We start from the raw sequence: 144179 nt of genomic DNA, 5'->3' as shown, positions 1-144179 counted from the left end.
GCCATCACTCAGGGGTTTAAAACATCAATTTTTTTAAACTTCTTGTAACAGCTAACAGTGCTGTTGTGCTAGTGTAAGCTTGTATATAAAACATGCAAAAACAACATGCAGAGATTAGTTGTGGTATTTTATATTTTTTTTATTTCTGTGTTTATAACAAAAGCTCGTAACATTTTCTCAGCATTTTAACCAAGGGTTCATAGTTTAAACTGCAGCTGTATTTGCTGTAGCAGCTAGCTGTACCACAGTGCTAACACTAACTTGTACACAACCAGGAACAAGTGAGTTTTGCCAAACTGTAAACCCTCCCGCTTCATTTAAGCTTGGGACTGACCAAAATGACCGCAAAATAAACATTCTAGCAGAGTTACCTTGTTTTTCTCCTTTTAATGTATTTATTTTAGTTTTATTGTTTAGTATTTTTAGGTTTAGTTTGATTTTTAACCTTATGGCCAACTAAGGGGCCTACAACAAGTCAGAATAAGACATGAACATTTTTAGCTGTAAAATTTTTACAGCCTTTTTGTGCGCATTTATTATCAGAATAAACCAGTAAGAGATGATAGAACAATGTTATGTGCAACATTTGCACATATTGCAAATGCAGATTTTATCTGCAACTGGTGTACTTCCTCATCGTCTTCATCAGGTTCCAAGTGAAAACTGACCACTCAAAAGTCTATAAATAATTGGTCTCAAAGATATTTCTGGAAATGATTGAAGTGGATGTTGTTTGCATAATGTCTGCTTTTAAGACTGAATTTTTGTTGTTGAGAAATCCAGAATTTTACTGCCTATTTAGGACAGGCTCACAAACAGGCAGCAAATGTTAACATTTCTCTTTAGTCACATGTATTTTCTCTTTGAGAGAGAAAAACTAACAATGCAAGATCAAGTCACACTCGTGTGCTTCTCAGAAGCCTGCAGAGTGTAACATCAAAAGAATGCATAAAGTCAAAGGGAAAGGCAGAGCAAAAGCTAGCAGCATATAATCGCTTGTAATTATATGTGTGATGGGTAATAACTGTCTTACAGTAAACATCTTAATAGCCACAAAATTGCCTATGTTGACTCAGGAAATCAGATTTTAACCTATCCACACAGTTTAGGTTCAGAGCGCAGGTTATAAGTTATCATTCAGTGTGATATAACTACATCTTACCCTGAAGAGGCTGACCGTAATTGTTTAATGGATCAAAAAGGTAACTTTGTGCGGCAAACCGGACAGGACTTCTAAAGCCATAAAGAAAACAAGATCAATAAAATTGCTCAGAAGTTCCAAGGAAAAACTTTGTGTCACCCAGCAACACTTTGCAACAGTGGTGGGCAGAGTCATGTTATATTATATTTTAACCTGAATTTGAATTTATTTATACATTTTCAGTTAAAAATACATCAAAATACTCGGAAACTTTACATACTAAATTTTACTTTCTGAGGATTTTCATCATTCAAACATTCAAGCAAATTCAATAAGTTTTAATGTACAGACTTGTACTACTTGGTCAATGTCGATTTGTTACAAAACATATTAACGAATAATGTTGATTAGTCAAGGATACACTTAATAAAAAGCAGAAATAGGATGCGACCTTATCCCTAATTTAGGTTGTTATTTTTCTAATTCTGTCAAGAATTTGTGAGGTGAAAAGAACAGGTTTGATTTTAACAGACATCTCCCTCATCTCTCTGGCTCCCACTACCATTAGGTTTTAACAAAAATACTACAAAAAATTAGAGCAGGCTTATAGAAATTTGGCTTGATATACAGCTGTTTCTATTTTTATCTGACATCTAAACTCCCTGTCTGGGGAGAAATAACCTATTACCTCTAATAACTGTATAGAAACTGCATCTTAGGATACATTTTATAGTCTCAGTGTAAAGATACTTGCTTGCACAAATATACAAAACACATTTTGGACAGTTTTTCCATTATATTATTACATTCTGCAGAATCTGCATATGCTTAGTTTCTGTATAACATCTCTTATATTTAGGGCTGCACGGTGGTGCAGTTGGTAGCACTGTTGCAGCAAGAAGGTCCTGGGGCCCACTCCCAGCCTGGGGTCTTTCTGCATGGAGTTTGCATGTTCTCCCCGTGCATGCGTGGGTTCGCACCGGGTACTCCGGCTTCCTCCCACAGTCCAAAAACATGACTGTTAGGTTAATTGGTTTCTCTAAATTGCCCTTAGGTGTGAATGAATGTGTGCATAGTTGTTTGTCCTGTATGTCTCTGTGTTGCCCTGCGATGGACTGTTGACCTTTCCAGGGTGTGCCCTGCCTCCCACCTGTAGACTGTTGAGATTATTGATTTCGTATAAATTAAACAGCTGTTAAAATATTGAAAGATCAGAACTATTTTATTACTCTCATTAATAAATAATAATAATAAAGAACACAGTAAATCTTCTTTTTGTTATTTGAACAGCCCACTTAAAAATAAACTTTGATATTGCCACAGTTGTTTGTATATATTCTCATTAAGAAAATTATCATTGCGCTTTATGAGAAATCTACAAAAAACGAAAAGTTAAAATAAACTTTTTGTGCCCATCACTTTTACAGGATTACTTTTTACTATTTGGCACTTTTTATAGTCAAATTTATTCCAGATTAATTTGAAGTATTTGACAAATAGTTAAATGTTCATCTGTGGTTAGTGGTGGCTGCACCAAAATTTGCATAAAGTAAAACTGTTGACTCTGAAAGAGAAACAAGCTGAAAGTCATGCTCATTCATGTAATTCTTAAAACCTCCCTTCCTCTGAACACCACAGTTTTTAGTACATTTTATAGTAGAAAAATCTTCAATTCTGCCGGTTATTGGTGTGTATGTCTATTCAGCTCCCCACCACATCCCAGTTACGCAGAGGAAGATGTCTTGTTTAGATAGGAAAATGGTCTACCAAAATTATTTTCTTTGCTTTGCATTCAATCACTGTAGCAAAGCAAATGCAGCATGGCAACGGTTTCCCTCCATGTGCATTTGAATTTTAAAACAAGTTAACTGAGTAGCTCACAAAAGAAAAGCCTAAAAAGTAAGCTTGTTGCTCCTTTGTATAGAAACAATTTTATTACACTTTTGTCCAAATATTGACAACTATCTGTAACATGACAACAGGAATGAAGCTGTTGCTCATGTGGCAGCTGCAGCCGCATGAGCAACAGGAACTCCTTTGCATGCCATACAGGAAGGATTGCCCTACCCTGCACCATACCAAACGTCCTATTAAGCAGGTAGAGCCGGTTGGAAACAATCAAAGAAAGAGGTATAAATATAACTGAATGGGAGTGGTGAGCATGAATCAAACAATACATTTATGCAGACATCTCAGACCATCCCAGAAGCAGAAGCAGGACAGGTGGGCTGTAACATAGCACTGATATAAAAACTGGTGAGCCACACCTCCACAGACAAAACAAAAAAGAAAAACGGTGACATATCCTGGGTGCCTTAAAAACAGCCGTTTGAAAAGCTGACAAAAGGGCAGCAATTCATTCCACCAAATGTTGAAAACGCCCAGAGGAGAAGAAAAAAAGTGTGCTCCTACTGTTGCAATCTCTCTCACCATTACTCCATCCACAAGTACATTAATCACTCCGGCCACAACGATAATAGGACGGATATTTTTTGTGGGTAATGTCTACCAGCAGAAAGATTAACCTTTTGTTAAGCTTTATTTAACTGCCTCAATATTTATCCACTTGAATAAAGAAGCCCTTTGTATTTTGTTGTTCCCTCTGATATGTCTATCCATCATCAACAACACATCTATAAAACTTCAATGGCGCACCGCTGACCACTAAATACCTGACAGTTTAGGATTTGTTCAGCGCCACTTCCGCAGCATCACTTATAGTCATTGAGCTGCCACTGTCATACAAAGCTACTTTAAGGTGAGACATTCAAGTTTTAATACACTTATTAAAAAAACCTCAGCATAAACATTAAGTATTAGATTTAGGAAGAGATTTTATATTACTTCGCTCAAATTTAGAAGTTTACATACCCTAATAAATTAAACCCTTTAAATTATTTTTGAAAACTGAAATAACAATTTATCAGTTAAGCTTTTTAAGAAGCTTAAATTAACATCTGCAAAAGTATTTTAGGTCAATGCTGGAAACATGCATTGGAGGAATAACTGAGACACTTTCAATCCTGAGAACTACATCTCAGCCTTGAAGTACAAGGCTGACAGAATATTGTTATAGGGGTGATTTGGAGGACATAATGACCACTTTCACCCTCTTCACTACATTCTCACACTACTCTCCAATTTTGCATTATTAGGCCCGAGCAGGAAAACTGCAAGGGCCTATTGTAATCGCTCGAATTCTTATTCTTTGTTTTTTCCGCTGCCTCTTTGCGGGGCAATATGGGGACTTTGCCATACCCCAAAACTCACCAAACTTCACCCAAAATTGTCCCCCACGTGAAATTCTTGATCCTTAATGTCGTCGTCAGTGGGCGTGGCCAAACCACTTAGCCACGTCCCCAAACGTGAGATAGGCCGAACCGTAAGTCGTACAGATCTGAAATTCGGCACAATGCTAGAACTCCTAAAACCAAGAAAAAAAAGTATTTTGGGGGTATGTCCTAAAATGCACAGGAAGTCGGCCATTTTGGATTAAAGGCCGATTTTTGCCCGTTTTTCACTTTTACTCACCTCGAACTTTAACGAACTCCTCCTAGGGATTTTGAGCTATCGGCTTCATATCTGGTCTACATGCAGCTAAGGGATGGGGGATTAAAAGTTATCAAAATCGTGAGTTTTTGGCCATGTTTAGGGGGCGTGGCCGGGGCACGAACTTGGCGTTCGCGCCGAAAGTGAAAAATTGCAATAACTTTCCCAAAAAAATTCCAAATCACACCAAAGTTGCCAGCAAGGAGGACCTTCGGGTTCCCGACAATCCTATGGGGTCATATGCTGACATCATCAAAGCCACGCCCCCTCAGAACAGGAAGTCACTTTTTTCACTTGGAAAGTTGCCTCTCTGACCCTCTTGACCCAATCAACTTGAAAGTGTGTCAGAAGACAGATAACTAGTGGGTCTAACTTCTTTTGAGGCAGAGTGTCTTTTCATAAAAGGGCGTGGCCGTGGCGGCGCCGCGAATTCAGACGTCACGCCATGGCCATACGTTTGCCTCTAATTTCCACATGGATCATCTGATCTGCATCACATTCAATGTGATTGATCCTTGTCCAGTCCCCCACAAAGATCTGATGACATATTCGGTGGGCGTGGCCTAATTCGTCCACAGCGCCCCCTAGAATATTTCAAAAAATCAGCCCCAAGACATGCTTTGACCGAGGATTGTGAAATTCGGTACACATATGTCACTTCTTAGGACCTACAAAAAAGTCTCTTGGAGCATTGGTCCAAACCCCACAGGAAGTCGGCCATTTTGGATTGAAGTTGCCATTTTGACCCTGTTTTGGCCGTTTCTAACCCGCATATCTGAGCGAACTCCTCCTACAGCTTTTGACTTAGAGACTTGAAAATCACTCAGTTTACTCTTAAGGCACCGGGGATCAAAAGATATCAAAAGCTTTTTGATACATGAAAGCATGTGGGCGTGGCCACGCCTCAAAATATGACTTCTCGCCATTAAAACACTAAATTGATATAGCTCCTACAAGGAAAGTCACAGAAAAATGAAACCTTCTGGGATTGATCTGCCTCTAGGCCTCAACAATATTCACTGATCAGATGCTGACATCATCGAAGCCCCGCCCCCTGAGAACAGGAAGTAGCAAGTTTTCCTTTACAGAGTCAATGTTTGATGTTCTTCACCTAATCAATGTGAAAATGTCCCAAGTAACAGATAACATGATGCTCTTAGACAGTCGCCAGTACTTACTGCTTTAGCTGGAGGGTGTGAATATGATGGCGTGGCGAATTCTGATGTCACGCCACGGCCATACGTTTGACTCTAAATTACACATGCATGGTCCGATTCACTCCAAACTGAATATGCTTGATCTTTGTCATCCCCCAAACAGCTCTATTGGATTACATTTAAATTTGGATCAATAGCGCCCCCTAGGACACATCAAGGGCTATATCTCCCTCATACATCATCGGATCCACTTGAAATGTAGTATACATGATCATGAGTTAATGATGGACATTTTGACACAGTCAACTGATGATGTCGTTTTAGCCCCGTCCACAAACAAACAAGTGAGTGCAGCTTCCATCTGGAAGGTCAGATTTACTCCAAATTTTGAATGCTTTTTGCCAGACCGAAACTCTGCATGACCAAAGATCATATGACATGTTGTTCAAAGTTCCACCTACTGGCTGGTTGAAGTGACGCGGTGTCATCGCATGTGGTGTGTAGGAGGCGATGCCAGGCTCCTGCGGTCGCTCGACAGCCCAAGTTGCGCTGAGGGGTGCGAGGGCCTTCAAAGCTGCTTGCAGGTTTCTAGTTTGCTGTTATTTCAGCTTTTAACTTTGTTCTCTCTTTTCTCTTCCTAGAAGCTACACCTGGCCTGGCTCTGTGTCTACCTGTGACACCTTTCTGGAGAGGGGAATTGTCCGAGCTTCTGCAGGCAACAACTTAATGCTCACCCTCTACAGATGATCCACATGGCCCTGTCTTTTAGTGTTTAACCCTTTCTCTCCCCTAGACATGGCTACTGACTGAGCTTCTACTGTAACTAACTCTATGTGCTCTCTTTCAGACTCTAACCTTGAAAACTGGCTCAGAGTTTATCTGTTCTTTCTTTCTAGATGAAACGACTAAAGGAGCTACATCCACTAACATTTACTTTTCCTTCCCATAGAAAGTACTCCTGGATCAGTGCTTCTTTGTTCTCTTTGTGTCTCTGCTCTGTTCTCTCAAACCCCCAGTCGGTCGTGGTAGATGGCCGCTCACACTGAGCCTGGTTCTGGTTCTGCTGGAGGTTTCTTCCTGTTAAAAGGGAGTTTTTCCTCTCCACTGTCGCTACATGCATGCTCAGTATGAGGGATTGCTGCAAAGTCAACGCCAGTGACTGTCCACTGTCTCTACATGCTCATCCAGGAGGAGTGAATGCTGCAAGTCACTGACTGGATGCAATCTGCTGTGTTTCCTTAGATAGAAAAACATTTTATCCAATTTGAATAAAAAACTAACTCCGACTGCACTGTTCAATTGTTAGGATTAATTGTATGAACCTGACTGTTGTGAAGTGCCTTGAGACAACACGTGTTGTGAATTGGCGCTATATAAATAAAACTGAATTGAATTGAATTGAATTGATTTGCTGCAAGAACTGGTGCACTTTATAAGGTGGATTAAAGTTTGGAGTAAGAACATTATGGCAAAATATGGAAGCTACATCTGAAGACATGATGCAGGAAGGTTAATCTAGGCACAATGGGTGAGATGCTTGCAAGTAAAGTGTACGTGGAACACCATAACCAGGTGGTGGGAATAGTGCATAGGAACATCTATGCTGAGTATAGGTTACAGGCCCCGTTTCAAAGAGAGACACACTTCAGAAAGTGATGGAGCATGATAGGGCTCAGATCCCGGACATTATGGTGGTAGACAAAGCAGAAAAGAGTGTAGTAGTGGTTTGTGTAGCAATCCAGAGAGACAGCAACATCAGTAAGAAGGAAAACATGGAGCTTGACAAATACCAAGAGCCTAAAGAGAACATAGAGAAGTTGTGGCGAGTCAAGGCCTCATTGGTGCAATTGGTGGTTATTCCCTAATCCATAGAGTGGTTCTCTGTCCTGAAGAGCCTTTCTCACTTAATGGGTCTCTTCTTTTTCATGACTATTTAAATTGTAGATTCTCACCAGAGACAACAAACTTGTGAATGAACACACATGGAATTATGTGGTAAACATTCATTCATTCATCTTCTATACCGCTTATTCCATAGTGGGTCATGGAGAAGCTGGTGCCTATCTCCAGCTTCTACAGGTGGGAGACAGGGTTCACCCTGTATGGGTCGCCAGTCCATCACAGGGCAACACAGAGACATACAGGATAAACTACCACGCACACACTCATTCACACCTAAGGACAGTTTAGAGAGACCAATTAACCTAAAAGCCATGTTTTTGGACTGTGGGAGGAAGCTGGAGCACCCGGTGTGAACCCACATATGCATGGGGAGAACATGCAAACTCCATGCAGAAAGACCCAGGTCAAACCCAGGACCTTCTTGCTAGAAGGCAACAGTGCTACCAACTGCGCCACCGTGCAGCATCTGGTAAACAAAAAGTGAAAAATAACTCTAAACATTTTTATATTTTAGATTTTTACAAACTAGCCACCCTTTGCTCTGATTCCTGCTTTGCTCTCTTGACGTTCTCTCCATGAGCTTCATGAGGTGGTCACCTGAAATGGTTTTCCAAAGAGTCTTCCCAGATGTTATTGAGAGATGGCTAAAGGTTAATATTTCAGTCATTACAGCAAAGGGCGACTACTTTAAGGATTTTAAAATATAATATATTTGAAGTTATTTTACAATTTTTGGTTTGCTATATATTTGTGTATGTGTTCATTCACTGTTTTGATACCTTCATTGAGAATCTACGTACAATGTAATTTCAATCTGAAAAGACTCACAAAGAGAGGGATGGCAATTAGAAAAGTTTTAATGATGAGAAATTACCTGGTTATTTCTTTGGTGCTCGGACCTGGGAGGAAGACATGAATGCTGAGAATGACATGAGCTAAGATGATCATTTGTAAGGCTTAGATTTAAATATGTCTTCCCCCTGATCCAACACTGGTGGTGGATTGGCGGCCAGGGAGCGAGGAAGCCAGGAGGAGATGTGAAGGAAGATGGTGGAGGAGGAGTGGAGGAGGGATGAGCTCAGCTGACAAGCGAAGATGAACACGGTAGAAGCTCCTTTAAAAGCAAGGCGTCGGAAGGTGATTGGATGGAGAATCAGACGGACAAGATGCTGATTGGAAGGCTGGGAGACGCACCGAAGAGTCACTGGAAGGTGGAGGCGGTGAAGGTGAGTCTTTCATTCTGAATTTTTGTCAAAACTCCATTAGTCATAAACATAAAGAAAACCATTAAATTAGAAAGGCGTTCTAAAACTTTTGACAGGTAGTGTATGTAGACCTTTGTTAGCAAAAATGTCTAGAAATATTAAGCTATGTTTTTTGCTTCCAAATGAAATAGCGGAAGAATTAAAGGATTCAGGAGTTTGAATGCCAATTAAACAACTTAAATTTGTTTAATCTCCAACCATTTCTGAAGGATAAAACATCTTGCTGAGAGGTCTCTCTACTATTAAAGAAGGGCTGCTGACATGACCATCACAGTCTGGGGTCAAAGTTATGCAGTAATGGTAGAAAGAAAGTAAAGTGCAGTGAAAAGTATTTCCATTGTATTTTATTCAAAATGTTAAATAATCAATCAAAACAAATCCTGAAAAACAATAAATGGTCAACTTTAGGAGCTCAAGAACCAGAAACAAAATGAAAACTATCAAAGGACGTTCATGATCCTTCTCAAGAGAAACTCATTTAACTTCTTCAATGCCGCCAGAATGACACAGTCCTGTCACTGACAGGTTTACACACGCCTGAGAATTTTTCACTTTTCTTTGTAAAATTGTTTTATTCAGCCACATTTGAGGGGTTTTAAGTGTGAACAATCTGCTTAAAGTCATGTCACTACATCTAAATCATATATAAGTCCTGACTTTGACTAGGCCACCCCAAAAGCTCCATTCTGTATTTTTTGAAGGAATCAGAGGTACACTTTCAGGTGAATTGGCTTCGTATGCATTTTCCAGTCTGATAAGGTTAGACAAGAAACTAAGTCAATTACTTAGTTTATCTGTTCTTGAATATCTTTACATCACAGCAAGATGTGTTGCTTTCTGAGATCTTTTGGCCTGCTTCATGCTGTTAGACAGGTTCTATTTGGGTGATTTGTTCGATCAGGCAGTAATCCAGCCTGTGTCTGGTTGGTGAAACTCAACTCATCTTTATAAAAAATGTGGTGAATTACAGTTAATTAAAGATTTAACAAAATAGACAATTACTTTTTCACACAGTTCCCAGGTTAATCTGGATAGCTGTTTTCTTTAATAACTGAAATCATATAAAAACAGCTTTTTGTAATTACTTTTTGTTTGATATTTAAACTGCTTGATGATATGAAACAAAGTCTGACAAAACAAAGCAAAAACTGAATAAATATGTAAGGTTTGTTTTCAGTTTTCATGGCACTGTATATGACTCCTTTAAATAATATCTATTCTGAGGTGGTTCAGAGTTATTTTTGCTTTGATTAGGGGTTACAACCTCTCACATTTCATGAGAAACAGAAATCCAAACAGAGATCAGAACCTCAGACAGTAGATCTGAGATGTAACAGAAAATGTTACAATTTCATCAACCTTTCTGTTAGATTTCTGCAACTTTATGTTTTTTTCATCTCTGTAATTGACCAAAACATGCTAAATAAACTGATGTGTAATGGTTAAGGGCATGAAATGATTTTTCTATTGGTACCAGATGGAATATAGTATCGTGTGTACAAAATGGGTCAGGTGAGTTGAACAAAAACAGCCTGTTTTTGTTTTGGTGTCACTTCATTTTCAGGGTTCCACAAGGAAGCACAGAGTTCTGCATATTCTTTTCACACGCAGACATGTCTCTATTTAAAATCAATCCTTCATTCTTTCAATAAAGATTTGCAGTTTAGATGTATTTCTGTTTATCTGTACTGAGGTTTTTTAAGAGAGTACAGGTAAGATGCTTATTGTTCAGAATCTCTCCACATAGCCCAACTTAAAAAACAACGTGAACTGTCTTTTAAAAGAATGCCATGTTGCACTGTTTTATGTCAAATAAAGGATTGTTGCAGACAGGGAAGAGTGGAATATGTTGAAAGATTGCTGGTTTGATTCCTGCTTTGCCCAGAATCAATGGGTGAATTTGGCCAGGAGTGGGGATTTAATTGGTCAACAAGACTCAGAAGGGGCTTATATATTTTCATTATGTAAGCATGTTGTCTTTTTCCAGAAATGTTGCAAAAACCGCCTATTGTGTCATAATATTTGACCATAACCCCATCCCAACTATTTAGGATGAAACAGGACTTTAACCAGGCAAGAAAATCTTGTCGATATTGCATCTACTTTTATTGAGCTTTAAGGAGATGTTCAGCTGTCAGACATGGTGCCATGAAGTGGAGATAGAGCTCTGACAAAGTAGTAGATGAAAGGGGAGGCCAGTAACACAGAAGAGACAGAAGGAAGTAAAGACAGATTTATTGACAACAACGTGAAGATGTGAAGGATCTGGAAATCAAGGGAACATTCCACCCTGAACAGACATGATGAAGAGACATAGAAAGACACCTTAATGGAACAGCTGGGGGAGAGAGGAGCTGCCAGAAGATAGCAGGGAGACAAGGAAAATCGTGCAAATCATAAGCAAATGTATAAAGGTGAATGGAGAATGGAAGGAAGAGAGGCAAGTTTGGGGAAAAAGCATTAAAGATTAAAGAAAAACAACTGAGAAGAGCTGGATGAATGCAGACAAAAGAAGGAGACATAAAGAAAGGGGAGAAAACTGCATTTCTAAGCCAACCAGGAGAGTGCCAGCTGTGTTTACATGACCTCTGACCTCAAAGCTACTCCAATCTCTTTAAGACCTCAGTTGGACTCAAAGACCTTCAGTGTCACAAGCGTTTCACCTCAGCGCTGCTGCAAACAGCGTATTACAGCAATAAATATTTGATCATGTGACGTATTTTTAGGAAGTATAGCAAGCTTTGGATAACGCAGATATTCTACAGTAATTTTGCTCTGATATTACTGTTGTGATTTTAAAAAGATGTGGAAAATAATTCCTTCAAAAATGAGTTTCTGAATTAATCTGAAATTAAATGAGGCCATCTATATCTATTTATTCAAACAATATGAGCATGTGCACTTAACAACAATTAGTACAATGACATTAACATGACTTTAAGGGTAAAATGCTGTTTGAATACCACAAAATAACCACTATTGTATTGTATTTTGTTGATGTCAGACTTTCTTAACAAACCTTTCTGACCTTTATTGTGACATGTATATCTCATACAATTCATTTAAAAAAATTTACAAATGCGAAGAATTTTTCACTTGTCCCAACCTCCAATGTTTCCTTGTAATCGGTCCCAGAACATGGGACATGGTGCATAGCACTTCATTACTTAATTACTTACCTGAAATGAAGTCAAGCCGAATGTGAACATCACTGGAAGGTTAAAGTCTGTTTAACAGCAGATATGAACGAGGGGAATTCCTTGGAAAAGGGGGGGTTTCCCAGTAGGTGTGCTTCTATGGTGCATTTATGTACAACTCCTCCACAGGGTTTTTGTTTCAATACAGCTCCAAGGTATTTCACACATTTTTTATTAGCCATCGTCGAAACATTCCTAATCAAAAATTTCTAAACGACAACAATTACAGGTGGTTTTATTATTGTATCATCTGTGCATCCATTATCAATACCTGCTTATCCTTTATTATCTGACAAAATCAAACCACATCTTCGGTCAGTTCCATACTACCCACTTTCAGGGTCTTTCAGCATGGAGTTTGCATGTTCTCCTCCATGCCTGCATGGTTTCTCTCTTGGTACTCCGGCTTCCTTCCACAGTTCCTAAACATGACTGTTAAGTTAACTGGTCTCTCTAAATTGCCCTTAGGTATGAAGAGGTGTATGCATGGTTGTTTGTCCTGTGTGTCTCTGTGTTGCCCTGTGATGGACTGGCGACCTACCCAGGGTTAACCCGCCTCTTGCCCGTAGACCGCTGAAGATATACACTAGCTGGATGGATTTATTTTAGTGAATGCAGCAGAAGTGTGTTGAGTTGTCAGTAAAACTTGAAATAAAACTTAAGGTCAGGCGATCCTTTTACCTTGTCGTTGCACTTTTTGATTGAGTTTTTTTGGTTTAAATCTATCAGTATCTGACATGCTGACTTGGCAATATTCACTCTAAGTTGCAAAGGTTCTTGTCCATAGACCACTTCATGTGACCCCACAGATTTTGTCCGATTCAGTTTTGGACTCTGTGGATGGATGTTTGGACTCACAGAAACACTTAAAACTAAAATCCTTGTTCATCTTTATCTTCCTAGCAGACACTGACGTTTTGGGTTTAAACCAATTGGTGTTTGTAGCTGTGCACAATTTCATGCACCTTGAAACAAACCCCGGTTCCATCTGAAGGGGTGAGCAAAGAGCATGATGCTGCCACCAGTGAATATTCTTCTTCTTTTTGAAACCACCTAATTCACCTAAATCTGACATTAGGGTTTTTCAGCTTCTGCTCCATTTTAGGGAAGCAGCGCTCTAACCCTGTAACCCTTGCCTAGATCGTCTCATGAGCTAGCCAAACCCAAAGACAAAGTAATACACAATGTGTTGATCAGATCAAAGCCTGACAGCCTCAACAGATCCCCTCTATAGCCTAAAATTTGTCTTCAGTCTTTTCTTCTCGTTTTTCACCATTTGTCCTCTCGCCATGTGGCTTTTCTGTCCCAAAAAGCCTCTAATGTGTTCCCTCACCCTTCTCTCCCCCCATCTTTCTCCCTGTCTCAAAGAAATATGTCCAGCAGGATTTATATTCTTCCTCTGCAGCACTCAGCTCACCAGCCCAGGAGAGAGAAAGAGAAGCAGCTGTTTTTTATACAACATGGGGAAAAGGATGGATGGATTTAGGGGGTGGGGTGATGTTCTAGGGATGAAGATGGGGAAAGAGATATAGGTAGTGGGAAAAATATGGAGTAACATTATAGAGAAAGAGTGGGAAATAGAGAAGGAGAAGAAAGACAATGGTTAGAGAAAAAAACTACATAGACATGAGATCTTCTGAAGTGGGACGATGCTCAACGTCTTAAGAATTATGTCCATGTTGGACCACACCCTAATATTTAAATCTAAAGCGGACCAAAGCAGAAGTAAATGCACTCTTTGAGGAACAAGCCATATTTTATTCCCTGAAGTCACCAAGATGTAGCTGCACCATGTTCCAGCCATTCATATTGGTGTTTTATTTCATGCACATGGCTGCAGTTTGGATGATCCAGCAATGAGGTCAAACATGACAACAGCTAACCCAACCTCACAAAAATGTGTAGAAGCTACAGAGGTCAAAAGAATTTTATTATTACATATTTTATGTAAGGTTAAACAAACTGTGCAATCCCAATAATTTCCTAGCAGGGACTAGCCTTGCTGTCTTGCTACATTATAAAGTAAACTATATCTCTCACCATATCCATTATGATGTTTGAAGTTTCCCTGTGTGATTAAGCAAGAATTTAACACTCAGTTTAAATCGTTTTCATTATAGCACCACAAAAGACAAAAGGATCACCAGATCTATACATAAATATTCACTCTAATCAGTTCAGCCATTTAGGCAGATTTAAATACAAACACATTGACTAAATTTTGATCCTCTTTATTATATAGTGCAGTCAAATTCAATATAATGCCAAATGGTAAAAGTTTAAGAACAAAGGAAGCCCAGCCAAATGCAATCATTTACTTTACAGCAATCCCGCCTCCTAAGCAAGAATGGGGCATTTATTGTTTGAAACTGATTTATCCAGAAAATATAATAAAACGGTAACATAAAACAAGTTTTGTTTTCACAATTATTTTACTGATTTCTTTGCTAATAGTAGGAGGTCTTAGCTGGGACTGAAATAATTGTTTGCCTGTGAGAAACATCCATTGCAGTGAAGACTAAAACCTAAACTAAAACCATAGCTTTGATGTAAGAAGATAAACAGCGATGGGATTCTAATACTGGATGTTCAGCAGCTGAAAAACACATGCTGATATGACGACAGGAAGGTTTGTGGGTGGTAAGTCACTCTCAATGTTACAGTTAATCAATTTCACAACAGTTTATTGATTTGAACTCACACAATTTCACAGACAGCATGTTTTTGTCCTAATTTGAAGCTGCTGTGAGGATGGAGCCAGTTTACATAAAGCGCTGTGAAAAAGTGTTTTCTCCATTTTGGCTTTTTTCTGTCACAATTGAATGTTTCACGTCATCAAACACATTTTAGGATCAAACAAAGATAATCTAACCAAAAGGGCTATTCAAACCATAATTAGATCTGATAGATCTGAGTTATCGTGTTTATTTGTAGACGCCATTATGATGTGTTGATTTGGTTTATCAACAATGGCCGAATCTCAGAATGTGAGAATGGAGACGAAGACATCAGGGTCACAATTCTGGGCCATGAACTGTTTCAACTATCGGAGCAAATTTCCAAAATAGCACGGAATTACCTTTTATAGATTGTTATTAGATATTATCTTTCAAAACACCATAATGATCATTTTAAATATTTCATATTCATATGCTTCAGCAAGCATTTTGTAACAAGGTCTGTAACAATGGATGTACTGTTTTTTACTCTACTGCAGAAGGTAACTAGGTTAGGTGAGTATAAAACATTCGACCAGTAGTGTATAATATGTAATATGTAATTATATACAAACTGAGACCAAATACACTGAAAAGATATGTAAGGCCTGGACATAATCTGTTTACTTTTCAAAAATTTCCAAAGACATTAAAGTCAAAATGTTTGTTTTGTAATAAATCTTTTGCCATCAATATCTTTTTCCTATTTGCATGTCTGCAAAAGGCAGATTATAACGAATTAGACGGGTTCTCAGAAGATCTTTTTATCCAAGCTATCTATAAATCTAGTTATATGGTGTTTTAAATGTATTATTGAAATGTTATCATAATAATTAATGAAAACAATCACATTTATAATAATCATAAATCAGATTTGAAAGGAACAAAGTTTGTATTACATTTACATCTATTTAGATGTTCAGATTTACAGCCCTGCAGAATAAAAACTGAGAGGTACTTTTTTTTTGCATAAAGTACCAGCTACTTATATTTGCTGCTGGTACCTGCAAAACTTCTGCTCCTCAGGGAAAAGGTCCATCTGACTGGATGAAAAGGATCCAGAATCCATTAACCTGTCCAAAGTCACTTGTCAACAGTGTTTACTAAAACAAACAAATTAACTCGAATCTTGGTTTCTCTATGTCAGCCCTCTGTCATCGTGAACAATGGACTCTGGAGCAGGCAACAACTATGGACACAGATAACGTTTTAAACAGATTTATTTGAAACAGACTAGAGAATAGGAGAAAACTCTGGAGCTCCGGCAGGACCGGTCTGGACACTGAGGGTGAGAGGAAGGGGGTTATGGGTCTGGTTGAAAGAATGGGGCAATCCAGCAAGATGAATTTGTAATCTTACTTCCGCAGGGGATGAAGGTTGTCCAGGAAAAGGTCACCACCCCCGTGGAGGTTGAGCCTGACTGGTGGTGTTGTTTAAGAGGAGCGATCTCGCCATTGGAGGGTGGACGGGCAGCTGAGCGTAGCGGAATGGCAACGAGGATGGCTTCTTTTTCCTGGAGCCTTGATAGGAGCAACAGAGAGACTGCAGGGGTCCACACAAAGGGTTCCTCCTAGGATCCACGGAGCTCGGAACCAATCTTCAGGGCTAGGGAACTGGAACAGGGTCGCACTAGCAGAGTTAACAATCTGGCAGCTCTCTGTTGGTTCTCTGCTCCTTTTAAGCATCTCCCGATTAAGGCCTCATGAGAAGCAGCTGCATAGTATCACCTGCCAATCACACCCTGCACAGAGGAGAGGAGACAGCACAAAAAAGCACACCAACCTGCACACAGTTCTGTGGGTTTGACACCCTGATTGACAATTATTCTAGCTGTCTACTAGCATCTCCCTCTGCATCAGGCAACCCAGATGTTCACGATGCAGAAACAACTGATTTTTTTCTTTGTTTTTTTCTCTTTTTTTCAAAAACTTTATTTTTTTGGTTAAAAATTGCTGAGAAAAATCATATTTTTTGTAGCCTGCTTGTTGTTTTTATATAAACAAATACTTAATTTACTGAAATAGCAGTACATATTTTGGCTCTTTAATTTTACCTACAGCATTCTTTGTCATGTCGGTTTGGTTTGAGACCCTCGCCCAAGGAACAATTACAGTCACCAAAGAGAAGTTTGAACAGTTTATTGATACAAATGAGTGAATGAATGGTTCTTCTGGGGTCACAGGAGAAATCCAGGGTGGTAATAGGAGAGGTAAGTTGTTAACATACGAGTAGGATACTGTTGACATGTGATACAAATGATGGGTGAGACAGTTGGCTTACTGTTGGAGAGGTGGTGGAGTTCCAAGGGAAAAAGGTGAGTATACCGACAGAGTTGTTCCTGTTGGTCGTGATTTCCTTGATCTTTCCTCCAGGAGAAGACGTGAGAGGCAGTGGAGCGCTGGAGGGTAGACAGGCAGGTGAGTAATCGTAGAATTTTATTAAATGGTTCTGACAGCAAAAACCAGGGGAGCAGCTAGAGGAGCAGTGAGGAGATTCAGGTGAGTTCTCCAATGAACTCTGAGAGCGAGGAGGCAGAGCATTGAAATCCAGGACAAGTAAAACCCCCACTTGTTTTTAGTTTGAGTCAAGAAATAAAAAGAAGAGCTTGATCAAATATCTATAGAGGTCTCACCATGTCATGAGGTTAGTGGGACCAAAGTTAGTTATTGCGTTACAGATTATAAGGTCACTGATAACTCTTCGTCTTTGATTAAAACTTACTTAGAAAAGTAAAGTTAAGGGAAAGTTACTGACCACTATCAACTACTTTGCAGAACCCCGTCCATACTATTCCTTTATTGTTCCTGGCTGTAAGCTTTCTATTTACAAATTGTTCCTCAGATGGTGAATATATGGATCCAAAGCAGTGTTTCAAACAGAAAAAAAAAAGAATCATAATTTCTGATCACAAAGTTAAAGACAGATCATTCTCGATAACATGGAGGGTAGGTTATGTAAGCTGAATCTGAGGTGAAATGTGAGAAAAGAGCCCCACCTCTTCTCAACGTGAACAGCATTTAAAAAAACTTGACTGCAGTATCACCCACGCACATTTAACTCATCATCACTGGCCACAAAGATGGGAACTTTGACTAAATACTGGCAGCTAACAGGCATCTTTTGCATCATTTAATCACACGTGTACTTAACATATTAATATGGCCTTTGAGGATTAGCTTGGTAAATGGCGGTGGCAACTGTTGATTTCTGTGACAGATAGAGTGCTTTGGGTTTTAGCTCGCCCTCTTTCCCAGTGAGTCACAGCATTATGGTTCTCAGACTGAGGCAAACAGAGATTTAGCGGGCTTACCCACCGCCACACAGGTAGACACTGTTAAACCAGGACACACACACAGACAGGAGCTAAAGCTTTAGGATACACACAATTAAACACAAGCACCGACTGCACGGAAACAGATCCAGCAATGTTGAAATCGCTTTGAATTATTCCAGACTTTCCTCATATAAACAGGAATCAAAGGACAGAGAAAAATGCAAAGCAAGTAGCTGCAGCTCTGTTTGCTTAGACTTTAAGGTGTCACATGTGTAAGGGACAAGTGAGCCTCTTTAATCAAACATCTGCTGCACTTTCAGATATGCATGAGGGAGAAACTTACTATACCCCTTCATTCTTGCAGAGTAAATACATAGTTTTAGTTAATGTGTCTTACAAAATGTGCAGCTCATCAAATTGCTTGTCTTTGAACGAGATTCTGCAGAAAAGAGTTTAGTTACTTTCTCACTTTAAGGAGTACAGCATTAAAACGCCCCATAGGTCGCCTCAAAGAGTTTACACAGTAAGATCAAGTTATCCCTGCATGTCTTACTTCTACAGTCAGCTTTAAGAAAACATTATTATAAACACTCAAATTTTGCCCGGCATGACTAAAATATTGTATTTTATCTTATTTTATGATTAATCAGCTACTGTGTTTTTTAGACAGCATCTTTGCTGAATTACACTTAACAACTTTTTCATTATCACTTTAAAGCATGTATTTATATTTATAAATATATTTTTAAAAAGTCAACATTTCTTTTATTTTTAATTGGGATGAATATAAGGGTACATGAAATAAAAGAAATCTTCGATTTTTGGGAATGCAACCAGGCACAAGAGGGATTATTAGTTTATCATTGATAGCTGCCTTATTATATTATTTTCATTTCTTTTTATTTGTATATTTGAAATTGTGGTCTTAGTGTTTTTATGCAAGCGACTGTCCTCTGTCGCTACATGCTCATCCAGGAGGAGTGATTGCTGCAAGTCACTGACTGGATGCAATCTGTTGGGTTTCCTTAGACAGAAAACTATTTACTGTTTTTGAAAAATTTATTGAATTTGACAGAATTTTTTGATAACTAGGATCAATTGGAATGTGTGTACTTTGAAACTGTATGATTTGATTGAATTGACTTTGTAAAGCGCCTTGAAACAATATGTTGTGAAGTGGCACTATATAAATAAACGGGGGCTGCACGGTGGCACAGTTGGTAGCAGTGTTGCCTTGCAGCAAGAAGGTCCTGGGTTTGATTCCCGACCAGGTGTCTTTCTGCATGGAGTTTGCATGTTCTCCCCGTGCATGTGTGGGTTCTCACCGGGTACTCCGGCTTCCTCCCACAGTCCAAAGACATGCCTGTTAGGTTAATTGGTCTCTCTAAATGGCCCTTAGGTGTGTGAATGAGTGTGTGCATGGTTGTTAGCGTGTTGCCCTGTGATGGACTGGCGACCTGTCCAGGGTGAACCCCGCCTTTCGCCCATAGACTGCTGGAGATAGGCACCAGCTTCCCCGTGACCCACTATGGAATAAGTGGTAGAAAATGACTGACTGACTAAATAAACGGAATTTAATTGAATTTATTTGTTTACTTGTTTTCTTTTGTTTTGTTTTTTCAAAATAACTTTTCTCATGCAGTTACTTAGAAATATTTTCTATTAATATACATTTCTTTTTATTTTCATTGATATTATTATGGTTGTTACTCCTCAGTGCTGCTCTGCTCCACCAATCAGCGTCAAGTCTGCATTCTCCCCGGCCAATCATCCTTCAAGGCTCCACATTAAAAGATCTTCATCCACAGAACCCTCCGTTCTGCAGCTGAACTTTGACCTTCCTCCACCCCATCTCCACCATTTCGTTTCCAAACTCTTTCCAAATCTCCTCAGGCCTCCACTCCACCACCAGGATCAGATCCCACGGGGGAAGACATCTCTAAATCTAACCTTAAGATGTTAATTCAAGCGCATGTCATTCTCAGCATTCACGTCTTCCACTGGGGTCCAAAGAAATAAACATTCACTAATAAACTTTTCTAATTGCATCTCTGTCTTCTCTTTGTGAGTTTGTCCAGGTTGAATTAAATATACCCATTGAGGGACAAATAGAGATTTTATTCTATTCTGTTCTATTATATTCTGAATTCTTCCATTATTTCTGGTATAAAGCCATTATGACTTTAAAAACGTTCACATTGAACTGTAACATTTAAAATACACTAACTTTACAAAAATATGTATCAAAAAATAACTTAATTATTCTCAAGGAGTTTATCAAGTAACATTCTTGTCCTCGCTGTAGATCTTTATAAAATAATTATATGGATATATTATTTAACACCTAATTTAATTGCAGCATTTTAATTAAAGAAACATAATGGAGAAAAATAATAGGGACACAGCTAAAGCTTAGGTTTCGTAGAGTGCTGATATTGATTACAGTAAAATTACAGTAAAATATATATGTCATCAAATGACGTCTCCAAAACTGTTTGTGAAAAAAGATCTGTGACATAAATAATAGAAATAAAAAATAGAAATGATAATTAATATAAGTAAGAAAGAAAAATGAAATTAAATGTAAAATAAAATAAAAATCTACATATTAGTAAAACAAAAATCTGATAGAATGACATAATAATTAAAGTTCCCCTAACCCTAACCCTTTTAGTTGTATTGTACTGGAGCCTAAAGGTCATCGTTAAGACTGATTTGTTCATTATCTTATGACTAAAGGATGAAACTTGACTCACAGCAGAAATGTTACACCTTTATTATTAAAGATGATCTGTTCAGCATTTTTGGCCATCAGCCTGGTATCTGGTGCTCCCCCTTCAACCTTATTTGATTCCTTGAAATGACAATTAGGCTCGTCCCCAATGAAGATTTAGTTTAAATGTGGTTAACCTTAAATTTGAATGTGCCTAATTTCTGTGCTCCAAAATGTAAGCTATTATGTGTTTACAACATTACTTCAACATATAGTGAGTATTTTTGTTAGACAGCAGTCAAGTTACAACACAGACACCAACATAGTGACAGAAATCCTCAAACCTCTGACCCTGTCCAGTCCCACAATCCTTCACTGCACCGACTGCTCCTGAAAACCAATTAGTCACACACATTTGCATTCGTACACAAACACACCTGTAAACAAACACAACAAGAACAGCATATAATTGTGTGTCTGCAAATGCATAAATGCAGAAAAATACTTATATAACATAAATGTGCAGAGCTGTGGAGCTACAGGAAAACTTTGAAAACATTTAAAAAGAGCACACCCAAAGGCAAACAGTCCAGCATGCATAGTTGGTAGCACACGCACACACACACACTTCACTGGTGGTCCTGGTCGGTAAGAAGCTAAAGCTCCTTCTCCTTTGTCTCCCGTGGGAGGCCCAGACAAAAGCAACAATCTGACAGGTAAACAAGCCGTCATGTTTGGGCAGAGCAACCTGAAGAAAAGGCTCTCACCGTTTTCAGCCTCACCCGACACACCCTCCTCCCACCTTCTCAAGCTCCAGTCTGCAGATTTCCCTTCACTGAACCATTCCTGGCAAAGATTTCAACACCATCCATCGACTATTTAAAAGTTGTTTGGTGAATCTTAATGAGAATAATAATAATGTCTATAATAAAAAAAAAACAAGTCAAGTCATATAACAGCTGACTTCATCAGCTTAAACGATTAGCTTTGCAAATAACACTGAGATAGTTGTTAGGCCCCCATGACATGTTACTAGAAGTGCCACCTCTGCAGGAGCCATTGCCTTTGCATGCTTTAAATAAACCAGCTGCTACATGCAGTGAAACAGACCCTCAGTATAATGCTTCCACCACCATGCTTGACAGTTGTGTTCCTTTGGTTAAAAGGCTCACCTTGACTCCAGCAAACACTCTTCTGATAAGTAGCTCAGTACTTGTTGTGCCTTGATGGACTATGCTTAAAAGCCAGGAAGCCAGTCGATTTAAATGATTTCTGCCACTTCTCATGAGAAAAGTGGTCAAATATCCCTGCAGAATCACACCAAACCTGGATGTGGTATACAGTCGAGAACAAAATTATTAGCCAGCTTATGGAAATTTTATTGATTTAAAAGTATTTAACGAGTGCAGTTTTTCCAAACATCTTTTAGCATTTATTACAAATATGTAATTCCCCAAAATTACCAGCACACCTGATGCTATTAGTGATTTGTGTGTACTTTTAAACAACCCGCAGCTGTTTGTTCAGACATGTCTCCTGAGGAATCCCAGTCTCTTCTTCTTTAGCAAATCTCTCTGGCTCTTTCAAATTTGATGGCCTACTGGCATGGACCTTTATCTTCAGTTCACTCCGTCGATTTTCAACAGGTCAGAGCTTCTGTGCAGGTCACTCAATAATGTTCACTTTGTTTTGGGTCAGGTTGGAAGACAAAGCAACCACCCAGACTCAGTTTTACTTCAGAATCTTCACATATCCTTCACTCTTCAAAATTCAGCCTTAATAAGATTCCCAGTACCAGATGCACTGAAGCCACCTGCATGTTTCCCTGGGGAGGCCAACGTTCCTTGGGTTTTATCCTTCTTTCTTTCTCCAAACATAAGTAACGTCTCTGCGGCCAAAGGACATGCCTACAGTATGCATGATCTTTCACCAGGCTCTCCATAATGTACTTCAATCCATCTTGGAGGTGTCTTTTCTACAGAAGTTGAGTTTTACTTTGCCTGAAACCTTGACCTTCAGCCCAAAGCACCGCTCTGACGTGGCTAAGTCATTCATTAATGCCAGCAGTTCTGGAGACATCTCTCACCAGCTTTCTTTCTAGGGTCTCTGAAATATTTTCCTTCTTGTCTCTATCATGCATGCATTTCTTGATGTAGAACTCTGATTATTCTTCTACTGCTTTGTGAGCATCCGCAATTCTTTTTCTCAACTTTAAACTGATTTCTTTAGTTTTTGGCATGATGCCCTGTCATCCGACAGCTCAAACCCAAACTGAAGTTCTGATACTCTGTGTAAACTGGGAAAAAACTCTCAGTTTTAACCTCATTTTACAAACTTTGAGCACCACAGACATCAAGCACATCATTACACAGCTGTGGCTTGTGTTACTTCTCAATAAAAAGGTCAGTTTTAAGACGTCTGGTAGATTTTATGCAATGATGGGACATTTGAAAAAGCCATATTGTTGTTTGTTCTGTTTATCAGCTCCTGGGAAATTCTTTAAAAACATTTTATTGATAGGTGATCATTTTGTCCTCAGCTGTATATGTAAGCCGAGGTTTAACCCTTTCAGGATTTTAGAAAATCCACAATATATTTAAACTTGTGAACCCAGTTTGTGTTTTTTTAAACTCATTGAAGTTGTCTTGTATTATCATTCTACCCTGGATAAATAACGCTTTAAAAAATAACTAAAAGCCCAAAACGACGATGAGGTAAGCTGCTGACTACAACTGTAAACTGTGATATTTTTGCACTGATATCCTATGATCCAAGCCACATACTCAGCTTTGCATGGGCTTGATTTTCATCTTTCATTAACTTCCTATGATTCAGTAACGTTAAGCAACAGAGCAAAGCTGAAGATAAGAGCCGCAAACAGCTGAAGACATGAAAGCACAACATAAACATAAAGTTTAATAATTTCTCAGCCTGTAGGTCATCAATGCGAGTCATAGGTTAGCATTTTTATTGAATCCTTGATCAGATAAAACTGTCAGACGGAGAGCAAGACAGACAAAAGATATGAACGGTGCATTACTCCAGAGGCCGCAAAGAGTCTGCTGGTGTGGGAAAGCACTCCTCACAGACTGAAGATAACCAGAGTCCCAGCTCATCTTCCTCCTCCTCCTCCTCCTCCTCCCTAACTCCTCTTTAACCTGGCCTGGGTCAGGCTACTGTGTGTATGTGTATGCATACAAAGACGGGAAAGAATGACGACTAGAAAGAATGTTGCTTTGGTGTAAAAATGATGTTCGCTCTGAAAAAGCAGCTCTCGAAGGCTTACCTGAGGTTTTTCCTCTTCCCTAAATGATGCAGCACTCTTGTTTAAAACACTTTACACAGAGAGGAGCTGAGCTAATGTGCCTTTTACATCGTAGAGGCTCAGCGCTTGAGCTTTTGATTGATGAGCTCAAAAGAAGGGTTTTTATTTCCCCGCAAGCGCGCCGCTGCTTTAAAAAGAAGTCTTCAAAAGACTCCGCTGCCTCTCTGCACTTTGTTGGCCTCGTTAATGACAGCGTCCTTGTGATTTTTTTATCAAAAAGCAGAACGTGAGAAGGAGCTAAAGTACCTCCTGCTAAAGACTCTCATGCACAGCCTTTAGAGCTGCAGATAGTGTTTTATCTGACAATCAAGATAAAACTGCCGGGGCGAGTTCACTGCCTCAGCTTTTCCCACTCTCCATTCCCATACCTGGATCATGTGGAATTCCCAGGGAAGGGCAGTAAATTGTCCAAACGGGGCGACGTTGTCCTCTCCCTGCTGAATACCTTTCTCTCTGAGAAGCAGATAGAGGAGTTTCACCTACATGTCCTTTGTGAAAAACACATTCATCATGTTGTTTTTTTTTTCTAAGGGATGATGTGAGCTTGAGTTGGACCATGTGTTGATGTAAATACGGCCCTGAATGCATGTTTCTCAGGTCCATCTACTTCCAAGATTTGCTTTGTGAGAAATGAAATACGCGGTTGATTCCTCAGCAAGTATGCAGCAGCCCCATTCAACCTGAGCATTTTTCTCCTAATCAATATGTGATGCTCCCTCGCAAAGAAGTTTACACCTTGCCAGGAAAATGACAGGATCGCTGGTTAAAATGCAGGATGCTGTGCTGATATATGAAGATCCCAGACAGAAATGGAATTTGCAGGTGGTTTTAAAGATCAATATCTCTTTAGGGTTTGCTGTCAGATCTCTGAAAGCTGAGGTGTAAGTCAACCAGTCAAAAGTTTTTAGCATTCAATCTGAGGCTCAAATTTGTATTAATTTTCAGATGGAATTCATTTTGGCAAGAATAGATCTTTTCCAAACAAAATAGCCAATAAATACTTTCTTAATCAGTAAACATTCTTTAGAGTAATTATCGGTATGTTCATTTATATGTGAAAGACAACTATGCAGGAGCATCGCCAGACAAAATAACAATGACAGAAATTAAGGCAATCCTTCTTCAACGTTACTGAAAGTACAGATGTGAGTGGTCCTATTGTTACAGCAAGAATATCTCAGTGTCTTTTCCCATTATTTAACACAGTCATCCTTTGATGTGAATGTGCGGGCTTTTCAATAATTTTTTTCTTCCAAACGTTTTAGTGGTTTTTCGTGATCAAACCCAGACCAACAGTGTGAGATTAATGACCTGGATTTCTGCCAGAATACTTTAAATCCTGTATTTATTTGTTTATGACGCTCGCAAATCAGCAGGAAACTGTCATACTCTACTGTGTGAGATGATACCTATAATAATTGTCATGACAAAAAGTGTCAATCCCTTTATATTAACTGTAAAATGGAGGCTTGGAAAGGATCACAGTGACAGAAGAAGGAATGCCCACTACATTTAAACTAATTAAACAATATCATCTGCATAAAAAGATGTCATACAATATAAAGAATTATTATTGTCTTCAACAAGTGAATAGTTCTGAGGTTTCATCAGGAAATTCTCTGTGTCCTTTTTCTATTTTTTATTACTGTAATGCTTTATTGTAAATATGCAGGCTGAAATATTTTTACAATTGTTTAGTAGTTTTGGTGCCTATCAAAAGGCCTGAGACCAAAATCCTGCAAAAAGCCTCTAAATCCTGTATTTGTTCATTTACAAAACTCATATTAAATCCAGTCTTTGTTTTGGCAGTTCAGCCTTAACAAGAACTTCTAAATTCAGTTCATCCAGGTAAAAATAAAAAATATTTCCTGTTCATTGTTCAGAGTCTTAACATCCTGAACTGAACTCATATCCAATAAATTAGAATATGTGTTACGATGAGGCTCCTTTGTCAGATTAAAACCAACTTTCGACAAAAACAACCTTTAAGCAGATATTAAACATACTTGTCATTAAGTTTGCATTTCTGTATGGAAGTGTTTTCTATTGGTCTGATGTAATATTCTAATAAAAAATGTCATGTTGTCATTAGCTGTAAGCAGTAAATCATCATAATTAACACAAATAAAGGCTTGAAAACATCAGTTTTGTGTAATCTATATAATGTGCTTCACTTAGTGAATTGAGTTACTGAAATAAATGGACGATTCAATAATATTCTAATGTATTGAATGGGTCTGTAAGTCCACAGCTCCAGCATAGTTCTGATTCTTTAATCATATTTTGTCTGTAATAATATATAATAATATATATATATAGATCATGACATCACTCACAAGTTAGCATATTGATTATCCTCTCCCTGCTTATTTACATGTTTAATTATCTTCTGTTCTCTTTGCTCACATAAACTGTATTACAATGATATAGCTAAATTCCAGCTGCTTTTATTCACATATTTCCCTGCTTTCTGAAAGTTTAACTGAAATGTGGTTTACTAGCACTGCCTCTAGTTCTGCTGCCACTTTCAAAACACTACAAGGTTGGTGCTCGTCTTTAATTAAAATCTCTCTTTTATTGGCCTGTAATTAAATCAGAGAGTAAAATCGTCTTTCACATAAATTACAGAACATGTTTGTGGTTATTTCAGCCATACTTACCTGTATTAAAAGTTAGAATTATAATGTATTAAATTAAATTGGAAACCATTGATTTTCAAGTCAGGGCTGGACCTAAACACGTAACGTTTAACCAAGTTCAGAAAAACAAACCAAAAGATGACTGAAACACCAATTAAAACCCAAAGCTAATGCACTAAAATTCATTTTCAAATAGCTATTAGATGTACACTCAGACTTGGATGTAAGTCCACCCATCTCTATCTGAGCCACATTATAAGGAAGTAGTTGCTAATAAATAACCAACATAAGTTATTACAATATCCATTGCGTCGAAGCGCCTAACTTAACAGACATCTTTTGCATCTCACTGCAATGGAACAATAGTTACATATTGGAGGTTGAAACTCTCCTAACCATAGATCTCATGAAAACATTGACCATGTCAACATTCCTGTTCCATGAACCAGTACAGTCATTTTTTCTTGCAAAGTCAGACAGAAACACACGGAGGGCGTGGTGTCACTGGGCAGCCTGGAATATCTAAAACTACTCTCGAAGCTTTCCGTTCACATATTTCTCCCAGAAAAAAACAAAACCAGTAACGCAAAAGGACGGTGTACAGGTATGCAGTGAGTCACGGTACATTTTTTTAGAATCTCGTGAGAACCGTGTATACTTATATGCTTTCTTTTTGTCACTGTGTCGGCTAGCTTGTCTTTTTCTAGTCAGCATAGCTTGGCAAATCCAGTCTTTGAAATGAAGCATCACAGTTACTCGCCCTACAAATACAACAGCCAGTCACACCTGAGGAACAGGTAACAGAATCATTTGGACGTATAGCTCGGCGTGTAACCCCGTAAGTGCATGACCTCATAACCTTTAGTGATGAAGTATCAGTCCATGTAAGCACAAATGAGCTCATATCTCTTTGGCTGCTTGCAAGCTGGTACACTGGTGTGCAGGGAGTCTGTGGCAGCTTTTTAATCATTTCCCTCTTCTTTTTGTTTCTCTTTTGACAGACCTTCTCCTTGTGACGGCCCATCTAGCCGCCTCAGCCTGCTTTACCTTTTCAGCGCTCCTGAAGCGAGACTACTAATGCACTTGCTGCTCTCTTCGCCGCCTCATTGGCCCACCTTGAGCTTCAAACTCCTGTGACAGCAAAGGACGCTCACTCAGTCTCCCGTGTTTGTCCAAAAATTGTTTCAATATGTATTTTTGGGAACGGTGCTGTTTGCATAATAAATCTCTGTGTCAGGGGAATACAAAGGGACCTGTAGGTCAGAGGCTGGGTGGGTAACATACTCTCTCTCTCTTTTTTGTCAACTCTCCACTCTACTTTCCATTCTCTGTCTGAGTGAGGCTGTTTTTCCAGTCGGCTGTTACTTGATTTATATAGACATGTATCAAACCTGGTCGAAAATAGTCCTGGTGCCAAAAGGTATGGAGCTCGTTAAGGGTCATAAAGAGGGTTTATTTGAAATAAAATGCAGACATTTAAAAGGACTAAATAAGAAAAGTTAAAACTGAAAGTCAAGTTTTGACCTTGATTACCAAAAAATAAAAACAAAACAAATTATAAATTAATGTGATGGCAAATTTTATTTCATTTTGAATAAAGACTGAATTTAATATTGTTTTATTTTAACTTTATACTTGTTTTTTTTTTAAGATTGTTTTATATTCAAGTCATGTTATATATTTAGATTTTTATTTTTATGTTGAAATTGTTTACCATGAGCCTTTGAGTAAACTTATTATGCCTTATGTTTTGCCTAAATTACCCATAATGTTAAGTTAAATTATTTCTAAATCATGTCTTGTTTTAGTTCTCCTGTTTCAGACGTGAGAGGTGATGCAGAACACACTAATGAAGATCAGACGTAATAATGTCTCAAAAAGCTATGATGGGGCTTATCTTGCCACACAGCATTGAAGTAGAATTCGAACCCAGTAGCATTAAGGTTTCTGCATTTAAAAGCATTTATTTATTATTTAAATTGTGCATTTCTTATTTATTTCAGTGTTACACATAAACATCACCTAATTTACCAAACACTGAATCTGAATAAGCTGAAGAATTCCTTTAAAAACGTGTTGTTTAGACCTGCAAATTAGTGTAGAACTGAACAGCAATCAGTTATCTTGTTCTCACATTTGTTTCATTCGTTCTTAAGGGCTTATTTGTCCATTTTTCCTTCTTTCAAAGATTTCTTTCAAAGATTTCTTTCAAAGATTTTGTTAAGGGGGTATCGACCTAAGGACATGATTTATATGCATGCCACCGTCTTGGGTCTCTGCTGTGAATGTCTCTATTTCTTACATGTTATTCCTGATTCATCGTACTGAAATACAACTGTTCACTTTATGGTCAGATTTCTTGACCCTCGTAAGGCTTCAGTAGACAGCAGAATTAATTATTTATTTTTATGTACAACGGTATACTCAGCAAACTACCATCTTATTTAGGTATGATCTTAATATGTTTGTTTACAATACTTAAGACACTTAAGATATTACAATACTTAGCTTCATTTTAGAGTACTCAAACAATTTGAGTTTTCTAATAGAATGATCTTCAGATGACACCAAAGCTTAATGCTTTTGTCTCTCTTGGAGAGTTTAAAGCTTATTTAAAGACATTTGTAACTGAAGATAGCTAACTCTTTAGCTGGACCCTGAACGTGTTTAATTTTGACTCAAACTGTTTTACTTTGTTTATGTATTTTGATGTTAATTTTAGTGTTTATTTTGTAACTGTGTGCCCTCTTGGGCAGATGTCCATTGAAAAACGTGCGCAAATCTGAAGGGACTTTCTGGCTCATTTTATTTAATTTTTTATATAAAATATTACAATTAAATAAAAACTACTTTTACTTAATAAATGAATACTTTCTGTTTATTAAAAAAAACAGACAAAAAGACATGTTGCTGGGCATGTTTTTATGAAACTGTAAAATAACTTCAGATAGAAAGTCGTGGTTGCCTGTTGTTTAATTTTCCAGAAATGTTATGCTGGCCATCATGTCTTTTTCTGATGGCTGAACTGTACCCCAGCGACCAGACTGGAAATCCTCACCACCTCCACAGAGATTACTCTCACAACAGTGAATTTACACAGAGAAATCTGAGATGTGCAACCTTTCCACTCCAATCTTTACCTGAACCCTCTGACTAGATAGAACGAAAAGGTATTTAATTTATAGGTCATACACCCGTTACGGTTTAACTGTCCAAACATGCTTTGCCAGACCCTGAAAAGAAAACATGGCCGACAGTAACGTTAAGGAACATCCACCTTTTTTTTCTTCTGTTTTAGAAAAATTCTTTGTTAATTCTAACCAAGTCCTCTGGTTGCCTAGACTCAACCAAACAAGACAAAATAACAATATGATCTCACAAAGCCCTCAGTAGACACACCAAGGTATCTGTGGTGAAACAAGGTTAAGAAACAATGGAGTAAGTCTTGACTCCACAGAGGACACATCCCGCAACTCAGTCTATCACCACCCTCCTTCCTCGTAATCTGGCTTGTTTGTTCATCATCAGGTCAACACTGTTTCTGAAAGTTGGCAGACAGAATTTTCAAATTTATGGACTCCTTGAGATCCAATATAATTACTAGCAATTCATTTTTAAATGTTGCATAGTTTTGTTCATTGTTCTTTCTGCAACAACCAAACTGCCCAGTTTAGTCACCCCAGAGCAGCCATGGGACTTCTCTGATTTTACTGGCCCAAAAGCAGACTGAGGTGAAGGTAAGGGAAGGGGGTTGAACAGTTTTCCACGATAAGAGCAGAAAGGTCTTTGAGTGCTGTAAGCCTCCGGGTCTTGTCTGTTTCCAAGTTTGTTCAGTTGTGTGTGTTTTTAGAATCCAGATGTCAGAGATGGACAGGAAATATTTTTTATGCTTACAAAACGTAAACATGTATAAAGCGTTTCTTTAGATTGACTGATTTAAAAAACTAATTTCACATAATGATGCACCAAACACACTTGCGCTTACAGCGGAACTCTCAGTGGGCCGAGATATTCGAGCACCATTTACTTATCCCACCTGAAGGTGATTCTGAATACAAAGCAGACCTTTTCCTCTTGGATTAGTTTTTATCATCTATAGATACAGGTGGATTGAAGGGATAAACAGATATGGAAACCTCATTCTGGAGTAAATATTTAGGGCTTAAACTCTTATAGAGGAGAAAGCAAAGACGGTTAATTGTTAAAGGCCTCCATACCCATGGACATAAACAGCTAAAGGACCAAATCCTGGAGTACCCATTGGTTTCTAGGTTTCCCACCTCCTGCTGCACATTTTCAATTCTCTGTTGCCTCGGTAAATTATGCACAAAAGGAACAAAAACTAGCAATAATGTCTAGGGGTCTAAAAGTTTGTGTTGTTTAATAATAGACTTAAATTTGACTTTTCTCCTCCTCCAAAATAGATTTACCAGATTCACCTAAAGGTACAAATGAAACTTTACTGAAGGATTTACATCTGAGTCAGTCTCTGCCAGAAACTTGTTTACGATCTGCCCAATATGTTGTATGTGTAAATACTCATATTATATTTTATTACAGCAGGTGAAAATCTCAGACTGACTGAAGTTATACCCGAGTGATTAGGATCCTGAAAAGGAACCCTGCTACATCACATAACTGCTATCTTTCAGAAAGTTAAATTTGATGAAAGTTTTCAAATCTTAAATGTACATGTAGATAATTACATGGCACAGCTCCAAGGGTGCTCAGTGACCTTTTAGTTCCTCTTCAGAATTCAGGTTCAGTCACCTGTAGAGCATCCAGTGGGAATTGTAAAGTTCCTTCTCTGGGACAAACTGTGGAGCTACCATCCTGCAGAACTGAAACTGTACTCCAACTGGTATCAGTTTAGGTTAAAGCTCAACCAGCTTCCTAAGAGGGGACAACTATGTAGTCATTACTGTTCTGATTGGCTTTAATGAGTTTTGTGTTTTCATTTGTTTTGTATTTAATTCTTTTTGTTCCATGTATTTATTGTTTTATGTAACTAAAAACTGGGGACAGACATTTCAAATTAGCTTAGGCTATATGTGTATGGTATTTGTTAACTTACCATTTGTCCCTACACAAATAAATAAATTCAATTCAATTCAGTGCCTTCCAACAGTATTTATACCTTTTAAACTTCTCCACATTTTGTCATGTTATGACCACAAACTTTATTGTATTTTTGAGATTTTATGTGATAGACCAATACGAAGTAGTACAGAATTGTGAAGTTGTTGGGAAATATATGGTTTTAATATCTTTTGTAAACAATCCATCTTCAGCCCCTCAGAGACAATACCATGTAGTCACCTTTAGTTGCTATTAAAGCTACAGGTTTTTTATGGTCTGTCTCGACTAGCTTTGCGGATCTGAAGATTAATTTATTTTCTATTCTTCTTTGTAAAATATCTCAACATCGGTCAGATTGCATGGAAAGCATCTGCGAGGACTGATTTGCGAGGACTAAACCATTCCATTGTAGCTTTGGCTTTATGTTTAGGGTCGTTGTCCTGCTGGTAGGTGAACATTCGCATCAGTCTCAACTTATTGCAATCTGTATTTAGTTCCATCTATCTTCCAATCAACTCTCACCAGTTTCCCTGTCCCCGCTGAAAAAAAGCATCCCCACAGCATGATGCTGCCTCTACAATGAGTCACTGTGGGGATGATGTCTTTAGGGTTATCCACAGTGTTAATTTTCCAACACACACCATTAGGCACCAGAGCACCTTCTTCCACTTGCTGTCTCTATTCTTTCCCACTTGAGGTGTAGATCTGTACTACTCCAAAAAGCCTAATATTTGTTTTTCCACTTATACACTACTTTTTGTTGAGCTAACACATAGAATACCAACAAAGTACATTCAAGTTTGTGGTTTTAACTAAATGTAATAAAGTATAGGAAGTATGAGTAATTTTGCAGGACATTGTAGACATTGAATAAAATTGGGCTGAGAATGGAGCCTTGAGGAACTCCACATGGCATTTTATAGCTATGTATCTGACTTTCCACCTCAACATTGACTGTCTGCTCGCTTACTTTTTGTGTATGTATCAATGTTTATGAAAGTCATACATAGAGATTCTTTGAGGAAACTGTAGGGCCATCTTAAGTGAAACATTTGGCTGTTTTGGGGAACAAAGAGTCCTGTTTTCTTACTTTTTTATACATAGAGTGAATTGACAGGATTTCCATGTTGCTGAGGGGTTAAAGATTAATTTTAGATAGATTCTTTACTTTGAAGAGTTTTGTCATTATTTGCAAAGGGGTTCATCCTATAACATCTGTGTTTTGGTTATTCAGAAATAATCAAAATCACCAAATCAGACCATATTCTTGGAGGTCTAAAATGGCTGTTGTGTGGTGCTACCTGGAAGTCTGGAATGTAGCCAGCCTTGGAGAAAGGAAATTTGTCTTTAGCCATTGTGTTTATGCCCAGATTCAAAACTGGAAGCTGAACGTCCGATTCTCATCAGCACTAAGCCAAAAAGAGCTGCTGAGTTTGGACAAAGTAGAAAACAAGGGATGATGCCTTCTCCTGAAATGATGATCTATGCTCCAGACCTGTTTATGTTGGTAATCTCCGAGACCTGCGTAATCAAAACATCTTTATTTTACTGCCGATTGGAAACTGTGACATCTGTGTTAAACACACTTAAAGGGGGGCTGCTTCAAAGGGGGAAATAAGCATCCATTCCTCATAATAGCTCTAGTGATGAGAGGATGACCTCATCCTCATCTGCTGCCATGTTTTGAAGGGGATACATATCCATAGTGGTGGAAACTTTATGCAGTAAATATACTTGCATTGTTTGCTGGCTTTTTTTACCATCTTGGAAGGATGGCTGCTTGAGTGTTTGCTTTGTCGACATGAATTCAGACTCTGGTGCTCTGTACTGAGTTAGAAAAAAACTGCTTTGACTTAACAAAGGGCTTTCTATCCTGTTGAGCTGCCCAACGTCAAGCTCAGAAAAGCCTCCTGATTGATTCTGCAGAGTCTGGACGGCACACTGCTCAAAGAGCACTTCTCTGCACTTCAACAGGCGGAAAAAGGCCTTAGCTGCTAATACCACCAGCTCTGCTTCTCTGTGATGAACCTGGATAGATTGTGGAAACACTGAAGTGAAGATATATCACGATATATCATGAGTTTAATTCTGGATTCAATTTTTCCTATTTATTTTGTAAGCCAAATCAAACAGCAAAAAAAAAACAACTTTAAGGTGTCACCGTAAACTGGCACTTGGTGAGGTGTGAGCCATTCTGTTATTTAGGAATAACTATTTACACTGCAGAGGTGACCACCAGACAGGTCCTGGCCACAGACACACACCTCCACCCCCAGAGCTGCCCAAATAATCCTTCCACCTATTTACACAGGAGAGAAGAGGCCACGGCCTCACCTCCAGGGTGCTACTTAACTGCTCGAGTCACTTATTGAGTAATCACAGCATTTTCCTCACTGCCAACTGCCTAATTACAGTCTGTGCATGTGTGTGCGTGAGAGTCACCGACTCATTATTTAGCAATGCAGGCCTCACAGGTAGACAGTTACACACTTTGATGGTGACTATTATGGGTATATTTGCTGGTACACACTGATAAAACCAACTGTTAGAATTAAATAAATAAAATTAATGTAATAATCTGTTCATATTTTATTTGGATATATTTTAATCAATATTTCTAACAGCTAAAAGATGTTAAAGTAAACTTGTAAAAATGTCTACCCCTTTAAAATATGACTGCTTAAAGTATATACTGCATACTGAAACAGCACGAGGTTTCCCTGATAACCATAACTAAGATGTGCTTTTCATCAGCAACGACTGCCTAAAGGTTGCCAGCAGGTTTGACTTTAGCATTAGCTCTGATGCTAATGTAATTAAAACTGGATACAAACTTCAGTCAGCCTATTTTAACAAGGTGGGATGTAAAGGTTTTCCCACACAAACACAACTTAGATCATTCACAAAGATTGCCAAAGAGTTAAAAATCTCAACTTGCTAGTAAGTCACTTTTGCATTAGTGCTGATGCTAAGCTGGTTGAAAGCCGGAAATAAATCCTGATGCTAAACTAGCTGGATACAAACTGTATATATTCAAACAAGGTGCATGTAAATGTTTTCCTTCACCACCACACCTAAGATGTGTCGTTCATTGGCAGCAACTGCCTGAAGGCAGATAAGAAACTCAGCTTGTTAGCATGTATGAATTTTTTTAAATCCACTGATGCTAAACTAGTTAAAGCTGGATACCAACAGAGCCATACTGACTTTCACATTAGTGCTGCAGCTAACATAACTAAGGCTTGATGCAAACATTTCAAATCTATTTTAACAATTCAGCACCAAAACCTTTTTTATTTTGACAACCACAGCTAAGACAGTCAATGATTAACAGCAACTGTCTCGGGGTTAAGGTTAACCAGCTAGCAAGTTTGAAGTTAGCAATAGCGCAATTGCTAGGTTAGCTAAAGTTGGGTACAAACTTTTTAAATCAATTTTAACAAGGTGGCATGAAAGCCTTTTTGGTACCAATAGTTAAGATTTGCCATTCGTTCAATGGCTGCCTCAGTGTTAAAAAGCTCAACTTGCGAGCAAGTTTGACTTTAGCATTAACCCTGTTGCTGGATAAAAGCTTAATGTCTTGCTCCAACATTAAAGCTTTCTCTACCACATATCTTAATACAGATCTGAACTTTATTTCTTTGTAATGGTACACCAGTGGCCTTTATTGAATATAATTATACAAAAAACAGGCAGACAGAGAGTGATTTAAACCCAGATGACTGCATTAAATACCAACAGCCTCAGTACATGGTGCACCAACACTACTAAAATGTAATGCAGTGGCACCAGTACAGTTCTTAACTGATCCTAATTCATTATTAACACAACCCATGTAAACATAACAGCCTTACATTTCTATACAGGATACCAAGCACAACGAAAAGAATAATAGTAAACGGATCAAACATTTTCATTTAAACTCTAATCTACATCTTTATGAAGGATTTATTTCCAAAAACGTAGGCAGGTCTAATTTTAAGATTTAACCATTACATTTACAAACTATTAGGCCAGAGGGAGGCCCTATGCTTGATTTTTAAAAACCTTAAAAATAGTTTTTAAAGTGAAATTGTGTTCAGAACTGTCCTGTGGACAGTATATTGAACAGCAACAGTCAAGGAGAAAAGGTGCAGACCTTGATGAATTTATAAGCTAATTGGTCTTTTTTGGTAGTTTATGCAAAATTAGTTTCATTTTAACAAATCTGAAGCAATTTATGTGGTTAGAATCCCCCCCCAAAAAACAGTCTAAATTCTCTCACCTCTATATAGAATAATGGACTTGTAAAGTGTGGATGACCTGGTGTTAGATAATCAACTGACGTGAGAAGAAGTGAGAGCCCTGGGTTCATGAACACGGAGTTCAGAGGGAGGCCCAGCAGCTCTCCTTTAATCCTCCTCTTTCTCGGAGCCCCGCTCTGCTTTGTGCGCTGTTCTTGGCTCGGTTCTAAAGGAAAGCAGAAGGGACAATTTTCACACTTTCTCTGATGTCTTAAGGCCAAAGGGAGCTGGGTGCACACACGAAATCTGGAAAGGTCCCTTTGCGGCACAAGCAGACTCCCTTACAGCGCAGTTTGTGAGCCAAAAACAACTGGCACCAAACTTCTATCTAAAATATAACTTCAGCTTTTCAGTTTTACAATAAAGATAAATAATTCTATAGATGTAAAATTTTATTTGGATTAAAGGTCTTAATGAATGGACTAATCACAGTAAATGGCAAAATCTCGGCTTTCTGTGGCCGACTTCCTTTACCTTTTAGGCTTTAATCTGTCCATCACCTGATCTAAATCATCCCTTCATTTTCCTTTTCTAAAAACGGCTTCTATCGCCTCAGATTACCCGGGTTTCTTTCTGTTTCTGCGGCAGCTCGCTCACAGAAAGCCCCCCTTTTGTCCTAAACCATTTCTAAAAACACATTAACCTAATTATTTCCCCATTATTCATCAGATTATTTTTAAAAGATTGCTAAACAGGTCAGATATAAATTTACAGGATTTGAGCACAAAACTGGTTTTTATTTCTAAAACCAAACTGTGTTTTTGTTTAATCTGCACGTTAAACTCCTAATTGTAAAGCGGAGAAAAACTACTTTCAATGACTTTACCAACAATAATCAGAGTTATGTTTATATTTCGATTAAATAGCAAAAACACACAAAACATTGTAGCTTAATTTAGATTCTAATTTCCTTAAATACGCCGGATTGTTGACGTGAAACATTGTTTGACCAAAGCATTTTAATCGTGCTTTTTGCTATATTAAAATATAACATTTGTCAAAGTTTGTTTACTTAGATTTCTTTTATAATATTTGAGAAATAAATAAAAAACGTCAAACATGAATCGGAGCACCACTAAGGCGCTATATGAGGAACAAAATAAACGGGCAAATAAATGTATAATAAATTCATTAATCAATTTAAAAACGAGGACAAAAAATGCAAAATGTAACACAAGTCTATCAGAGGATGTAAACAAAATAAAGTGGGAAATAAATATGCTTTAAATATAATAAAAACATTAATATTGGCCTAAAGTATCAGAAACATGGGCCATTAAAGTAAAAAAATAACAAATTAGTATGACGAATACAATTAGAAAAATAACGATAAATAATATAAATAAATAAAATACAAGATATTTTCAGGACCCCGATTGTTTATTCAGAATAAAATTAAATGAAATATTTATACAGTAAATGAGTTGTGTGCGAAAAAAAACATGTAAACTCACTTTTTTATTATTATTGCTATCAATTTATTCGCATTTTTTGTAGTATCAAAAGCCTGATGTTGTGTTGTTACATCTAGGAAATAAAAGAAACGTCAAATTTATGCGAGACTGAGTTAGAACAAACAGCTCAGGAAGAAAACGTTGGATAAGTAAAACTGAAATCCAATGTCCTTTTAAAAAAAAAGGTTGTTTAAGAGAGTGAAGAAGATGCGGGAGGATGAAGACGGTGACCGGGTGGGAGGCAGCGGGGTAAGGGTGGGGGCGTCGTGACGTCATGGCGAGGCGTGCAGCAGAGCGCCGGAGGAGAAAACCAAGGCAGCGCTCCGCGGAGAATACCACAGCGGCGGTTACCGTGGACGCAGCGTCTTACGCACAGACCACGCTATATTGGATTTATTCAACACCTGCATGGGACACCGTGAGGCTTTTTCTCCTCTTTGTTTCTGTCTTCTACTGGGAACCAACTGGTGAGTACAGCAGCCGTCTTATCTTGCAAGATCAGCATATTTAAACTCACAATAGCTGACAGTTGGTTTTAGGGGTTTTATAAGCGTCCGATGATGGGAATATGAGCGGAAAATGATTTCAAACAAATAATGTCCTAATGAAACTGTGTTTGTTGGTGTTTAATTGGACATAAAATCAAAAATATATGATTTTATAGTTAAACTTGAGAGATTCAAGGGAAAATCTGGGTTAAAAAAAAAAAACGTTGTGTAGTCAAGTCTGCTCGGTCTGAACGGACAGAGGTCCGGTGAGTAAAGATTTACTGAGAACATAAAAGCAGCGAGCAGATTCCTGCAGATAAGAGGAGCTCTGTGTGTGAGAGAGAGAGAAAGTGTGTATTTAGCGTCTGGGCAAAAAGTAAACATGTTAGTGTGGGCCCAAGACATCAGGGCTGGATAAATTATGGAAAGACATTCATTGTGTGGCCGTTTGATACAGAGCTGCTGCTCAGTAAATGTCATTTATTTACCCTGCAGTTTGTTTGCACCCTATTCAGTCCAAATTGCTGTTTAAAATTTACTTTAAAACAGATTCACTTCAAACAGGTTTCGAGTTTAGGGCGAATACATGTAATAAACTGGATTTATTCTTTGGACCTGAAAATTAAAAACAAGTGTACGAACAAAATGAAAATATAATTCTTGTGTTTGGTTGTTTTTTAGCTCTGCTCATTTCGTTCTGTCTTTCAGGCATCTGGAATGGAGCTGAATCTGTCGAAGAATGTAATATCCTGTGGGGACCCAGGTATGGATTATCCTCTGCAGTTAAACATTTACATTTGGAGACATTTTTTTTAATGCAATCTTCATATTTAACCCTCCAGCGCTGAAGAGATATTGATGTTGGAGCAGAGTTACAAACAAATCCTATTTTCTTCCTTAAAACAAATTTATGTTGTGATATTTTGCTGCCGCAGTGAATGTTTCGAGTCGGTGCTGTGGTCAGAAATACACGCAGATATGCAGCATTATCAGATGGTCCTGTGCAAATAAACTAGCGCGGAAATCAAATGAAGAAGGGCATCATTTCATCCTGCAATGTGATGAATGCAAGCTGAGTTTATTTACTTTAAATTTCTTTAACAATCTGTATCATATTTAACTTAAAGAAAACACACCTTCTAAAGAGAGAGGGTTTAATTTCTGCTTTAGATTTAGCTTTATTTGTCTCTTTGATTTTGATTCTTTTTATCATAATTGCAACATCTTTTTGCTCAAATAAGCAGCACACCTTCTGGTTTTAAATAAAAAATATGCAGGATTTTGATTGAGTTTGCAATTCTTCTGCTCGGTATGCCGGATTTAGGCATTTATTTGCGCCTATAAGGACGGTTCCGAGTCGCCACGCAGTAGTACCCGCATTTGGTACCCACGCATTGCCGTTTCCTTCCTTCCTGCTTCCATTTTATATCCATAAGTCAAAACAATTGCATATCAGTTTATATCGGTTGCAGCTAAACATTTTTAATGAATTGTGGAGATAAGTAATTAGTAAAAATAACAAATCCTACCTGAAATTTTACGTAATTTAATTGTATATTAAGCTCTGAAAAATGTCTATAATAACCGGTTTCAATTTATTTTGGTCCTGTGCACCATTTGGAGCTGCTGACTCTTGTGAAACATGTTATGGAAGCTTGATAAAACCAAAAATAACTATAACGACCTCCTGCCATTTCTTTACAGTAGACTACAAGCAAAATATAGAAAATTACTAATAATGATACGAAACGTCCTATGGCACATGGTTTTATTTCTAGCCGAAAAAGCAGGGTACGAAACAGCCACATACAAAGGCACAAAATGGCGAAATATGCGAAAGGAGCAGAACCCACATAGATAATATCGATTTTAATTTTGTTTTAAATTTAAATACTTGCAAATAACACAATTGTATATTTCTGAAATGTTTCCATCTTTATATTCATAGCAAAAGCAAAAAACATGGATTTTAAATATAAGTTTGTTTCAAGGTGGTTTGCTGCCAGTGACGCCACAAGGTTGTATGGAGTCCTTTTACCACCACAGCTTCACAAGCATCTCTCGTTAATTGTGCAAACGAGATCATTCGGGTTTTAATCAGTGAATACTATGATGTGATCAGTCTCTTCACATGAATACAGCAGCTGGGAGAAAAGGGGGTAAGAAGGGGACATCTGTAAAGAAACTGTGCAGATAGAGTTGTCTCTCTCTTTTGGGGAGGCCAAGACTAAAAGGTAAAGATTATAATAACCAGGAGAGATTTTTGTGCAAACTGTTGCAGTTCTAGCAAGCTGCAATAATTATTAAACAAAAAAAATAGAATTAACTTAGGACTTTTAAAATAACTGTCAAGCTATAATAACTTTTCCTCTGATGAGAACAGTTATCATTGGAGGTGTGCTTTTTCATTTACATCCTAAAAGAAAATTACATTTATATTAAAAGGATCCTAAATTACCTTATTTTCTTATTTAAAAGATTGGGGGCAGAATCATAAATAAGGTCCTTCTTGATAAACTTAAAGATAAAGCATAGAAATGTCTCTATGATAAAACGTAGGCTGTCTTGGGGGCCCCTGCTGGCCTGGGGCAACCAAAGCACAGCCTTAGGTGGCTTACACCTCTGGTTCTGCCTGCAGTTGAACAGATACATCAAACAAGTGAAGAAATTAAAATCATGTAATATCTTTTCTGACGTTGCTGCATGTTTTACTTTAGTCCTGCACAGAAAATTGGGGTAACGTTATGTCGTTCTGCACACAAATCATGGCCATGCATAATGCAAACATGTCCAGAATCCCTGAGAAAACATGCATCTGTTGTTTCCAGTGTTGATGTAAGAGTTAAATGTAATAAAAGTTAAACACTGGTTCCTATCTTCTGGCACATCCATAAAACTATTAATATAAACATTTAAAGTTTAAAATATGTTTACATTTTCATTCAGAAAATTAATTAGCAAATTTTATAGTAAGTTAATTCTTGATTAACTTTAACTTTCAAATATCAAGTTCTGATATCTTTCTCTAAGCAGCTTCTTACTTCCTTTATGCCTCCAACCGGCTCTGCCTAAATTCAAACAGGACAGGTGCAGTAAACAAAAGTAAATTGTGTTATTTCTGCAAAAACATGGCAGTTCTGCAGAGAAAAGTGCACTGAGGCACTGACATACACATGTGAATCTCTCACCATAAAATGTATTGTTTAAAACTACTACTGCTCTTCAGAAAATGAATAGCTGAATGTTAAAGTAGGCTTGATTAGGTTGATTTTAAAGATGAAGATCTGAGAGAATTTGGGCTTTCTTGGGGACCCCCAGTTGGCTTGGGAAACCTAGGCAGCTGCTTACTTTGCTCGGGCCATCCTTGGTTGGAGTGGATATTTTTATGTTTTACTGAGATGATTATCAGAGTTAAATCAGTTCAACAAGAAATCGGTGTCTTTAGGGTTTTGATGCCCATTGGAGGCTGTTCTTAAGCACTGTTTGGATTTTTCTGTAGGATGTCAAAGTCCAGGTCAAACAGGCCTTGGCCTACGCAGGGAAACCATCACCAAGGCAATAATCGGCTCTGTCCTTCTCCAGTTACTCGCCGTGTCCAGTTACATCCCCGCTGCTGTTCTCCTTTTGAATTTCCTCCGCTTGCTTTGTTTGTTTCGGCCCACTGGTCAGCTCTGCTGCAGGCGCAGACAGAAAAACACAGCAAAGACTGTACTTTTAATTCTCCCCGTGTGTTTGCTTTGTGATTAATGGCACTCGCCCAGTTTATTTGTACATTACAGAGAGGAGAGAGAAAAAAGTATGAGTGTTTGCGCTGCCACTGGACCTTTAACCTGTCCTGCCGGATGGAAAGGCTTTTGAACTCATCCATCACATGCAAAAGTGGAGGAGAAGGACACGGGCCGGGATGGAGACTGAGTCGAGGAGGCTCCGTGTATTTAGATTACCCCCATCTATCAGCCCGCAGAGGAAAGGTGGAAATCACAAGAGCTCCAGGGTGGCTGTAAATCCCATAATACTCCAGTGGATATCTAGAAAGTCACTGGGTTTATTGGGATTTTTTTGTTCACTGAGCAGTGAGCTACTTTATAAAATGAGTAGATTTGCTATCTGGGGGATTCTATGGAGGGCCAATCCTGCCATAAATAAAGAAATGCAGAAATAAATAAATGACTCAATAAAATAATTACTGGGCCAAAAAGTAGCTAGAAATATAAATTAATTTGCCATTAAATGCAACAAAATAATAAAAAGAAGAGATTTAATCAATAATTTATCAGTTTATCAGATATAAATATATATATATTTCTATTTTAATCAACTATTTTTATTTAAACTACTAATTTCCAATCATATATTTTTTCTTGAAATCTATATTTTCCCTTGTTTATGTAATACAAGTGAATTTATCGCTCTTTTTTTCGTACCCCTTTTATTTATTTCAAATTTATTACCACTCAAATATATTTAAAACGTGTTTTTTCCTCAACAAATATTATTTTTCAAATTATTTTACTGTCTTTTTATTTCTTAGGCACTGATATATTTCCCCCTCTAATATACCCCTGTAGATAGCGCTGTTAGAGTCAACAGTATCCTGCTGGCTCTAACTAGCTATGTTTACATGCACAAAATTTCACAATCGGACTGAAATGTATTCGAACTAAAAACAAAAAAATAATAGGATTGCACAAATTTATATGGTCACGCAATCAATCAGTCCGTTCATGATGTGCGTTTATATGCACATGGCTTTATTCAGAATCGAACCACTGAAATGTGCAGAGTTATCAAATTTCCCTAAAAAAACAGAAGACGAAGTATTACCGTCTTTGCTGAACAACAAAAAATAGCAAACAGAGCAGTAGTGCAGCACTTCGCTTGTCTTCTGAGTGCTCAGGAGGGAATCACACCAGGTTCTAATCACGGTTGAGACGTTACTGAACTCACTTACTAAACTACGGGCTCAGCAACACATGCTACTGGTCTATCTGCATTACAAGATGAGAGAGTGAAATAAAATAGGCATCCTTCAAAGTTCATGTGATGCCTTAAAATTTAGCGCTGGTGGCCCTTCCTCCACCAAAGACCAGAAAACAGTGAGGGGAACGTGGGGCACACATGTGCACTCGGGTCAGCTTGCCTCATTCAGAATAAAGCGATCCTGTCAGGCCTTCACATGCATATCGATCAGATTGTCAATCGGCATGAACCACCCCTCTCAGTCGGTTTACAATATCATTCGGATCCTGCCTAATTCGATCAGAATATTCTGACTGAAATGTTTACATGACACGTTTTTAGTCTGATCGGCCGTTTATTCCGATTACTTATGTCCATGTAAACGTAGCTACTGAGAGAATACTTCAGTTTGCCGAAGTACTAAGAGGAAGTCACGGTTACTGACATGTTTTCTAAATAAAAGCATCTCTTCATTTTATTATTTTGTTGCATTTCATGGCATTTATATTTCTAGCTACCTTTTGGCCTAGTAATTATTTTATTGAGTGATTTATTTATTTCTGCATTTATTTTTTATTTTCTTTAAGGCAGGATTGGTCCTCCATAGCGTGCAGCATCTTCTCTTATTTTAACAATAAGTAATTTATATTAATGCGTGTATTCATTTATTTGAACTTTTTGGTTTCTTGCTCCAGTGTTTTGGTTTTTTAATTGTTTTCTGAACCAAATCTTGCCAGAAATCCATTTTTTGCACCGGGTTAAAAGCTCTCGTTGTGCGTGGAGGATTACGGTTTGTGGTTAAAGGGACAGTAGCGCCATTATAACATGCTGACAACAAAATCTCTCCTTTAACCATCGCAAACTAGTGATTCTGGTTTATGTAACAAATTGTATTTCGTTTTATGAAATCGATTCCTTTGGCAGGCCTGCGCAGGTCGCACATATGAGCTCCCTGTCAATGAAACACGCTCCGCGCAGGGAGGAGGTGAAAGCCTGGGGTAAAAAGGCAAGCGGTTGTTGAAATCTTGTGTAATTGTGTTCGGCCCCTTCGGGTGTGTTTTCCGGTTGGACGGGGATCCTATGTCAGAAGTCTCTGTCATACAAAGGCCAGGGAAGCTGCAGACTGGCGCCGGTGACTCCCCAGCTTTCAGACGCATGTGGATCACACGCAGGCCGACATGCAAGAGAGTCAGAGGACTAATTAATCTCATACATGTAGGACCAATACGTTATATAATCAACCTGCAAGAAGTTTTTTTAGGAGTAGCTCTGCCGTTTGTCGCATGCATGGCGTGTGTATAACTGGAACAGATATACACACGCATTTAAGCTACACAGGCGCGCACAAAAGTCAGCAGGATCATAACCAAACAGAACAAAACATGCCTAGATATAAAAACATAAAGTGATCCTCATGGTGGTTTATATTAGATAAAACTCATTTAAGTTTTCACAAAGTTGGATTGATAATAAATAAGCGTTTCATATCAGAGCCTGACAGACGGCCTGAGCAGAATTTAATTTGGGAGTGCCTCTAAGTCATCTATCTATCTATCTATCTATCTATCTATCTATCTATCTATCTATCTATCTATCTATCTATCTATCTATCTATCTATCTATCTATCTATCTATCTATCTATCTATCTATCTATCTATCTATCTATCTATCTATCTATCTATCTATCTATCTATCTATCTGTCTCTGTCTGTCTATCTGTCTGTCTGTCTGTCTGTCTGTCTATCTATCTATCTATCTATCTATCTATCTATCTATCTATCTATCTATCTATCTATCTATCTATCTATCTATCTATCTATCTATCTATCTATCTATCTTCTATCTATCTATCTATCTATCTATCTATCTATCTATCTATCTATCTATCTATCTATCTATCTATCTATCTATCTATCTATCTATCTATCTATCTATCTATCTATCTATCTATCTATCTTACTCTTTACGTACAGTAACAGTGTGCTGTAACTGTACCACAGCTCAGATACGAGCAACAGAAATTAATAAACTAAAGCAGCAACATTAAATTATAACTCTAGTAACATAACTGTCAGAATTGATTTGGTTTGTTTAAACATTGTGAAAGCTTTTAGATTTTATCTTATGGTATTTGATGTTAATTATTAAGGATTTTTTTTTTTTCAAATCAGCATTTTCAAAAATAGTTCAAGGTCAGATTTGACTACAAACAACAACAACAACAACAACAAAAATCCTGAGATACTGTTTGAAAATTCAAGGGCTCCTGGGGGGCCCCTGTTGGCCTGGAGACTCTGGGCAGAGGCTTACATCACCTATGGCTCAGGCTGGCTCTACCTAAAGTCAAACTGGTGCACTAAACAAACTGACAGAAATTATGGAAACCTGAATATTTCTTCTGCAGCTGCAGCATGATTGAGTCCATTCCAGCACCATTTGAGAGCCCAAACCATCTGGCCAAAAGCTCTGCAGTTCTGCACACAAAACATGGTTGTTCTGCAGAGAAAAGTTCGCTGTGTGGCACTGCAGTCATACGATTTTCAGTGTTGATCTAAATGGCAAATGCAAATAAAAGTCACACCATAAAGCCACATTTTCTGAAACCACTATCTGAAAATGAGCCAAACAATAAAGTGGCATCAATCTGAAACTATGTGCAGTCTGAAACTGCACATAAAGATGAGTTGCTCTTTGCAACACAAATTAAGCACCAAAAAACTCACTTTATACATGAAAAGGGAGAATTTTCACTAAATGTGTCAGCCAATACAACTCTGTAAACCTCCTGGTGTTGCATTTTAAACACATACAGACTCTAGAGGGCCCTTCAAACACTACACATCTGTGTTTTTGTTTTGGTTTTATTTTCCTTATTTAGATCAGAAAAAGAAATTTGAAAATCAGACTTTTTCAGCCATTGCTCCCATCTAAATTCAGCCAAAGATGAAAGTCATGCTTGATTTTGATCACATTTGGACATCAGTAAATGTCTTTTCACCTTTAACATTTCACCTACAATTTCATGTGTTTTAGATATCTAGAGGTCCATTCAGTGAAACTGTTCCCAGACCAGCAAGACAATAACTAAACAAAAAAAACAATGAAAGGAAAAAGTTTAAAAAGTTGTTTATATATATACATATGTATAAAAAAAATGTATTTTGCTTGAAGTGGACAAGGAAATAAATATGGGGTCTTTTCTTATCAGCCAACCCCATGAATAGGTGAACTAAGCAGCTGCTTCAGGCCTACACACCAACAGGGGGCCCCCAAGAGCACTAGAACTGTCACCAAGTTGGGTTTCACAGATGTACATTATAGCTACAGCTTTTATCTTTGATGCATTAGTGGAGATTGCACAAAACAAAACTCACCATTTATGATTTTTAACATGTTAAATGTAAATCAACGTTGTCGTGAAGAACTGTTTCAGAGTAAAATATTTTGTTGCAGAACAGCTACGTATTAGAAATAGCTAGCTTCTTTTTTTACTCCACCTTTTTATATGACACAATCAGCTGAACTGCAGAAGTAAAGAAAAACTACACCAACCTATTGCATTCTTCTGAAAGAGGATATTTTTTGAGATTTTATGATTCGTTAAAGTAGGTAGACCAAAGGCATACAAGAGCTGCTGCTTAGGACCTCCATGCCACCAGGGGGCCCCCAAGAGCACTTGACTTATCACACAGAAAGTAGCTCTAAAGACTTTGTATCAGTTTATCAAGAATGAGCAGAATTGTAAAGTCATCTCAAAGGTTTATGGATGTAAAACGGCTCATTTTATTTATACACAGTTTGAAGCTCACGATTTAATGTCACTCTACTGTCATCATTTCTGTTTCTCCCGTCTGGTCTAGAGTCAGATCTCATCCACAATGTGATTGCAGACTAATCAATTACTAAATTACAATTGTCCACATGTGCTTGTAAAATCGACTAGTTTTGTTGTCCCCTTACTTCCTGACTCTACTCAGTCTGCTTTTAAACGACGCACCGCAGACATGACCGCCAAATGAAATGAGTCGAAGAAAAAGCCTTGTCTTCACGAGTTTTTTATTTAATAAATAATATCTCAACCAGTAGACAATAGACAATTTCATGCAAACCAGTTTGGACAATTTAAAAGGTTTGTTACTGCAGGTATGATGGCTGTTGGGTGATGGATTTAACTGGAAATGGGGCCCAAGATCAAATTCTGCTGCAGCCCTCAAACAATCCAGAGCTTGAATATGACAAAGAACTGTTAAGGAAAAGCTTCAGGGTATATACATTATATATTAGGATAGAATATATATATTAAAATCCACTCTTCGAAATGGGCATGGTCTATAGGCTCCACACGGAAAATAAATGTTACATGCTTTCCAAATGCATTAGCTGCCTTAATAAATGGCTCTAAGTCTTTTCCAGTACAACATGATGATTTTTGTAAAATCCGATCTCCATTCAGAGATGAAATTCTAATTTTCGCTACTTCATGACTTCTAAGTATGGGCGTGTAAAATGTTTAAATGTGGATCTTTACGCGCTTTGCTGTTTAGCTGCTGCTCCTTAATTTTACTGGGTCAGAGAAGATATATCCAAGGGGAGAGCACCAGTAAAATGGATCTGGCCTGCACCACATCACTCCAGGCTGTTTTGTGTGCATCAGCGCCAACAAGACGGACTGAGGTCAAATGTGCCACCCTCAGTAGCTTCATCCAAGCGCAACCTTTTAGCGGTTCATTAGTCATACTGCGAGTGGAAGGGAGTATTTCACATTATAGCGCGTAAAGTTGGAGTTCATGTGGATGAGTTTTTGCTAAATCCGATCGTAAATTAGTTGTTTAGACAATCAACAGCTGTCAAAAACAATATGGTGTCCTCTCATCTGTGACACTGTTCACAGCCCTTCAGCAGTAGAGTGAGATCTAATGTTCCATTCATCATCTCTGACAGTGAATCAGTGCGCTGAGGGCAGCTCCTGTCAAAGCGCAGCGCTCATCATTCATAGGACACAATAAACTCCACATCATCGTGCGCTTTTCTCACAGAGGGAACAGTAACAGGGCAGGCCTGTGGTGGTGGAGGACAAATGTTTATTCAGCTCAGCACATATCCGAGATATTATACAAATGTGCGTGTAAAATTTGTAAAGGAACGCACCCAAATATGAATTTAACGCGCACAAAAACGGTTTGAAACGCGCGCTTCCGATTACTTACCAGGGAAGTTTTATGGATCAGTGGCGAGACCGAGAGGGAAACTGAAAAAATATTTATGAATTTAAGAAATGAGAAGCAACAAGTTGCAACATGAATTCATTTATTATATGCGTATATTTGGTGTCATTTATAAAATACCCATTCATATAAATCCGATTATTTCATTTTGTTTTATTGCACAAGGATTATCAGTGCCCACCTAACCACGTGGCCACGCCTGTAAAAGAGATCCATAAAGCGCACCTTAGAACATTGCAAATAATAGAAATAATAGTCATAAAATACAAACAAAGGAAATCTGCTACCAATATTTACGTTCATTTCCGGGCGAGCAAAAATGACTCTCAAATTAGCAGGGCATTCATTTAATTTAATTTGACGTCAAACTGTCTTGTCTGGGTAGATGTTATCTGGCTGCGCGCAGGTTGTGGGTTGGACTATTCATCGTGGGGAGGTTTTGTGCAGGAGATGGGTGGATCTGTTGTGTGAGTGTCGGAGCTTCCTCTCGGTCAGAGCGCGCAGAAGTTTTTCCGTGGAGCGGAGGGCGCACCTAGCAGTCATTGCTCCAAAAAAAGGGACGAGTGACTTTTTTTTTTAATTATATAAACTTTGTTCTTTTCTGAGGAAAAAACTGAACCTCTCGTGGAATTCCTCACTGTGTGTTTCGGCCGCTCATGTCGCGCTGTGTTCCTCCCAGCGGGTGGATCTTCGGTCACGTAGCTGCTGCAGAGCAGGACTTACCCAGTTTCTCATTTTCACGCATCCTTCTCTTTAAGGTGGCATGAATTTGGACAGAATCTCGGAGGCAGTGAGAGCCGCGCCGCCCCGTGACGTGGCCGCCGCGTTTCATTTACAGAGACCTTCTGAGGGCAGCCGGGAAACTTTAGAGAACTCAAGCAGCGAGTCCTCAGACGCAGAGCTGGCAGGTAGATACAACCAAATGGCTTTCAGCTACTCTAATTTGTCTTATGAATCCTTATAAAGTATATATTTGCAGACTGGCATTCTTTGCATATGAATGCTGCAGAAAATGCAGTAGTAATTTGTGTGTGCATGCGTAAAATGCACCTAAACCTTCAGCGGAACACTAATTTGGTGTCCTCTGAGCACAAGCAGAGAGGGTTCCGTTTTGGTGCAGTTACACCCATTTATTTTTTTTGTTCCTGCCGCTGACTGAACCAATCACTTGGCAGGATCCCGGACTGTGTCACGGAAAAATTTGCGGAACAGTCTGGCCTCCAGTCAGTGAGCGTATTAAACAAACTCTAAATTCCGGGGGCCCCTCCATCAATCTAAACCAGAAGCCAAAAGGTCTCTAATAAACACAACACAAAAGGCTTGTTTTTCTTCCACGTCTCCGACGAAGAAAACGTTCATTTGTCTGTTTTATTAGATGAGTCATAGAGTTAAAGTAAAAATTATGTTTTTTTCTTAAACTTTTGGATCCACTTTTGAGGCGATTCCCTGTTTGTGACTGGCTGACCTTTGCATGTGAAGCCCCTCTCTGTTTCAAACATGTTATCAGCTGGAAGATTTGAGTGGCCTGATCTCGTGGTAAAGATTTCATAAGAACCGAGTCAGTTGTAAATGGCAGACATGTGCAAATCTTTAGTTGTAAACCTTCGATCCTCTGATGAAGATATTTATAAAAGGTTCACTCTCCCCGCTCCTCAAAACCCTTTGCTGTTTTGCAACTCACGAAACGTCCCTGCGAAAAATCTTTCACTCTGACAGAACCAGCTCAGATCGCATCAGTTGCATGAACGGGATCCAATCTGCGCCGCAGTTCACGGTTTCTGTTTTTGTTTTGTTTCCCGCAGAAAAGGAGCGGAGCGCTGAGCACAGGAGCGATGACGGGTGCGCGGAGGACCCCAAGAAGAAGAAGCAGCGGCGGCAGCGGACTCACTTCACCAGCCAGCAGCTGCAGGAGCTGGAGGCCACCTTCCAGAGGAACCGCTACCCGGACATGAGCACCAGGGAGGAGATCGCCGTGTGGACCAACCTGACCGAGGCCAGAGTGCGGGTAAGAGGCCTGAGGGGGCTGTGCGTAAAAGCGGAGCCATTTTGAAAACATCTTTACGCATCAATGTATTATGAAATTAAACGTTCTTAAAACAGTATATTGTGTATTTTATTTTATCACAGAAGCAAAACTAGTGGCTGTGTGTTTCTGCCATTGGATGTGCGTTAGCGCCATATAACCTGCTTATTTTGAGTTTTTAAGGCAAATTTAGGCGTCTGAATTTTTATTTCGGATCGTGGCAGCGTTAGTGACATTTATATCCCATTATATATATTTCGGTTCAAGTTTTTTTTACCCTTTATGACGTTAAAGGGCTTTGTTGTTCCGCTTTTTCCTGAAAGTTTTATGTTCTCATTGACGTTAAAACCCAGCTTCTCACTCTAAGTCAATTTCGTGTGCAAAGTTTACGCGTTAAATATGCGATTTAAAGAAGAAGCTGGAAGTGTAATGATGGCAGATTTTAAATTAGAGACACTCCAGACTGTCAAAACCCAGAGCTAAATATTGCGTCATGAGGACGCGTGTTTAATGCACCAACTGTGGACACAATAAAACCAAATGTTTACGTTCACACATACTGAGGAGAATTAAAAACGAAGCTTTGTTGAAGATAATGTGCTCTTTGTGATGGTGCATCAGAGCTGCTTATGGAGACAGGATTATTTAGCCTTTGATTATTTTTACAGTGTGGATCCTTGTATCCGGACAGCGTATATGTCAGCAAATCTACAGCTTTGGAATATTTGAATTATAAGATTTTCTGTTTGACGTTCAGATGCCCCTTGATTTCATATGTTAGCTCGTTTTTACGCACGGCTATTTGCGTGTTCTGGCTTGTTTTAACAAAATAAAACCTGCCTTCAAAAGCAAACAATCCCAGTTGGTTTTCATTTACAGCAACCGGCGCCTAACCCTATGCCAAAGTTGCATAAAAATGCATACAAATGTTTCAATGGCGTAAAAGGGGAAAACCCCTAACGACTTTTTAGGCTGGATTTTAATGCTAGGGGCCAACTAGAGTCATTCCTCTCTGTCAGAGCTGCAGTTTTTTTCTGAGGAATAAAAAGAAAAAGCTAGATATTTCTGTGGATGCGTAAAAACATGACATTTTGAATTATTTACATTATTTTAGGTGGTTAGAGGCTGAATATAGTTAAAGAAAATGTTATTTATTTTTATTTTAATCGCATAGCCAATGAGGTTTGCTTAGTTTGGTTTTCTAACAGGATTTGGTTTTTTTTTATCTGTGAATGCAGCCTTCTTGTCCTTCGCGGCTCTGCGGACCTGGTTTCGGATCTAAATCCACTCCATCTGACGGCTCCACTCCTAAACCGTTTTAGCTATGAATTAAAAATGATTTCGCAAAGTGCCGTCAGACACTGGCGCATATTTTGTCGCGCTTCTGATTCATCCGCAGTCCCTCCTGTTCTGCTGTAAACATGTTGGTTTTATTCAAGTCAGCAGAGTCACCCAGTGCTCATTTTACCTCAAGAAGCGCAAACTCTGCTTTTATTTCGCAGGAAGATTATTGATGCCTTCAGAATAAATTACTTTTAATCAAAATGTGGTATTAAATCATTTTTGTTAAAACTTAAAAAGCGTATTCTTTAAACAGTGTCAACTTTAGATGAAATGTAAGAGCCTGCTAAAAACGCATGCAAACAAACATAAAGCAGCAGTTTGGAGCAAAGCAACGCGCTTCTTGTTTATTATCCGATTCTTTGCGCATTTTTCTTTGCAAATACACCGTTTTAGATGCAGACTAAAGGTTCGCTGAGCCGATTTATTGTGATTGTATATATTATAATTTTAACTGAACTAAATTTAATTCAGGACAACTATTTTTCCTGAAAGTCGAATTCGATGTGATCATTAAAAAATCATTTTGTGTAATTTAATACAAAAAATAGATTTTATTGGATATTTGTTGCGTTTCAGACACGATCCGCAGCACAAATAAATCATTCAAATTGTCTAGACTGGCTTTGTTATTTTTTATAAAAAAATTAAACAGATGTTGATGCTTTAATTAAATCTGGGATTGCGAGATGAAATGTGGATTTTTGGATGTTGGTGTTTTATTCAGCCCTAGAAATATTAACCAACTGGAGTTCTAATTAGATTCTGGTCTCTGGTATATTGCCTATATGTTTTTTTTTCTTTTTATTTTCTTTCTGTTTGACCAACTTTATAGTTTGCGTTAATTTATTAATTAATTGATTATTAATTGTTGAACTAGTTTTGAAAAACTGGGCATCTTTCACGGGTGACAAAAGTTAAACAGTGCTTTATAATTCGAAAAAACATAAGAAAAATATAATAAATAAAACAGAGATTTAAAAAGTACCATATTCTTATAGAATAACAAAACGAAAACGTGGTCTAAAAACAAATCTCTTTCGCTGTTTTAAATGAGTCAGCAAATTTCCAAATATAAGCTAGTCACAGTCAAGGTGCGAGTGCGTGGAATGAGCAACCCCACGGGGTTTAAAACAGCTCTAAGGGACGTAACGGACACACAATCTGCGCCTGATCTAAAAAAGATACCCACTCAGGAGCTTCATCCATGCAAACGTTAGCAGCTGGATTATTATTATTATTATTAAATGGTTAGTGAAAAGAAATTCGCCATAGCTTAGTTTTTATCTAAAGTGCACACTTGCAATTAAAGAAAATGATAACCCGTTGATCGTTTTTCATATTTTCTTTATTTTTATTTAAAAGATGCTTGGTAGTCATTCAAATGAGAAAAGCTAAATGAATTAGGAATAATCTTCCTTTCACTGCCTGAACCGAAGTTGCTTGTCTCTGCATTAGAACAGCGTGTTTAAGCGCATCTTCTGAGAGGAAAAACATGGATTTCAGTCATCCAGCAGTAATGCACATTTTTTTTACCAATTAGCAATGTATGATCATCTGACTTTGTTTAAGGTCGGGTTGTAATGCATGTTATTGGACCTGAATGGGACTGTATAATTGGATTGATATGAACTGATCTGGACTGAATGTGGATTATATGTAAGCGCATCTGAACTGGGCATGTTTGTAAAGTGCGCTCAGATAGCATCTGTTCTGATTTGGCGCTATATAAATAAGCTGAGTCGGACTGAATAGTGTAGCTGTTAGAAGGAGGGATACACTTGTAATGCTTCATCCACTCCCACACCCGTGTTGCTTTTTATTCCCACTGTAACGCGTGTGTACCTTGCAGGTGTGGTTCAAAAACCGCCGGGCCAAGTGGAGGAAGCGGGAGCGGAACCAGCAGATGGACCTGTGTAAGAACAGCTACCTGCCGCAGTTCAGCGGCCTCATGCAGCCCTACGACGACATGTACCCGGCCTACACCTACAACAACTGGACCAACAAGGGCCTGACCCCCGCGCCCCTCTCCACCAAGAACTTCACCTTCTTCAACTCCATGAGCCCGCTCACCTCGCAGTCCATGTTCTCGGCGCCCAACTCCATCTCCTCCATGACCATGGCCTCCGGCATGGGACACTCCGCGGTACCGGGGATGCCGGCCCCGGGCCTCAACAACATCAGCAACCTGAACGGCATCGGTACCTCCGGCATCAACTCGGCCATGTCCTCCTCGGCGTGTCCGTACGCCCCTCCCGGCTCGCCGTACAGCGTTTACCGGGACACATGTAACTCCAGTCTGGCCACCCTAAGACTCAAGTCCAAACAGCACCCCACGTTTGGATACAGCGGCTTGCAGAGCCCCGGGTCCAGCCTCAATGCTTGTCAGTACAACAGCTGACGGGCCCGACGGGGGCCCTTGAATGTTATGCGTCCAGATATTATTATATATGAACGGGCTACGGACAACTCAACTGGATCACTTGCGATCGTTTTTTCCATAGAAGAGAAAAAATGAATTATGCGGGTTTTATGTTTACCAATGAACTAGCAGAGCAATTTAAACATCCAGGTTTTTGGATCTTTTTTAAATAATGAAGAGGTGTTACATTGCAGCATTGTAAATATTTAAATGTAAATATATATACAGGTCTAACATAAGAAACAAACTGGGATTCTTTTTCATGTACTGCTTTCTGTGCTGGTCTTTGGCTCCATTTCGTACCAATGCACTTAAACCATTTAATTATGAAGATAAACAATCTTAAAAGATATCTTCAAATTCCATTCATTATTTAATATAGTTAGGTTTTTTTTTTGTTTTGTTTTTTTGAAAACGTTGTGCGACCTGTTTTCATTTATTTTGTTTCTGAACGTATCACCAGGCGGTTCCATTTCGTACCTGATAAAGTCAAGGAAATTATCAATAATATAGAGGTGGGAAATGGCAAAGAAATCAATAGCAAAAAACTGTCAAAAAGCCAAAAAGTAGTTACGAAACGGCGCAGCATCCCTTGCGGCTCCATTACGTACCCAAAAATGCGGCACGAAATAATGAAACTGTGAAGGAACGAAATACCCAGCACCTCTTGTGGCTATAATTTGTATCCTTCAAAATGACAGGTACGAAATGGTGCCCTAAGAGGCGCTGGTAGTTTTGCTCTCTGTGCAGTTTTGGTCGTTTTCAGGTAAGAACGAAGTGAACTAAAAAGAAAAAAAAAATGGCAGAGAGGTGTTATGACCAGCAATTCAATTCAAACCAGTTAATTTATACAGCACCAGTTCACAATTTCCCACCAAACATTGGGTACAAAACGACCAAAGCTACAAAAGTACGACATTGTAAAAAAAACGGGCGAAATGACCAGCAGCCCTTGCTTGCTTTTAAAGTGGAGTTGGGAAGATTTAAAAGAAAAAAACACATAAATAAATAAAGTTAAGCTTAATGAAACCAAAGCATAAAGGAGAAAAAAGAAGAAATCTTGACGTTATTGTACATATTTTATAAATGGTTGTGTGCTTTCAGCGGGGTGCCTCCGACCTCGTTGACTCCATCATTGCTTCTCATTTTTTGCTGAAAGAAAAAAAAAAACCATATGTTTAACTTGACGTGCTTTGTACCATAATGTAAGACTGTGCAGAAGTTATTTAGCCTGACCTGTATATAAAAAAGTGATTCAAAGTTCTCATGTGCTTAATGTAACATGTCTGTTTGAATAAATCCAAAGAAAAGAGGTTTATTTCAACTATATGTTTTAATTGAGTTTTTGTCTAACGAGACTCGTTAGAATAAACAGCAGGTTAATCAATCAGGGTTGAAATGATAATTTGTTGCTACAGATGTTAATCTGTGCTTTCCGTTTGTTTATAGAGATGCAACAGACTCCATGATCGTTTTAGACTAAATATAAAGCTTATTGTATTACTTTTTTCTAATGATCCTCTTAATATAGAGCGCATTCTAGATAAATAGCCCTTAGACATTATGTATTTTTAATTATTATGTTACTGTAACCAAACTTTATTCCCATCGCACCCTACAGTGATAATTTTGTTTTTCCTAGACTGAGGTCTGATATATTTCAATGAACCAATGACCCCTTAATACGTCCAAAGTGTCATTTGATTAATATTATTTCGGGGCCTAATATGGTTTTGATTGATTTTTATGCAGACTTATTACATAAAGGAACCGACAATGAATAAAAGTAACAAATAACAAAAAAATATTTTTTGAAATCTATAAAATAGGTACAAATTAAAGGTAGCTACTTAAAAGAAATCAATGTATACACAGACACTTCAACCAGTGCTTTCTCAGACTGCATGGGCTAACGAGAACAACTCACTGTCGGGTCTGAGAGCTAAAATTATACCTATACGATTTTAATTATAATAAGATAAGGCAAAAACTTTTAGTTAAAAACTAAGATGAAAAGTGCACCTTATGCATGCGTGGCTATTAGTCCAAAATGCAGTTTGCAGCCTTCTGTTGTTGAAACATGCCGCTGTATTTGGATAAAAAACAACGCGGATTAGCGGTCATTTATGCAGTTTATTTATGCAGGATGATACAAACTGTGTATTTTTAACAAATCAGTAAATAAAACATAATTATGACCTCTCATAAATAAATAAAAAGGACTTTTAATTTATCTCCTGCCATCAGCAAGCAGTGCTTCCTTCCACCCTGAAGCGCAGAGTGTATTCAGTCAACGTCATATCTTGTTTTCTGACACCTGCATGATTCCTCATATCTATATTACTTCCCATTAGACTGATATTAGTCCGCTGCACAGGCGCTGCAGCGATTATTGTGTGCTTAGACTGATAGGGCTCTCTTCAGGAAGGGGATTAGGATCAGAGGCAGCACTTAAGGGCCCTTAATAAAACATTAAAATATGTTTCTTATTAATGATTAAACACAATAACAAAATAACTGCAAAAATAACAAGAATCTTGACTGACCTGCACAGAGTCCTGACCTCAACCTTCTTGACCACCTTTGGGATGAATTAGAGCAGAGGCTGCAATTCTGGTTTTCTAACTATAGACACACTCCTAAACACTGTGGAAGATGTTTACAGAATAGTTAAAGTTGCTGTGTATATATATATATATATATATATATATATACACATACACATATACATACATACATGTTGCTGGCAACAGTGGGTTCATCAACAAATTGGACCTTATAGATTAGGAATCGGACGCCAGCAAATTTCATGTTCATGTAAAAGTAGACAAGTAGTATTGTGCATGTAAGTTTATAAAGGTTTATCTAATAATTCTAGGAAAAAAATCTTTCTCATTATTGTTGCCCAAATTACGATAGATTGGGAGTAGGGATTATATATTTGTTCAAGCCGTGTTACTTAAGGAAAAATAGAAAACGATTATTTTTCCTAAGGGCTATTTAAAATTAATTCTAATCTCGTACAAGTTTTAAATATTCACAAAATAAGTTGACTTCCTGCTTCTTACTTTTTTGTTCTCCCACAGTATAGATTTTCACATACAGTCAGCAAAAGGGTGTGCTATATTGAAGGATCTTTCATTTAATTTCTTTTTCCTGGTAATGGGATGTTTTAAACCCCTTTCTTTGAGTCAATACTGCCCTTATCTTTATACTATATTTCATTGTATTGTTCCTTGTCATACCTAGAAAATCAAAGGTGAACTATTATGTTTATTCAGCTTAACAAAATCTTACTTAATATACATTTTTTTTGCTCTTCACATCAAAGCAACGGCGGCACGCAACGTCAAAAATAATTTTTCAGGGCGTGCCCCCGTGCACGTCCGGCGTTTATTTAAGACAGGCATGCGCATGCCTATAATTGTAGCTATTGGCTTTGATTTGAAAATCTTTGACAGGAGGACGCGTCGCAGTCAACTCTGCCATAGTGATTCGCAACAAAAACAAAGCGCGCAAACTGTTGTAAACGTTTCCTATGGTATCCCTGATTGCTGTTGTAAACGACGTGTGAACGCGCACGGACCCGCAGGGCAAAGTTCAGTGCGCTGCTTTATACCTGGTAAATATTTGAACAGTTATTCCCTGGTTTGGAAATCCCCACAATCCCATGACCCAGAACAGAATAGAATAGAAATACCAGCACAACTTTAAGTTAAACCGGGTATTCTAAAAAATGTAATTAAATAAAACATGCTTTATAGCAATATTTTTAATTGATGAATTCTGCAGAAATGATAATAAGATTGAAAGTGATTCATTTTTTTTGAATTGGTTGAGGTGGAGCATAGAAACATCTAAAGCCTGCAAGGCATTGTGACTGGAGGAGCAGCATTTGGTCACAGAACCTGGTAACTTTGGTCTTTAGATGCTAAATTCAACTCTAAAACCTGCAGGGTTGAAAACAAACCAGTTTGTGTTATTTTGCTAACCCAGTACTGGGTCAGATATGGACCGATTCTGCCTTGAGTAGATTCAACACAACATGGTTAACAGCATTACTACAAGTAACGTCTAGGTTAAAATGAGTAATTTGAGTTTTTTGTTTAATTGTGCATTAAATAGTATTAGACTGAAATAAATTAAGGGAACCACCTCGTTATCCTTAAAAGGCCTTCCAGAGAAACAACTGAATTTAGATAATTACATTCATACTTCAGTGTCAGGGACCAAGCAGTAAGACAAAGAACAAAAGTATACAACAAAAAGTGACCCAAAATCTATCAAAGCACACAAAAATCTAAGAAGATGGGCCCAAAAGGAAAGAAATCAATTGAGACAACCAAACTAAGAATGACAAACCAGAACTGACCACTTACAATAGACACAGGTGAATTTAAACATAAAGGCTAGCCTACATGAAACAAGGAGGGGAGAAACAAGAAGACTAGGACAAACAATAAAGAAACCTACACAACTAATTCACACTTACAAATTATAACTACAACACTTCTATAAAACTAAGACATCCTAACACCAAACAGTTTTTAAACAGTCGAGCTTCCAGAGTTTGACAGCTTCTCCAAAGTCAAGTCCCCCATTTCCACCAGCCTGATGGCTTCCTCCACTTCCTGGTGTCGTGTCATATTTGCTCCCCCAAGCTAGTTCCTTCTACCTCAGCAAGAGAAACAAACAATTAATAACCTACACAAACATAAGCTGTGCACCCAGCTTAGCAAACATCCAAAATAATACAAAAAAATACCATCAAAACAGATATGCTGTGTAGAGGAAACCTTAGAATACTAACACTGTGATATCGCTGGAGGAACCTACACATTTACATATAAAACTATATTAAACATTGCCTCTATATTGACTTTATGACCAATTCTTTGGTTAAGGTGTGATTGTCAAACATAGCTTGTGCTAGCTACTTAGCAAAGTTGTGACAGTAACCAGTAAATCCACAGCAGCAGCCACCTACTCCTGGGCAGGACCAGACTCTCTATCCCCCATGCTTGTTTTCTTGCTCCCTTCTCAAGCACACAGGTGGTTCTGCTTTTTCATCAGTACTGCAGAATTTAAAACTCATACGCACTGACTGAACCCCAATCCAATACCAATAGTTACACGACTCGGTACTGGTCAAGACACAGATGGTTGGGGATCTCTGACACCCCTACTGGTCCATCCTTGTTTGCCCTAACCTACTAGGTACCAGCGCGACGATGGATGGATTGGGCGTTACCATAGGAGCTGGTTTGCATAATCTGGGATCCCTAAATTAAGATAAACCTCTGTTTAGCATTTCTAAATTATTAACACATATGCAGAGTAGGTAGAGTAGACAATGTTAGAGACAAAGGTAATTAACACCAGAATGAAAACAGAGCAGTAGGAAAGAATCATACCTTTTCAAAACATGATCACAAAGTAGAGCTCTCCTCTCTAAATTACCTCATTCACAGATCATCTACTAGCAATGGCTCCACATTATAACTGAAACTAACAGGTGAAAGCAGGACAGTTAGATACAAAGAAAAGCTGCTCAAGCTGTCCCACTTTACACTTACTTGCCAACTCAGCTCACTACCTTGGATCTGTAGAGGTTGAAAGAATGCACCTCAAGCCCAGATGGAAAGTGTTTTGTTAAACTAAAAGCTGTGATGTTCGCTGAAAGGAATGCAACAGTTTCATCACTTATGAACACGGCCTGGATAAGGCTTTTAGTCTGTCTGTTGGGCTTAACAAAATTACATTATTGACCTAGAATGGATTGTTGTACCAATACAGTTAAGGTGGCCTCCATAGCTTGAAATATGTAATAAACATTAAGTAATTAAGTGATAAAATCATAGTATATTGCAGCATGTCTGCGATTAATTACTGTATGTTGCTCAGGATGTTCAGAACATGATTTACTGAAAATGATTCTGAGAAGTGAATAAACTAATAAACTGAAGTTGGAGATAATTCCTATTTTACGAGAATTGATGACTTAATTCAATTCAATTCAGTTTATTTATATAGTGCCAATCCACAACACATGTCTCAAGGCACTTCACTTACTTATATTTTAACGTTTAACTTTTCAGGTCAGTTGTTTTCAGTTTGAATCCCATAAAGTGTCAAATGTAAACTGTTGTCAGTCCGTATTCGGTGAAACATTATCACCTCTCTCTCTCATATCTGTTGTAAGTTAATTACATCTTTGATTAATGTGTTTCGAAAAGCAGAATTTTGCCAAGGGGGAACTGGAAGATGCTAATTTGTTCATGGTTACAGCTCTTCTATTGTGGGGTAAAGATGTTAACTCAACCAAGAAATCAAGAGTCATATTTTGTACATAGACTAAATGGTTGCGAAAAGAAAGCAACTTTTCCAAACAATACAACAGTTTGCCAAATTTATGTCTGTTAAGGTTTTGACAAACATAATTTACAGCATTGTGACTTAATAGGAAGCCTGTGTTTTTACTTTAGGCTGTTATAAAAATACCTAATCTCTCTGGCTGACATTAGTAGCTCTGCACAGCAAGCACGCCTGTATTAACAAAACAACATCTGCAGAAACAAAAGGCCTCCCACAACGTCTGCAAAGCTGATCAGAATCTGTTTGCATTTTGCCGCTGCTCCTGCCAGATTCCTGTTGTATGGAAGTAAAATAGTCTCATTAGAATCAGATATTTTTTAGACATTGAATTTATAACACTGAATTGTTATCCTGTGCAATTATGTATGTGAATTTTTTTTTGTACTTGCCAGCAAAAATTCACCTGCAAGAATTTGCCTGAAAAAATTCACCTGCAAGAATTCGCCTAAAAAAAATCAATTATTTGATCACGTGACACACCATTGCCTTGGGCAGAGGTGAGTCTCTTAACTGTTTGCTGGATAGTGGCTTAATGAAGATCAGTGATGAGATTTTTCTGCCAAAAATATATTATTACAAAACGCCAAGTAATTAACCCCCATTTGAGATTCGGTATTTTTTTTCATCTAATGGAACTGAATGAAATGTTTGACTGACCTGATGACAGCTAGTGCCCCAACCCTGTCCGCAGATGCTCTTGTTTTGAAGTGACCGGAAGAAGCGGCAACATGGCGGCGGCAAACCCGGGAAGTTCTTCCGTATGTTTAGCATATATTTTCTTTCAAGTTTTGCTTTTTTTTTTTGCAGGTGAATTTTTTCAGGCAAATTCTTGCAGGTGAATTTTTCCTGGCAAATTTTAAGTACAAAAAACAAATTCACATACACAGGATAAAAATTCAGTGTTATAAATTCAATGTCTAAAAAATTCTGATTCTAATGAGACCATTTTACATTCCATACATCTGCAGCCTGCAGCTTGTGTGATCCTGAAGATCCTGAAAGCTGGAATACAGCTGCTGCATCTCTGCACACCTTGACTTAAAGCTTGTAGTTAATCCAGAAGCCAGATCTTGACTCCATAACAGAATATTGGCTGTAAACCCCAACAGATTGGTCTGTTATAATGAATTTCTTCTTTGTTTCCGTCATCAGCTACTTTCCAGTTACTTTGAACAGACCTTGAACTCACACACACTAGTATAAGCCATAGCCATGGGATTTGAGCCCTTTAGCATTTCTTATCTGATGAAGCCATCTGCTGCTGGACATTTAGGGCCAACCATGTGTCCCACAGGGGGAGCCATAACTGGGCTATCTGTAAGGTTCTAATATTTAAACTAAAAACTTTAACTAAGCTGTCTGGCATGTTTAACACTTCGCTGTCCTAGAAATAGAAGCATTATGGACAGAGGCCACAGGGCACAATAAGGGCTTGTTCCCAATCCAACCAGGACTATATCTACTGGTTGGATTGGAAGATCTCATTCGCCTACATGATCTGCTGGAGGACATGAACATTGAGCTCTCAGGTTCTCCTGGGTTTGCTGGACAAAGTGAATGAATGAATACATCACCCATACTCAACGATTAACTCCATTAAAAAGTGATATGAGCCAACAATTACCCTGTGCAGCAAAACACCCTCTGATTTATGAATGTGATGGTTAAATTTAAAAATTTTAGGTGGCACAGTCCAAAAGACAGATTGTCCAATAGAAGTATACCGTTCAAAACCCAAATGCAACAGCGTGAATTACTGTAATTGCACGTGTCACAAGAAAATGTTGTGATTACATCCAAGTCTCTGTATCTGTGCTGCAGTAAATCTGACAAAGCTGACACATGACAGTCATTTTGGGATTAGTGACTGCTGAGTCGAGCTGCTGAGACTTGAGTGAAGAGAAAGCTGTGGGAGGTGGAGCGAAGAAGGCAGTCGGGAATGTAAAGCATCAGACTGTTTTTATTGTTAAGTTGTTAAATAGAAGAACAGCAAAGTGTTTTCTATTAATTCTGAGATGAAAAAGATCCAAACCCTGACCCATGGCTTTATAGGGTATGGAGTAAAACTGTAGGCAAGTGTAGAAATTTGACAAAAGCTAAATTTCAAGAAGGTAAAATAACATTAGTATCATGATATTTGGGATTTTGTGAGAAGGTGTTGATACTGGCAAAGTGCATTGCTCCTACTGGATACAGAGCAGCATGACACTGTTAGCATAACAACCCAATGCTTGATGGGTCGGACGACTTTCCGAATCTAAAAACACCATTCCAATATAAACTGTTATAACATGGTAAGTTTATTGAACAAGCACCCATTATCTTTTGTATTTGGCTTTAAATGTTTGTGTTCGCTTGTGGAAACGGCCAATCATAGTCCCACCCCCCCGAAAGGTAGAATCTTGGTCACATTTTTGTATTTTCCAACAGCAGAAAAACTTTCCACAGGTGAGTAAAACAGGTTTGTTGGATCGTGGTAACATAACTGCTTCAGCATATTTGTGGAACAATTGACAGTCAGTGGCCCGACCCATGTTTTGTCAGCTGCAGCTCTGTTTCTTTGCCGCTTCAATGAGCTCTGGCATTGTGCAGACAAGAAAAAACATTTTATTCTGTCAATTTATGGCCCTAAGCCAGCTATTTTGAAGGGACTGCTCTCCAGAAGACAAAAGGAATTATTATTATTCTGCTACTAATCTGCACCACTCTGCATACCATCCTCATTTAAAACATGAGAGTGGTATGATACACAAAGTCTTTTTTTTTTGCCCATCCTAGGTTAAGGTATTGATCAGAACAGATCATATGACAGAATATTTATTGGATAAAAAACAAGACACTTCACTCCAGAATCAATTTATGTTTTATGCTTCTCTAAATAATGCTCTTCTTACCCAGCCTCTCATTTTAGTTGGATGGCCAGGTTTTGGTCGGTTTGCAGTCGTGTCAGATGATAAACATAGCTCTATGAGATGTTCAACGCTTGGGATATTGTTTCAAAACATAACCCTGCTACTTCAAAAAACATGTATCCTTTTCCTTTCACATTTAAGCACTACCATCTCCCGACATAATACATTGAAGTTTGTGGTTATAACGTGACAAAATGTTAAATAACAGTCCAAGGGGTGTGAAAACCTTTGCAATGTCTAAACAAAAGCTTTAAATGCAGTGTCTAGTTGAACAACAAACCACAGCTTCTGCACACGTTAAGCTGCGATTACCATCAGCAGTGCGTCTGCTGCAAATCCCACAACAGACAGACCCCTGTGCTAAACACTGGTCTCTGCTTTCCCCCTAAAGGCTCCACAAGCTGACTCAGGTCCAGATTGACTTCAGAAGACTTGTTATCTTTATTTGCCAGTATCACATTGCCACTACCAGTCTTGCTTTCCTCCATCCCCATAGGGCCAGCGAGTGTGACTGCAGTTTGGACACTAGAGGAGGAGAAATATGGGCTGCCATCGGGCTCTGCAGCTACTTGAAAAAAAGCCCAGAAAGCCTCTCATGTGCTTGTGGTTTCTTTTCTCACTTATGTAAATAACTCTCCGCGCCTCTGCCGTTGTCATCTTGTTATTATGAGGACTTGACATTTATGCCGAGAAGACTTATTTTTCCATCTCAAAGACAGCAAAAAGTATTTAAAAAAGGTGCTGCCTCATCACACTGTTTGTCATTTAGTCCCCTCTGCTTCTGCAGTCGTCTTCCACTCACTCTTCCTCCTATTCGCCTGTCTTCCTCTGCTGTGCATGCGTGTATTTGTGCGGGCCGGACTGCTGGCGATGCAGAATTAGTAGTTGAAGCCCAAACTGGATTAAGGAGCCAGAAACCAAGGAGCTCACTAATGGGAGGTCTGACTTGGCTGGTTGCAGCTTCTGGCCATCAGCTGAGGCCAATTATCTGAAGGGGCCACATCTGGCCTGGCCTGGCTTAGCTTGGCCTTGTAAGAAAGCCTGTCTGCTCATTTGGAAAGCCTCCCTCCTCTGTTCTCCTCAGAGACCAGAGGTTGACATAACAGTCAGAGCGCCTCGCAGTTCTGGCAAGTCTTTTCTTTTCAGTAACATGAAATTAACTACTCGTCATGTTTAATGGAAAATCTAGGAAAACCAGCAGTGCACTGATTCCAGCTTTTCAGACAAGAACAGTATGAAAAAACATATTTGACCATAAAGCGGTCATGTTTGGTCTGACAAAAGCTACATGTTAAAGTTTTACAGTAATCATTGCAGTGATTGTGGATAATAAATGACATCAATTTTAACCTAATATTACAGATATCTAGATCATCTTAATTTTGGTGCATAAACTAAGTTAAGCTGTTGAAAATTTAAAAGGTAAAGGTGAATAAAACAGCTTCACTTCCAGAGAAGTTGGGAAGCTGTCTAAAATCTACAAAAACTGTCCAACTGTAATAATTTGGAAACTACGTGCACTCAAAAACCTTCTACTTAATGAAAACTGTGAATGACGTCCTACTGTTGCTAAACAATGATTATGCCCAGTAAGATTTAACTATTAATCAGTTTCAAAAATAAATATGACTCTCTTATTCCAAAATATTTACTCGTACTCGTCGTCGTCTTCCGCTTTATCCGGGACCGGGTCGCGGGGGCAGCAGACTCAGCAGAGACGCCCAGACATCCCTCTCCCCAGACACCTCATCCAACTCCTCCAGGGTGAGCCCAAGGCGTTCCCAGGCCAGCCGAGAGACATAGTCCCTCCAGCGTGTCCTGGGCCGTCCCCTGGGCCTCCTCCCGGTGGGACGTACCTGGAACAGCTCCCGAGGAAGGCGTCCAGGACGCATCCGGTATAGACTGGTTCCTGTTGATGTGGAGGAGCAGCGGCTCTACTCCGAGCTCCTCCCGGATGGCCGAGCTCCTCACCCTATCTCTAAGGGAGAGCCCGGCCACCCTACGGAGGAAGCTCATTTCAGCCGCTTGTATCCGGGATCTCGTTCTTTCAGTCATGACCCAAAGTTCATGGCCATAGGTGAGGGTAGGAACGTAGACCGACCGGTAAATCGAGAGCTTTGCTTTTCAGCATAGCTCTCTCTTCACCACAACGGACCGGCATAGCACCCCCATTACTGCGGCAGCCACACCGATCCGTCTGTTGATCTCTCGCTCCATTCTTCCCTCAATTGTGAACAAGACCCCGAGATACTTAAACTCATCCACTTGAGGCAGGAACTCCCTCCAACCTGAAGAGGACAAGCCACCCTTTTCCGGTCGAGTACCGTGGCCTCGGACTTGGAGGAGCTGATCTTCAACCCAGCCACTTCACACTCGGCTGCGAACCGCCCCAGCGCATGCTGTAGGTCTTGGCTAGAGGGGGCCAGCAGGACCACGTCATCTGCAAAAAGAAGAGACGAAATCCACTGGTCCCCAAACCAGACCCCCTCCGGCCCTTGGCTGCGCCTAGAAATCCTGACCATAAAAGTTATGAACAGGACCGGTGACAAAGGGCAGCCTTGCCGGAGTCCAACATGCACTGGGAACAGGTGCATGTTGGACAAAAACACATGTGAACCGGTTGGGCAAACTCCCATGAACCCTCGGGTACCCTGTAGAGGGTATAGAGCTGGTCCAGTGTTCTACGGCCGGGACGAAAACCACACTGCTCCTCCTGAAGCCGAGGTTCGACTATCGGTCGGACTCTCCTCTCCAATACCCTGGCGTAGGCCTTACCAGGGAGGCTGAGGAGTGTGATCCCCCTGTAGTTGGAACACACCCTCCGGTCCGACCACCACCCCAGTCTGCCAGTCCAGAGGCACTGTCCCCGACCGGCACGCAATGTTGAAGAGGCGTGTCAACCATGACAGCCCTACAACATCCAGAGACTTGAGGTACTCAGGGCGGATCTCATCCAACCCCGAAGCCCTGCCACCGCGGAGCTTTTTAACCACCTCGGTGACTTCAGCCTGGGTGATGAAAGAGTCCAACCCTGAGTCCCCAGCCTCTGTTTCCACCAGGTAATGTGTGATGGCAGGATTGAGGAGATCCTCGAAGTACTCCTTTCATGACCCAATAATGTCCCCAGTCGAGTTCAGCATCCCCCATTATAAACAGTGTTGGCAAAGCACTGCATCCCCCTCCTGAAGCGGCGGACGGTTTGCCAGAATCGCTTCGAGGCCAACCGGTAGTCCTTCTCCATGGCCTCACCAAACTCTTCCCAGGCCCAGGTTTGTGCCTCTGCCACAGCCCGGGCCGCGGCACGCTTGGCCCCACGGTACCCGTCAGCCGCCTCAGGAGTCCCACAAGCCAACCACAGCCGATAGGACTCCTTCTTCAGCTTGACAGCGTCCCCTTAATGCCGGTGTCCAACACCGGGTTCGGGGATTGCCGCCGCGACAGGCACCGCAAACCTTACGGCCACAGCTACGGGCAGCAGCATCGACAATAGATGCGGAGAACATGGTCCACCTGGACTCTATGTCTCCAACATCCCCCGGAATTTGGCCAAAGCTCTCCTGGAGGTGAGAGTTGAATACATGTCTGGCCGAGGACTCCGCCAGACGTTCCTAGCAGACTCTCACTATGCGCTTGGGCCTGCCAAATGATGCCAAATGTTATGTTAAAACAACACTCGCCTTAACATGCTGCTGTCAGTCTTACCTCCCTTACTTCCCAATGTTTCAGATAATCACACAAATTTAAGTTATTAAAAGGTAATAAGCAATCTATGTATAAAACTTAACCCACCTTATTAAAACATGAATTAAGTGCGATTAACCACATTCCTTGAGATAGTTGAATTCAGCTTCTCTCCCATCACCCAAAACTGACAGACCCGTAAAATCACCTAAATAGAACCTGTCTGACAACATGAAGTAGGCTAAAAGATTTCAAAAAGTAACACATGATGCCCTGATCTAAAGAAATTCAAAAACAGATGAGAAACAAAGTCATTGACATTATCTGTCTGGAAAGGGTTGCAAAGTCATTTCTCAGGCTTTTGGACTCCATCTAAACTCAGAGAACCCTATGATTGTTTATCAGTCACCAGTTTAAAATAAAAACAAGGCATGCTACTGTGCATGCAGTTCCTGTCAGATTAATACTGCCTTCGGACATGTCAGGTAGAATTATTAAGAATTCATGAATGCTACAAGTTTCCTCTGAATATAAAGTGATTTTCACTGAGCTTCAGAGTGTAACCGCTGTGAAATACTCACAAATAAGGTCTTTTTTTACAGCTTTTCTCGCTGTCACACACATAACAATGACACTGTTGCAAGATAAGCGGACGCGATGTGCATAAACAGCACCACAATCAAAGCAGACCATGGCTCAGAGGAGGCTGAAGGTTCAGGGTAATAAAGTTCTAAGTGATAAAGGTTCACGGTAGGAAATTGGAAACAGAACTTTTGTTTTTATTCATTTTCATCAAAATATACAAAAACAATGTCAAGAATGAAGACTGACCTGACGCAATATGTTTAATAAATACAGAAATTCACAAATTCCTAGATTTGAAAGAGAAAGATGTTGCTGATAATCCGATAGAACTGTTATTTCTTCTTTCCTACCCAGGTAATATCATGACTACCAGCATTTAGGTTGGCAACCAGTGGACATTTTACTCTTCTTAATGAATTAAGTACAAGAAGTACACATTGAAACAATACAGATGAGAGACATCAGCGTAGTGCAAACAGAGGCAATGTGGTTCATGTTGAAAACCATTAAAAACACCTGAATTCAATAGTATCGTTTCCAGACCCACATGAAATGAAGGGCTGCCTGCTTTGGGAAGAACAAAAGCAACATTTGTCTGATTTATGTCACAAAAATGAACGAAAACGTTCACAGATTGCCTTTGCTCTGCAGTGACCATTATGTTTACCAAGTGATGCAACGAGGGAAAAAAACAGACTCGAATTTGGTGGAACATTGTGTGACGTGATAAAATAAATTACATAAATCCATAATGTATGGATTGTAGAGCACAGTTTGTCTGTTCTCTATTTGCATCCTGCATATATTTTTATTAAGGTTCAGTTTTATGTGTACAACTGTTTAATCTGATTAAAGTCATGGAAATTACAAAATAACAGAGGCAGCACTTATTCAAAGCAGCATCGTGCTATTTGAGCAGTAGCCCCCAGAGTGGTAATCTCACCAAATAACGTAATTTGTTGACTGGTGAGAGTAGGAGTTACTGCCGGTGGATTTTCTAACATCTGGAGCTGTAGGAACTGTATGTTTTCCACCTGCTTCTAATATGTTTAAATCTAATAGACTGTTGGCCATACATTCACATCTAATATGCAAAAATGAAGGGGTATCAATTTTCTCGAGAATGTTTAACGAAGCATTAAAAAAAAAGAGTTGGAATATCGGCTGCTTCACTAAATATGAAGGCTGCATCTTTGAAGACATAGTTCTGTTGAACGATAAAAAGGAAAATGTACTCCAAGCATGAAAGCAGCTGTGATAGGTGGACGGAGCATCATGGTTTGGGACTGTTTTGCTTTCTGAGAGAACTTAGATCAAAACTCATTTTGGTCATGATTGTTTCAGTGGATTTATAATCTAGAGCTTTGGAGAGCTGGTATGATCCAAGTTATACACATAGAAAAGGTTATGTATAAATAAGGCCCTGCATGACGTTTCCTGACTGCCATGGTAAAGGTTCAGCATTTCCCTGGTCTGGATAAGTTTAGAAAAAGCAGAGTATGTTAAAATATCCATGATTTCATACCTCGACCTCTAAATCCAATTTTCTAAAATATTAAAATCTGAATTTCTAAAAGAAAAAGAAATTCACAACCAACCAGAGTTGCCTTCTTTACCGATTATCCATAAAAGTAATGATTGCTGAACTGATTTAGCTACATTTATTTGCGCCACTGGCGCTAAAACTAGACTGGTGCTGCCGTTGAACCAGATTTTTAGCTGAAAGAGTAGTAGCACGATTCAGGAAAACCACCATCAAGTAAATGTTGTGCCATACCTAAACCTAGTTAATCTATCCTTTTTGTCTCAAAGACAAAAAAATCAAAACATTGAGATTTATAATAAATAAACTCAGACATGCAGATCTGCTTCATGTTCAACTTCATCAAGGTTCAACTTTATGATTTTTGGACCAAATCTTTGAGAAAACAGGTGACAAAATAAAAAGTTATCCTCTTTTGTCTTTTTACCTCGAGGTTTTTCACTGTCTTTTAAGCATACATACAAAAAAGCTTGATGAATGCAAAACGTCTGCTGTTAATTTGTAGGAAACACAATTAAAGAAGCACCAAGAAATCTGGAAAACTTGAGTCTGGAAAAGGATTTTTAATCTGAAAACATTCAGTTTACTCTGTTAAAAGATATACACTCTGATACAGTTTGGAAAGTGGTCCAACATTCCTCTCATTGTTGTGCCAGAAACATCTGCAGTTACATGAAACATCTGAAGCTGTTGCTGCAAAACCAGGTTTGAGAGTTTAAAGAGCTAGAGAGGAGATTTTATGCAGTGATTTAATCTCAAAAGACTGAGAAAGATTGTTTTGCTTGTCGAGTCAGATTCTTCCTAGGTAACAGGAAGTAGTAGAATAACAGGTTCAGATGATATTTTAGGTAAAAATGCACATTTTAAGGAAGAAAAGCACATTCAGCTTGCCTCTGTAAGCTAACCAACAAGCACAGAAATTACTTTTATATTAGGTATGGTCTGTATGACACCTTGCAAAACCTGGATGTGAACATCAATTTTTATGTCTTGCTAATCAGATTTAGGTCTGGACTTTAACTGGGCCATTCTAACACAAATACACATCACTCAGTGCTCTGGTTATATGTTTTGAGTTGTTCCCAGCAGAAAGGTGAACCTACATCTCTTTTTTAGCCTGCAGTAAAGGTGGTTTAATGCACATGATGACCACGCTTTCCAGATTATTATTTGTATATAATTTTGAAAGCATTTCATAATTTTCCTTCCACTTCACAGTTATGCTCTACTTTGTGTTGATCTATCACGTAAAAGCCCAATAAATGCATTGAAGTTTGTGGGCATAAGGTGAAAAGATGTGGAAAAAATTCAAGGCGTCCTTCGTTTTGCTCCAATCTGCAGAGCCAAAAAATAAAAAATAAAAAACACGACTCTGGAGGAGGACTGAGTCGGGAACAAGCAGTTTCCTGCCAAATCCCTCACAGAATACTGAAAAGCATTTGCACTTTCCTTTATTACCATCTGCAATGAAAGATATTACCCAAATCAAGAACTAAGAGATAAAATAGAGTGACATCTACTATCTTCGCATCAGACTGTAAGAAATCAGACACAGAAAAAGGTATTCTACTAATTTGAAAGAAAATGTCCCGCCATCATCTATTTGCACAGGTTTTATTGATAGAAAGTCACACAAAGAATGAGGAAATCTTAAAAAATGTTTTAACAAAGCTGGAAGACCGAGTCAACATTACACTTCACCATAAAGTCTGAAAACATTACATTGAAATTTTGTCAATAAATTTTGCCATTTTGATGTCCCGTTTAGAAAGCCCTCCACAGTCATGTGTGGTCAGTGTTATTTGCACCTGTGGAAACACAAGCACACAGTTTCTAGTTATAAACATGTAGAAAAACTCATGTTTTATTGATTTCACAGTTTTTGGTTCTTTAGCATAAACCTAATCCAGTTTTGCATATTTATGTCAAAAATGCGTTTACTGGATCAAAGAATATATCTGTTATTGTTATTTATTACATAAACACTATGTGAACTAATACAGAATAAATACTTTTTTATTAAGAGTGTTTTTTTCTGTAATATGTTGTTTTTATGTCAACTCAACCAGGTAACTTCATAAGATTTCTAATTTTATTCTTCATTTCCTCACATAATTGTTTATTAACGTCTGTAAATAAAATGGATGTAGCAGCTAGAATTTATCCAACCTTTTTACCACCACCCCAGATTTGATCCTTTTCTTCCAGATGAATCAGTTTTGTTTCTAATCATGGACTTTGGCTGCTTTATTTGTCTTATCCTTAATGCCGTATGATTTGTTTAAAGTTAAGCAGCTACTAAGACACATTCCTCTGACAATAGAGATAGCATAAAAAAAAAAAAAGAGTAATTCAATTTTCAATTCAATTCAGTTTATTTATTTAGCGCCAATTCACAACACATGTCGTCTCAAGGTTCTTCACAAAAGTCAGGTTCATACATTCCTATTAATTGTAACCATTGAACAGTTCAGTCAGATTCAGTTATTTATTCAAATTGGATAAAAAGTTTTTCTATCTAAGGAAACCCAGCAGATTGCATCCAGTCAGTGACTTGCAGCATTCACTCCTCCTGGATGAGCATGTAGAGACAGTGGACAGTCACTGGTGTTGACTTTGCAGCAATCCCTCATACTGGATGAAAAACATCCAAAATCCAAAGAGGGTTTCAAAGACCTTCAGAAAGTCCAGAACTACTGATGAAGACCATTTTAAGGCCCCTGTTCACACTGCAGGCAAATGTGGCCCCGAATCGGATTTTTCTGGGCTCAAGTGACCAGATCAGACTTTTCAGAACAAGTGTGAAAGTAGCCTGAGAAACTGCATGAAGGTCTGGCTCTTTGAAGGTAAAACATAAGAATGGGATGACTAAGGACTTTTCCAAAATACTGTGCAGCCATAGTAAAGTAAGTACATCCCCTTCCAGTTTTGGGGTTCTACGTATTAGGACATACAAATAATTTGGTTTTTACCAATATTTACATTTGCCACACAACAGATTCCACATCGTCATTTTCAAGCAAAAATGATGTGTCTCGAATAAGTAAGTACACCACTGCTACTTCAATTTACTTTATTTATAAAGCGTTGATTAACTACTTTCTAATTACGAGAATAAAGTCATAATATTGCAAGAATGAAGCTGTAACATTAGGATAATATGTTAGCTTACATGTTGACGGTACGGTACGACATCGGCTGCTGGGCTCAAACTGAGGCTGCTGTTTGGTTGAGCTGGTCATGTCAGATCTTTATAAGTATTGCAGCTTTTTTCTCTGTGAAATTACTCTTTTCTCTTAACATTATGACTATTCTTATAATTTTCAAAAAAATAATGATCTTAGGTGGGCCTTATACTACATCGTACACAACAAATGCCATCTCAAGGCACTCTACAAAATTAAACCAGTTTATAGACAGAAGTATATATGAAAATCAACTCAGTTAATTAAAAAGGGAAAGTAGGCAAGTAATCCTAATCAAAAGAATTGGATAAACTGATTGTGAGCAGGTTTAGTTGCTCTTCAGCTGACAGATGTGTGTGTTAACACAATGCTAGGATGGAAAGACATCAGCAATGGCCTTAGTGATGCAAATTCTACTACAAATCTATCTGGAAAGGGCTACAAGGCAAATTCCAAACAATCAGAAGTTCAGGTTATTCACAAGTGGAAGACATTTATGACTGGAAAGGATTATGTTATTATTAAATTAAAAGGCCTTTTTAAATCTAAAAAGATTATAGCAACTTGTCTTAGATTTCCAAAGTTGCATCTGAGAGATCGGCAAAACATCGGGAACGATGTAGTTCGGACAGAAAAGACCAAAGAACGGCCATTTGGCCATAATGCACAGCACCATGTTTGGTGACCACCAAACAGCATACCAGCACAAACATCTCATAACAACTGAGGTGGAGAGGCGATGATTTGGTATTGTTTTGTAAACCTTACAATCATTAAGTTGACCATGAACTCCACTGATTACCACAATATTTTGGAGCCAATTATGAGGCCATCTGTCCAACAGATGAAACCTGATCCAAACTGGGTCAACATACCTGGAAAAGGTTCAAGTCACCTTAAATCCAGATCTCAGCCTAACTCAAATGCTGCGTTGGGACCTTTAGAGATGTCTGCAAACCTCAATGAACTGAAGCAATGTTGTAAAGAAGAGGGGGCAAAGTGGGAAACTGATATAAGCCAACAAAAAAACAACTATACAAGAGTGGCATTGTTGCTAAAGGTGGAAGGTTGAACTTCTTGAGTTGCCTCAGGAAGTACAGTCTCTGCTGGACCTTCTTTCGAACAGTGTCTATGTGAAGACCATCTCAGGTCCTCAGAGATGGTGGTTCCTAGGAACCTGAAGTGGTCCACAGCTGCTACGGTGTTGTTGAGGTTGCCAGATGGATTGAAGGCAGTGGTGTGCGAAGTCCTCTTTCGCGGTGTTTTACCAGGGCGCCAGCACATTTCCCCCTCCGGCGCTTTCGGCGCAGTATCCCATAGAGTGCCGCAGCTCCGCTTGCCAGAAGCTCAGTGAACCTCGGATCGCTGAAAGATGGTGAAAAAAATCCCAAGAGAGGACTCTCTGATGTTGAGAAGTTCCTCTCTACTGAATGAGACCACAGTACTGTGGCTCGAAAAACATATAAACACACAAAATACACAAAGAGAGATCGAAGTTCCGAGGCGGCCATCGTCGGCGCCATCTTGCTATAACTGTGGCTGTAAATGGCTGTAAATATAACCAGTAGGTACAGGTTTTGGTCGCTGAGCAGCATGTCTGATGCTCACACCTCACTGGCTGCTGCTGCAAACTAGAACTGAGAAGAACATGGCTTCAGCTTTAGAAGACAACATCTGAGTTATTTAGATCTATTTGTTGGTTTAAGCTGGACAAAACAATAATGTCAAACCCTCCACAGTTTTCTTCACACATAAACGAATCATGAAAACTGAGAAGAACGTTATTTATGCTCAAGAATATTAGTATGAATTCAAAATGGATCAACTATTTTGTTCAGGCTGAAAGTAAATCTGTGTGAGGTTTGTCTGGAAGTGTCTGGTGGAGAGCCCGGTTGTTGCTCAGAGACCAGCAGCACCATTCCTTCAGCCACTTTAATAAAGAGTGGATTAGGAGCAGCATTCCTCCTAAAGAGCCCCGGTTCACCACACGATAATTCAGTGGCTTCAGTTTAATGCAGGGAGATTTTCACAGCCGGGCTGTGTCATATCACACACCTCTTTACCTCTGAGACAAAAAGAGAGATGAGTGGATGTGTGAGCACTGGTGTTATGAAGGTGGAGATATTTGTACGGTTTTCACAAGCAAAACTAAAGCATTACCACCTGAAAATGTTTTGTTTTTCATATTATTATTCCTGACTGACTTACAGAGCATTTTTAGTGGTTTAGGTGGAGAGGTTTCCAGACCTGGAAATGATTGTTCAGCATGAAAACAGATCTGATTTAACTGATCCACTGAAACCAAACGGGATTATAAACATAAAAGCAGGAGAACAATTCGATTTTCAGTAACTGATCCTAAAGAAAGAGACCTTTTCAGATACGACTACGGAGTTTTATTTGAACCTGGAGAAAGTGGTTACCTTATTATAAACATTGAACCACTCTGGGTGATGGTTCATCTTCTCTGCCTGCAGAGCCACACGTGACATGAAGCCGAACGCCTGGAGGAGAAAAGAAATTATTCAATTAAACAGAATATGAATTTCTATTCTTTCTGTTTTACTAATCATAACAAAAACATGTATTTTTAGGGTTTTATCAAATCAATTCAAATTAAATTATCATTGAAAAGGACATTTTTTCAGTAATTCATTTGAAAGTGAAAGAATTGCTCCATATATTTAAAGTGTTCTTTATGTCTATTTTGATTATGGCTCACAGCTAATACAAATCAAAAATTCATCTTTTTAGACAAACATAATATGACATAAGACCATTAAATATGATATTTAACACAAAGTTATGACTATATTATGGCCTACACAATCAAGGGTACCCCTGTTGACTTGACAGTTGTCCAGCAGACAACCTAACCACAAAAAGTCACTGCCAAAAAAGCTGACTGTTCAGAGTGCTGCATCCAAGCATTTTAATGGAAAGTTGAGTGGAAGGAAAACGTGTGGTAGATTTCTACCACTACAAAATGCAACCTTAAACCAGAGTTTGTTAGATGTAAGTTTATTAAGTATGTGTTGTTAAGTAATATGTGCTTTAAATGCAGCTTTCTTCACTGAAAGAACATTAGCAAACCAAAACATATGAACTCCTCTGAGATCAGATTGGAAAAACCAGTCTGAGCTTTAATAGGACTGAAGTTAAAGTGAAAGAAAAACAATTATTACAAGAACACATGAAAAATGTGTTGTGTTTAAATGAACTGGACTGGTTCCTTACAGAATAGAAGAATCCTGAAGGTGAAATTTAAAATTCTGATTGCTTCTAGTAAAAAAAAAAAAAAGGTCTCAACACCACTTTACTGATGAAGGATTGACCAATTAACTGTTGCAACCCAACAGCAGACGTAAACATCATCTAAAGGGTTACTTCACAGATGTAATAATGAAAATACATGCAGCTGAACTCATGCAGGAGGAAAAGAGCAATGCTGCCATCTGAGGCACAGAGAAGCACAAACAGACTTATGCGTGTGTGCATGAAGAAAGCCCTCCAGTAAGCCCACTTCCACAGCCTTACACAGAGCAGAGAGGCATGCACATTGAGAAACATCCTCACTCTTCATATTTCAGGTTTTGGTATGTGTCTCTCTCTCTCTCCAATCACAGGCCATCCAGGGAGTGATTACGGTAATTCTAATTATCTACAAAGAGGACAGTGAAATCCCTCGTCAGGCTCGCTGTGACAAGAGGAGGAAAACAACTCAGGTAGGCCCATTTCAGAGCAATTTCCCACTGCAATCTCAATTAAGCCCCTAAATGCTTCCTCTCTGCCTAATTAAATCAACTGAAATGCCATTGTTTACAGGCCGGCGCTGCGGCCCCATCCGCCACCTGACATGACGAAACAGATTTACTTTCACAAAGGAAATTGGGTTTTAGTCTGTTTAGCGTGGCGGACCAATTTTTGAGACGGCCTGTTTGGTTCCCTTATGCATGTAACACGATCGCGAGCTCGATCAAATTGGTTATCAGGGAAGCCTTCTGCTGATCAATTTAAGTAATTGACATATTCCTGCAACTTGACCCCAGAGGCACCAATTTGGAGAGTGAGGCGGTCTGCTTTTTCTCAGTTTTCACCGGCTCTAATGGAGATGGCTAAGCAGCCTGTCATGTCAGGTGTTGTCCAAACATGTCTCCTCTCTCTGGGGCTGAGCTCAAGCTAAACTGCTGCTGGGGAACACTGAGTGACAGCTAAAAGGATCCAGTGTTAACACTTCGAGGCTCCTGCACATTGACCCATTTCAGAACTTGATTTTTTCACTTCTGGACTCTATTAAGGAACAAAAAACATATACCTTAGGGCTTCCATAAGCTCCTGAACGGTCAAAACTGCCCTGTGAATAAGGGGCAAAGGATTTCACAAGTTCCCAATTAAATAAAACAAAATATATCACTGTCATTTTCCCAAGCACTCAGCAATTTGGCCCATTTACACATAGTACTTGTTAAAGCTCAAAATCAAAAGCAGTACACAAAAAAGTTGGTGTCAGAACCCAAGTGAGGGTAAAGAAACAGAGTGGGTGGTATTAAAACAATCTCCAGGAACTCCAGGAACTTTACAAAGTATTGGTAGTATTACCGAAGGTGCCATAATATGTAAAAAAGTAGTTGCAGTTGCACTATTCTTTAAATTTATATCATCTTTGCAATGTTGGAGCTGTGTCCACGGTCTCAGCTCAAAGTCGAGCTTCTTCCCGGTGAAGCATGGACTTATTCATGGATTCTCCTGGTCCTCAATCCGGTTTGTGATTCTGGACAGGATCTCAAGGTGCAGTCGTGAAGAAGAGGGTGTGTTTTTCTGGGAAACTCAGAGCCGAGGCCTTCAGCTTCTACTGAAGTAGTTCACAGCTTAGCCTGAAGCAGCTGGGTCAAGAGTCAGCTCCTCTGGTTCTCAATCGGAAAAAAGGTGAACTGTTCCCTCCAAATCTGGGTATCAAGCGGAGAAGTTCAAGTATCTCAGCGTCTTTTTCGAAAGTGATGGTAAGAGATGATGGAGTGGTCCAGGCATTTGATTGTGAAGCCTCCTGCAAGATTTCTAGGCATGTCCCACTGGAAAGAGACCTCGGGGCAGACCCATATATAGTATATTTTCACGTATACATCCTAAGCTTGAGCTATTCTGCAACGAAGAATGGCCAAAGAGTTCAGTCTCTAGATGTGCAAAGCGTTTTGAGACATCCCAGAGAAACTTGGTTCAACGAAGTATTGACCCAAAGGGGCTGAAACAAACGCAAAAATGTTGAAAACCACTTCAAAATGAATCCCTTCTTAGTACTGTTCTTTCAGACGCAGTTGCAACATGAGAAAATGCGACTATGTTCCCAGGGTGGCACTGTATATCCATGTAGACCTACTGAGCCACAAACAAACTACAGGGCTAAAAGTGACCTCTAGAGGAAGGGAACGTGAGACATAAGATAAGGTTTTCTCCAAAACTAATAGAGAAATACTTTAGATCTTATGGGAGAAAAAGTAAGGACACCTATAATGTCTGTCACCAATGGGTCATCTCAACATCCTCCACTTGGGCCCAGAAGAAAATGAAACCACCTCTCCACTCCCAGCCAACATGTCAACAGAGGTCAAGAGCTCTCCCTCTCAAAGTGCTTTTGTTTAGCCCATTTGTATTGTTTGGGCCACGCTTCTGGAAGACAGCGGGTCAGCCAGCAAGGCGGCCATCCGTACTGGTGTCTCCAACAGCTCAAACAAGCTGCAGCTGTCAGAGTCAGATAATTTGACATGACATTACACAGGACCTCCATCCCAAATAATCAGAAACACCCGTCAGCAGAGCCCCACTACATGCACCCCCACCCACCGACAGACACTCATGCCTCTGAGGAGCCATTTTGGAGCTATTACAGCATGATTGTCATACAACACTAGATGAAATAATTTGACATCGGAGCGAGGCGGGGTTCTCGCTCTCATTGCGGCTGCGGGCTGAAATGCAGGACTCCGTTTCAAACACATGTCTGCTTTACAGATCGGCTTTCCACTGCTGCGCAGTCCAAGGGGCTTAAAAAATACGCTTGCTATGCCTTGCCAGGACTAAGTGCATGCAGATTGCGCCTCCTCTAACTAGCCTCTGACAGACACAATCATACTGTACACACTCATCCTCTGAAGTAGAGAAGCTGCTCGCCAACATTACACACCGCCAGAACCACCACCCGACGATTACCCCACAAGCCTCATCATCACCCAGAAACACCTCTGCAGCAAAAGGCGAGAACTCTGTGATTCTGACCAGTGATGATTATGATGATGACCACACCTTCTATGTTTCATTCCTCTTCTGTACCAAACAACCTTTCCCAGCCTTCCAGCTGCCTAAGCAGAGCTTCTCTGCTAAGCTGGGATGTAATTTAAAGCAAAATAAAATAATTATGAAGCAAAGCTGCTGAAGTTAAAAGTGTTCAACTTAATTATTCATTTGTTTACATTTTCATACTTCAACAGCTGAGCAACACAAAGAAAAACCTCACTTTGAGAGCCTTACTGACACACATTTAGGGTCGTGTATGATGTTTAACAACATCTCAAGCAAGTAACAAGTGACAAGTTATATTCACACAGCGTTGAGGCAAGTTTGTGCAACCCCCCCGATGAATTGCAGAACTGCATTTAAATGTAAGAAAGAAAAAGAAAAATAAAGGCCACACCTTGCAGCTTTTCTCTGGATATCTTATCTCAGAATGAGATGAACCTTCTAGATGCCAAAAAGAGCTTCATGCTGGAGACAACCGTCAGCTGTGGATGTACACAGATATCAGAACGATTACACATCAATCACTGTTTAAATCCATAAACGTAATACTTATTTGAATATTTTTTTATGATCTACTTTAGAATTTTTATTTTTATTAACAATCGTGTTAAAACATTCTTATGTTTTTTTTATTCTGCTTTATTTTCTTATGTTTTAAACCGTTTGTCACTTATCTATAGTCGTGAGTGGTTTATTTATAATGTATTTTTATATATTTTATGTACTTTCCATTTTGTTTTTTTTATATTTTGTAATATTTAGCTTTTTTTTATTTTATTCCAGTGTATTTTTCATCCATACAATAATATTATATTTATTTATTTATCTTGATATTAATATTTGTTCATTCATTCAGGAATTTTCAAATTGATGCAGTGACAGAAAAGCTAAAAGAGCCCCAGTTATGGGGCTAGCATAAAATCAGCATTAAAAAATAAACAAAGAGAACATGTAGCTAAAACACAGTTAAATTACATGGTGACTCTATTAAATGATTGACTTAAATTTGATTTTAAAATACCTAGAAAAACTAAGCAGCACATAAACTGGAAGCTGATTCAATAAATGATTATAACCACCCATTTTAAAAACCTAAATTGAGCTGGGTTACATTTAAACTGACTTGGACCAGATTTACTTTTACTTGTCTAATTTCTCACGGTGAAATCATCTAAACTGACTTGCTGTGTGCAGCGTGGGGCTCCATCAAGGCTGCTCAACAGGAACATGCCAATGAAGTGGTCACTCTCAGCAAAATAAGCCATCAGCCTAATCCCTGAGGATTCATACCATCCATGTGTGTGTTTGAGAGTTCGGTTTACCCAGGGGCTCAGTTTTAGTTGTAGGACAACTTATTAGACACAAGCAGACTGAGGTTCTTAAGGAGAAGCAGAGGCTTGAAGGAGATTTGGAGGAAGAGGAGGGGTGCCCTGATGGAATATAAAAAGGGGGGAGAAGGCCTCAGAGAACAGGGAGGGTTACGTTTTTCTGCCTGCAGTCATTATCTGCGGTGAACCGAAGTGTTAACGTCTTCTTTCACTCTTTGAAATGCATACTTTTAAGACAAATACAACATAAATGATTAAGTTTATTTTCACTTTCAATAACTGCAAATTATGATCTTAGGGTAACATCAGAAGCAATGTTCTTCTAGTTCTCTTTTCTTGTTATTTTATATATTTCCTTTCTGCTTCACAAAAAGAGTATGGAAGATTTATGCAGCATCTTCTCATCTTAGGAATGTAGCCATTTCATATTCAAGAATAGCACCAACATAGCAACATCAACATATCCCTGCTCCAACACACCAGAACAAAAAGGCTCAATTACCTCCTTGGCACGTCAGCAAGTTCTGCAAAGACCTGGTCATTAACCATTCATTTGATTCAGGTGTGCTGGAGCAGGGATGCATCCAACGGTTGCAGGACGTGCGGCACTCGTGGACTGGAGTTGCAGACCTCTGGTCTATACCCAAAATGTAAAGCTGTGAACACAATTTTCAGTATCAAGCAGACGTTAAAGATGCAGCTAAATATCAGATTTTAAAGGCTACGTGGCTAGAAAACAAGATGGTAGTTTGGTCATGTAGCAGGAATAGAAACGTTAAATTAGAAATTACAAATATCTAAAACGGTACCGGTATAGGTTAATTACAAGAGTACAACGTCCGATACTGGGTTTATTTTCTCTTATTTTAGGCAAACAAAACGTCCTTACTACAAGGAGGGTCTAACAGTGTTGAAGGTAGTTTCTGGAAAGAAATGTTTATCCAATTTAACTAAATAGTGCCCCCTACAGTCCTAACATCAAACAACAGTTTGATCAACTGAAGGGTTTCTCAATGTTATGTAAAAGATTAAATAAAAAAAGACTTAATTATTTTGGCCAAAACTTCCAGACATAGAGGAAGGTGTTTGGGTCAGAGGAGACCACAACAGAACTTATTGGCCTACATGTAAAACGCTACAAGTAGCAGAAAAGCCAACACTGCACGTCACCCTGAACATACCAATCCCACAGTGAAACATGGTGGTGGCAGAATCATGCTGCGGAGATTCTTTTCTTCAACAGGGAAGCTAGTCAGAGTGAATGGGAAGGCGAATGGAGCTAAATACAGGAGAATCCTGGTAGAAAACTGGATAGAGACTGCAAAAGAGTTGAGACTGGGGCATAATTCACCTTCCAGCAGGTCGACGACCCCAAACATACAGCCAGAGCTAACCAGAACCGTTTAGATCAAACCATATCCATGTATTGGAATGGCCTAGTCAAATTCCAGACCAAAATTTAAAAACGCAGTATCAAGGACTGAAAGCTGATGTTCAAAGACACTCTACATCCAATCAGAGCTGAATAAAAATAAACACCACACTTTTTCCTAATATTTTTTGAGAAAATGTTTGTTTTATTTTCCTTCCACTTCACTACGATCCACTACTTTGTGTTAGTTGCATTTGCAAAGGAAGGGTCCACGTTTCACGGTGGGAATTAGAGTTGACATGTGGACGCAAAGCAAGTCCTTATTTAAACAACTTTATAAACGATCTATATCATGAAATCCCAATTTCTGGGAATTTAAACCCTACTCTGTATGTGTAGCTTTATGTTGTCAAGTTTTTAAATACATTTTGTTCATCAGCCAATTAATTTCTGAATCAAATATCTTAATTTTACAAAGAAAAATGAAAAAATACTTTAAAAACCTGTTGAACTGTCGCATTTGAAACCTTTACTTTTTTAATTATCTGCCCATATTCATATTTATCTCACATTTTATGTTTTACTGTAAAAACCATTTAGTTCAATGGTGTATAAAATAAGCTATACAAATAAAAAATAGTTTGAAGTCAAGTCAAGTTTATTTATAGCACTTTTCAGCAACAAGGCATCAAGGCGCTGTACACAAGGAAAAACATTACAATGATACAGAAAATCAAACAAAGATCATTTAAAAATTAAAAATAAAGAGAATAGAATAGAATGATGGATAAGAAAATGAAAGGAAAATTGGACTGAAAACTTAATTAATAATGTTTTGATGGCCCAGTCAAAGGCCACTCTAAACAAATAGGTTTTTAATCTTGATTTAAAGCATTTTAGGGTTTCAGCGCTTTCACGGTTTTCTGGGAGTTTATTCCAGATTAGTGGAGCATAAGAACTAAAAGCTGCTTCTCCATGTTTGGTTCTGGTTCTGGTTCTGCAGAGTAGATTTGAGCCAGAAGACCTGAGAGGTCTGGGTGGTTGATCCACTGACAACAAGTCTGTAATGTATTTTGGTGCTAAGCCATTCAGTGATTCATAGACTAACAGAAGTATTTTAAAGTCTATTCTCTGAGCTACAGGGAACCAGTGTAGGGACTTTAGAACCGGGCCGATGTGCTCCACTTTCTTAGTTCTAGTGAGGACGTGGGCAGCAGCGTTCTGGATCAACTGCAGCTGTCTGATCGACTTTTTAGGCAGACCTGTGAAGACACCGTTGCAGTAATCAATTCTACTAAAGATGAACGCATGAATTAGTTTTTCAAGGTCCTGCTGAGACATTAGTCCTTTAATCCTGGAGATGTTCTTTAGGTGATAGAAGGTCAACCTTGTTACTGTCTTTATGTTCCTCTGAAGGTTCAGGTCTGAGTCCATCACTACACCCAGGTTTCTAGACTGACTGGTGGTTTATAGCTGTATTAACTTAAGCTGTGTGCTAACTTTTAAACACTCATCCTCATCCTCATCCTTTGGTCCAAAGATTATTACTTCAGTTTTGTTTTGATTCAGCTGAAGAACATTTAGGCCCATCCATGCACTGATTTCTTCTAAACATTTACCCAGCGCTTGAATGGGTTCATGGTCACCTGGTGACATCGTAACGTATAGCTGTGTGTCGTCTGCATAGTTATGATAACTTACGTTGTTGTTTATTAAAATCTGAGTTAGGGGGAGCATGTAGATATTGAATAGGAGGGGCCCTAAGATGGACCCTTGGGGAACGCCACATGTGATTTTTGTGCTCTCTGATGTAAAGTTACCTACTGACACAAAAAAGTCCCTGTTCTTCAAGTAGGATTTAAACCAGTTGAGTGCTGTACCAGAAAGGCCGACCCAATTTTCCAGGCGCTCTAATAAAATGGAGTGATCAACAGAATGCTGCACTAAGGTCCAATAATACCAGCACTGTGGTTCTTCCACAGTCTGCATTTATACGGATGTCACTGAACACCTTGACAAGAGCAGTCTCTGTACTGTGGTGAGCAGGAAGCCTGACTGGAAGACATCGAAGCGGTTGGTCATTGTTAGGAAGTTGTTTAACTGTTGAAACACAGCTTTTTCAATAATCTTACTGATGAAGAGGAGGTTTGATATAGGCCTGTAGTTCTGTAGTAGCAGCTTGTCCAAGTTGCTCTTTTTCAATAGAGGTTTGATAATTGCTGTTTTCAGGGCCTGGAGGAAAACATCTGACAAAAGGGACGTGTTTATTATTTGAGTTAAATCAGATGTTATTACAGGCAGAGCTTTCTTAAGGAAAGCTGTGGGTAAAAGATCGAGACAGCAGGAAGAAGAGCTTAGTTGCTGCACGATTTCTTCTACGTTTTTGTAGTTTATTTGATGAAATTGGGAGATTTTGTCAAAATCAGTTCTAGTTGGAGACAACTTTGGTCCTGGAGTTGATGTGGATGTTCTGACGGCCTCTCTGATCTTTTGGGTTTTTTCAGTAAATAATTTAGCAAATTCATTGCAGGCCCTGGTAGAGTGGAGTTCAGATGCTACAGTCAACCTAGCCCTTCACTTCATCCTCCGGCACCTGGACTCCACAGGAACCTATGCCAGGATCCTGTTTGTGGATTTCAGCTCTGCCTTCAACACCATCGTCCCAGTTCTGCTACAGGAGAAGCTCTCCCAGCTGAGTGCGCCCGACTCCACCTGCAGGTGGATCACTGACTTCCTGTCTGACAGGAAGCAGCGCGTGAGGCTGGGGAAGCACGTCTCTGACTCCCTGACCATCAGCACCGGTTCCCCCCAAGGCTGTGTTCTCTCTCCTCTGCTCTTCTCCCTGTACACCAACAGCTGCACCTCCAGTCACCAGTCTGTCAAGCTTCTGAAGTTTGCGGACGACACCACCCTGATCGGACTCATCTCTGATGGTGACGAGTCCGCGTACAGATGGGAGGTGGACCATCTGTTGGACTGGTGCAGCCAGAACAACCTTGAGCTCAACGCTCTAAAGACAGTGGAGATGGTTGTGAACTTCAGGCAGAACCCAGCCCCACCTGCCCCCATCACCCTCTGTGACTCCACAATTGACACTGTGGAATCTTTCCGCTTCCTGGGAACCATCATCTCCCAGGATCTCAAGTGGGAGCCAAACATCAGCTCCCTCATCAAGAAAGCCCAGCAGAGGATGTTCTTCCTGCGGCAGCTGAAGAAATTCAACCTGCCAAAGACTATGATGGTGCACTTCTACACAGCCATCATTGAGTCCATCCTCACCTCCTCCATCACCATCTGGTACGCCGCTGCTACAGCCAAGGATAAGGGCAGGCTGCAGCGTGTCATTCGGTCTGCTGAGAAGGTGATTGGCTGCAGTCTACTGTCGTTCCAGGAACTGTACACCTCCAGGACCCTGAAGCGGGCAGGGAAGATCCTGGCTGATCCCTCCCACCCTGGTCACAGACTCTTTGAGACTCTCCCCTCTGGCAGGAGGCTGCGGTCCATCCGGACCAAAACCTCACGCCACAAGAACAGTTTTTTCCCATCTGCCACCAGCCTTGTTAACAAAGCCCAGAAACCACCCTGACACTCTCCCTGTAACCTGTAACTTGTAACTCTATGCGTTACATTAACGCTCAGCTTGGACTCCTGCTTTACTTGCACAATGATCACCTGCACTGTTGTATTGCTCTGGCATCTTATACTGCTCTATATTTACTCTCACTCACTTAAAACTGTGCACATATATTTATATTATATTGTAGATATGTTTATACTGTTTCATTTGTATTGTATTGCACCGACTACGCCAAAACAAATTCCTTGTATGTCCAAAAACGTACTTGGCAATAAAGCTTTTCTGATTCTGATTACAGGAGGGTTTGTTAACCTGTCGACCGTGGTAAATAATGCACCAGCATTGTTAATGTTTTTGCTGATGATCTCAGAAAAGAAAGATTCCCTTGCATTTTTCAGTTGTAGGTTATATCTGTATAGTCTCTCTTTATAGATAATATAGGTCCTTCTCAAAATATTAGCATATTGTGATAAAGTTCATTATTTTCCATAATGTCATGATGAAAATTTAACATTCATATATTTTAGATTTATTGCACACTAACTGAAATATTTCAGGTCTTTTATTGTCTTAATACGGATGATTTTGGCATACAGCTCATGAAAACCCAAAATTCCTATCTCACAAAATTAGCATATCATTAAAAGGGTCTCTAAACGAGCTATGAACCTAATCATCTGAATCAACGAGTTAACTCTAAACACCTGCAAAAGATTCCTGGGGCCTTTAAAACTCCCATCCTGGTTCATCACTCAAAACCCCAATCATGGGTAAGACTGCCGACCTGACTGCTGTCCAGAAGGCCACTATTGACACTCTCAAGCAAGAGGGTAAGACACAGAAAGACATTTCTGAACGAATAGGCTGTTCCCAGAGTGCTGTATCAAGGCACCTCAGTGGGAAGTCTGTGGGAAGGAAAAAGTGTGGCAGAAAACGCTGCACAACGAGAAGAGGTGACCGGACCCTGAGGAAGATTGTGGAGAAGGGCCGATTCCAGACCTTGGGGGACCTGCGGAAGCAGTGGACTGAGTCTGGAGTAGAAACATCCAGAGCCACCGTGCACAGGTGTGTGCAGGAAATGGGCTACAGGTGCCGCATTCCCCAGACCTGGGCTACAGAGAAGCAGCACTGGACTGTTGCTCAGTGGTCCAAAGTACTTTTTTCGGATGAAAGCAAATTCTGCATGTCATTCAGAAATCAAGGTGCCAGAGTCTGGAGGAAGACTGGGGAGAAGGAAATGCCAAAATGCCAGAAGTCCAGTGTCAAGTACCCACAGTCAGTGATGGTCTGGGGTGCCGTGTCAGCTGCTGGTGTTGGTCCACTGTGTTTTATCAAGGGCAGGGTCAATGCAGCTAGCTATCAGGAGATTTTGGAGCACTTCATGCTTCCATCTGCTGAAAAGCTTTATGGAGATGAAGATTTCATTTTTCAGCACGACCTGGCACCTGCTCACAGTGCCAAAACCACTGGTAAATGGTTTACTGACCATGGTATCACTGTGCTCAATTGGCCTGCCAACTCTCCTGACCTGAACCCCATAGAGAATCTGTGGGATATTGTGAAGAGAACGTTGAGAGACTCAAGACCCAACACTCTGGATGAGCTAAAGGCCGCTATCGAAGCATCCTGGGCCTCCATAAGACCTCAGCAGTGCCACAGGCTGATTGCCTCCATGCCACGCCGCATTGAAGCAGTCATTTCTGCCAAAGGATTCCCGACCAAGTATTGAGTGCATAACTGTACATGATTATTTGAAGGTTGACGTTTTTTGTATTAAAAACACTTTTCTTTTATTGGTCGGATGAAATATGCTAATTTTGTGAGATAGGAATTTTGGGTTTTCATGAGCTGTATGCCACAATCATCCGTATTAAGACAATAAAAGACCTGAAATATTTCAGTTAGTGTGCAATAAATCTAAAATATATGAATGTTAAATTTTCATCATGACATTATGGAAAATAATGAACTTTATCACAATATGCTAATATTTTGAGAAGGACCTGTATAGTGAACCTGGAGTCCAGTCTTTCTCCACCTGCGTTCAGCTTTTCAACACTCATTTTCTTTCTCTTCTGACTGGTGGAGAACTTCTCCATGGAGACATTTTCTTCCCAGAAACGACTTTCACTTTAATTGGAGCAATTGAATCAATGATGTCCGAGATTTTAGAATGAAAGTTATCTACCAGCTCATCTACAGTGTTACAGGGCAAAGTGGAGGTTGAAGAGTAAATCTGGTTAGAGGTTTCAGCAGCACCGTCCTTAAAGATGTGTTTTCTTATCATGTCTCTTTGACAAACTGAGTCATTAGAGATGATGCTTCAAAAATAACAGAAAAGTGGTCAGATAGAACAACATCAGTTACAGACACCTTGGAAATGTTTAGACCCTTAGTGATGATCAAGTCCAAAATATGTCCCTGTTTGTGTGTTTGCTGTTTAACATGTTGAGTCAAACCAACATTTCTAAGAGTGTCACATAGATCTATTGGACCTCTGTCTTCAGGATTGTCCATGTGAACGTTGAAGTATCCCACAATAATTAAACAGTCATAATCAACACATATCACAGATAAAAGCTCATTAAAATCACTGATAAAGTTTGTTTTGGACTTAGGAGGCCTGTAAATATTCAAGAACATGGTTCGGACCGGGCTCTTTACCTGGAGAGCCATATATTCAAAAGAGTCAAATTTGGCCAGAAATACTTTTTTACCCTCTAATAAATCTTTAAACCTTTTCTTTGCTGTCTGCTCTCACAAAGAAAATTGTAGTTTGGAGGCGTCGCCTCTATCAGAATGGGAGCTTCATTAAATTCATGTAACCATGTTTCTGTTAAAAACAGAACATTAAGATCGTGGTCAGTAATGAAGTCATTGATTAAAAATGATTTTCCTGACAGAGATCTAATGTTCAGTAAAGCCAGTTTATATGACTTAGTTGCTGATATTAACTCTGTGTCTGGTTGTACCTGACAGTTTATGGTTTTCATTGATTGTTTATTACTGTCTCTTATCCTTTTAGCTTTGTTCTTTCTGTCACATATAAGCACAGAGATTTTACAACTATCTCCAATTAGGGGCCCAAGTTTTTCCTGGAGATGATCATTTCTGATAGAGTTACCACTGGGGCCCAGACTGTATCACAGAGAAGTGATTTAAGACACAAAAGTTAGTCCAGTTTGTTACAGCTGTGGATTTTTACGTCCCAGAGTTGCCTGCCTCACTGACAAAGCGCTTGTTGACTTTGCAGGTTAGACTTGAAATAACAACCCTCCTGTTTTCAGATTCTAAAAGGCAACATTTGAATGAATCCCCACCCCCTCCTTTCCCATTGCTGCATGAGCGAGTTTTTGTGGGAAAAGAAGGAATGCCATTGTTGTCAACCTCAGCTAACACAACACAACAGTTGAGAATGCACAGCTCACATCGTTCTTTTATATCTAACCGTTTCACATGACTCTGTCTACTTTCTTTACAGAAACATATAGCAGATGGCCAACCTTTAAACATATAAAGCATAAACCTCTGTGCGTAAAACAACATCAGCAGCTGCATCTTAAAAACATGTAAGTCTGAGCAGAATATGCAGCGTTAAAGACAGGAGCGCATGCAGATGTTTCCACATGTGGTTGCAGGGATTCGTCCCCCAGAAACAGGATTTCACCTCTCAAACCTGATTGAAGCACTATGAATTTGATGTTAAAAAGAAAAGAAACTTAGCAGGTAAATTACCGAGCTGGTTGCAACAAACAGGAACCTGTGACTTTCCACTTCCAATAATCTACGTAATTCAAGCCTAAAAAAGCAAGCGGAGCTGTCATTTTGCTTTTATTTGCACTGCAGCTCTGCCGCCCCTAGTGACCACACAAGGAAGCGTTTCCACACAGAAAAGGGTTTGTTATTTCCATCATAAATTCTTGGGGGATCCGATTTCTGCGAGTGCATCTCTTTAGATAAGTGGTAAATGGAAATCAGCCAGAATGTCGCTCCTCATCACTGCTCCTCATTTTAAAAGCCCTTTAAGTGCAACAATGAAAGTGAAAATACACTAAAGGACTGAAAGCAGTAAAAAAAATATAAGGATCAGAAGACAACAGTTGCCAACAAGCAAAATTGGAACAACATGAGCTCATCTTGCAATAACACAGGGCACAGAAAGAGAAGAAGAGACAAAGACTAAAAGAGGCAGAGATAGGGACCAAGAAAAGGCCAAAACAAGGAGAAAGAAAGGCGCATCTACTAGGGGGGGAAGATGGGGTTGTTAGTGGTTTGCAAACCAGATGAGACATTTTGACCAATTTGATTGTTTGTGAAAGAAATCATTCTGATCAAAACCCCCAACTGCTGCCAACTGGTCGCCTGGCGTGTCTCTGCCTAATGCGGACTGACATGTCGGGTAAGAGGAGAGGCTACGGGAGAGGGGAGCCACAGATGGAGGAGGGGGGGGATGTCAGTATTCGCTCTCTGGCTTCAAACACGGGGAAGTGTAAAAGCAGGCCATTTTAGTGGCTGAAACAACTAACGACGGGATTAGAGGAAGTCCACTAAGTGGCCTTGAGTCGATGAAGTTTACTTTGTCCAAAACTTATTTAAAGTAGGAAGCTGATTATAAAGAAAAAAAAGGATGTGATCAGAAAATCTGGACTATTTATGTTAAAGTTTCTGTGTTTGTTTTACCCCAAGAGGCATGGTGTAGACCTCCAAGTATGGCTGTCCAGATCACTCCATAGTGATCCAAGTCATTTAGGAATATTCTCAGCTGATACTGAGGGCCAGTCCAATAGGTCATTTAAATCAATGCCATCTAGTTTTTTTGCTCCCTTATAGATTTCTTCTGTTTTAGCTTTGTTGTCACAATTAAATGTTGAAGTTCAAACTCATTCTGACCCCAGACAGATAACCTGGGTACAAGTACAAAAATCAGCTTTCCCCTGATGGCTTCTTTAATTAGGGAGAAGAGGCTATTCAAGCCAACCTGGTCCTCTGTCATAAAGTAATTGCACCCTTAGCCTACTAACTGGTTGGCAGTATCAGCTGCCATCAAGAGCTAGTTATCAAGTGTTTGTGATAACTAGAAATGAGTGTGTTACATGTCATTGGAGAAGTTTTGGTCCACTCTTCTTTGCAGAATTTTTTATTTTTTATATTGCTGGAGGATTTTCAAGCATCAAGTTTGTACTTTGACTAGACCACTCCAACACCTTCACTTCACTTTGATTTTACGAGTCAGACGTGGACTTGCGTGTGGCAGATTTTGATTCAAAGTTTTTATTTAGGAACAAAATTAAAAGCATTCAAAATAATTTTCCTGTCATTAGCGGTCTCCAATTATCTAACTGGGAACAGAGGTAACAACACACCTTAGATGTAAGAGGAAATGACGCTTTAAAAAAGACAAAAGGATAATGGAGTTCACATTTTAAACTGTCCTTAGAATCCTTTATTAATACTTGACGTTGATTGAGGGTTACTAACTAACCAGTAGCCTCCATGTTTATTTCCTTGAGAAAGTAGACCCTTACCTCAAGTCTGACATTTTCAAAAGACTGCCAACGTTTCCAAACCCAGCACGTTCCTCAACAGACAGGGAGTGAAAGCTTAAAAGGCTAAAACAGACTAAAATGACGTTGCTGTAAAATGTTTAGCCTTCATCTTAATCCAGGTCAGTTATTCCCGACACCAATTTGACAAAAATGTCCCAAAGGCTGGTATGAATGTACTTCCTGTCACTCTATTTTATATTCGTACTCGTACTCGTCGTCTTCCGCTTATCCAGGACCGGGTCGCGGGGGCAGCAGACTCAGCAGACGCCCAGACTCTATTTTATTTTATACCAAACAAATTCAGGTACAAATGAGCATGCTGATAGCACTTAGGTGTGGCGCATTAACCGATTGGAAAAAGGTCAGATTTTTGAGTTTGCGGTCAGGGCTAGTGTACCCTAATAGCTGCTGATCCAAGAAACAAGATGGCTATGTTTTTGTGCATCTCTAGTGCATTGTGTCAAAGACGAGCTTCACCATTTTACTAAAAAAAAAAAAAAAAAAAGAAATGCATTAAAAAAAAACTTTTAAAAAATATGCCTCAGAGGTCTGGAGCTGGCTATAAACACAGCAGAGGTAGGATGACAAATACAAAAACAGACCTGATTAAAAGTTTTAAAGTGCAGCTCCTTGAAGATGGCATCACGATCCTCCACCTCCATCCAGCCTGTCACCCTGAGCTCCATCACCAGCTGATCCCGGTCTGCAGGGCTGAGCCAATGGGAATCGGACGACTGGAGACAAGTGACGCCCAGTTATCAAAATCAAACATTTTTACCACAAAGTTCATTCATATATCCTGTTTTTAGTCTGGTTTTCTGGATTTCCTTACTTATAATTGCAGAACCGCAATACATTTATGGCGGTATGTCAGAGTAACACTGATCATTTTGCGCTTTTGTTTTTTTTGCATTTTACAATGTTATTTACTTGCCAAAATAGTTATTTTTAGACGATTACCCCATGCTGGTGTGATTATTTTTGATGAGCAAATGTGTACACAATGGAGCAGCTGACTGAGCAGCCTATATAAATAAACTTGACTTGGCTTGACTTATAGCTCAAGTAATGTTTGCAATGAGACTACAAAAAACTCATGTTTTTCCTCTTACTTGCTACTTTTAAGTTTCTGTATATTCAATGACATGTATGTGTTGGATAAAATTACTGCTGTAATTTACAATTTACCTGCTTTGTCTGAACTAATTTAACTTGTGAAATAAACCATGATACTGATATAAATGTTTTTTTTTATACTGAATTGTATCTTTAGTACATAATGAAATGACAAGATTAATTTATTTTATTTTAGAGTCAAACATAAACCAATCTAGCTATGAGGATCATGAGAAAACAAAAACAGAATTATGCAGATCTAGTGGTGCATCTCAAAAGTTTAACAATGAAAACCTGTTTGATCACAAACATAAATAGTAAAAAGTGGGAATCAACCCTAAAATGATTTATTAGATTACAATAATTTGATTGCTTCGTCATGACAAAAGGTTATATAAGTGTGTATAGTTGCGTTCCGCATTAGATGTTTGTCTTAGATGCAGTACAGTAGCATGGATTGTTTCATGCTTGTTAAGAATAGATAATGTCATTCTTTACACTAATTAAGGTGAATGTACAAATATATTATCAACCATTAGCTCTCCTGTGTTAAACTGGAAACTGCTGAGAATGCAATATAAGGTGTTATCAGCTCTGTTGTTACATCTATGCATTTGCTTATTGCCACAAATTTTTATTGCTTTTCAATTGTATGTTAAATACATAAATGTAATGGAAAATCGCCACCCTGGTGGGGTCAAATAAAACTTAAAAATACAAATTATTCATATTTAATTTTGAATGCAACTTGGTCAGTCTCCAGAAGGTGGCAGTGTGGCACTACAAACAGGCACCTGTGACTTCTGATTGCATTTCTAAATAAAACCTGAGCTAATATTTCAGTTACTATCCGACTACTGTGTCATTCATGTCTCTGTGTCTTTTAATGTGGAAAAACTACTAATACTGTGATTTTAAACCAGCTTTAAGGTTCTTCCATTTTGTATTTAGTTTCTTATTCCCAAACGATATCTTAAAATCAACAGAAATCCGAAGAGTCGAAGAGATAAAAATGCAAACTATGTTAAAATATTACAAACTTGACACGTTTTTGCCGGTAAAAATTTTAATTTGGAGTATTCACATAAGCATTTTTCCTCATATGACACTAACTAAACGCGACATTTTTGCCATAAACCTGTCCCCACGAAGAAACATCCTTGTGGGGATAAGAACTGTCGCGTCCCGCTCGTCTAAGAAGAAGCGGACACAAGCTAATGCTAACAGAAAAGTCCGGTGGCAGCTCTCACCATTTTAGAGGAGCAGTTTCTTTGCAGCGGAAGTTTCCTCAGGCTGCTCAGCCGGCTGCAGGGCCGAGAGCTGCTCGTCCTCCGGATGAACATTAACCCAAACATTTCTGTTAGCTGAGTCCAATCTCTACAAGCTGTTGTGCACAAATGCGTGCCCTCCGCAGCCCTGATCCCATGTTCTACGTAGCTGTTCAACATACTGCCTGATCGAAATCACAAGCCAGGAGCCTGGCTACACTAACTGTTAGCACCTCTATTGAAACGACACACAACAAATGTATGTGTGTAAAAAATTATAGACAAAAATTCAAACGGACTTTTTTTAAATATAGCCTATGATTTAAGTAATTAAATTATCTACGGTGGCGCAAATAATGGTATTCATTCCAATAAAATAAAAGCATTTTCTTAATTTATACTATACTTTTTTTAATTATTTACGTTCCAGGAACATTACATCATTAATCCATCACTTTCTGTTTCCCATGGGTACAAACTTCAGCCACTTGTCTCTAGCCTGAACAAAGAATCATATTTATCTTACCACCAGAGTGAGATGAATGGTAAGGAAGGTTTAAAAAAATCTCCAAAGCTCACAAGAGGCAACTTTGTCTCCATTAAAACCATTACATCTGACATGAAACAAAGACGAATATGTGGAAAAACATTTCACGCCCACTGTTAGGTACGGTAGAGGATCTGTGATTCTGTGGGCCTGTTTCTGTTCCTAATGCCCTAATAACCCTTTTTAAGAGTGCATGTCATCATTTGAATTCATATTACTACAACCTAAAGCAAAGGTATGTAGAGGCAATCTCTAAAATAATTAATGCAACATCAGTTCAAGGGCACCTTTGATATAAGAGATTTTAGTTTTTTTTTTGTTTTTGTTTTTTTGCCAAAAGCTTATTGTGTTTTAATGGACCAAAATAAAAGAAACTTTTTTTAAACAAATCCCTAAAAAACAAATCATTCAACTATCTTTTAATGGTCAAGTAACTTTGATTGATTCGATATTAAAACAATATTTTGTAAAACAATACCAATTCATACAGGATCTAAAAGGTTGTCTAAAATCTAATATTCTAAAAAGCTTAAAATTTACAACAAAAAAAAACGTAGCTTTGACGAATTTGTCTATAAATGGAAAAATTAAATAAGGTCCTGTCGTCAAGGTCGTCAAGCAAATATAACCAAAAAACCCCTAATACTAAGATTAAACCTTCAGTTCTTCTAACTATGATCCAGAGACACATTATCAACATGTTTTTATTTAGGCTGTTTTCTAAGCTTAAATAAAAAAATGAAAGTCAAAAATCTTTCGGTGAAACCTTCCTATGCACTGACTCAAAATTATTCATATATGACTGGTTGAAACCTGATACATGGAGTATTTACGTAAAGTTAGGAACCCAGATTTGTGCAAATATAGGAGATATTACCAGGGTCCAGCACAATTTTCCACACGTGATTCAAAAAAATCCACAATCATTCTGGACAATTAAGAACAAAATACTAAGAAAGTTGAGGATTATTATCTTTGTGTTCAAAATCATAAAACAACATAATGCTCAAGTGTGTGTGTTAAAGACCCATTTTACAGTTTATTCCACCTTATTTAGCATCAGATCTAACTCAGGTCAGCTTTATATTAAAACCTATAACACTTGTCTAATCTTGGATTATTCTACAATAAGTGAGAATCTTTAAAGAACAGAAATGTTTGATACTCCTATTTGGTTTGGGTATTAATGAAACAGTACAATTTGGCATCTAAACCCAGTTTAAAGAACCGCAGGTCTAGTTTAAAACCCAGGTACCAAAGGTGAAAAAGACATTTTTATTTTTAAGCATGGGTTCAAAACAAGCAACAAATATTTGAGTTGTGATGAGGTAAATAAAAAATTAAGGCTATAAATTTTACCTTGTAGGTTATAGAAAAATGAATAAAGTCTGGAAATTCAAACATTTTTATGATTAATCTTTTTCCTCTTTTATGGCATCTTGTCTAACCAGTTATATAACTCAGTAAAACACTTAGGCTCGTTTAATCTGGACTGGAGGATCCGTCACTAAAACAGTGTTTACTACACAGCTTGTGACCTTTGATACCCCAATTCAGTTTGTAAAACAATTAAATATTTCAGTTTGGCATCAATTCCCAGCTTTACATATAAAAAAAAAACACACTGGTTTAGTTTAAAACCCGCAGACTAAAAATTTAATAAACATATTTTTAACAAGGGTTCAAAACAACTGAAATATATGGAAGTTGTGAAAAAATATGAATGGATATGAATCAATGTAAAAAGAAAGAGTAATTTTTTTCTAGAAATAAGATAAAACAATTTGGTCCACTGTGTTTCATCAAGGGCAGGGCTAAAGGCCGCTATCGAAGCATCCTGGGCCTCCATAAGACCTCAGCAGTGCCACAGGCTGATTGCCTCCATGCCACGCCGCATTGAAGCAGTCATTTCTGCCAAAGGATTCCCGACCAAGTATTGAGTGCATAACTGTACATGATTATTTGAAGGTTGACGTTTTTTGTATTAAAAACACTTTTCTTTTATTGGTTGGATGAAATATGGTAATTTTGTGAGATAGGAATTTTGGGTTTTCATGAGCTGTATGCCAAAATCATCCGTATTAAGACAATAAAAGACCTGAAATATTTCAGTTAGTGTGTAATGAATCTAAAATATATGAATGTTAAATTTTCATCATGACATTATAGAAAATAATGAACTTTATCACAATATGCTAATATTTTGAGAAGGACCTGTACATTACATCCCTTTCATGCACTTCATCATAATCATCATCTGGGCCTCTTGTTTCTCTGTTCAGGCCCCACTAGTCATCCATTTATCAAGCTGATGGAGAGTGGTACAAACGAGTGTTTAAGGCGGTTATATTTACACAGAGGAACCCTGAACCGATCCGCCCTGAGTTCATAAGAACATATTCTGATGCAAGCACAGGTGATGCGTCAGGCAAGATGTTCTCAGCTTGTTTGATGGTTGCCTGCTCAAATTGATGTTGTGGGGAGAATAGGTCCGGGTTACTCATGACCTTGCCTGCCATCATCACCAGATTCTGGATTGGGGTTTTAAATTTAACTGTAAGTTTTCCAAACCAACCAGTAATACCACATCTAAGAATGGACCGATGGTTGCCCTGTAAAAGATTATGGAAACACCTAACAATCTGAGTCATCTAAGAAATTGAAGATGCTGGTGAACGTTTGCACGAACACTTGCCACATGTGTGCATATGCAAGATCACGATCCATGTGACCTGTTTGATGGAACTGTTGTGTATGGCTACAGGACTCCGGTCTTTAATTGCTTTGAGGTCCAGAAACAGTTCATCACTTTTTCGAAGTGTTAATCTGTAGTTTGTGAGAATAGCTCCAATCTACAAACTTATCTACGGCAGCTTCATTGCTGCCGGTGTTGACTGTCAGGAGACTCAAGTTTGAAAATCTTATTATATATTGGTTGGCTTGGGAACTGGTGCGGTCGTTTGTGTACAAAGTAAAAAGGTAAGGCGAACTATCACACCCTTGGGAAACTCCTGTGCTACTTAACTTGGAACCAGAGAGAACAGAATTGAATTTCACTCGATGTGACCCGTTTGATAAGAAAGAATAGTACCACATAATTAAAAAAGGGTTCACCTCCAACTGAACTAAAATTTTGATAAGGATGTTTGAAAAGAACTAAACGCTCAACAAAAAGAAGTCTGTCATCTGCTGAGGAGCTCTCGAGGTGCTTTAGTGCAAGGTGCAAGTGTCAAAATGGCGTCACTTGTGCTGCGTCCTTTAGCATATGCAAATTGGAAATGATCAGGTGATGGTTCCACTTCCTTATGTAGTAGCTCCAGTGGGGGTCTTTCAAATGATTTAATTACAGTGGAGGTGAGTGCCACCGCTAGTCATTGTAAACTTGAGGACATGCAATTTTGGAACTGGAATAATAGATTCTTTCCAGGTATCTGGCACTGAGTGAGTGTCCACAGAAAGCTGGAAGAGTTTATGTTAAATTGGAGAGAGCTTCTTTGCAGAGTTCTTGAGAAGGAAAGCAGACATATTGTCTGGGCCTGTCGCTTTTTTTGTATTTAAGACCTCAAAAACTCTGACTGACTGAAGGTCAATTTTACTTCTGTTCTCGGCGCAATTTACATTCTCTAATATTTACCAACATTCATTGAGATTAACAGTTTCAACCAATTTGCCTTTACATTCTTATTTAGTCCAGCCTTCCTTCTACAGGTCATGGCTCAGATAGATTCCCACATTTTCTTAGTGTTTGAGTTGGACAGTTCCTGTTCTGCCTTTTCCTTATGCTGCAGGAATATACAGTATAGACCAAACGTTTGGACACCTTCTCATTCAAAGAGTTTTCTTTATTTTCATGACTATGAATATTGTAGCTTCACACTGAAGGCATCAAAACTATGAATTAACACATGTGGAATTATATACTGAACAAAAAAGTGTGAAACATCTGAAAATATGTCTTATATTCTAGGTTCTTCAAAGTAGCCACCTTTTGCTTTGATTACTGCTCCACACACTCTTGGTATTATGTTGATGAGCTTCAAGAGGTAGTCACCTGAAATGGTTTTCCAACAGTCTTGAAGGAGTTCCCAGAGATGCTTAGCACTTGTTGGCTCTTTTGCCTTCACTCTGCAGTCCAGCTCACCCCAAACCATCTGGATTGGGTTCAGGTCCGGTGACTGTGGAGGCCAGGTCATCTGGCGCAGCACCCCATCACTCTCCTTCTTGGTCAAATAGCCCTTACACAGCCTGGAGGTGTGTTTGGGGTCATTGTCCTGTTGAAAAATAAATGATGGTCCAACTAAACCCAAACCAGATGGAATAACATGCCGCTGCAAGATGCTGTGGTAGCCATGCTGGTTCAGTATGCCTTCAATTTTGAATAAATCCCCAACAGTGTTACCAGCAAAGCACCCCCACACCATCACACCTCCTCCTCCATGCTTCACGGTGGGAACCAGGCATGTAGAGTCCATCTGTTCACCTCTTCTGTGCCGCACAAAGACACGGTGGTTGAAACCAAAGATCTCAAACTTGGACTCATCAGACCAAAGCACAGATTTCCACTGGTCTAATGTCCATTCCTTGTGTTCTTTAGTCCAAACAAGTCTCTTCTGCTTGTTGCCTGTCCTCAGCAGTGGTTTCCTAGCAGCTATTTTACCATGAAGGCCTGATTCACACAGTCTCCTCTTAACAGTTGTTCTAGAGATGTGTCTGCTGCTAGAACTCTGTGTGGCATTGACCTGTTCTCTAATCTGAGCTGATGTTAACCTGCGATTTCTGAGGCTGGTGACTCGGATGAACTTATCATCTGCAGCAGAGGTGACTCTTGGTCTTCCTTTCCTGGGGCGGTCGTCATGTGAGCCAGTTTCTTTGTAGCGCTTGATGGTTTTTGCGACTTCACTTGGGGACACTTTCAAAGTTTTCCCAATTGTTCGGACTGACTGACCTTCATTTCTTAAAGTAATGATGGCCACTTGTTTTTCTTTACTTATCTGCTTTTTTCTTGCCTTAATACAAATTCTAACAGTCTATTCAGTAGGACTATCAGCTGTGTACTGTATCCACCTCCTGCATAACACAACTGATGGTTCCAACCCCATTTATAAGGCTTGAAATCCCACTTATTAAACCTGACAGGGCACACCTGTGAAGTGAAAACCATTTCAGGTGACTACCTCTTGAAGCTCATCAACAGAATACCAAGAGTGTGTGGAGCAGTAATCAAAGCAAAAGGTGGCTACTTTGAAGAACCTAGAATATAAGACATATTTTCAGTTGTTTCACACTTTTTTGTTCAGTATATAATTCCACATGATTTAATTCATAGTTTTGATGCCTTCAGTGTGAAGCTACAATATTCATAGTCATGAAAATAAAGAAAACTCTTTGAATGAGAAGGTGTCCAAACTTTTGGTCTGTACTGTATATTTTTATCTTGTGCCTTGTAGAATAAGGAATAGTCTCAAACAAACTCAAACATTTCCAATAAATCCATAATTTATCCAGTTTAAAAGTAAATGTTTTTCCAGACAGCATAGGAACCCTGGTTTTGGGTTAAAATCCTGACTTCCGGTACACAAACGATTCAAATAAAGTGGAGTTTAAATTAAAAATACATAAGAATGCAATCATGTAAAATATATCTACATCCTTAAAAAAGAAACTTGCATTTTTAAAGAAACTGAGGTATAAATTAACTATTCCTCACATTTGCCTTATGTGATCCCGTTTTGAACTTTGAACTCGAAGATTATTGCCATCTACTGAAAGCAGCCAAACAGAAACAAGCTCACTTTTCTGACTTCACCTCCTAGACCAAAACCTTCAAAATGTTTCCTGTTTCCAAATATAAATCACAATATTTCACATATTTTATTTCATTCAAAAACATGAAACATGAGAAAATTCGACTTTGCAGCCAAGACAGAATAGAAGTTCAGAGCTTTTAGTGCTTTCAGTCCTGATGTTCGTGCTCCTGTCCGGGTATTAGCCAGCGGAGGCTGTCTGCCCGCAGGATGGCGTAGACGGTGAAGCCTGTGATAAAGAGGATGGAGAAGACCAGCAGCCAATCGATGCCTCTCACAGGGACGCTGGAGAGGGGCCCGAGGCGGTCCACCTCTGTCACGTTTCTGTTGGGGCCTGCTTCAAACCCTGAAACAGGCAAATCTCCTTAGGAAAATATCCGTGCTCAAATTCAACTATTTAGTTTAGGTGAATGGACCTTCTTGTTGATATCAACCGATGATAAGAACTTAGAGGTATTTCACCACTTCACATGTCTGAGAAGGCTTTAGAAAGACCCAGATGATTTTCAGCCACCTCTAGGAGCCAGATGATGATTTTAGACTATAATCAATAATTTAAACTTTACTTTAACATTTGTTTAGATATTCGCTATTATTTACAGAAAATAAATGCATTAGATATTAAAATAAATGCTTAAATGTAGAATAATCTAAACTAAGTCCTTATTTTGAGAGTAGAGATGCTCTGATACCGATTTCCAGTTTTCTTTAAGGTCTGCAACATTTTTTATTCTACTAAAATACATAAAAAAGTGGATTTGGATCCCAGAGAAAACGAAGCTGTCAGATTAGTCATGATTAGTTCACCTCTTTGAAAGATAATTAATGAAACTTCATGTTTTCAAGCACAAGAGTCCAATGTTATTTACACCAAGTGACCAAACTAATAAGAGATCTGCGGAAAGCTGAAGGCTGCATTTATGTCCAAATTACATACACTGTTGGCTGGCAGAACCGTTTCAATAAAACGTATAAAGTTGCAGGACTGAAGGCTCTGTATTTCGCTGGTACCTGTCTGGTTAGTGATGAAGGAGGTGAGCATCTCCAGCGTCCTGTCAGTGTGGTTGAAGCGAGCCATGGGTTTGGCACCCTGAAACAGCAGGATGTTGGGAACTGCCACCGTCCCAAACCTCGTAGAGAGACTGGTAGTGGAAATACAACAAGGAAAAATGTTAAAGTGATGGATAGTTTTACAAGTTTCTGATTCTGTTTAATTTTTATTAATGCATCAATTTCCGTGAGGTTTTAAGTGTTTGTGAAGAAGAATTAAATGTTTGCAGCTAAAATTAAACTATAATTAAACATTTCTGCACGTTTTTAAGGAGACACAGTGGGTCAAATGGGGCATATTTATACCCTGAAGAGGTTAACATTCACCTGCTGTGCTGCGAGGCATCCAGTGCCAGGAAATGCATGCTGGGAAAAACACGGGGCAGTGCGTTAAAGTGAGGTGCCAGGTTGGCTGAGAACTGACACCAGGCTGTGAAGAACAGAACCACAGAGCACTCTGTGCTGTTGGCATTGAGAAAATCCATCAGGTCCTGAAAGAAGGCAGAAATACTCAATGTCTTCATTAAGTCATTTGCAGTGTTGATTACAGTAAAATGTCCTCCAAGGTTTTATTGGTTGTTACAAAAACAAATAAATTAATGGCTGAGCACAGAGACCCTCTGGATCTCTACAACATTCATTTAAAGATGATCTACTTTTTTATTCTGAATCCTTAGAGGATGAGTTCTCCAAATAAACTGAGATTCAGAGAGACTGATTTTTTTTCAAAGCCAAAGTTGCAACATGATTTACAATGTTGGACCACTTGTTTGCTGAATATTGGACCATTTGCACGTTGCTGGACGCCACCAGGCCTTCTGGCGTTTTCGGCCATTTTGTATCCAGGACAGTCCATGCCTACAGATCCCGTCGGCCCCAGCGGCTGATAAGACAGGGGCGTCGCAGCCCTGAGGCCACCGTCAACTATATAACAGAGGATGAGACGACCCACCATTTGCCTTCAGCTGGAGATCGTGACACGGTTACCAACATCTGAAGCATCATCTGGAGAAGAGTCCCGAGTGGATTTCATTTATTCTCTCTCGTTGGCCAACGAAGAATTCATAACTGAGGTTTCTGGAATAAGAAGGCCAGAAATTTCACTTTGCCGATCGAAGACGTGAGCTTAACACGTAACTAAAAAACCACGGAGTTTCAAGGAGACGAATTGTCACCTTGTTTTCTGTTCTAGTCGACTGCTGACGGTCAGATCATATTTTCCCTTTCGCCAAGGAGGCCAGAGGACGAAGATTGACCGCTTTTCCTGATGTTAACTGTGGACGCACATTAACTTCCAACTTCCACCCCATTCTCTCTCAACCCAGCTCAGAAGGAAGATGGCGACAAGTAAACCCATCCTTTATTTTTTATTTCTTTCTTAGAAAGTCTGGGCAGGGTACAGGAGATTTTAGTGCGATGAGATTCGCTATTTAATCTAATGTGTTCGGAATTGTATATGCATGTCATTGTTTTGAATCTCGCTGGTACTTTCGGAGACCGCCGTGTCTCGCAAGTGTGTCTTTACCGTGCAAACACCTGTGCGCAGGTGCGCTGTGTAACTGGACTGTTATAATAACCTCATGGTGAAATTCACCATTTTCTTTGTCTTCAACTTTACTGCTTACTAGTTTGCCGCCTAAAGTTTTATAACGCTTTGTCTGCTCACCTCGCAGAGTTGGGGGAGGTTTTATGACTGAGTAGAACTGAGTTACAGTTGGAGCTGCGACCCAAACTCCACTCACCACCACACCCCTTTTGTCATATTATCATTTTTGCCATAACTGCTGGTTGGATCCCAAACGCACCCACTGCTATTTTGCTTTATTTTGTTTAGTTAGATATTTTACTCTTTCTGTGTAGAACTTTACATGTTTGAGTAGGTGAAGATTATTAAATCGGAAGAGTGAGTGTATCAGGGCTGTGATTTAATAAATATTCACATAGATAAAGAGAAGTCGTTGTGTTTATTTTGTGCAAGAGTGATTTGTCAGAAAAAATAAGGTTAAAGAATACAACACTTAATCTAGAAAAACAACTGAGTCAAACATAAAAATACTCTGGGAAAACTGCAACCTTTTGAGATGTTTTGCACATCCTTTTCACTGCTAAAGATGACAAAAAATATGTTTTAAAAAGGTTTTATAAGAGAAACATGTGAAACTCTCTTTGAGGTGTATACAGTGCTGTGAAAAAGTATAAGTACCATCCCCCCCCCTTCTTTTCTTTTTGCTATTTTGTAATACCTAAATGCTTCAGATCATCAAACACATCCTGAGTAAACCAAAAATGTAAACGATGATTTCATCCATTAAGGAATAAAAGTTATCCAAAACAAGCTGTATGAAAAAGTTATCACCCCCTAAAACAAACAACTAGATGTGCCACACTTTTCAGTAACAACTGATATCAAGTGTTTGCAGAAGCAAGCAATGAGTCCTTCACATCTCCGTGGAAGATTGTTGTCTCACTTTTCTTTGCAGGATTGTTTCAGATGTTGCTCTGGGTTCTTCTGAGAACTCCTGAATGAGGATGGAAACAACTTCATAGCCACTCCAGGCTGATAGATGTCAATGACTTTGTTTCTCATCTGCTCTTAAATTTCTTTAGATAGTGACGTGATGTGATGCATTTCAAAATCCTTCGGCCTACTTCATGTTGTCAGACTGGATTCAATAAATCTCGAGTAGAACCTAAGTTGAGGTAGTAATCAAACCTGGGTGTGGCTAGTAAAAATGAACCAAAGAACTGCAGCTGATCACAGTTAATTCAAGATTTAACAAGGCGGACAATTATAAATTTACAATGTTCCATGTTTGTCTGGATAGTTTTTTCCATTGATTAAATTAAAATAATATTTAAAAACGACTTTTTGAATTCATTCAGGTTAGCTTGCTCTGATATTAAATTGGTTTCATGGTCTAAAATAGTTAGGTGTGATAAAAAGCAAATTCTTTATCCCAGCAGGGTATTTTTTAAATCTGGTTACATCCACAAACCCTACACTTCAACACACCAAACATCTGACAGATTTGCGCATTCAGGAAACACCAGTCAAGGCAGAAAAAGTACCTGTGAGGCATTCAGGACCTGCACGGTAAGGTTCTCCATTCCTGTGACGTTCCTCTTGTCACAGTTTACTTTGTAAGTCTTTGCAGTCTCTGTGGTGTTCGGCTCCTCAGCTGGAGGGTCCGATGGGACCATCTCAAGAGTAACCTGAAGGTAAAACAATAAATAAAATTAGACTTCTGTGTTACTTTTTCAGCCAATCCTTTAGTCATCCTACAACAGCTTGTATATATGTTTCTGAGCTTCTGTTGATGAACCTGCTGCATTGATTCTGATTCCTGCTCCTCCAGTAGCACTGGGTCTTCAGCGTAAGCAGGCGAGACACACTGATCACTGTTCTCATCACAAGGAGGAGAGAAGCCGGACTGAAAGTCCTTCACGTTCTTGGGAAACAGGGATTCAATGTCAGACGGATCAATCGGGGTTTCAGTCCCCATCACTGCATCTGCGATTTCCGCAGTCTTAAACTGCCTTTTGGGCAGAGAGTCCAGCTCTTCTGACTCAACAAACTTGGGCTTGTTCTCCAAGTCAGACATGGCCTCCTCTGACAGCACAACCTGCAGTGACTCATCATTTTCTGTGGAAAAACAAAAAACAAAAGATAATAAGTTCAGTGCCATCATTTCTAATTTGGTCCAATCAGTTAAGTTCAAGCACAAACACAAATTACAAAGAGAGAAGGGCTTCCCCTGCATAAACCTAGAGCATTAGGAGAAAATGACAATAAATCTGGGTAATACTATCCAAAAAACAGTCATGTATGTAGATTATGTCCAATAATGTAGCATTTTGTGTTTTTATATAAATAAAAAGGTCAACTGATACAAGCTTTTCTAAGGCAGAAAAATCAGGATAGTTGATCATTTACAGAGACTATTTTTATTTCATTTGTTAAATGTTCTTGTTCCTATGTCAATTTTTAGACCTGTGATCAGAATTTGGACAGATTCTTTTGGAATGATAAAACGCCCCACAACATCAGGGAAACATGCAAAATTCATGCTACAGCCGCTGTACTGAAAATGAAACAACGTATTCTATGGCAATCCGGCTTAATATCCCCATAAAACATTTTCATTCCTGTTTTAAACAACAAGCATCAGCAAATGTATTGGCATATGGAGCTAAACAGACAGCACTTATTTGATCACCTAACGTGTATTGTTGCTCACAATGCTGGTCAGTGCATAAGTATTTTGCAGTTGTCGTGTGACATCTATGTACTAGTAGGCCTAAATGCGTCTCTAAGTACAGATGATATTTCTGAGCTACTCTGTTGACCATTACAGACTGTATCATCTAAAGATGCTAAAGGGTATTTTAGGGGTTTCAGCATGGTGTCCTCATAAAAATGATGTTTTAGGAACCTGTACAACAATGATGACACTGTACCACTAACCCAGGGGAAGGAAATCCCACTCTTTAAAAGGACCAGTGTCCCATTTTAGATGTTTCTGGACTTGAAAACACCCATTCAAAGGAATGGGTCATTTGCAGGCTACTGAAGAACCTGGTGAAAGTTGGGAAGATAATAAGACTTATTGACTACGGTGCTCTTTGTCAATTTTTTTAGATCAACCCCATTTTAATATCAGACAAAGCAAACCTGAGTTAATTTAAAAAGTCGTTTTCAAACGTTTATTCAATTATTTAGCGAAAAAAGCGATATAATTGCCCCCCTAGTTAAATCATGAATTAAATGATTACTTTGCTCTAGTCAACTCTGCTGTAGCATTACATTTGACTATTTGTTAATATTTTTCACTATATATTGTCATCTGTTGTTTTTTTATAGTCATTTAGTATTTGACAAGTGTGCATTTTTAATTTTGATATGGGTTTATTTTTAAATATTTACTGAAGACTGGGAATAATTTACAATGTTAAACTTTATTTATAAACAAGATATAACACAGCTAGTTATAACTGTGTTAAACAACTCACAGTTTTAATAAGTGAAAAACCTAAACATTACTATTTACGTCGTTTTACATCTAAGGTTATTCAAATTAGCTAGCTTGAAGGTAATTAAGATTTTAAATGAAACATGACGACACATTACAGGACGACAGGCTGACTTAAACAGAAATACAAGCAACACAAAATCTTTATTTCTAGCAATAACATAAAATCTTTACATAAACGTTACATTTCTTAGCATCTAACCGTCGGTTCATTTGACAGTGTCCTACCTTCTGTTGTCACGGCCGATAGTCTCAACACGACGGAACTATGGAGCATAAATAACAAGACAAACGTTATGGAAGGTTTACGTAACCGCTGCGTCATATTTGACTTTTTAAAACAACCAGGAGGACAGAGAAGACGAGACAGAGAGAGTCAGGCCATGGTGAGACGGTGGGGCAGAGTTTGTGTCCGGCACCTAGGAACTAATATTCCAAACTCTGGGGGAAACACATAAATGTTACACCGGTGTGCAAGAGTAAGGTTTGATTACGGAAAGAGTGAAGTAGGCATTTACTTTAAATCCTGAACGAATTAATAACTGCCTCCATATTATTTTGGAAACACTTTTTGTTCTTTCGTCGCTTCAAAAGTACTCGCTGAGTCGTTTCATTTACTTTGGGATATTTTTCTATTTGGCTTTCAAAATAAAAGCTGCAGAATTCATTCACTTCTTTTTCTTTCAGGCTAAATGTCACTTCCATAAAAGTTCATATTTAAAGAAAGTTTTTAAGTAATGTCTGCAGTCTACACAATTCTCCACTAAGCTGTAAGCTAAAAAACACAAGCTACATATATACACATCTTTGACACTGAAACATGATTATTAAAAATTATATCGCGGCTAATCTTATTTTTCTTTTCTTCATTCAGTTTGTTAAGGTACTTTGATGGTTCTTCTGTGTGCATGAACAGTTGTATTCTGAACCATTGCTTCCTAACACACAACCAGCAGTCTGAATTTTGTAATATTCAAAATAACAGCTAAATAACGGTAGATGAGAATAAAGGCATTTAAATTCAGACAGACACAGCATGATTTTAACTATTTAGGGCTAAAAATATTATACATAAACCCTACAATTTCTGTAATAATACTTCCCAAAACATTCCTTTTGTCTCATCAGTCCACAGAATATGTTCCTAAAACTCTGGAGGATCATCAATATGACTCTTGGCATATGTGAAACGGGCCTTTGTGTTCTTGTTGCTGACCAGTGGTTGGAACTCTCGGAGGAAGCCATTTCTGTCCAGTCTCTTTCCCATTGCTAAAAGATGAATACTGACCTAAACGGAGGCAGATGAGGTCTGGTGTGATTTGAATGTTGTTCCAACTTATTCAGACAACAATATGCTCTTGGATTAAATTTAGGAGGCCAGATTCTCCTGGAAGGATCACCACTGTTCCATGTTTTCTCCATTTGTGTGTAACCGCTTTCACTGTGGTTTGATAGGGTCCTAATTCCTTGGATATATTTTTGTAACCCTTTGTGGTCTGATAGATTCCGACGACTTGTTTGTGATATGTTTATGAATTTCTTTACATGTTGTGATGTATTTTAACATCTTTTAGTCTTCTTCATGTTGTCAGAGAGGTTGTTTTTAGTTGCATTTCTTGATTGTACAGGTCTGCCCATAATCAGGCATGGTTATAGCTAGTAAAATGGAACTCAACCACACATGCCACACTACAATGTGTCTCTCCAGAGAATTTAATAACATTAAACACTTCAACCACAAGAACCTTTTTTGCAGGTCTGCAACAAACCTTTTTTTTATCTCCTGCTGCTGCATTTAACTCTGAAATTTGCTCTGCCCATAAAGTGTCTGCTTTAATGCTAAAAAAAAAAACTATCAAAAAGTATATCTCCTCATTCAAAGCTCAACATTCTACATTTTCTATTATTAGGCCCGAGCAGCTAAGTGCTGCGAAGGCCTATTGTAATGCCATTGTTTATTATTATTTTTCGCCAGGCAAATAAATTGCCTTTTTGGGGGCTTAAACATATTTAAAAACTCACCGAACTTCACAGAAAATTGTCCCCTTAGGGAAATTTAAGGTTTTTAATTGAATTGAAAATGGGCGTGGCCAAACGGATCTACAGCGCCCCCTAAAGTGAGATAGGCCAACTGGTAAGTCCTAGAGAGTGGAAATTTGGTACATAGCTAGATCTCCCCAAATCATGAAAAAAAGACTCTTGGCGGTATGCCCTAAAACCAACAGGAAGTCGGCCATTTTGGGTCAAAGGCTCATTTTTGGACGTTTTTCACTTTTCATACATCTCGAACTTTAACGAACTTCATATTTGGTCAGTATGTAGGTAAGGCATGGAGGATTAAAAGTTATCCAAATTGTGAATTTTTGAGCATGTTGAAGGGGCGGGAGCAGGGCTCAAAGTTAACCTTCTCGCCGCAAATTTCGAACAGCAATAACTTTCACATAAATTGGCTGAAATACACCAAACCAGGTATTATTGATCCCTCTCAGGTCACCAACAATCCTATCTGGTCAAACGATGACATCATCAAAGCCACGCCCCCTGAGAACAGGAAGTCACTTTTTTCACTTGGAAAGGTGCCTCTCTGACCCTCTTGACCCAATCAACTTGAAAGTGTGTCAGAAGACAGATAACTAGTGGGTCTAACTTCATTTGAAGCACAGTGACTTTTCATAAAAGGGCGTGGCCGTGTTGGCGCGGCAAAGTTGGACGTCAGGCCATGGCCACACGTTTGGCTTTAATTTCCACATACATCATGTGATCTGCACCAAATTCAATGTGATTGATACTAGTCCAGTCCCCAACAGAGATCTGATTAAATATTTAGTGGGCGTGGCGCCCCCTAGAAAATTTTTAAAAATCAACCCCAAGCCATGCTTTGACCGAGGATTGTGAAATTTGGTACACATATGTATCTTCTCAGGACCTACAAAAAAGCCTCTTGGAGCATTGGTCCAAATCCCACAGGAAGTCAGCCATTTTGGATTGAAGTTGCCATTTTGACCCCAGATTTGCCCTTTCTAGACCGCAAATCTGACCGAAGTCCTCCTACAGCTTTTGACTTAGAAACTTGAAAATCACTCAGTATGGTCTTAAGGCATTGGGGGTTAAAAGTTATTAAAAGCTTTTTGATACTTGAAAGCGTGTGGGCGTGGCTTCTTGCCATCAAACACTAAATTGACAGGTTCTACAAGGAAAGTCACAGACACAAGAAACCTTCTGGGATTGATCTGCCTCTAGGCCTGAACAATATTCACTGATCAGATGCTGACATCATCGAAGCCACGCCCCCTGAGAACAGGAAGTGTCATGTTTCACTTAGTGTGGTCCATGTTTGATCCCCTCCACCTAATCAACATGAAACTGTCCCAAGTGACAGATAACATGATGGTCGAAGTTTGTGTCTAGTACTGACTGGTTTGGCTGGAGGGTGTGGCTATGACGGCGTGGCGAAGTCTGATGTCACGCCACGGCCATATTTTTGGCTCTAAATTACACATGCATGGTGCGATTCACTCCAAAATAAATATGGCTGATCTTTGTCAGCCCCCAAATACCTCTATTGGATTACATTGGAATTTGGATCAACAGCGCCCCCTAGGATATTACAAGTGCTCTATCTCCTTCATACATAATCAGATCCACTTGAAATTTAGTGTACATCATCATGGATCAATGCTGGACATGTTGACACAATCAACTGACGACATTATTTTAGCCCCGCCCACTAACTAACAAGTGAGTGCAGCTTCCATCGGGAAGGTTGTATTTCGGCCAAATTTTGAACATTTCTTGCCAGAGCAGAACTTTACATGGTGGCTTGGTGGCTCGCAGCGCTACCAAGTGGGAACGTGTGGAATCGAGCGGCGGGTTCCTCGGTGGCGTGGAGGAGGCGGTGCCAGGCTCCCGCGGTCGCTACACAGGTCGAGCGTCGCTTGGCTGCGAGGGCCTTCAATGCTGCTTGCAGCTTTAATTTCAATTTGAGTTTTAAGAGTTTGACCTCAGGTTTTACTGGAATTTAATGAAATTACATAAACATCCATCCATCACAGGGCATTACATCACTAGTATACTTTAAAGGATTATTACTATGGAAAGTTAGTCTGTCAGTCATTCAGTCATTTTCTATACCGCTTCTTCCATAGTGGGTCGAGGGGAAGCTGGTGCCTATCACCAGCAGTCTATAGGCGGGAGGCAGGGTACACCCTGGACTGGTCGCCACTCCATCGCAGGGCAACACACAAACAACCATCCACACACTCATTAACACACCTAAGGGCAATTTAGAGAGACCAATTAACCTAACAGGCATGTCTTTGGACTGTTGGAGGAAGCCGGAGTACCCGGAGAGAACCCAGGCATGCACGGGGAGAAAATGCAAACTCTATGCAGAAAGACCCCCGGCTGGGAGTCAAACCCAGGACCTTCTTGCTGCAAGGCAACAGTGCTACCAGCTGTGGTGCAGCCCACTATGGAAAGTAATATCTATAAATGTCAATGCATTGGTATACACTGTTAGAAGAAAAACAGTAAAACAAACTATCTTTTTATATATCAAAATATTTTCAGCCAGCTAAGGATATTTCTTTTCCTTTGCACACATTTAAAAAAATATATTTATGCCTCATGCATGTGACTGATATGTGAGACATGAAATCCTACTGTAAGAATTGTAGTAACATACAGAAAAATAAAGCATTTTGAGACTCCGAACAAATAGTTTGGGTTGCATGTGTTCACTTTATGTCTGTAACAGATTTAATTGGAGATATCACTCTGGACATGCAAAAATAAAATAAAAGCACTAAGAAAATTACTCAACATGTCACAAAGTGTTATTTATTTTATTCATGTATAACACAACTTTTAAACATTTCACAACAATCATGCAGGAATAATATGAAAACTTGTACAAAGTTTTACAAGCTTTGCCAATCACACAGAAATAACTGGGCTTCACATCTTCTCAAAAACACAAATGTGAGAAAAAGCTGCAGGTGCTGAGACACAAGACAGTAAGAAAGAAATTAAATTATTAATAACTGGGCCCCTTAGTTTGCAATTTCTTGCTTAAAATATTAATCAAGAATTGTTTAGGTATTCTTTCTCCAGTTTCCTCCTTAGAAATAAACTCAGATTTAATAGTGGGTTATCAGTCCCAATATTATCGGACACAGTGTGCATTAGTGAGGTAAAGTCCTATCTAAGTTCATACCAGCACCCATCTCCTTAGCGTAGAACATTAGCTTCAGTTTAATATCTACATTCAACCATCACAAGATCATTAAGACATTATATATTGATCAAACTTTCATGCTAGTCTAATTTTTTTAAACAGTTGTATCAGTCTTTACAGATCTGGAACCGGTTCTTGGGGTAATTTATTTCTTAGTTTTACACAAAATTATTATTAGCTTTTATCATTAGCATTTCACAAAAAGCTAAAAAGAGCTTAAAAGACACACAAATCATGGTTCAGTCTCCACTGATAAAAAAAAACCCTCCAGAAAAATTTAACTGCAAGTCAAGATAGTAAGTGTACATTTATTTATAGTGTGAATAAAACCAAGCTATTAAAAATGTAAAAAGAAACAATTTTGTATGGCAAAAGCAATTCCGCCTTCTAAAACAACATTAGATCATTAAATATTTCCAGAAAATGGAGACAAATAGTATGTTTCCCAATACACAGTACATAAATAGGGTAGATACAGCTTTTGTGTTTTAATTATTTAAACATAAGTTTTGTTTGTTTTATTAGTGTTAAACCAAGTTTATGCTAGATTCTTTCTCAAACTAGCATGCTGTGACACTGTAGAAAAATTAAAAAGAAACTATTTTATTTGGCAAAAAGAAATGCACTTTCCAGTATAACATTAGATTTCTAAATATTTTGAGAAAATGGGACAGATGAGTGAATTTCACAGTGTGGCAGGACTTCACAACCATATGCTAACCCAACAGAAGCTAGCTTGAAGGTAAAATGTAAAAACAAAGTGTAACAGTAAAGGCAGTAAAGACTAAGGATTTGTACCACTTTAGCTATCCCGACACAATTAAAAAAAAAAAATATATATATATATATATCTATAAATAGATATATATATATATATATCTGATTTAAACCAAGATATTGGACATTTAGGCTTTTTAGGCATCTGATGCAAGCTAAATATCAGAGCGTCACAAAGGCAACACAAATCTTTGTTCATTACCCATGTCTAAAAACCTTTACAAATGTAAAATCAATGCAATCTAGATAATACATTTACATTATGTTTTGCATATTTTTTAACCAGAAATTATTTTTTTACTTTTATTAGTGTTAATCAAGCCAAGCTCATGCTAGCTTCTTTAGCTAACTAGCAGGCTGTGAACATTTGTTTTAAAGAAACAACTTTGAGTAAAACAAATTAAGCTCATAATAACAGCATCATATTTCTCAACATTTCCAGAAAGTAGGGACAAATGTTTAAAGTTTCACATTTATGAAGGACTTCAGGACCCTAAGATTACAAAACTGAGGTTAGCTTGAAGGTTAGGAAGTGTAAAGTGTGAAGACGAAAATTAGCACCCCTACAGCCATACTGGCACATAAATGACAAATTATTTAACAGATTAATACAAAAATCAGACATAAAAACGTATAATAGTGTATAATAGTGTCTAAAATGCACTCAAGGAATGAGAATGTTAGCTTTTAGTATCTAATGCAACATATATGTTTTACTTAAGTCATAGTACATGATATTAGACTGTTTCTTTTAATTTACATTTTACAGTACAACTTTAATGCTGAATTTAGCCTTTTGAGATGTTGCATTCTTTGGTAAAGAATGGTTAAAAAAGGTTTATATCTGACCTTTTCAGTACATTTGCTTACACTGCACAGATAATCCTAACATTTAACAAAATGCCTTGTACAAAATTTTAAAGACACAAGGAAAATTATAGTAAAGTTTCCACAGTAACTTAGAATACATGTAATAAATGATTGCAACAAACTGACCAATTTTAAATGGTTAAACCTACAAGGGCAACTTGTTATAGTATAGGTTATATTCAACTCACAGTTGTTTGCACTAAGTCTTGGACTATACCATGCTTCTGCATTAGAGTTTCCTATATTTTTGTAATTAAAAAATAAACAACAAAAACCAAGCCTGACAAGTCATTGTACTTAAAAAGCATTTTAAAGAATGTATTTGGCAGTTTTAATCTGTTACACAGTATCAATTTTCACTTTATTTTATAGTACCCGGCTGTAGCTGTTCATAAAAACATTAGCTTTCCAAATAGTTTGATTTTAAGAGCTTCAGGGCTTATAACAAACCTAAAAACACACAAAATAAAAAGCAATACCAATAAATATACAAATCTGGGGCTTATGTCCCACTGAAGAAATAAAATTAAAAGAGACATGTGTTTATCTTGTACAAATTAGAACACCAGGACATAATTGTCCAATTCTTAGACAGAAAGCTGTAAACTCAGTGTAAAATCTTCATATAGTTTAGCAAATGCATCGAGATAATCCAGTCTTTGTTTAAAGTTAATGAGATAGTAATGACTTCTTTGTAAGAGTACTCTCAGATCCATTGTAATGCATCTGATGGTGCAAATAGGTATAAAGACAAGTATTTTAGAAGGCGTTTTCTCTCATCTGTGATCAAAACAGTAACACGCTTTAGACCTCTAGTTTGAAAAATGCCAGTACACAATTTTGGTAACTCAGAAATATTGAAAATACCTATAACTGCTATAATTACAGCGCAAATTAGGAAGCAATTTGTTCTAAAACATGTTTGCGAAATGTGAAAATACAGTTTGAGGAAGAGTCTACTCATTTACATGGTGTAAATGCAACATTAAATCAAAAGTACAGATTGGTGAAAAATCTACAAAGTCCCTTCTATTTCTGCCACCAGACAGCCACAAATTTACAGTAGACCACATTTTATTGTAACAGTTTATCATGGAAAAATAAGAAAATGGGACTTAAGAACAAGGATGAAACATGGATTCTTAGTTATTCCTCAGACAAATTTGTACAGTTATGTTGCTTTCGGGTGAGATATAATTGCACGTGGATGCTGTGTAGAAAAGAATTGCATTAAAAATTTTACATAATGTATCTGTAGTGTAATGTACGAGTATCTGTACTGCACCACCCGAGACGAGTGGACAGAATCAGCGTGGGGAAAAAATCTCTGCTAAGTAAGCAGGAAAATCCATAATTTTCACTGCGATAAAAAAAATGGACATTTAAAATTTCAAGGGAGAAATAGGCAGCATAAAACATAACTAGAAGTGATTTGAAATGAAAAAGAACCTGCAGGATGAACATTTATCCAAATGTTTTTAACTTTCTCATGATAAATATTGAGAAAAAAATAACACTTTTTTGTTTTGTATTTGTAACAAAAACAAACATTGCAAAGACAAATAACAGTCTTATTTCTAACAATCTCTAGGCTGAGTGAGCCGTTTCAGACAATAGCATGCAAATAATAATATGTAGACATTTTGGAAGCAACATTTTGAGTTACGGGTGTAACACACTCCTAAGGGACCGAGATTATCTGTGAGTTGTGTAGTTGTTTAAAATTTGTTTGCTTCTCTGATGCTGTTAGACTGGAGAGCTACTCTCCTTAACTAACCTTTCTGGATGCAAAGACAGACTTGGTATTCCTTCTGGTCTGCTTACATTTGCCATTTCACGTTAGCTTAAAGGGTAAATATATTTTAGAAACATAACACCTAGAAATACTGAAAATATGAAACATAAATAAATCATAATGGGTTTTCGAAACATAATTTTAAAAGCACTTTTTGACAGTAAATCATCCCTTTTCTCTTCCCCATTTCTCTTAAAATCAGGAAGTGAGTACTAATTATAGATGATGACAGATCTGGAGCCACAGTCTCTAACTGGATATTTTAGTCAACTGGATAAGAATTTTTAATGGGAATAATTTGAATGTATGTGTGGCTACTTGAATGCAACATAACAAAAGACCAAGTAAACACTTTGGCAATACAAATAAATCTACGTGGAAATCTTGTTTGATCCGACAGACGGCTTGAGCAGGGAGTAGCGAACGAGACCACCAAGGCACCCAGAGCTGTTGTTTGTGAGCATAAAGTTTATCAAGAGACTTTTACAGCAGTTTTCACTTTTTACGTAAACTGTAAGTAGAAAAAGTCTGATGACGCTGACAAGTCATGTGAAATCAATAACTGCACTTGCATGTCTGTGCACATATGTATAAGGATGTTGGACAGAGGTGATCGTTTTTAGAAAAACTGACTTGTACTGCTGTAAGGGTGTTTTTGATAATGGCTTTAAATTTGATAGACAGGTCAGTGCAGTGGTCCAGTCTAGCTTTATCATCTGAGGTTATTTAGCAAAATGAAATTCCATTTACTTTACAGTGGTCTTGAAAGGGTGATGGCTGCTTTTATTACCTCTAGACTGGACTTCTGTAGCTCTCGTCTACGTTGCCTACTGCTGGACCAAAACGCTGCTGCCCATCTGCTCATGGGTAACAAGCGACCTGAGCACATTACCCCCATATTGTCCTCCCTGCACTGATTGCCTGTACCCGTCAGGATTGACTCTAAGATTCAAATTTAGTATTTTAAATGCTTCAACGGTCTGGCACCTCCTTATCTAACAGAGGTTTTACACAAGCACGTTCCTGGAGGATGTTTGATGTCGGAACTCTTGATGCTTTTAAATGTTCCTAGGACCCGTCTTGTGACCCGAGGAGACAGAGCCTTTTCTGTTGTTGCTTCCAAACTTTGGAAAATCTTCCTCTTACTGTAAGGAGGGCTAACACCTTGAATGATTTTAAGTCCTTTTTAAAGACTTATCTTTTTAACTCTGCTTTTAATTCCAGTTGAGCAGAAACATCAGCTCCATTACAGCTACATTATTGCAGTGTGGTTAAACATTAGTTGATAAAACACGTACTTGGAGACAAGTTATACACAACCACTGCATTGATCCCTAACATAAAACCTGATATTCTGATGACACAGTTGTGGGGAGGAACATATGGACACATGCCTGTGTATATATGAATAAGGATGGTGGTCAGAACTGGAGCAGAAATTAACTCTTTCAATGGAGGCTGAATTCTAATGTTTTGAATCACAGCTTTTTGTCACAGGTGGCCACTGCGGTGAATTACAAGCTGACTGGACTTGCAACAGAATTCTTTTGAATTCCTCTGTAGATAGCTGGTTTGATAGGTCTCCCAGATACTGCACTAAGACAATGGTTCTTCTGACTTATTCTCTCTGGGTAAATTGCTGCTTAATTCTTCACTATATGAACCAAATTTAAGCCCCAGACTTTGCCATCACTACTTTCATTTTGGTTGGGCACTATGTTATACACTGATGACATAGTTCAGCATTCCAGTCAGAAAATAATTCCCAAACTCTCAGCTTTGTTCTCAGCTCACTTTTTTTCTTTCACGGTTTAACATTTTTCTCAGGTTTAGCCAGGGAAAAGAATATAAGCAAAGGAAAAAGTGGTAAAAATTATGATATATGGGCTTTACATAATAAAATGTAAATGTAATATCAGCCAATAAGGATTTGATAGAAGTACTTTGAAAATTAAAAACACATTTTGTTTTCGATCAGCCCGGGGAATTTCCCACATTTTCACTAAGGGTTGCAATCAATGAACATACAAATTCATTTCCCTTAGCTTGTTTTAAAATGCTACATGCAACACTAAAATTAAGCTGCTACTATGACTGTTAGACAATAGCCTCCTGATTAATGAACAGCTGTCTCTGTTTCGATGAAAACATTAGCATCTGGTAGAGATCTCCAGTATTAGCATTGAGAAACAAATGGTAGTATTATCAGGTGGCAAGCACACAAATGATAGCAAGACAAGTATAAAAAAAAATAAAAAATCTCCTCCTCTCACCCTCATAAAACAAAATTACAATCACCCCTAACAGGAAGCAGCAGTCTTTCTAGTTTCCAGCAGTTCAGGGTGAAGTAGAAACAGTGCAGAGCCGTTCCTCATTAGCAGTCTTCTCTTTGCAGGAGGGTTCACAGAGGATTTCTTTGTGTGGTAGCGGGTAGGGGAAAGCTGCTCCGCTGCAGGTGCTACTGTAAGCCAGTTTGTTGAGGCGAGACAGGCCTTTGATGCTGCCAGGAGGCCGTCCGGGGCTGACCTTATATCCTGCGGCTCGGGTCGTACCGAGCGGCCTTCCTGGGCTTGTCTTGAACCCTGCGGCTCTGGTGGTGCCGAGGGGTCGCCCGGTGCTGGTTCTGTAGCCAGCCATCTTAGTGGTTCCCAGAGGCCGGCCGCGTCTGCCTGTCTTCCCGGCACCTTTGATCTTTTTCTTAGCGTCACTGGGTGTTTGCTCCGAGCCTTTCAGGCCAGGTATTTTTCCAGGTGAGCGTTGGTCGCCGCCGAGAACATCCTGTCTCTGGCACACCATGGTCTTGTGGCTCTGGGTGGGTAAGGCCATGGGGGCCAGCGTCATCTGGAGGGAGGTGGGAGGTGGAGGAGGGTAGAACTTATTGGATTGTGAGGTGCAGAGTTCGAAATGAGCCGCAGGGTGGTGACCATCCTCTGCGAGGCAAGATGGCCTGCTGTTCATGCAGAAGTCAGCGGTGGTCACCTGGCGCATCATCTTTTGCTGGGGGTCAAAGTAATGGGTCATTATTGCACACAGAGTGAGTGAAGCTTTTATTCTACAATGTGAGGACAAAATAAGAAGATATTTAAACCAAGCTAAGCAATCCCACTTCAAAAGCCAAATATTGGTTGATATTTTGTTTCAGTTCAGTAATCCCTTGTTTTTCTCCATGCACAAGGCTCCAAAAGATCTGTGTATCAGTGATTTCAAGAAAACCATCTGACTGCATTTAGTTTATAAAGTTTATAACTTTAATCTTGGCACTGGCAATTTCATCTATGGTGCCTTGAAAAGTGTTCCTACTCCTTGAACATTTCCACATGTTGTCACATTAAAAGAAAAAAAACATTAATGGACTGTATGTGATAGACCAGTGATTGATTGGATGGGTAAGGGAAAAAAACACGTTTTTATTTTATTTGGGGTTTTGTTTGGCAAATACAAATCAGACAAATCTTGCATGCTTTGTATTCAGCACCCTTTACTATGACACCCCTAAATAAAAAACTACAGCCATTAAATTTCATTTAATACACTCCATCTGTGAGTAATTTAATCTCGGTATAAACCGAGCTGTTCTAAACGAACAAGAACAAAGAACACAGACGGCAGGTCAGGACCTTTGTTTTCTGTAGGTTCGATTCTTGTGATGTTGTCTTTATAAATCTCTCTAAAACAAGTCGACATAGTCGGTTGCAGGTCATCCAAACTGCTGCAGCCAGAGTCCTGACCAACATCAGGCCAATGGATCAAGTCCCACCCATCCGTAAATCACAGAACTCGCTCCCTATTAGCTGACGGACAGAATTTACAATCATATCAATGGTCTACAAAGCACTGAATTGTCTTGGGCCTCGATACAGTTCAGAGTTGCTGGTTAGATATGAACCATCAGTGCATTTATGCATTAAAGCATGTTTCCCAATGCACATCTGGTTGTTTTTATAAAATCAGGAAAGCACATGCTGTTGATGTGTTCACACGTTTTCAATTTTAAGACATTTTATGAACAGAAATAAAAACCTGATTTAAATGTATTTGAGCCTCTGATTCACAGATAATTGTCAGATTCAGATTTTTGGTAGTTTTCAAGTGCTTCGTTTTACTTGTTTGTCGCCCTGCCCTCTAAAATGTAACAGAAGCTGCTATTAGCTTATTAATTAGTCGGGCTATCGGCTCAGGGAAAACCTGCAATCGGCTGCTTAACATATAAGATCTTCTTGGCTTCAAAATAGCATTACCTTAATAAGAGCAATAGGAGGCACACCTTCAGTTTACAACACCATGACTGTGACAGGAAATTTTTCTAAACAGTCAAATTTGTCTTGCCAAGTGAAAAAAATGCCTTCTTTCAGCCAGCTCACAGGCAGTGTGCAGCCTTACTTGATGCTTTGTACACAAGGAGAGGTGAAAAAGCTTTAAAACCTTGACACCAGTAGCCAGCCTGTACCTAGTTTCTATGCTTCTCAGGTCTGGAACCAAATCCCTAAAAACCTGAGACATAAAGAAACCGCTGGCTCCTTTAAATCAGGCTTGAAAACAGAGTACGTCTGGGTTCCCGTAAAGGTCACAGATTATGTGTCTCAACCATTTGTTTTAAACTGAAATTCTGTCATGTCCATTCATGCTATGCTGAAATTTTCACTTACCTTAAACTGAGGTTAACCCTCTAAAATGTCTTTGTCAAATGAAACAGTGACCCAATTGTCCTGAAGAACACCAGAACCCTGAGAGAAGTGCAGATTTGCCCTCAAGCAAATCCTAAAAGCACAGATTAAGCATTGTAGTGCTGCAAGAAAAATATATTAAACTTAATTTATATTTGATGTAAACATCAGTATTTAGCCTGTAATAATGAAGATACTTTAAGTAGATGCTCTGTGCTGCAGAGTAAGCAAGGCTGTGGACTTTACTACCAGGTACACCTCACCCTCTTTAGTATTTTCCATTCACAAATACACGCACATGGATTCTGCATCTTTGCATCCAGACACAACCCCCCCGTTACCCTGGCTGCAACACTGACTGCTGCTTTCAGCCTGGTTCTGGCCCGGAGAACGGTCCAGCAGAAACGGTTCTGAACCTTGACATCAGGAAAAAAAGTGGGCAGGTTTAAGCGTTTAAGTGCTAATATTTTAAAGCCGGAAAAATACTAAAAACTCATCCCCCCTCCCCGAAAGAACGAGCTCCGGGGGTTACTGTACCTCGATTGTTCGCAGATCTCGGAGCAGAAGGGGTTAAGGAGAAAAATAATCTTTCATCCCTCAAAGCGGGAGTCGATCCATTTTCCCCCTAGGTTGTTTTTCACCTCGCGGCTCGGTTCGGCTCAAAGTATAGTGAAACACATCGAATCGGTTCGGCAGCGAGGCCGACAAAACGTCTCCGTCTGTCGTGGTTCCTTTATTCCTCAGCAGCTCCGGTGGTTTGGATAAGAAACGCAACCATTTTCCATTAAAAATTAATAAGAGTGGAGAGCGCGTTCTGAGCATGCGCAGCAGAGGTTGAGGTTTCCGAACCTCTGCGCTTCAGGAGCCGCTCCGACACATAAACGTAGTAGAATACGAGTGTTCATGGGCCACAGAACAATGAGGTTAAAGGCTGTCTTTATTTTTAACACTGCTGTCGAGAAAAGATCATTAAACGAGTTGAAAAAGCACTGCTCGCCGTGCAGGTGGGAATTCCGTTTCTTTTGCAGGGATCCACATCATTTGCCTCTTTACACCAAACTGAATCTGCTCCAAAAAAACATTTATGCAACAGTTCATGAAATAATGGAATACTGACCTAATAAAAAGGTGATTCTGACGCATAATGAATTCAATTTCATTTCAACGTTTAATGATTTATTTGCATATTTACGAAATTAAGACATTCAAATAATTATATTTTCATGTAATGTATATTTTGCAATTTAATTCAAATGATCTCGTATATATATATAGATATATATCTATCTATATATATAGATATATATCTATATATATAGATATATCTATATATATATAGATATATATATATCTATATATATATAGATATATATTTATATATATATATCTATATATATATAGATATATCTATATATAGATATATCTATATATATATATATCTATATATATAGATATATATATCTATATATATATATATCTATATATAGATATATAGATATATCTATAAATATATATCTATATATATAGATATATATTTATATATATCTATCTATATATATATAGATATATCTATATATATATATATATCTATATATATAGATATATATATCTATATATATATATATATATATATAGATATATAGATATATCTATATATATATCTATATATATAGATATATATTTATATATATATATATATATATATAGATAGATGGATATTTATTGGGTGGTGGTGTTAAAATAGGCTAAATTGTAATTAGATGCAGTTCATGACACACTTCATACCTTTGCTTTTCCAGGCCTCACCCTCCCCTCTTCACTTTTTATCATAATGCACATTTTCTATCTCACTGCTTTCATGACATAGCCAATGAGAGCACGTATCCATTCATATATAATATGGGTAATATCCTATTAAGCCTACAAAGTATACACACAATAAAGCACAAATATTCACATAAAATCAACTGTTAGAACAAATCTGGCTTCCTTAGTTCGTCAAATCGAATCGGCACAATGAGTCGGCTCGGTCACCACAGACAAATTTGTATCCCACTGCTTATAAATAATTTAAAAACCAAGGATGTTGAATAATTAACTATATCTGAGCACATTGCGTTTATTTCTTCAGCAACAAGAAATATAAAAATAAGTTTGTTTAAGACCATGTTTTTATGCTATTTGTACACAAATTTGACTATAATGTGCTATCTATTTAAAAGAACATAGCTTAAACAGCTCATTGGAGAATTGTGTTGCTTTAATGTTAAACGTGGTACGAGACAATTTTGTATCGGGAGTATAAGAAAAATGGCTGAACAGTCGAGTGACGCACATAGAGAGGAAAATACAAACTAAATAATCGAAGAAATTATGAAACACAGAATAAAATCTTCATCTTCCACTCTGATGAAACTGTAAAGATGAGTGTATGTGGATTGGTGAAAATGCCTCCATTTAGCCCCGGTTCCTCCTCTACAAGACCTTGTAACGACCTTTGCTTGTTGGCTGGTAGGAATTTTGCTAAAGAAGGCAAGAAAGAAAAAGAGGCAATTAGTTATGTTAAAGATCTTAAACCAGCTACTGCTAGTTATCTATATGCTTTTAATATATAATGACCAAAAAGCAGTTATCTGTAAAGATACATACTAATCTGATGAGCTCTTCCTTTATTAGCCGCGTGATCTCAGTTTTGGCTTTCTGCACAGCCAGTTCACTTGCACCTGGAAATTAGACACAAAACATTCAGTCAGGATGTGAAGTTTTACAAACAGCTCCACGGAGAACATTAAAAACTCTCTGAGATAAATAAGGTCTTAAACATTAAACAAAGAGTAAAAAAACTCCTATTCTTCCTGATTATTAAACCTTTGTAGCAAGGTCCACTTAAGAACCAACATTGTATCATGTTGTTTTTTTTTATTTTGCCCTTTTTATAAGTCATAAACTTTACAGGTATGTGAAAAAGAGCCATAAAGAGCAGATCAGCACACGTTATGTAACTGTCTGGTGGACATGTGTGTGTGTGTGTGTGAGTTTTCCCATCCAGAGATAAAACACAGCATAGCAGATGTTTTATTATGTGTTGAATCCTATACTGGGTGACAGGACAGCAGTAGATCTGGTCTCTAATACATACTCTCAATAGCCAGATAGATCTTGCGTTCTCCCTCCTTGGGCTCTTTGCCTGGAGGGAAATATGTTCCTCTGATGGTGATGGCAGCTTCAGAGTATTCACCAATCCTCTGCAAAGCCTCTTTAGACGTCACCTTCCATCTGGCCGTCTGCAAAAGAACAGAAATTTGATGAGAGTTTTAAGAAGAGTTGTCTATAATACTCTTTAAAGGAGGTAAAAGACACCCAATACTCAACAGGCTGTAAGAGCAGCTTCTGTATCTTATTTCTGTCTTTATTCTTGTAGGTAGAGAGGTCAGAAGTTCGTTCTTTATGCTAAATTATGTCACCCTTTGCGTATCCATGAAAAGGTAACATTACTATTAGCCGTGGGCCGGTTAATGGTGTTAAGGTCAACCAATATTTTAAATAGTTCTTGTTTCAATCTATTCTGTCATACCATTCCTAGGATTTAAAGTCCTGATAAAATGGCAGAGAAAGTGCTGACGAGACCAGAGCTTTCTCTGACACTCGTTGTGACCAGAAGAACTACTTATAAAATATGCATCAAAAAGAGCAAAAGGAAAACAGTGCAGCTGAATAATTTACAGACAGAAGAAGTTAGTTCATCTTTGGAATATGTCCAATTTAATGTAAAAATAAGTTTATGTTGATTAGATACATTATATGTAAAAGTGACTTAACATTTAAGATGAAGAGTCGTGTTTAGCCTGTTTCACCATCGACTACAAATAAATGGATGTGAAACAAGTCAGACCATTAGGGTAAATGTTGGATAAAGAAACATTTATCCTAATAAAAAAATTAAGAAAATACTCCAACAGTCTTCTGCATGATCTGGACTACACGGGCCCAACAAGAACTCACCGAATACCCTCAAACATGGCTCAAAACCCAAAGACAGGACAGGTTCCTGAGTACTGTAGGACCGCAGCGACTAGGTGTCATAATCGATGGCAATGACCAAGAATTTGTCTACATTAACATTTTTACTCAACACATATTTTTTTTAATAAGTTTATATTTTATTTCATAAACTTTAACAAACATGGAAGAGATAGAAGTAGAGCTTTATTATGTGTGATGATGTACTTCTATCTCTCCCATGTTTGGTCCGGCACCCAATCCTGCGGCGTTTTTACTGTGTGTGTATCTTTCCTTTATCAAAGTGTAACAAAAATCCCATCTGTTTTACTCCTCGCCGTTCTGAATGTGAGGATAAGCCCCTGGCTGCTGTCTGTTATACGTCAGTAGAGTCCGACTCCACTCAGCTCCGGCTTCACAGTCAGCTACGCCTGGTTATAAATGTTTTCAAAAAGAGAACAGGGTCTAAAGTTTGGGAGTACTTGAAGTTAGCAGATGACAAAGGCGAGGTTTCTTGGGTTTCTCAGGTTGTCTGTTACGTTTATCTCTGGACAAGTGATGAAGGAAACCTTCTGGCTAGAATCCGGGCCCCATTTCATTGGATAACGCGGTTCGTGTTGCTGATAATGTGCAGACTTCGGCCAGCAGATCATACCGATTTCATTTCTGACTGTTTTAACCACAATTATTTGTACAGATAACGTTGATATAAAAATTGATGCATTTGATACAGAAAAACCCAACAACAGGAAGAGTTTTTAACTTTAAATCGTTTTAGAGGAACATACTTTTGTTCCTTTGAAGATGAATCATTGAAATTAGTCCCATTTTTGTTTTCAGTTCAATCATCATATTTAAAATCTGCAACATGCTGAATATGCAGGATTTGTTTTTGTCACGCAGAAAGTAGCTCTTTATACAAATATTTCATGCTTTAATCTGCCCTAAGTCTGTGTTGATATTTTATTTAGAGGGAAGCAATAACTGCCAAAACTTTGTTGCTAAAAAAAAAGTTTTATATTTTGATTCAATTATTGATTTATACTAGTCAATTAATCACAAAATTAGCTGCTAAATATAAAATTAATGAAATCAATGGTGGCAGCCTTGGAGAATGGTGCGTGCAGCTGACCTGAGGGAAGTCGTTGATCTCCAGCTCTTCTTCATATCTCTTGACAGTCTCCGCCTGCTCAGCCGCCTGCCGCTCCTCCTCCAGCTTCTCCACAGGTGTGTAGTTCAGTTTGGCGTTGATCTTCTCCGCCAGCTGCTCCGCGATGGTCTTGGCGGACACGGATGGTGTCATGATGGGGTCGCCGCGCAGGATGGCGTTGGTGGCCTGCTGCATCACATCCTGTACACAGAGAGGAGATGGTTTTGGTGCATGTGGGAGTTAAACTAATACAGGACTGGAGAAACAGAGGGAAACACATAATCTGCAGAGCGTACTGTAATGTAAAGAAAAATGTACTGACATTACAACAAATAGAAGTAGTGTATAATCTAAAGCATTACCACCCTCAACCTCATGAGGGCAGCAGAAGCTTGACTTGACCTGAGCTTCGGCACCTAGGTTCTTCTGAGCGTTGATCTTGAGAGCAAGCTTTTTGGCTATCTCCAGTTTCTGGTTGTTTCCAGCAGATGTCGGAGCGACGCCAGCCACCCCCCCGGGTGTGGCGGCTGCAGCCGTCACGGTTCCAGCCGGACCGCCAGCCGCACCGGGAGCAGACAGGTCCTTCACCCTCTTCTTGGAGTTAAACATGCTTTCTATTTGCTCCTCGATCTGAGGAAAGAAAAAGTTTGCACAAATGTTGCATGATTCTAATTATTTAAAGTGTGTTAGAAAACCCGAAACAGTTACTCACATCCAAGGCTCCCTCCTCATCATCAGAGTCCTGCAATCCGAGTGCGGCTTTCTGTAGCTTCTTCCTCTCGTTGGCCAGGGCGTGTTCTGTCTCATCGAACTTGAACCCTTTTCCTGAGAAGCCACTGCTGCTCTTAATGACCTTACCCTCCTGCATGGATCAAGGAGCAGAAAAAAACAGAAAGAACAGGTTAGAAAAAGAACATTTAATGCTCAGAGATGATTCAAAAAGCAGCATGACCTGCATGCTTCTTTTATGTAGCTTCATCTTACCGCCTTCTGCTGGTCTTTAAAGGAGGCCCAAAGCTGCTCCAGTTCTGGAGGGACAGGAGAGCCAGACAGCTCCAAGGCCTTAAGGATGTCACCAGCATAGCGTGCCTGATCCTCTGTAATGAAGGTGTAGGCGTAACCCTAGGAGAAAGAAATATGTCATTTGAGAAGTCTTGGTCTTGTCTCAGATGTGCTGGACTCAAGAATCTTTCTAAAGACCAATTAAGAGCACAGCTGCAGAATCTTTCTTGTTTTAAACTACAACAAAGTCTAAAACTTCTGGTTGTTCGTGTTTGTTTGTGTTTTCAATGCCGCCACCTATGCCCCAAAGTGCCGAGGATGAGAAGAAGAGAGGGATGAGTAAGGAAGTAGGGGAAACATTTTCCAGTGCAAATAAACTGATGTTTCTGTCTATACAAGATGTAGAGAGAAGGAACGCTGAGTAAGTCAAGTCCTCCACCTCCACCTGTTGACTCCACTCACTCTGCCTGCAGCTAATGCTAAGTCCGTTAGCATTTAGCTGGATGTACCCACTCTTCAGAGTTGTCTGGTTTATCTTTTAACTTGTTACCTGCTTGTCAGATTTATCGGATAAGTAGCTGAGGTTCTGTTTACATACAAGTTTGGGTTCCCCTGAAAAAGTGCAGCAGTGTAACCAGTTAGTCTGGGGCTCTGTTGTAGGTTAGCTACCTAATGAGCTGCTACAGGTAGATTTCCTTAAAACATTTCCAGCAACAGTTTGCTATGATTACAGCAGCGGGCGTGAAAATGGTCTCTCAGTGGTTTAGTCTTGTCTTGGTCTGGACTCTGTCTCAGGTCAGTCTTAAAAGTCTGAGATAACAGGGCAACCAGATTTTGAGGAGTAAAACTGAATGACCTTGTTGCCCGCTCTGCCTGTGCGTCCCGCCCTGTGGACGTAGTCCTCATAGTGGTTTGGGCAGTTGTAGTTGATCACCAGGATGAGCTGCTTGACGTCCAGACCCCTGGCTGCCACAGACGTGGCCACCATCAGACGACACACTCCAGTCTTAAAATCATTGATGATGCTGTCTCGGTCGTACTGGTCGATGCCTCAGAGGAGAAGAATAAGAGATACATCTCAAAGATTGATTGCAAAGGAATTAACCCAGATAACAACTGAATGGCAGAATACATGGTACCAATACACAAGCATTCCCCTTATCTCAGTGTGACTCGGTACCTCCATGTAAAGACAAGCAGGGGTACGAGGCTTTCATCAGATCTTTCAGCAGTCCGTCTGCGTGCTCCTGTTTGTCCACAAAAATGATGACAGATCCCTTCTCCTGGTAGTGACCCAAAATCTCCAGCAGCTTTAGGAACTTTTTCTCCTCATCAATCACCAGCTACACATAGAGAGAAGCAAACAAAGAGGGAGGAAATTAAAGAGGAGGAGTCAGATTTGATTGTCTCATTTCTTTCCAATCTCAACTATATAAAACTATAAGCTGGAATGGCTGGAAATGACTGTAGATAGAAAGGATATTTTATTTCAGTGAGACATAGTTAGAATAAGACTATTTACCACATGTTGCTCCACATCAGAGCAGACCACACTGCGACCTCCCACCTGCACCTCGATGGGCTTGCCAAGGATCCTGCGAGCCAACGCCTCCATGGCTCTGGGGAAGGTGGCTGAGAACATGACCGTCTGTCGGTCGGGACGCACATTGTCTACAATACGCATCACCTGGAGGACGACAAAGTATTTATTCCCGATTTCCTTCTAAAAATCTGCATTATAATGTAGCACCAAACACAGTGGCCTGCAAAACCATTCATAAACCTTAAACCTTTTCACATTTTCTCACAGAACAACTGTAATTTGTTTTTTTTTAAATTGGACTTTAGTGATAGAACACAAAGTAGAACATAACATAATCTAAGTAATAATCGGAGACGTTTGCTGTGTATTTGTATTCACATCCGTTTTGGTCTGACAGTTTTAAAGAAAATCCTGAATAAATGCAACGTGTGGCAGTAAATTAACACTGCACATCTCTCTGATTACACCATCCCTACTGTGGAACATGGTGGTGGCAGTATCTTGCTGCGGGGATGATTTTTTACAGCAGGGACAGGGAAGGTGGTTAGAGTGGGTAGGAAGAGGATGATGCTAGATACAGGCCAGGACCAGAAGGACAGTGGCCCTAAAGACCCAATTCAATCCAGAGTTACTATTGGAACCATTTAAAACAAGCCATGATCATGTGTTAGAACGGCCCAGTCAAAGTCCAGATCTAAATCCAAGCAAGAATCTGTGGCAAAACTTGACAATTATTGTTGGCAGACACTTTCTATCCAATTTGGTCAAGCGTGAGGAATTTTGCACAAAAGAAGGAGGAAAAAAATCGGTTTCTCTATGTAAAAAGCCCCCAAAAAGACACGCAGCTGTGATTGCAGAGAAATGAGGTTCTGAATACAAGTGCACACCTTATGTTTCAGAATTTATTTTAAAAACATGATAAAAAAGTATTTTCCTTCCGCTTCATAATTATGCCCCATCACAAATTTAATACATTAAAGTTCATCTTTGGAACGTCACTAAAGGTGAACAAAAATAAAACCAGCAAAGGGTATCAATAGTTCTGTGAGACTGTTTGTGCCAACATTATAGTTACTATCGAGCAAGAAAATTAAAACTCTTCTTGGAAACATTATAAATGAGCAAAGCGTTCAACATTAAGAAACCCTGAGAAAATGATTTCAGTATGATCTGCTTGATTGGACAGGCGACACTCAAAACTCTGGATGTAGACAAACCGAAATCAGAAAAGCTCAGGAGGAACTGGATACAAATGTTTCAAAACACCCACCTGCGGCTCGAAGCCCATGTCAAACATCCTGTCTGCTTCGTCCAGCACCACATACGTGACCCTCCGCAGGTTGGTTACCCGGCCTAGATGCCAAGGAAGAGGAGCAAAAGGAACATCAGCTTTGAGAAGAACTCAGCACTACAGATAAGCAGCCTTCCTCTTTCTAAAACAGTCTTTTTCAAGGTGTCGCTACTTAAAATTACTCAATGTATTCATATTTCAAGATATTTCTTTTCTCAGGGCTGCATTTCAGATTCCTTTATTTGCTTGTCTTTTGTCTTGCGTACCATCTCAGGGACATGAGGGACCTGTAAAAGTCAGAAAACAGCCTCAAGATACAATACAAGAGATGGAGCCCCATCACCTACAAGGGAAACATATTACAGATTACCTCGCATGTGTGGAAACAAGAAATAAACCCTGGTTTTATATTTTTTTAAATATTTAACCACTAACAAAGAATATGTCATTTAGCATACTAACAGCATTTATTCACGTAAGGGATGAGGGTCATAACCTACAGTGTATTTGTGAGACAAACAGTAATATGGTGTAAATGGATTGCATGTTCTTTGACCATCAAACAAAAACTAAGCTTTATTTGTAGTAAGAATTACATAAACTGTCCAATCCAAGTCCCTGTTATGGCACAGTTATGAATAATCCCAACTTGGTGCAGAAGGAAGCGACAAGGCTGTACCACGTCCACCTACCTGTGCTTGCCCTTATCTTCAGGAAACACATCACTGTCTTGTGGATTTGACTGATCCCAAAAGCGATCAAATAATGTCAACAGTTTAGTAAAAAAAGTACTGATTTGGATTATTGTGAATACTGTAACCTTTAAAGCATGCAGATTGACCACAAAGGCTGCTAATCAACATCCTAATAAAGACCCATGAAGGTGGAGGAACTCACCGCTGTTGGCCCCCAGCATATCGATCATTCTTCCTGGTGTGCACACAATGATCTCTGCTCCTCGTTTCAGCTCTGCAATCTGTAATCCAACCACATCAGCATCAGTAATTTCAGCATAAATTATCTTTAACCACATCTAATCAGCTGGGAATTTCTCCATATATCATTTGCATGTTAAAATCAACAGACTTAAAGTAAATCTGGCTCATCAGGCTGTTCTGTGTCATAAGTGTCAGCATTAGGACGACATGGTGCATTTTCAGGTTGATCGTCCTTTCAAAACTCAAAAACCCAGACCCGTTTCCAGCCAGTGAATGTAAATTGTCTTGGATGACGTAAAATGTTCTGCTTCTAAATTCAGACAAGACAGAAGTTGTCGTCTTTGGACCGGAGTCTTTAAAAAAGAAACTGCTTAGTCAATCACTTAACCTGGATGGCATTAATTTGACCTCTGATAATAAAGTAAAAAACCTTGGTGTTAACTTTGACTAGGACATGTCATTTAAATCCCATATTAAACAGGTTTCTAGGATTTCCTTCTTTCATCTCCAGAACATTGCCAAAATTAGAAATATCCTGTCCAGGAGTGACGCTGAAAAACTAGTCCATGCATTTGTTACTTCAAGGCTGGACTATTGTAATTCTTTTCTATCAGGATGTCCACAAAATGCAGTTAAAAGCCTTCAGCTGATTCAAAATGCTGCAGCAAGAGTTCTGATAAAAATTAAAAAGAGAGATCATATTTCTCCTATTTTAGCTTCCCTTCATTGGCTCCCTGTTAAATCCAGAATATAATTTAAAATTCTCCTCCTTGCATATAAAGCCCTTAACGATCTAGCTCCATCATACATCAGAGATCTGATTGGTCCATATGTTCCTAACAGAGCACTTTGTTCTCAGACTGCAGGTTTACTGGTGGTTCCTAGAGTCTCTAGAAGTAGAATGGGAGGCAGATCCTTTAGTTATCAGGCTCCTCTCCTGTGGAACCAGCTCCCAGTTTTAGTTCATGAGGCAGACACCCTGTCTACTTTTAAGGCTAGACTTAAAACTTAACTCAATTAATAAAAGAGTAAACTGATTCATATATACACTGGTAGTTTGCATTTGAATATTTCAAGTTCTTAAATTACCTGGGTTGGCAAAAACCTTACTTTGCTAGTGTAAACTTTACAATTAATAAAAAATGTATAAATTAACATGAAAGTCAGTGTTGCTTCCTCCCTGTAATTGGTGTGTTCTTCTGCAACTTCACTAGTATTTCTTTCCAGGGTGATTTAATAGATATTCGTTTAAAACAACTGAACAAGGAAAGTAAAGGATCAGGCAGTGTTAATGTGGGAGTTTTTTTTTTTACCTGTTCGCTGATTCCTGTCCCTCCATAAACACACACCACCCTGAGTCCCAGTGGTTTGGAGAACTTCTTGCACTCCTTTGTGATCTGCAGAGCCAACTCTCTGGTAGGAGTCATGATTACAGCTGTGGTAGAGGGAGAAGCAAAGGTAATACATTCGTTTTTAGAGTGTTTAACAAGTCAAACTGTTCTCTCTTATCATTTTCATCACTTGTTTGGTTTTTAAAGAAAACATTTTAAAACTGTGGGACGTCTTTTATAAAACAGGTCCTTACAGATGGGCCCCTCTGCCTCCTCCAGAGGCCTCTGGTCCATAATGTGTCGGAACATGGGAAGCAAGAAGGCGATGGTTTTCCCGCTGCCAGTCTTAGCGATGCCGATGAGATCTCGACCCGACATGATGGCAGGGATGGCCTGTGCTTGGATTGGTGTGGGCTTCTCGTAGCCATGTCTGGATGGAGGAGAATAAAACATGGATGCGCTTGGATTGATTTTCAAAGTATTTACATATCTGAAAAGTAGGACATGCATTTTTGTTGCCCCTTTACTGTAATAACCCTAAATAAAACTCTGTGCAAGCAACTGCATTCCACCCGTGTGTTATTTCCACTTCACGTTTATGCACTACTTGGATTGATTCTTGTATATAAACACAGAACAAAAGCAAGGCACATTTACTTCTAGTGGTTTTATAGACGAGCATGACACGATGGGGTTTATTGTAAAGCATTACTTTAATATTATCTCACTCAATTTCTTATTTTTATTTAATAGCTCAAAAAGGTTGCAGAATAAATCACAAAAGTAAACATTGTTGCACTCACCTTTTCAGGGAGTTGAGGATCTTCATCGACACCCCACACTGCACCCATGTCTTGATGGGTTTGGGACAGCCTTTCCCTTTGACAATTATACCTTCCAGTTCCAGCCTGTATGCGTTCAGTTCTGTATATTGTTACAACATAAAGACCCAACAGAGAGATGTTAGATGGAGGAAGAAAATCTGAATTTGTTTAAGTGCTGATAGTTCATCTGGTAGAAATATTACTTTGAACCTTTATCCACCCTAGCTTTTAGATTTATTGTGAAATATATGAAACTGTTAATGTACAAGGATTAGGAATGTGTCTATTTTTGCAACAAAACTGTTTCAACTGACCCTCTGTGGTCATCTTCGCCAGCTCAGGGACCTCCACGTAGAAGTTCTTGCGGTATGGCTCATACTGGATTTTGGCGTGGTCCACAGGCTCCAGGACCTTCCTCTGTTTGGTCTGAAAGCCTGTAAGAGCCGTCTGCAGGTCCACCTCCTCTTCCTCTGATGAGTACTGTCAAACACACATCAACAGCAAGTTACAACCTTGTGTACGCCGACATTCTTCCATCTAGTCAGGTAACCAATGCTGCCACAAACAAACCTCCATGGCATCCTGGTCGTTCTCCATCAGCTCACCCTTCTTCTTGTGCATGAGGGGTTGTTTTTTGGTCTTAACTACCGTCACCACATTGGATACTGTCGTTGCACCTTTCTGTTGATTACAAATTATTTTAAAATGTATTCAAGTCTCAACGAGTGTTAGCAAAACTTTACATTTCCATTAAAAGTGAAGCACTCACCTTATCATTTCCTTTCATGGGTCCTATGTTGAATTTCTTCACCTCCTGTTTGACCTCCTCCATGTACGCATCTAGAGGATCCACTTCGTCCTCCTCGGCCTGCTGCTCCATGGGAGTCTCCTTCTCATCCTCACCCTCCTCTTTTTTAACTTCCTCTGCATCCTTGTCTTTTCCCTCCTCCTTTCCATCCCCGTCATCTTCATCATCCCCCTCCATGAGAGCAGGACCTTCCTCATCATCATCTGATATAATAAACACAGAATTTCATGAGACAAAACTACACAAAGTAGTGCATAGTTGTGCAGTGGAAGGAAACAGATCCGCTGTTTTCAATTTTTGTTTTTTTTATAAATACTAATCTAAAAAGTGTGGCATGGCAGTGATGTGACTAAATATGAAAGTTGAGGTCGTTTTGTAAAAGCCATTTTAAAACTAGATTTATCTTATAGGTCAAAAATTATTTATAAGCTCCAAAGTTTCAACTTTCAAGGGGCCATTGCAGTATTTTAAGAAAAACTACATGTTGAAAAGTATGAACCAAGACCATGAAAGACACCTAAAACATTTCCAGAGGAGCGTATTTGTGTACTTTCTTCTGAATTTTCTTTTTTTTTATCAGATCCATCCCATTTTGCCTCCTTACCGTCATCGTCCTCAAGGCTCCATTTCTTGCCCTGCTTCATTTCTTCCAGTTCTCTCTTTATCTCTCCAATGTTTTCAATAGCCTTCTTCCTCTGCTCCTCTCTCCATTTCTCCACCCGCTCCTTCCTCTTTCTCATTTCCTCTTCCAGTTTGTTCTGGTCAAAGTCTTGCTGCGAAGACAAGAAATGTTCATGTTTTACTAGCATCCCAAGGTGAACATCTGAGGTCAAGAACATCCTAAAATAACCTATAGAACTTACGTCCTCGACCTTCTCATCTTCTTTCTCCTCTTTAACCTTTTTCTTCTCGGACACAGGCTCAACGCTCTCTTTCTCTGTGCCTTTGGCTCTGGGGGTAACACAACAAAACCCAAATAAAGTTTTACTTGATTCCAACAAATGTGCCACATCTTCATTATAAACTCATTCTTGTACATTTTACTTTTAGTTTTTTGGTTTTTTTTACATGTACTTGGTACATCTGCAATTTTGGTTCCCTTATTTCAGACCTTTACTGGGGTAAACATTTGCTATAAGTTTGGATAGCCAATAATTCTAAAAATATATGATACAGAAATAATGTAGTAAATTTAAATGTGATAGCAGGAGACTGCTCCTACGTGTTTTGGTTTGCTCAGGAGTTATAACCACAATGAAATTATGGTCACATCTGAGCAATTTTGATGTACCTTTACAATGTATCAAAATACTTAACTACTAGGTGAAATAAACATAGTTGGTGGTAAGTACAGGTAAATAGTTGGTATGAATTGTTACCACCTAGAATGAACCTGAGGGAATGAAGCAGGGCTCAAAGAACTGGGGGCTTTAATGAACCAGAATATGAAACAAAAACTCACTTTTCGTCTGTTTTCTTGCTCTTTGCCGGGCTGCCGGATCGGGACCTGCGAGTTCGGCTCCGACTGAGTGATCTCTTCCTTTCCCGGCTTCTGGACCTCCTCCTTTCTCTGCTCCTGGACCGCCTAGACACCAGACACAATCACAGCAGTAAAAATCAGACAAGACAAGAAAATAGAACTTGGACTTATAGCATAAAGATAGTTGCTTCAGATTAAATTAACTGCTGTTAATTGAATTTAGATTCTATTTCTATTTATAGTGATCAGTTAACTCAATCCATTCAACATACATTTTTTGCTTATCTGAGGTCAGTTTGCAGAGGTAACAGGTCCGAGAGACCCGTACATCCCTCACCCCAACAATACTCCCCAGCTCATTGTGTGGGATCCCAAGGCTAGAATGGATAAATAATCCCTCCATCAAATTTAGTGTCTGCCCTCAGGTCCCCTACCAGTGACACCTTTCAACAAATTCTCCAAAGGGAGGCAATCAGAGGCCAAAACTACCTCAACACCAGTTCAACCCAGATCCTCAACATTTTTAAATCTTTTTTTTACTACTTAGTTTTTCTCACTGATGTGTAATTTAAGCTGAGATTTACCCATGAACTGTATTTTCACTGAATTGATTTTGAACTGTTTTAAAAACATTTTAAAAAGTTGTATATTCTATTTTGCACAAAATTACAATTGATTTGTATACAGCTATGGTTTTACACATAATTCAATGCACAACTCAGGACCTTTTCACTTCACAACATCTGTCAGCTCTGACCACTGCAGTGTTGCCTCTTTTCCAAAGTTTTTTCATATTTTTGCACAATCAAATTTCAAAACTTTAAAGATTAAAAATTTCGCAATTGTTTACCTTTCATCTATATCATTACTAATACAAATGTATACTTTCTTTGCACATTTTGTTCACTTTTATTATGTACATAATATTTAGATCAACACACTTTACATGTCTAGTGTGTTTGGTCTATATGTCTGCTGTTTCAATGACATTCTTAAGGCTTAAATCAATAGAGCAGATTATATTATATTCAACTGCATCCAACATTTAGTTATTCAAGAACAGGACAAACTATCCTGACTTTTAAAGCCAAACTCTAATAAATTCGTTGAATAATAAGTATGTAATCAGAAGTACATTATCTTAGCTAAGATGAAATTGTGCCAGATATAACAGGTATATAAATGAAACAAATATAGGACTAAATATAAAAACTCTTACCGGAGCTAAAAGTCGCATAAAACGTCTATTTGACAAATATGTAGCTCAAAATTAACACTTCTTTTCGTTGCTATTATCACACCCGGGTGACCGGTACGTACCTGGGTCTTTTCCTGTCTCTGGACCGGGACCTTCTGCGGTCTCTGCTCCTGGACCTATCTCTCCTGTTTCGGTCTCGGTCATCTTTCTTTGAGCGCTTGTTGTCCGGGGACCGACTCTTGGATCGGCTGCCCGACCGTCCCCGGGACGCTGAACGCTTTCTGTAGTGTCTGTTGATTGGGAACAAGTTAGCAGACGTGTTCACTATTAAAGAAAAAACACAATTAGCTTCAAATTAAACAGCGAGTATTCGATCGACTGGAGAACGTGCAACAACACCGTTTCAGCTAGCATGCTAATGTTAGCATATCAAATGGTACTGTCAATTAAACGGTTAAAATGTCTCACCTCGACTCACGTCCCATTCCGAGTCAACAAGATTTGCACTAAATAAAGGTCAAATAGACTTAAGGTTACTAATCAGTCTCGAAATGCAGGCGATAGTTTGTTTGCGTCGCTGACTCTGACAGAAACGTATGAAAACTGCGACAAACGTGTGGGAAAAAGAGATAGAGCGCCCCCGCGTGTTTGGAGGTTGGAGAACCATAAAAACTAAATTTGGCGGATCCGCAGAAAGAAAGAAAGAAAGAATAAATAAATAAATAGGCACCATAATTTCATCATTTCGCCACAAAACAAGCAAATGATCAAATCAAAGTCTGAGTTAAAAAAAGATTAAAATAAGACATGCGGGAAACGTCAACTGGGCTCGAAGCCGTGATAGCAGCGTTTAGAAAGTGAAACTCATTTTATAGATCTATTACATACAGTGAAATATTTCAAGGGCTTATTTCTTGTAATTTTGATGATTACAGATGATAAACCCCCGAAATGCAGTGCCTCAGAAAACTGGATTATTACAGGTCCTTCTCAAAATATTAGCATATTGTGATAAAGTTCATTATTTTCCATAATGTCATGATGAAAATTTAACATTCATATATTTTAGATTCATTGCACACTAACTGAAATATTTCAGGTCTTTTATTGTCTTAATACGGATGATTTTGGCATACAGCTCATGAAAACCCAAAATTCCTATCTCACAAAATTAGCATATTTCATCCGACCAATAAAAGAAAAGTCTTTTTAATACAAAAAACGATAGCGGCCTTTAGCTCATCCAGAGTGTTGGGTCTTGAGTCTCTCAACGTTCTCTTCACAATATCCCACAGATTCTCTATGGGGTTCAGGTCAGGAGAGTTGGCAGGCCAATTGAGCACAGTGATACCATGGTCAGTAAACCATTTACCAGTGGTTTTGGCACTGTGAGCAGGTGCCAGGTCGTGCTGAAAAATGAAATCTTCATCTCCATAAAACTTTTCAGCAGATGGAAGCATGAAGTGCTCCAAAATCTCCTGATAGCTAGCTGCATTGACCCTGCCCTTGATAAAACACAGTGGACCAACACCAGCAGCTGACACGGCACCCCAGACCATCACTGACTGTGGGTACTTGACACTGGACTTCTGGCATTTTGGCATTTCCTTCTCCCCAGTCTTCCTCCAGACTCTGGCACCTTGATTTCCGAATGACATGCAGAATTTGCTTTCATCCGAAAAAAGTACTTTGGACCACTGAGCAACAGTCCAGTGCTGCTTCTCTGTAGCCCAGGTCAGGCGCTTCTGCCGCTGTTTCTGGTTCAAACGTGGCTTGACCTGGGGAATGCAGCACCTGTAGCCCATTTCCTGCACACGCCTGTGCACGGTGGCTCTGGATGTTTGTACTCCAGACTCAGTCCACTGCTTCCGCAGGTCCCCCAAGGTCTGGAATCGGCCCTTCTCCACAATCTTCCTCAGGGTCCGGTCACCTCTTCTCGTTGTGCAGCGTTTTCTGCCACACTTTTTCCTTCCCACAGACTTCCCACTGAGGTGCCTTGATACAGCACTCTGGGAACAGCCTATTCGTTCAGAAATGTCTTTCTGTGTCTTACCCTATTGCTTGAGGGTGTCAATAGTGGCCTTCTGGACAGCAGTCAGGTCGGCAGTCTTACCCATGATTGGGGTTTTGAGTGATGAACCAGGCTGGGAGTTTTAAAGACCTCAGGAATCTTTTGCAGGTGTTTAGAGTTAACTCGTTGATTCAGATGATTAGGTTCATAGCTCGTTTAGAGACCCTTTTAATGATATGCTAATTTTGTAAGATAGGAATTTTGGGTTTTCATGAGCTGTATGCCAAAATCATCCGTATTAAGACAATAAAAGACCTGAAATATTTCAGTTAGTGTGCAATGAATCTAAAATATATGAATGTTAAATTTTCATCATGACATTATGGAAAATAATGAACTTTATCACAATATGCTAATATTTTGAGAAGGACCTGTACATAGGATGCTGGCCAGTCAAGCACAGTAACACCATGGTCATTGAACCAATCATTGAATCAGCAGAACCTCGGGGTGATCATCTCCATGCCATTCTGCATTGCTGCAGTAATTCATGCAAAAGGAGGCTTCACACCGGACTGTAAGCAACGTCAATTCTGTGCCTCTCCACTCTTCCTCTAGACTCTCGGAAATCAAATTCCATATAAAATGCAAACGTTACTTCCTCTGAAAAGAGGGCTTTGCACCACTGACAGTCCCATTTTTTTCCTCCAAAGCTCAGGTAAGGCATTTCTCACATGGTCTTAGGTTCAGGAGTGGCTTGACTTGACATGATGGATGCAACATTTGTAGCCCGTGTAAGATTAATCTGAGTGTAGTCGCTCTTAATGTGCCAACTCCATCCTGAGTCCACTCCTTGTGAAGCTCAAATTCTTGAATGGATTTTGCTTGACAATCCTCCCAGTGCTGCGGTCATCCCTGTTGCTGGTGCATCTTTTCCTACCACTCTGCTTTCTATGAACATGCTTGAATACACATTTTGCAGGCAGAAACGTAAGCCTAATGAAAAGTATGTTTAATGCATGCTTAAAGGTTATTTTCAAAAGGCACTTTTAGTTTTGACAAACGATTTTACTTCTGTAAAAGTAAAATCTCAGGTAAGTGCTGGAGAACGTTTTCTCAAGGTTCCAGGAGTCCCCACTTAATCCCCTCCCATGGCTACCCATCCATACCTAAAGCAACTCCTATTTAAACAAGGGATAATAATATAGCATTTTGCTTTAGCCCTACCTGTAAATCTCATTGGTAAATTGTAAGATGAAGAATATCACAAATGTTTTTGCAACTTTTGTGTTACTTGAGCATCATGAATAAGCCAACAATATTTCCCTCAAGGTACGTCAAAAAAGTTTATAGTAACAAATAATCTCCAAATATCAAATTTCTCCTTGAATAAATAAAGAGAGAAAAGAAAGAATAAGTCACACAAGGTGCCGTTTATTTGGTACGAACTGCTCAGCTTGAAACATCGCCTTAAAACTATCTTAGCGACACGACAGCCATTAAAAACAGCTTTTAAGTCAATTTATCCACAAAAAAAAAAACTCAAACAGAGCAGACAAGCTGTAGAATAAATCACACCAATTCATTTACATGGAAAAAAGATAACATTAAAATATTCATTTAGGATTAAGTTAGAAGAAGCAGGAACATGACACCAGAAGAAACACTGTAAGGCTTGAAGGAAGGATTATCTAACACCAGTAAACTGGCTCATCCCCATCCCACATGAAATGCACAGCAGCTTTAAGCTCACAGACACCCGATGCAATACTAACTTTAATTATAACAAGTTCCACGACTAAATGCTTCTTCAGACTTGGAGAAAAACAACAAATTGTTCTTAATGCAGGTGGCCCACTTCTGTGGATGCTAGAAAAGCACACAATTCACATTCAGCAGTTATTAAACAGACGTCCTTTTAAATGGCTTCATCTACAGGAGGGAGAGACGATTATCTAAGGTAAACAACTACAGAAGTATCCTAGAACACAGAGATGTCATTTCCTTCATTTCTTCCACATTCTTTACTACCTCCATGTAAAACATTAAGACTGTTTAAAGTTCTTGAGCTCATTCGCCTCCCTGACGCTCTAACGGATCCCAAAAATTGTTAAAAAATGACACATTTCTCCATCGTTTATATTGTCGAAACTAGTGATAAGCAATTGCACTCGGCTCCAAGTCAACCGGCCGCTTCGCCAGTCTGTAACCCAGCTTCATTTGAGGAATGGGACGACATGGTTTCTGTATGGGTCCCACGAACAAACCATTTCATATCTATGTCCTTAACCACCCCATATCAGTCTATTTCCCTTGGTAGTCAAGTATATTAACTAATTGTGGAGATGGTTAATCATAAAAATGGTAGAATTTCTCCTTTAAAGCAATAGTATAATGTTTTCTGAAGACTATATTATACCCTATTTCTACTGGTTATGGTTCTGATCCCTTTTTGTGTTTAGTGTGCTCTAAGTAAACTAAAATAACTCTGAACAGCCTCCTGCTGATAGATAATATTTACCGTCACATTTGTTTTTAACATCAGCACAGGAGTAGATTCCAGAAGAATACTTTCAATTCTCGGTTGTTAAAACGCCACGAAACCTCCCCAAACAAGTCGGGTCCGGAAAGGCCAAAGGCAAGGGGCAAAATGACCAGCAAACCCCTCCAGTCACGTTCCCACTTTTCTTTTCTCTTTCAGGTGCCCCCACTGGTAAACATCTCTTTCCTGCTCTGGCCCAGAACACATCCACAGAATCAAAATGTTCAAAATCAATCTTAGAACAAAGCTCAAAGGAATACATTTATCTAAATTTGAAAAGTAATTTAAACCTTCAAAATTTGCTGTATCCCTATGATTCTTTGTAAAAAGAACAATTATGACCAAGTCAATCAAATCATTACAGAGCAGGTTCTGATCATTTCGAGGCTTTTGGACAAATAACAGGATAACTATTAGGGGTCTATTCTGCAAATCTGGTCACTATGGAGGAGTGGCATTACTGAAAGAAACCCACCACAAGCCATATGGGATATATGTAAGGGAAAACTAACGCTGCACATCACAATGACCACACCATACTATGCTTCAACATGGTGGTCGCAGCATCTTGCTGTGGGGATGCCATTTTACAGCAGGGACAGAGAAGCTGGTCAGAGTTGATGGGAAGATGGATGGAACTAAATACAGGGAAGGAAACTGAGACATCAGAAGACTTGAGGCTATGATGGACGTTCAAGAAAGCTGTTCGAAGCTCCAAAGGTTGGTCAAAAAACTGGGAATTTCTGGTCTACAGACTGAAGCTTGTTGCTGACTGTAAATAATTAGAAGAGTTTGACGAAAATGGAACCAATCACCTGCCAACCTTCTGCAGAATGAATTGTATTTGTTGAACCAACAGCTGTTTGTTTCCAACATCTAATGATCCCAACCACAATATTTCAAATTGCTGTGGTCATTGCATTATGGGTGCAGGCAATATCTCAATCAACCAGCTGGAAGGACCTTTGCTGCCCCTGATGTTCACACGGAGTTTTGTGGACATCATGACGATGGAAACCAAACCGGTACTTTCAACCCAAACCGTTATTGAAATATTCATCAACAACGTAGAATCTGCATGTTTTTCTATTTTAGGTTAACCCAGCAACCGATGTAAAGTTTGCATTATCAACAGAAAGCAGTGCAAGTCCTTTAAAAATAAGATGCTCATGTTGTCACAGTTTGCTTGTTGTAATTTCGGCTAAAACTAAAATAAAGTTTTGTTTGAAACTCTGCAGCTTATAAAGGCTGTAAAATAACTCGGAGCAAACGGATACTTCATGTGATTGTCAGCTGAGGAGAAAAAACAAAAGCCCACTTCACACCATTTCTCTACAATCATTACTGGTTTAGCTTGACTTGTAACAGACAGCAAGTCAGTTTGCGACCTGGCAATTTATTTTTTAGTAAACATAGAAGATTTGAAGATTTCTTTACAACTGAACCTAGGTTGAATACTTATTCTCCTTTTCATTTTCAGGGGTCAACTGGAATCTGTGGCTTTCCAGTGTGCAGTTTTATATTAGTGCTATGCCTATTTTAATAACCACAAAGATGGACCCAGTCATGAAACAAAAAATGTCCCACCTCTTCCTGAGCTTTTTCTGTAAGCAGTAAAATCAACATGCAGGTCTGGTATCTACGCTGGACTCTGATTACATTAAAACCTGAAGAGCTCATCTAGGAGGAGTGCAGCCCTGATCATAACAATGTAAACAACAGAGAAAAAAAAACACGAGGGCGCAACCGAGTATGCCATGTTGGTATGAGGGGGACAAGCGAGAGGGGCAAGAAGAAGCTGCGCCGGGGTTCTGTCAGGGAGTCTCTGAGCCGAAGAGCGACAAGATCTCATGAGAGATGATGAAGGTGAAGAAATAAACACAGAGATCGGAGAAGACGTCGCCCATCCTCCTGTAGGTGTCCATGGAGCGGTTGATGACTTCGGCAGGGATGCCGGACAGCAGCAGGGCAGCGGTTAGCACAGTGGTTTTGATCTTCTTCTCTACCTGAACGAGCAGAAAAACATGCATTATCCTGCAGCTGATCCAGAAAATGCAAACTATATTTAAGACAGTGGTACAAAGAAAACAAAGAAGAAGCAGCGAACATCCATAAATACGATAGATTTCTGTGTACAGGTCGCACTCAGGCCCAAACTAACGATAATCTGAGAGGGTGAGAAACAATCCTAATTATTATAAAGTGTACAGAACCATCCTTGATGGTTCAGCTTTATTATGTCAAATAAAAATTTAAAAATAGATATTAAAAGTGCAAAAACCCCTGTTAAAATGCCATTTTTACATAAAAATGTAAATAATAAGAACTAATTTTAAAACCATCACCAGTATTATTGTGAAGTACGTCCTGAACAATTCAACTGAAAAACAATCAAATCTGTCAGAGAAAAAAAAATATTAAAAAAAACTATTTCCTGGTTCTTTCTTTGCAAACAAATGAACAGACTATGGTTACTCTTTTTCAATTCTTTAGTTTTCTGTCAAAACCAAAAGGTATTTGAACATGTTCATAATAGTATCAACCTGGCTCCATTTAAAGAAGACTAACACCACACCATGATGTAGCCACCACCATGTTTCCCCTGGTTATTGTGTTCTTCTGGTGGGGATGGGGCTGTTATCAGGGTTACATCTGTTTTTCATCGGACCCCCAAAGGTTTTATTTTGGTTTCATCAGATCCTAGCAGATTCTCCCACAATATTTCACAAGTTGGGCTGTTTTCTTTGGCAATAAATGCAACCTTAGTCCTTGGAGGATACAGGAGATTGTTGTCTCATGTGCAATATAACCAGTTCTACCTTTGTATGATGAGAACCTTATAATCCTTTGCATCTTCTCACTACAGTTCAATCAAAAGGAAGCAAATAAGAGGAAAATCCTACCAGAACAGCTGAACTTTAGTTATCTGAGTGCAGCTGCAAACGTTAGAGGACTGAATGCTGAAACCAACTCAAAAGATGCTTTATAATCAGTACGAACGTGTGAGATTGAATCTAATCTGTTTATATGATTAGATTTGCCCCTTTGCCTGAAAGAAAAGGAAAAGAACACAGCAGCTTTCTGTATTACATGCAGGCGGGGCACTGTATTTAAGAACATCCTAAATCAGCTGATCAGAGGCACAAAATCTTCCCCCAAAACACGCAAAACAATACCACCATGTACAGAGTAGAACAAAACTGAGTGGAGTGGAGCCGGGCCGGTTAAAACGAGCCAGTGGAAAAAGGCCAATTGTGATGGTATAATATTGATTTATTGTGTTTTTTCAGAATAACTGGAAATGAATTAGACTAAATAAATGAACGGAACTGAATTTAATAAAGCATAGCTTTAAGGGTGTGCACAACCAGATTACAGGTTTTTTATTTTCCTTAGTTTCTCAAAGAGTTGTATTTTTTTTGTTGAATTTTACAGGGTATGATAAAACTAGTTTCATACTCAAATAATAAACTATTTTGGTAAACCTGTATCCAGATTAAAAACTCTGCTGCAAACAAGCATTATTGGTTATTCAGTTAATAGACAATATAGAGTGTAACTTTACCTTTGGAAAGTATTTTGACAATCCCATGTAGGCCAATTCAAGGGTCAGAAATGGAGCAAATATTGACTAGAAGAGAGAAGTCAAGGAGAAGTGTTACTTCAGCTTCCAACATGAGACGTTTTTTAAATCTGCTTTTCTGTGTTTCTTTAAATATCATTTGATATGTCAAAAACACAAATTAGAGCCTGTAGTGTCACATTTACAGCAGGTAGACCTACCAGATACTTGCAGACGAAAACCCTGACGAAAACAGCGAGGAGGACGCTGCCGACAAGCCTAAACACCCTAAATGGATCAAACTCCTCTATATCAGAACCTTCCTCCTGAGCCGGCTTCTCATTGGCCAGCTGACTCCTAAGTTTCATAGCGTCATCGAAGCGAGACAAGTACTGGTGGAGGCCTCGGCGTGGAGAACTGCTGACCTCATCTGATGCCGCCCGCTCACCCTTTGCTCTTTGTCGGAGACCTCCTCCAATGTCGTCTTCCAGAGACGCTCTGCGAAGCTCACTGAAGTCTGGAAGAGGCGAGCCCCTCTTCTCTGGGGTGGCAGTGTGGGAGCGGGCACCTGGAGTCTCAGACAGGAAGGGAGAAGGTCTTGAGGAAGGCGAAGACGAAGACCACGGCTCTGTTCTGTCGAGATCAAGATGGAAGTGGGGTTCTGTGGGATGCTGGGAGGCTCCTGCAGAGAGAATATTATAATTTTCCAGCCTTCCTGGTGTGAGCAGTTATTCATTATATCAGGAGCAAAGTCATTGCCTAAGCTGAAGACTATTTATTAAAACAAACCAGAGTGAGAGCCAATATCCACAAATGTAGAAAACACAAACGTGTGATGAAACTACCCTCGAATGGCTGGCTAATCTAAGTCATGCACTGACTACTCATCCAGGAGGTCACAAACGAGCCCAGAACAACATCTAAAACACAGCAGGCACCACTTACCTCAATTATGGTCAGTGCTCATGATTGAACAATCAGAGACCGGGAAAAATGGTAACCATTGCTGACCAAAAACAAACGTCAAAGACCTGACTCAAACTAGCCAAAAAACATCTGTACCTGAACGCCTATCATTTTGTGACTTTATGCTCAGGAGCACTTGGATTACGCAACAAGAAAATGAGCTAAAGCACACCAAGTCCACCTCCGACTGTCTCAAGACGAAAAAAATAAAACAAAATAAAATAGGAAAAGAAAATTAAAAATTTTGAGTGGCCTAGTCAAAAACCTAAAGCCAACTGAGATGCTGCAGGATAACTTTAAATGGACCATTCATGCACAAAATCCTTCCAATTTGGATTAATAAAAAGAATTCTGCAAAGAGGAGTGGGCCGAAATGTATCTGCAGTGGTGTAAAAGAGGCAGTTGCTGCCGCCACAAGTGGCACAACCAGTCATTAGGTTTAGGTGGCAATTAGTTTTTCACACCAGGACAATACCTTATTTCCCCTAAACAGCATTTTGCATTTATGGACGTAATCTCTGTCTGACATGATAACACATAAAAGAGATATAATTCACAGCACAGTTTCCACACTTATTTGGGACTTAACCATTGAAAAAGCACATAATAAGACATGCAACCCTTGATTTTTTAAAACATTTGATGTTTCAACGGTCAGATGAGTAATATAAGGTCAATGTACATATTGAGTAGTTTATAAAATTGAAACAAATAGGAGTATGCCAATTTACCAAGCCTTACCCAAGATTTATATCCTAAAAAATGTGAAAAAAGGACAGGATGACTCAGCTAGTCACCCGCCTAGTGTCCCAAGAAATATTATGAAAC

At 39.0% G+C, this 144179-nt stretch overlaps 6 protein-coding genes and 1 long non-coding RNA gene across 14 annotated transcripts in view; 1 reads left to right on the top strand and 6 right to left on the bottom strand.

Annotated features, from left to right (window-relative positions):
• Positions 1–16130: 16130 nt before the first annotated feature.
• LOC124876973 lies at positions 16131–18457 on the bottom strand. The gene is made up of 3 exons (XR_007040420.1): positions 17683–18457; positions 16288–17326; positions 16131–16210 (listed from the first exon to the last, which is right to left on the bottom strand). It is a non-coding gene; the product is annotated as an uncharacterized LOC124876973 (long non-coding RNA).
• A 19560-nt stretch (positions 18458–38017) lies between these two features.
• On the top strand, positions 38018–55478 carry pitx1 (paired-like homeodomain 1). Of its 2 annotated transcripts, XM_047378356.1 has the most exons (5): positions 38018–38162; positions 38892–38946; positions 49127–49276; positions 50171–50373; positions 53585–55478. In XM_047378356.1, exons 2-5 carry the CDS (start codon positions 38901–38903, stop codon positions 54131–54133), a joined length of 948 nt encoding a protein of 315 aa, XP_047234312.1. In that variant the 5' UTR covers positions 38018–38162; positions 38892–38900; the 3' UTR covers positions 54134–55478. The 2 variants fall into 2 exon arrangements, with proteins under 2 accessions (XP_047234312.1, XP_047234313.1); XM_047378357.1 differs by lacking the exon at positions 49127–49276.
• A 15370-nt stretch (positions 55479–70848) lies between these two features.
• Positions 70849–93150, bottom strand: LOC124875967 (pterin-4-alpha-carbinolamine dehydratase 2-like). Of its 4 annotated transcripts, none has more exons than XR_007040174.1 (6): positions 92916–93150; positions 91152–91283; positions 80557–80710; positions 79121–79208; positions 74859–74939; positions 70999–71058 (listed from the first exon to the last, which is right to left on the bottom strand). XR_007040174.1 is itself a non-coding variant. In XM_047378412.1 (4 exons), the coding sequence occupies exons 1-4, from the start codon at positions 93111–93113 to the stop codon at positions 70969–70971; spliced, it is 501 nt and encodes a 166-aa protein (XP_047234368.1). In that variant the 5' UTR covers positions 93114–93133; the 3' UTR covers positions 70849–70968. The 4 variants fall into 4 exon arrangements, 2 of the variants coding, with proteins under 2 accessions (XP_047234368.1, XP_047234369.1); XR_007040175.1 differs by lacking the exon at positions 70999–71058 and adding an exon at positions 71868–73800; XM_047378412.1 differs by lacking the exons at positions 79121–79208; positions 80557–80710 and having other exon boundaries at positions 70849–71058; positions 92916–93133.
• A 6178-nt stretch (positions 93151–99328) lies between these two features.
• txndc15 (thioredoxin domain containing 15) lies at positions 99329–105803 on the bottom strand. The gene is made up of 6 exons (XM_047379310.1): positions 105593–105803; positions 103658–103977; positions 103404–103547; positions 100662–100825; positions 100296–100426; positions 99329–99630 (listed from the first exon to the last, which is right to left on the bottom strand). Exons 1-6 carry the CDS (start codon positions 105687–105689, stop codon positions 99434–99436), a joined length of 1053 nt encoding a protein of 350 aa, XP_047235266.1. The 5' UTR covers positions 105690–105803; the 3' UTR covers positions 99329–99433.
• Positions 105804–110181: 4378 nt separating this feature from the next.
• c11h5orf24 (chromosome 11 C5orf24 homolog) lies at positions 110182–119644 on the bottom strand. Of its 4 annotated transcripts, XM_047379781.1 has the most exons (3): positions 119244–119644; positions 119005–119122; positions 110182–117039 (listed from the first exon to the last, which is right to left on the bottom strand). In XM_047379781.1, the coding sequence occupies exons 2-3, from the start codon at positions 119023–119025 to the stop codon at positions 116380–116382; spliced, it is 681 nt and encodes a 226-aa protein (XP_047235737.1). In that variant the 5' UTR covers positions 119026–119122; positions 119244–119644; the 3' UTR covers positions 110182–116379. The 4 variants fall into 4 exon arrangements, with proteins under 4 accessions (XP_047235737.1, XP_047235738.1, XP_047235739.1 ...); XM_047379782.1 differs by lacking the exon at positions 119005–119122 and having other exon boundaries at positions 119244–119640; XM_047379783.1 differs by lacking the exons at positions 119005–119122; positions 119244–119644 and adding an exon at positions 118689–118992.
• Positions 119645–120792: 1148 nt separating this feature from the next.
• On the bottom strand, positions 120793–134899 carry ddx46 (DEAD (Asp-Glu-Ala-Asp) box polypeptide 46). The gene is made up of 23 exons (XM_047379533.1): positions 134739–134899; positions 134393–134560; positions 133055–133177; positions 132456–132543; positions 132197–132365; positions 131554–131795; positions 131355–131465; positions 131099–131264; positions 130764–130884; positions 130215–130390; positions 129943–130064; positions 128589–128667; positions 127671–127753; positions 126380–126544; positions 126038–126200; positions 125714–125907; positions 124840–124977; positions 124568–124717; positions 124258–124485; positions 123838–124056; positions 121846–121990; positions 121356–121429; positions 120793–121229 (listed from the first exon to the last, which is right to left on the bottom strand). The coding sequence occupies exons 1-23, from the start codon at positions 134753–134755 to the stop codon at positions 121182–121184; spliced, it is 3189 nt and encodes a 1062-aa protein (XP_047235489.1). The 5' UTR covers positions 134756–134899; the 3' UTR covers positions 120793–121181.
• A 2796-nt stretch (positions 134900–137695) lies between these two features.
• camlg (calcium modulating ligand) overlaps positions 137696–144179 on the bottom strand; it is a 7197-nt gene continuing 713 nt past the window's right edge. Inside the window, exons 2-4 of the mRNA XM_047379968.1 lie at positions 142607–143067; positions 142389–142454; positions 137696–140829 (exon numbers count right to left, since the gene is read on the bottom strand). Coding sequence (XP_047235924.1) covers positions 140638–140829; positions 142389–142454; positions 142607–143067 — 719 coding nt within the window. The 3' untranslated portion in view covers positions 137696–140637. The remainder of the gene's footprint in view (positions 140830–142388; positions 142455–142606; positions 143068–144179) is intronic.

Source organism: Girardinichthys multiradiatus, chromosome 11 (genome assembly GCF_021462225.1).
Source record: "Girardinichthys multiradiatus isolate DD_20200921_A chromosome 11, DD_fGirMul_XY1, whole genome shotgun sequence".
Lineage (NCBI taxonomy): Eukaryota > Metazoa > Chordata > Actinopteri > Cyprinodontiformes > Goodeidae > Girardinichthys > Girardinichthys multiradiatus.
The sequence above is the reverse complement of the archived record's forward strand: the minus strand, read 5'-3'. Positions and strand labels throughout refer to the sequence as shown.

What these genes read in the sequence shown, in the direction of transcription:
- pitx1 (XM_047378356.1), top strand. Translation starts at nt 38,901, where the DNA reads ATGGAGCTGAATCTGTCGAAGAATGTAATATCCTGTGGGGACCCAG. An exon ending in AATATCCTGTGGGGACCCAG is followed by an intron (nt 38,947 to 49,126) that starts GTATGGATTATC and finishes CTTCTCTTTAAG; the next exon opens with GTGGCATGAATTTGGACAGA. An exon ending in CTCAGACGCAGAGCTGGCAG is followed by an intron (nt 49,277 to 50,170) that starts GTAGATACAACC and finishes TGTTTCCCGCAG; the next exon opens with AAAAGGAGCGGAGCGCTGAG.
- LOC124875967 (XM_047378412.1), bottom strand. Translation starts at nt 93,113, where the DNA reads ATGTTGAACAGCTACGTAGAACATGGGATCAGGGCTGCGGAGGGCACG. An exon ending in GAAACTGCTCCTCTAAAATG is followed by an intron (nt 91,284 to 92,915) that starts GTGAGAGCTGCC and finishes ACTTGTCTCCAG; the next exon opens with TCGTCCGATTCCCATTGGCT. An exon ending in GGTTCAATGTTTATAATAAG is followed by an intron (nt 71,059 to 74,858) that starts GTAACCACTTTC and finishes GTGTTTCCACAG; the next exon opens with GTGCAAATAACACTGACCAC.
- txndc15 (XM_047379310.1), bottom strand. Translation starts at nt 105,689, where the DNA reads ATGACGCAGCGGTTACGTAAACCTTCCATAACGTTTGTCTTGTTATTT. An exon ending in ATCGGCCGTGACAACAGAAG is followed by an intron (nt 103,978 to 105,592) that starts GTAGGACACTGT and finishes GTTTTTCCACAG; the next exon opens with AAAATGATGAGTCACTGCAG. An exon ending in AGGTCCTGAATGCCTCACAG is followed by an intron (nt 100,826 to 103,403) that starts GTACTTTTTCTG and finishes GCCTTCTTTCAG; the next exon opens with GACCTGATGGATTTTCTCAA.
- c11h5orf24 (XM_047379780.1), bottom strand. Translation starts at nt 117,063, where the DNA reads ATGACCCATTACTTTGACCCCCAGCAAAAGATGATGCGCCAGGTGACC.
- ddx46 (XM_047379533.1), bottom strand. An exon ending in CTGCTTGTCTTTACATGGAG is followed by an intron (nt 125,908 to 126,037) that starts GTACCGAGTCAC and finishes TTCTCCTCTGAG; the next exon opens with GCATCGACCAGTACGACCGA. An exon ending in ACCTAGGTGCCGAAGCTCAG is followed by an intron (nt 124,057 to 124,257) that starts GTCAAGTCAAGC and finishes CTCTGTGTACAG; the next exon opens with GATGTGATGCAGCAGGCCAC.